This window comes from Colletotrichum truncatum (assembly GCF_014235925.2).
Source record: "Colletotrichum truncatum strain CMES1059 chromosome Unknown Contig_0002, whole genome shotgun sequence".
Classification (NCBI taxonomy): Eukaryota; Fungi; Ascomycota; class Sordariomycetes; order Glomerellales; family Glomerellaceae; genus Colletotrichum; species Colletotrichum truncatum.
This window is the reverse complement of record NW_027222399.1, coordinates 1,910,544-2,026,633: the sequence shown is the minus strand read 5'-3', so window position 1 is coordinate 2,026,633 and position 116,090 is coordinate 1,910,544. Positions and strand designations below refer to the sequence as shown.

General features: G+C 51.6%; 28 protein-coding genes across 28 annotated transcripts; 15 read left to right on the top strand and 13 right to left on the bottom strand.

Moving 5' to 3' along the window:
• Window positions 1-4,599: 4,599 nt before the first annotated feature.
• CTRU02_203507 (nudix family protein) lies at window positions 4,600-5,198 on the top strand (the record flags this gene model as incomplete). Its single annotated transcript, XM_036724133.1, has 2 exons — window positions 4,600-4,657; window positions 4,771-5,198. The coding sequence occupies 2 exons, from the start codon at window positions 4,600-4,602 to the stop codon at window positions 5,196-5,198; spliced, it is 486 nt and encodes a 161-aa protein (XP_036584247.1).
• A 1,350-nt stretch (window positions 5,199-6,548) lies between these two features.
• Window positions 6,549-7,227, top strand: CTRU02_203506 (small nuclear ribonucleoprotein; the record flags this gene model as incomplete). The annotated part of the gene is made up of 3 exons (XM_036724132.1): window positions 6,549-6,693; window positions 6,765-6,833; window positions 6,905-7,227. The coding sequence occupies 3 exons, from the start codon at window positions 6,549-6,551 to the stop codon at window positions 7,225-7,227; spliced, it is 537 nt and encodes a 178-aa protein (XP_036584246.1).
• Window positions 7,228-7,764: 537 nt separating this feature from the next.
• CTRU02_203505 (uncharacterized protein) lies at window positions 7,765-10,063 on the bottom strand (the record flags this gene model as incomplete). Its single annotated transcript, XM_036724131.1, has 4 exons — window positions 7,765-8,769; window positions 8,820-8,860; window positions 8,915-9,733; window positions 9,808-10,063. The coding sequence occupies 4 exons, from the start codon at window positions 10,061-10,063 to the stop codon at window positions 7,765-7,767; spliced, it is 2,121 nt and encodes a 706-aa protein (XP_036584245.1).
• A 1,102-nt stretch (window positions 10,064-11,165) lies between these two features.
• Window positions 11,166-12,210, top strand: CTRU02_203504 (maintenance of ploidy protein mob1; the record flags this gene model as incomplete). Its single annotated transcript, XM_036724130.1, has 3 exons — window positions 11,166-11,191; window positions 11,425-11,585; window positions 11,684-12,210. 3 exons carry the CDS (start codon window positions 11,166-11,168, stop codon window positions 12,208-12,210), a joined length of 714 nt encoding a protein of 237 aa, XP_036584244.1.
• Window positions 12,211-12,843: 633 nt separating this feature from the next.
• CTRU02_203503 (ATP synthase subunit 5) lies at window positions 12,844-14,020 on the top strand (the record flags this gene model as incomplete). Its single annotated transcript, XM_036724129.1, has 4 exons — window positions 12,844-13,014; window positions 13,182-13,496; window positions 13,703-13,795; window positions 13,907-14,020. 4 exons carry the CDS (start codon window positions 12,844-12,846, stop codon window positions 14,018-14,020), a joined length of 693 nt encoding a protein of 230 aa, XP_036584243.1.
• Window positions 14,021-15,149: 1,129 nt separating this feature from the next.
• On the bottom strand, window positions 15,150-18,669 carry CTRU02_203502 (cytoplasm protein; the record flags this gene model as incomplete). The annotated part of the gene is made up of 7 exons (XM_036724128.2): window positions 15,150-15,555; window positions 15,608-16,852; window positions 16,904-17,991; window positions 18,053-18,197; window positions 18,252-18,369; window positions 18,439-18,477; window positions 18,546-18,669. The coding sequence occupies 7 exons, from the start codon at window positions 18,667-18,669 to the stop codon at window positions 15,150-15,152; spliced, it is 3,165 nt and encodes a 1,054-aa protein (XP_036584242.2).
• Window positions 18,670-20,165: 1,496 nt separating this feature from the next.
• Window positions 20,166-23,445, bottom strand: CTRU02_203501 (ras guanyl-nucleotide exchange factor; the record flags this gene model as incomplete). Its single annotated transcript, XM_036724127.2, has 5 exons — window positions 20,166-20,255; window positions 20,312-22,113; window positions 22,179-22,388; window positions 22,449-22,766; window positions 22,824-23,445. 5 exons carry the CDS (start codon window positions 23,443-23,445, stop codon window positions 20,166-20,168), a joined length of 3,042 nt encoding a protein of 1,013 aa, XP_036584241.2.
• A 7,472-nt stretch (window positions 23,446-30,917) lies between these two features.
• On the top strand, window positions 30,918-32,171 carry CTRU02_203500 (uncharacterized protein; the record flags this gene model as incomplete). Its single annotated transcript, XM_036724125.2, has 1 exon — window positions 30,918-32,171. One exon carries the CDS (start codon window positions 30,918-30,920, stop codon window positions 32,169-32,171), a length of 1,254 nt encoding a protein of 417 aa, XP_036584239.2.
• Window positions 32,172-32,396: 225 nt separating this feature from the next.
• On the bottom strand, window positions 32,397-33,540 carry CTRU02_203499 (hit finger domain protein; the record flags this gene model as incomplete). Its single annotated transcript, XM_036724124.1, has 2 exons — window positions 32,397-32,952; window positions 33,092-33,540. 2 exons carry the CDS (start codon window positions 33,538-33,540, stop codon window positions 32,397-32,399), a joined length of 1,005 nt encoding a protein of 334 aa, XP_036584238.1.
• Window positions 33,541-34,734: 1,194 nt separating this feature from the next.
• On the top strand, window positions 34,735-35,747 carry CTRU02_203498 (NifU-like protein; the record flags this gene model as incomplete). The annotated part of the gene is made up of 2 exons (XM_036724123.1): window positions 34,735-35,553; window positions 35,628-35,747. The coding sequence occupies 2 exons, from the start codon at window positions 34,735-34,737 to the stop codon at window positions 35,745-35,747; spliced, it is 939 nt and encodes a 312-aa protein (XP_036584237.1).
• Window positions 35,748-38,428: 2,681 nt separating this feature from the next.
• Window positions 38,429-38,635, bottom strand: CTRU02_203497 (uncharacterized protein; the record flags this gene model as incomplete). Its single annotated transcript, XM_036724122.1, has 1 exon — window positions 38,429-38,635. The coding sequence occupies one exon, from the start codon at window positions 38,633-38,635 to the stop codon at window positions 38,429-38,431; it is 207 nt and encodes a 68-aa protein (XP_036584236.1).
• Window positions 38,636-43,858: 5,223 nt separating this feature from the next.
• On the top strand, window positions 43,859-46,632 carry CTRU02_203496 (psp1 domain-containing protein; the record flags this gene model as incomplete). The annotated part of the gene is made up of 3 exons (XM_036724121.1): window positions 43,859-45,242; window positions 45,306-45,975; window positions 46,029-46,632. 3 exons carry the CDS (start codon window positions 43,859-43,861, stop codon window positions 46,630-46,632), a joined length of 2,658 nt encoding a protein of 885 aa, XP_036584235.1.
• Window positions 46,633-48,511: 1,879 nt separating this feature from the next.
• On the top strand, window positions 48,512-49,345 carry CTRU02_203495 (uncharacterized protein; the record flags this gene model as incomplete). The annotated part of the gene is made up of 2 exons (XM_036724120.1): window positions 48,512-48,655; window positions 48,779-49,345. The coding sequence occupies 2 exons, from the start codon at window positions 48,512-48,514 to the stop codon at window positions 49,343-49,345; spliced, it is 711 nt and encodes a 236-aa protein (XP_036584234.1).
• Window positions 49,346-50,377: 1,032 nt separating this feature from the next.
• Window positions 50,378-51,196, bottom strand: CTRU02_203494 (uncharacterized protein; the record flags this gene model as incomplete). Its single annotated transcript, XM_036724119.2, has 1 exon — window positions 50,378-51,196. The coding sequence occupies one exon, from the start codon at window positions 51,194-51,196 to the stop codon at window positions 50,378-50,380; it is 819 nt and encodes a 272-aa protein (XP_036584233.2).
• Window positions 51,197-55,472: 4,276 nt separating this feature from the next.
• CTRU02_203493 (uncharacterized protein) lies at window positions 55,473-59,408 on the top strand (the record flags this gene model as incomplete). Its single annotated transcript, XM_036724118.2, has 1 exon — window positions 55,473-59,408. A coding segment is annotated over one exon (3,936 nt), but the record flags the coding sequence as incomplete, so codon positions are not given.
• Window positions 59,409-59,444: 36 nt separating this feature from the next.
• On the top strand, window positions 59,445-60,497 carry CTRU02_203492 (uncharacterized protein; the record flags this gene model as incomplete). Its single annotated transcript, XM_070204218.1, has 1 exon — window positions 59,445-60,497. One exon carries the CDS (start codon window positions 59,445-59,447, stop codon window positions 60,495-60,497), a length of 1,053 nt encoding a protein of 350 aa, XP_070061981.1.
• Window positions 60,498-61,627: 1,130 nt separating this feature from the next.
• On the top strand, window positions 61,628-64,082 carry CTRU02_203491 (mRNA cleavage factor complex component pcf11; the record flags this gene model as incomplete). Its single annotated transcript, XM_036724117.1, has 6 exons — window positions 61,628-61,795; window positions 61,919-62,392; window positions 62,447-63,315; window positions 63,367-63,562; window positions 63,614-63,952; window positions 64,011-64,082. 6 exons carry the CDS (start codon window positions 61,628-61,630, stop codon window positions 64,080-64,082), a joined length of 2,118 nt encoding a protein of 705 aa, XP_036584231.1.
• A 2,986-nt stretch (window positions 64,083-67,068) lies between these two features.
• On the top strand, window positions 67,069-69,226 carry CTRU02_203490 (fggy-family carbohydrate kinase; the record flags this gene model as incomplete). Its single annotated transcript, XM_036724115.1, has 5 exons — window positions 67,069-67,073; window positions 67,219-67,234; window positions 67,318-67,443; window positions 67,520-68,092; window positions 68,168-69,226. 5 exons carry the CDS (start codon window positions 67,069-67,071, stop codon window positions 69,224-69,226), a joined length of 1,779 nt encoding a protein of 592 aa, XP_036584229.1.
• Window positions 69,227-70,041: 815 nt separating this feature from the next.
• Window positions 70,042-72,430, top strand: CTRU02_203489 (vacuolar transporter chaperone domain-containing protein; the record flags this gene model as incomplete). The annotated part of the gene is made up of 2 exons (XM_036724114.1): window positions 70,042-72,276; window positions 72,341-72,430. 2 exons carry the CDS (start codon window positions 70,042-70,044, stop codon window positions 72,428-72,430), a joined length of 2,325 nt encoding a protein of 774 aa, XP_036584228.1.
• Window positions 72,431-73,114: 684 nt separating this feature from the next.
• On the bottom strand, window positions 73,115-74,161 carry CTRU02_203488 (uncharacterized protein; the record flags this gene model as incomplete). Its single annotated transcript, XM_036724113.1, has 1 exon — window positions 73,115-74,161. One exon carries the CDS (start codon window positions 74,159-74,161, stop codon window positions 73,115-73,117), a length of 1,047 nt encoding a protein of 348 aa, XP_036584227.1.
• Window positions 74,162-75,105: 944 nt separating this feature from the next.
• CTRU02_203487 (TPR domain-containing protein) lies at window positions 75,106-77,571 on the bottom strand (the record flags this gene model as incomplete). The annotated part of the gene is made up of 1 exon (XM_036724112.2): window positions 75,106-77,571. One exon carries the CDS (start codon window positions 77,569-77,571, stop codon window positions 75,106-75,108), a length of 2,466 nt encoding a protein of 821 aa, XP_036584226.2.
• A 469-nt stretch (window positions 77,572-78,040) lies between these two features.
• CTRU02_203486 (reverse transcriptase domain protein) lies at window positions 78,041-83,561 on the bottom strand (the record flags this gene model as incomplete). The annotated part of the gene is made up of 4 exons (XM_070204217.1): window positions 78,041-78,901; window positions 79,736-81,396; window positions 81,946-83,020; window positions 83,490-83,561. 4 exons carry the CDS (start codon window positions 83,559-83,561, stop codon window positions 78,041-78,043), a joined length of 3,669 nt encoding a protein of 1,222 aa, XP_070061980.1.
• Window positions 83,562-83,646: 85 nt separating this feature from the next.
• CTRU02_203484 (uncharacterized protein) lies at window positions 83,647-84,719 on the top strand (the record flags this gene model as incomplete). The annotated part of the gene is made up of 3 exons (XM_036724109.1): window positions 83,647-83,780; window positions 83,855-84,043; window positions 84,110-84,719. 3 exons carry the CDS (start codon window positions 83,647-83,649, stop codon window positions 84,717-84,719), a joined length of 933 nt encoding a protein of 310 aa, XP_036584224.1.
• A 672-nt stretch (window positions 84,720-85,391) lies between these two features.
• On the bottom strand, window positions 85,392-86,099 carry CTRU02_203485 (kinesin light chain; the record flags this gene model as incomplete). The annotated part of the gene is made up of 1 exon (XM_036724110.1): window positions 85,392-86,099. The coding sequence occupies one exon, from the start codon at window positions 86,097-86,099 to the stop codon at window positions 85,392-85,394; it is 708 nt and encodes a 235-aa protein (XP_036584223.1).
• Window positions 86,100-86,958: 859 nt separating this feature from the next.
• Window positions 86,959-89,402, bottom strand: CTRU02_203483 (uncharacterized protein; the record flags this gene model as incomplete). The annotated part of the gene is made up of 2 exons (XM_070204216.1): window positions 86,959-88,736; window positions 88,811-89,402. The coding sequence occupies 2 exons, from the start codon at window positions 89,400-89,402 to the stop codon at window positions 86,959-86,961; spliced, it is 2,370 nt and encodes a 789-aa protein (XP_070061979.1).
• A 667-nt stretch (window positions 89,403-90,069) lies between these two features.
• Window positions 90,070-91,659, bottom strand: CTRU02_203482 (C6 transcription factor; the record flags this gene model as incomplete). The annotated part of the gene is made up of 5 exons (XM_070204215.1): window positions 90,070-90,410; window positions 90,470-90,980; window positions 91,042-91,176; window positions 91,228-91,314; window positions 91,369-91,659. The coding sequence occupies 5 exons, from the start codon at window positions 91,657-91,659 to the stop codon at window positions 90,070-90,072; spliced, it is 1,365 nt and encodes a 454-aa protein (XP_070061978.1).
• A 5,915-nt stretch (window positions 91,660-97,574) lies between these two features.
• On the top strand, window positions 97,575-98,717 carry CTRU02_203481 (glycoside hydrolase; the record flags this gene model as incomplete). The annotated part of the gene is made up of 1 exon (XM_036724106.1): window positions 97,575-98,717. The coding sequence occupies one exon, from the start codon at window positions 97,575-97,577 to the stop codon at window positions 98,715-98,717; it is 1,143 nt and encodes a 380-aa protein (XP_036584220.1).
• Window positions 98,718-105,559: 6,842 nt separating this feature from the next.
• On the bottom strand, window positions 105,560-107,234 carry CTRU02_203480 (uncharacterized protein; the record flags this gene model as incomplete). Its single annotated transcript, XM_070204214.1, has 8 exons — window positions 105,560-106,044; window positions 106,101-106,171; window positions 106,223-106,376; window positions 106,398-106,525; window positions 106,578-106,687; window positions 106,744-106,916; window positions 106,987-107,040; window positions 107,111-107,234. The coding sequence occupies 8 exons, from the start codon at window positions 107,232-107,234 to the stop codon at window positions 105,560-105,562; spliced, it is 1,299 nt and encodes a 432-aa protein (XP_070061977.1).
• Between the last annotated feature and the right edge of the window lie 8,856 nt (window positions 107,235-116,090).

Below are 116,090 nucleotides of genomic sequence, written 5' to 3'. Positions count from 1 at the left end.
TCGAGAAAAGTGTGCTTGCTGAATGAGCCTGCGTATCTTGTCTGGCACGAGTTTCCCAGCATGTCGTAGCGTGGGAAGCTTCTTTTGGCGTTCAGGCAGTGAGACACCCCGAATCATTCGCTAACACTAGACACTGCTGCACTGCTGCACTGCGTGGGGTGAACCCCCCCCAACGAAGTGTTTCCATTGTAAAGGAAGGTGACCTCGAGGTTTCTCAGAACGCCTAGGGAACATGCGGAACCCCCACAAACAACCGCCCATCAAGACACCACGTTGTGCAGAGTAGACTAGTCTTAACCCCAGTCTTCACTTTAGTGGTTGGCCATCCTCCAGTAATGGCCCGTTGCGACGCAGTGTGGTGACATGCATCACGGCAGCGTCTTGACTGTCAATGGACTGCAATGGATGGTTAGATGCATGTCCCGGAATTGAGAACCGGATCAGTGGGACTGCTTCTGGAAAACGCCATAGACGAATGGCGGCCCATCTATAGAAGACGTACAATGCACCTAATTGTATACTCCAACTACCCCCTAGGTACTTCAAGCATGGTGAGAGCTGCTGATCACTGCGTTGTGTATGATGTACTTCGACGTCCAATGCGATCTGTTCCACTAGCAGGATGGCTAGAGAGCATAGCTGGCGGTGCATTACGGTCTGGGGTATGCATTGCACCGGAAGCTACACCTCTTCCGCAGCAGGACTTTGGAAAGAAAGCTCACGTTTACAAAATGACATTGTAAACGCCTGATCTATGCCGCAGTCAGGGAGCAAAAAGACTCCATCAGGACTGGTAAGACCACATTAGTTGTGGAAGCGAGGTGCTCATAGCTCGCTCTTCTTACTACTACAGTGTCCGCAAAACAAGCAGCCTGTCTAACAATGACAGACGATGAGATAGACTAATGATGCCGCCCTGCAGTTGACACCCGATATCCAGGCCAAAAAAAAAAAAAAAAAAAAAAAAAAAACCACAGGTGTTGGAGGTGAAGTCATGCCGACATCGCCGCTTGTTGCGCTGATTCGTTTGCCGTTTATGGCAGAACCGCATGACTCCGAGTCTTTTTGGTACTTCTTCTTTAGCGTCTTGGATCAAATCCAAGCCACCTAGTTCTCGTCACTGGTCAAAGAATGCAGGTCAATATTCACCCCGTCTGCCACGCTGTTCGCACGTCAAAGGGGGCGCTGAAGTTGCTTGGGTCCACTGTCCGGTCTCTACCGCTTCTCTGCTGAAGGGGTCTCAGTGCAGTAGCCTTAGTGGTGGCTCTCAAGTCCCCGTTTCGAAGAGGGGGTTGATGGGGCCAGAAGGATCTTTGCTTGCATCGTGGACCTGTTTATGTGACCAATGCAGATTCACACGCTGTGGGTGGTGTGCCTTGTGTTGTGGCAGGCTTGATGGTCTGAAGACTTTGAGAGGGCAATACGGGTAACGGCTGATCAAAGTGACTGCCTTGTCCTCGTTGATTTTAGCTGAAGCGGCACCATATGGCTTGCATTGGCAACCTCTGCCAGCGATATGCTTGTTTGTTGCATCACTTGGCTGGAGGCCAAGGCACGAAGCCGATGATGGACACTAAACTGAGCTTTTCCCAGTGGTGTTCCCGGCTCTGCCTTCTGAATTAAGCCATCAAACAACGGAAACGGACCGTTGGGGTCGTGCCGGGAGGAGGAGAGCACGGTCGATGAGGTGAAAGAGCAAGGGCCAGGAAGGCAGTAGAGGGGTGCGGGTTATTGTCCGATGCCGAGAGAGTCATTGGTGTCAGAGATAGGCGAGGTTGAGAGAGGTCGCTATGTCTTGGTATCGAATTATAGCGCACTGGTTTAATCGGCCTTTGCAAAAGGCTAAGCTTTTAGAGCGCGAGGAAAACTCAAAGAATAGACCCCCCTTCATCCGCTTAACCCTCTTGGTTTCCAAACCTCTTTGGCAACACCTTGGCGAGGGAGTACTGCTCATGCCCGGCCGCCAATTTAGGTTTCAGAGCTGGCAGTCTCTTGCAATCTGGAGACAAGACTGGAACCGTGAGTGATGACGCGAGGGAGTTACTGGGGCCTTGAAGCAGAAGACTCATTGTTGCCACAAGAAATCAAGGCACAGAAACGGAATCAGCAGGTGTGCAGTGATGAAACGGTGGAAGGAAGCCGCGCTGGCCTGGAAAGATCCAGTATGATGGAGCAATTTGACCCAGCCTGCTGTTGCAACAGCTTATGGAAGGTACTTCGTTCTGGAGCCTACTACTGCTGGACTGGTGCGACCAAAGGGACCTTGCCTCCAGCACCCCACTCTTTGAACTCTTTATTCAAAATGAAAATGAAAATAAAAACGAAGATAAAAATAAAAATAAAATACAGAAAAGGAACAAGCCCTGCCTCAAATGCAGTGGATGCCGAGCCTGCAGGGCATGCGGCACAATTGGTGTCCTACTGTTTAAGCGTGAGGACAGGAGAGCGAGCCGACGGCGATTGAACAGAGCCGTTGCCCAGTGGGTGAGCATGCACCTAGCCCCAACCCGAGTTGAACGACCTTCCAGTCATGTCACAGTATGGAGACAAGACAACCAAGCAAAGGCACGCCTGGCACGGCGGGCATCGTAAGAAGCTGCTGGAATACTGGGTCTGGACCTGTCGCTGCCCCTGCGCCAGACTGGGACCAGGACCCATCGATCATCACCTTGCTATTTGAAGATTAGCGGCGGTGTCTCTGGAATCCAAACCAGCGAGCCTTGTACTGGGCGGCTAGCAATGTGTGAGAAGATACATGCTTTGACGAAGAATTGACAGGGCGTTGCCTGGGAGTCGTTTCCTCTTCACTGTGGTTCTAGCTTTCTGGTATTTCCTTATTACTGGGACTAGTCAGTCAGTCGAGAAGCAGGAAATGAGAGAGGCTGGAGGCAGGCCAAGACAGCGAAGGTTCACCGGAGGGTTACTAGGAGGAGGAAAAGGAGAGCAAACCAACATGGGGACGCAAAGTGATGATCTGTCAGCTTGGAAGTGAATGGCGATTATTTACACTTTTTTCTTGGCTTGTTGTCCTGCTTTCTCTGCCGGGCAATAGGAAGTTGCGAGGGCCCAAAGTAGAGGGAAGGTACTCCTGGCTTGCTCTCATTCTTTCCCTCCTGGTTCGGAGCTACCCCCTACCCTGGATCCAAAATACAGACGGGGAGCTTTCCCATGCATGTCACTCGCCTCTCACCCCTTCCCATCATGCTTGCTCGCTCACATCCACACCCTGTCGTGGTTTTTTTTTTCTCTCTTTTACACCGTCTGCGTTTATTTTTCGTCGGCTTTTTACGCTCTACCCACGCCTCCTTCTGCCCACCTTCTCTCTCCCACACACACACAAACACATACACACACACAACTCGCGCGTGCGCTCACACTTAACTCTGCAGCCACACTAACACCTCATACACCTACCAACCTGGTCTGGCTTCATACCCTGACCTGTCCATTTTGTATTTTTTGTATTTATTTTTTCCCTGGTCCGTACATGCTAGTTGGGCCACCTCAGTACTTGTCCCCTAGTACCTGTAGAGTGTTAGAGCACAAAGCTCCCGTCTTAAAATGGTCAAGTATATAAATCAACTTTAATTTCCCCTAGAGCCCGTTCCCCCGTCCTGCTACTATGGCACGAGACATGCCACCCTCTGGCCAGCACCAGAGCTCCCAGCTATTACCATTGCCTTTGCTCTAATAGCTTCTTTCATCCTTCCTAACCCTCCCCAGCCTCAATCTCTTTCTTCTTCCACGTTGAACTTTTTTTGCCCCTTTGTGTCGTTGGCGACCATCTCCTAAGTCAACATCAACCTTGCCCCTCACCAGGGTATCTGTCGTCACTAGGTGGTGCCTCAGTCATATCTGACACCCGCCCTCTTCTTCCTCCCATCCTACTTGCCTCCTCTCCAGCTCTCTGGCTACTTGTCGACCGTTGCCTACCCAGGGTCCAGAAGAGCAGTTGCGCAGCCTATTCTTTTTTCTCTTTCCTACTCGCCTACTCGATCCTAGTTCGCTTCTTGCTCTTATTGAGCGAGTGACCCGCCAGTCCTGCTTGAGTTTTGTTCTGTTGCCGGAAGCGTGTGACTTGCTGGTCCAGCACAGGCTGGTCCCACTCGTTTCTCCTCAAGCGGTGGTGAATCCATCCGAGCGTTCCCTCTCCCTCTGCGCCTACGATCACACCGTGTGAGAGCGCTGGTCCCCTGTTTTGGCCAGACCTCCAGCGAAATCTGGAAGCTGCCAACCGATCCCATCCGAAGCTTCAGCGCGATAACTAGCAACCCGCAACTCACTTTTGCGAATTATCCTTCAGCCTTTCACAAACCCGACTACCTTTCATTCAGAATTACCTCACAAATACGCGATCATGTCGCTGAAAAATCTTTGAGCCCGCAACCCAGATCCCGAAGCCCCTCAGCCCGGACAACTTTCGACTTGCAAATCACCTGTGAGAGAAAAAAGTTGTTGTCGGACTTACCACCACCACTACCGCTACCGCTACCGCAACAGCAACCGAGTATCAGAGCAGCTGTGCAACCCACACCACAACTACCTCCTCCGACCCTTCCTGCCACACAAACCTCGCAAAGGCAAAGCAGGCTGCCCAGCATGTCTTCCTCTCACAAGGAGCGGACAATGGAGTCGCGCACGGGAAGAAGCAAGCAGCGTAAGTGCGCAAACGGGAGCAGAGGCGAATTCCTTTCTATCCTTTGAGCCTCTCCCCCCAAACCCTGGTGCGCCTGCTCGCAGCGCGGGACCCACTAACACCTTGTCCTGCAGGTTACAACTCCAAAGGCGAGCGCTTGGTTGCCGGTGTTGTCCCCTTGACCGAGGACAAGCACTACGTTCTTCTTATCCAGTCCACCCGTAGGAAGGGATGGGTGTTGCCTAAAGGCGGCTGGGAGACGGACGAAGAATGCACCGAGGCAGCGGCACGCGAGGCTTGGGAAGAAGCAGGCATCAGTATCGAGATCAACTATGACTTGGGAGACATTGTCGAGACCCGCCCACCGAAGCACTCCAGCAAGGACTCATCCAAGTCGTTATACCGATTCTACGAAGCGACCGTCGTTCGGCAAGAGGACAACTGGCCCGAGAAGCACAAGAGAGAGCGTCAGTGGATGACATACACGCAGGCAAAGGAAGCATTGGCGGCCCGGCCAGAGCTTCTCGAAGCCTTGACTAGATGCACTATGAAAAAGTCATGATACGCAATGGGCGCGCCAGCGTCTCGGTCCCTCGTTCCCTGCCTATTGATATGAAAGCCAAGCGTGCACTTCTTTTGTAGGCACAACACTGCGACTTCACATACCGTAAACTGACACTCGCAATGCGTCTCACCGCTGCTATACACTTTTCCTTGCAAGTTACCAGCTATGCAGGTGCCAATGGCTTCTCGTAACCCATCCGATGACGGGCGGAAACCTTGAACATCCTCGACACATCGTCGGCGACCAACATTGCTTGCTTTACAAACGAACATCACTTCATATTAACCAAGAATACGGGGAGAATCACACTGCATTATGACTAGGCGTTGTGGGTTGGCTTGCTATAGACTACGGGAAAAAGGAGGCGGTTCTGGTTTGGCATGGATGGCTTAGGTGCATAAGAGCATATATCAGTGCAGCTGCAAGTAGGAAAAGCTGGAAGCATAATGCGATAGTTCGTCATAGCTGCCTCTGGCTGGAATTGCTGGCTTTTCGGATCTGCCGGACTTTGCTGCGGTGCACATTACTAAAGTAAAAGAACAAAAACAATACATAATTCAAGATAGAGAGACACGCAGCTAGCATCGCTGACAACAGGAAGAGCTGAAGAAAGGGACAAAAAGCTACAGCAATAAGCTCAGGCCTTGAGACTTTCGTGTGACCCAAGGCCCCTCGTCCATCAGTCGCCTGAGCGACACGAACAGAAGGAAAAAAGACCAAAAAAATTAGCGACCTCTCCCCAAGCTCAGTCATGCCTTGCTCCTGCGCCGATAAAAGTCAAACTCGGACTGGCTGGTGGGCTACTACCCCTCCAGCAATGCCAGGGACTGCCATTGCCCCGCATGCATCTGAGATCATCAGAAATTTTGACAACAGGGATTGACTCATGCCCCGCCTTTCACGTGCCCCGGACGACTCTCACCTACCAAAGAATGATCCGTGCTCGGTCTCTCAGCCGGGGCGTGCTCCAACTCCAAAGTCGACCAGATTTGTCTGTCCCTTTTCGGCTTCCGCAAAATTAGTATCTCCGACCACAAAGCAGCGCACCTGCCCTGTCGCCGACGCCGCCAGCCCAGACTAGGTGGACCCACGATGATGATGGCTTGATTGAACACCATCCAATACAGCGTACCTCAGAAGCGAGCGAGGTAGAATCGCAAGGCTACAGCCAGTAACCGACAACGATCAAACCTCGCACTCCCTCCCGATGATGCTTCTTAGCGCCACATTATAAGCACCTGCTTTTTCCTGTCGCATCTATACTATCCCGGCGCAATAATCGATGGACCGGGATTGGCTCGAATGCAATAATTCTCAAGTACCAATGCCAACAAGATAAAAAAGACAATGGAAAACCTCACCATCTCCGATGCCCCTCCCCAGGGGGGCCAACCCGTTCTCGGTGGCCGCGCACCGCCCCCGCCTCAGCAACCCGCCCAGCTCCCACCGCAGATGTTCACCACTGCAGCTCAGCTGCTGGATCTCACCGACAGTAAGGCGGAAAATCACGACTGTCGTGCGCCGTTGGACAATGAAAGCTGGTCGCTAACATTCGACCCGTAGAGAAGCTCATGGTTGCACTCCGCGATGGTCGCAAACTGATTGGCGTCCTTCGCAGCTGGGACCAGTTCGGTACATGCACTCCTACTCTCATAACCCCACCACATCATCCTCATGATAACTGACAACCTGGGAAATAATAGCAAATCTCGTCCTTCAGGACACTGTCGAGCGCGTCTTCGCCCATCCAGACCTTGATGCCAACCCGTCGCGTCCTTCAGGCCTTTACGCCGACGTCAAGCGTGGTATCTTCCTTGTGCGTGGCGAAAATGTGCTCCTCCTGGGTGAGATCGATCTCGACAAAGACGACGACCCACCCCCGGGCTACGAGTCGGCTGATGTCAAGCTGGTGCACCGCCTGGCGGCCGAGAAGAAGGAAAAAGACAAGACACGCGACAAGGGGCGGATCAAGAAGCTGAGCAAGCTTGGCTTCGAGGGCGAGAACATGGGCGAAATTCTGCTCTGAGTTACTTGCGGGGCCCTTTTTGATGACCTTACCTCAACCCACTTACTTGCTTCCGAGCTTCTTCACTTTCTAAACTCGAAATGACCAAATGACAAAACGATTGAACGTATGCGGGAGAAAGATGGATATCTTCCAGGAACAGGAGGATGGAAAGATCAAGTTGCTGGTTGGGAAAAGGGCGGTGGTAATGGCCGCCAGGACAATGGCGTACCGGCACCCCTTTATTTTGTCGTTCGACGCCGCAGAAGACGGCTGGTTGAATGTAGAGCAGAATATTGTGAAATGCTCGTCATTCTTGGGTCTGGTCGTTATGACGGACGCCAGCAGAAGATAATCATATCGTTTGAACATTACCCACAGGGTATGGGCACTTTGAAGTGAAATTCCCACTGTTTTAGCTGTTCGTTTGTGCTTGCTTTGGGGCACTGTTGATCCAGCGAGGGCAATTGTCGAAATTAATAGAACTAGGGACAAGTACACGGCAGATGCCTCGGCATCCATCAACTCTATGACTTCAAATCTGACAAATGCTCCCAACTATAGCCCAGGAACGAAACCTTCTACAGTAACATTCCATCCCTCGGGAAAGTGCGGCCCCTTGGCGTCGTCCCAACCTCCAGCCATCATGGCCACTGCTAGCAGCAAGCTGCTCGAGCTTGGAAAATACGGCGTCGGCACCCTGGTCCCTCCAACAGGATACCCAGCGTCGTCAAACTGGAAAGTTGGGTGCAGCAGATATTCGACCGCCCGCCGCGCGTCGCCTAATCGCAAGCTGTTCATCGCCAGCATGGGAAAGTCCCAACCGAAAGACTCGTCGAGGTCCCACAGCTCCCAGATCTTGGCGGCGGTGGTTTCCAGAACAGTGCGATTGAGACCTGGCCCGGAAGAGGGAGGCGGCAGAAGCCCGAAGATACCGGACATTGCCGGGTGGTCCTGCACCGTCGTCAAGTTCTTCCACATGTTGGGGATGCCCTCGTACACGGGGTACGTGTCGTCGACGACTGGCAATGGGGCGAGCTTATCCCTCACCGTCTTCCACGCCTCAGGGGCCTTCTCGCCGAGGCGGGATTTCCATGAGATGGCGACATCGAGGCCGAAGCGCCAGTACGCCAACTCGAACGTTGGGTTGACAGTGGCGTTGGGGTTGGTGTTTTCCGAAACTGGGTACATTGGCGGGCCTAAGTCGTACACTCCCGTTGATTGATTATAGAATGCAAAGGAGGCCATGAAGTCCGCCGTCGCCGTAAGGACTTCGTCCCACTTTGCGAGAGTATCAGCTGTCGGGGCGTGACGGTATTCCAGCTCGGCGAAGTACATTGGGTGAGGTTGTTGCCATATTAGAAGGGTGTTGATCTCGCCGGGCGAGTCAATGGCCGAAGGGTCCGTCATCTTACCCCAGCGGGCGCCGGCGTAGCCTTGTGTTGATGCGCGGGCCAGGGAAGATGGGAGGAGTTTGACGTAGGTTCCGGGGAGGGAGCGGGAAAAGAGGGGGAAGTGGTTCCAGCGGGCGAATTGTAATGTATGCCAGAGGATCATTTCCATCTGCTCATAGTTAGTGAGAAACTTTCAAGTGACGAGGGGTGGTTGCATACGTGGAACTTGCCGAACCAGCCATTGTTCACGAGACCAGACTCTGGGTTGATGGTGTTAGTGCAAGGTTAGGACCTAGGAACAAAAGCATGGCTACCTTGGGGGGGATAATCTGATGCCGAGTTGACAGCCACCAGATATTGGGACTGGATGGTCCGTCTTTGGAGTTCGGTTGCTTTGGCGTCAGCCGTGCCAGTCATATCGACAAACGCTCCATTTGACCAGTACGAAGCCCACCACTCCTGGGCAGTATTTACGACTTTGTCAAATTTGGCCTGAGTCGAAGGCCTTGAAGGCGCAAAATTGGCCGTGAACCGAAGCTTGTCCGAGCCACTGGTGGACAGTAGGTATCGATGGCTGCCATCAGTCGGTGCCTTCACCGTCCCGTTGCCCTTCCCGCTATCCCACTTGAGGCGGAGATCATACTGGGCTGTTGTCAGGTCGTGGTGTATCTTGGCCTGGTTACCTCCGCTGCAGGATGAGAGAGACGTCTTATGCTTGTTGGTCTGGTTAAACACGCCCATAAATGGTGCTCCAAACTTATCGTTCGTGGGGTAGGGAAAGTCAAAGAATACGGAAAGGTCACCAGAGGACAACAGAGCGGATTCGATGGATACGGCGACGGTGTCAGAGTTGGGATCTACTCGGGTTTCCACCTTGATGGGAGTGTTCTTGTAGGTGAAGCTTGAGAGAATAACACCAGCCCACATGTCGAGGATCTGTTCCTTGTCACCAAGCATATCCTCCGTCACACCATCAGTCGAAACATTGCCACTGTCGAATGACAAACCGATGATGCCCAAGTTGATGCGGTGGGGGTTCTCGCGGAGCCAGTTTGCAATGTCGTTGTTTGTGGGGTTGGCCATGTTGTATTGGACTAGTCGTCCATGTGTCCACCATTCTGTTCCCTTGTAGTCTAAGAACTCACGGTTTAGTTTGATATATCCTACATTGTCTCTACCCAACTGTGCCATGAACACGGTGACTTACCTTCAATCGATGTCTGGCCTGGGGTTGTGGGCAGACTAAAGTTGTGATAGCCCCATGTTGACATTGTCGCAAAAGGACTGAAGGTCTGGAGGCCCGTGATGTCAGCACCAAAGGCGAAGTTGCCATTGCCAACTTGCAACGGTGTCTCCGGCGAAGTGGCATTACGTCGAGGATTAAATGACTGCACCACTTTCTGCCGGTCTATCTTGGCTTCGATGATAGCACATAATAGCGGCAGCAGGTGCAAGGCACGCATGTTAAGATACACTTTAGACAGCACTTAGACAACTTGGGGCTCATAGTTTTACCTAGTAATTGTCTACAAAAAAAGGTTGGACAACCGGACAGGTTTTATACAATTGAAGGGGCATCGTCCCCAAATTTCGGTTCGCGCGGGGAAGCCGAATCCTCATCTTGACATGGAGGGATCGACAGGCTAGCCATGAAGACGACTAGGAGCATGGGGACTGGGTTACATAGTTTTCCTAACCTTCATTTCCATCTCTGCTAATGGGGTAGTCAACCTCGGGCGGTTATCAACCGAGAATCAAGCTGTCTGGTATCGTTCAACTCGGCTTTCCGGAACCCAAATGGAGGGAACATTGAGGGGAACAGGACCAGAGTGCGGGGATAATGGTTTCTCCACTTTGAATTGAGGCTATTCAAGTCCCCGGCCGGCAGAAGTCTTCCAAGGACGATACGTGACGGGCCTGAAAGGAAGGATTGGAGAAAGAGACCACTCCCAACTGCCTAGCGTTGTTGGTCAGAAGTGGGTCTTCTGGACAGTTTGCAACGCTATTGAAGGCCTCCGATTGAGCATTTACATGGCTTCCGCAAGACTGGGTCTTTGGTGCCGTAGATGGGACCCCGCCCGAGGTGTTCCGCCCTTTCCACCAGTGCGGAAAACGGAGGGGACGCCGTGCACCAGCCACAGTAAATTAGGACCACTGTGGCTCGGGTCTCCACAAGACCGGCTCTTGCAACCCAGCAACCGCACCGATTGGGCAAGCGCATAAACACCACCAACCCCTTCCACGCAGTAGGGAGTACCCTTTGACCAGCACCTTACCTATGACACCCAAAACAACGAGCCGCGCGCATCTTCTAACCTAGGTGATCCTAAGTTGACTTCATCTCCTCAATAATTTTCCTTTCAACACCTGAATCCTGCTTTCACGACATAAGCTCAGCGACGTCATCCAGCCTTTCAGGTATGTCACAAGCAACATCTCGGCGCTGTCCTGCCGAATTTCATCTGTTCCATTACCCCGCTAACCACTGGAATGGAATGCAACAGCCAGAACGACGATAACATTTAAGTATCTGAACCTTCGAGCGCTCCACGACACGTCGCCACCATGAACGGGGTGCCGGGTATGACAGTGTCAGTACTACCACCATACCTACTGCTTCCGCCATGATGTCCCTTTTGCACTACATCAGCGTGAGAACGGGGCTGCTGGCGGGGGGAATACCATCGCTGCCGCCACCATCGCCTCCGCCGCCGGTGCCAGATCCCCCGCGCAGCAGCGGACTCAACCGCGATGTTACCGTCATCCAAACACCCGAATCCCAGCTCCCCGCACCTTTGTCTACAGCCGCTGACGATGAGGATAGTAAGGCGGCTAGGAACCAGTTCCGTGCGCGCACCGTGAAGGGAGCAAACAATGGCGTTGCGCTGCGACAGTATGCTGAAGCGACTCTTGGAGGAGGCAGCTTACGCAAGGTTGTCAAGCTGCCCGAAGGCGAGGACGAGAACGAATGGCTGGCTGTCAATAGTGAGCACGCCCCAGGAAAAGAGGAGAGAAGGCCATGAGAGGAACGGAAGGAGGGGGAACAAAGACAGTACAGTTTGACTAACGTTTGCGGTGTGCAGTGGTCGACTTTTACAACCAGATCAACCTTCTCTACGGCGCCATCACGGAGTTTTGCTCTCCCCAGTCGTGTCCAGAGATGAAAGCCACAGACGAGTTCGAGTACCTGTGGCAGGACAGTGACCAGTATAAGAAGCCGACTCACATGTCAGCTCCGGATTACATCGAGCACCTTATGACCTGGGTGCAAAACACCATCGACAATGAGACGATGATGCCAAGCAGGATTGGTAGGTGCATTCCACGCCGAGTACGTAGAGAGGTTGTACTCACACTAGGACGTATAGGCGTCCCCTTCCCGAAGAACTTCCCGTCGCACGTGCGACAAATCTTTAAGCGCATGTACCGAGTCTACGCCCATGTCTACTGCCATCACTACGCCGTCATCAGAGAACTCGGCCTGGAACCTCATCTCAACACAAGCTTCAAGCAGTATGTGTTGTTTGTTGACGAGCACAAGCTGGCGAGCGGCAAGGACTTTTACGGTCCCCTGAACGATCTTGCTGAAAAGATGATTGAGAGCGATTGAGTTATGCCAAATTTCGAACCCATGAGTGAATGCATTGTCTGGGCGTTGGGGATATCAGGGATGCCGGTCGGTAATTAAGGAAGTGCTGGCGACCAGGCGTGATGGGCTTTGATACCGCTGTCGCCCCCCAACAACAGGGAAGGGCAGCGGCAATTGTGATATTACTGTAGATTACCCACAGGATTACGGGAAACCTGGTATTGAGTTGATAATTGAAGCATTAGACAGTAACTGTTTTCGACTTCACTGTCCGTCCTTGTGGTGTTGTGGTTCATCCCAATTCTTGTCGAATACGGAACATTCGTCAAGATCAGGGAACTCAATTCGGGTGGGGCTAGGGTCTGTTTTTGGCACCGTGCAGTTGGCCCCTTGACACAAGAATTCCAGCTCCGATTTCCACCGACCCGGCCACCCTTAGGACCAGCTTACCTAAGTAGATGCCTTACCGCACCAGCCAACGGTGCAGCCTCCAGCCCCAAGGCATCAATATCCCAAATTGCCGAAGTTCAAACCTCAACCTCGAAAACCGACAGCTACCTCACCTGCTATCCCCAAATCAGCAGCATCCCTCCCTCCCGCCCGCCGGTCTCCCCCATCAATTGAACAATACCCGCACTCACGACGAAATCCGCCATGTTCTCGAGATCGGCTATCCGCACAATCCGAGCGGCGGCTCCCGCGTCGCGCCTCGTCGCTGCCTCCCGCGCCCCGGCCGTCCGAACCTACGCCGCTGCCGCCGCGACCGAGAACGTCAAGCCTCCCGTCGCCGTCTTTGGCCTTGACGGCACCTACGCCACTGCCCTGGTACGATTCTCCTGTCATCATGTTTTTCCGGGGTCAATTGGGTCGTGCAGCTCAATTGGGGGAGGATCTCGAGTTGAAGATCGGGATTCTCCGAGGATGGAGGGATAAAAAAATAAAAATAAAAATGGAAGACATCGAACCAGAAAGCTAACTGCGTCAATTTCCAGTACACCGCCGCTGTCAAGACTTCCTCCCTCGACCCCACGGCCAAGGCCCTGTCCACCCTCGAGTCGCTCGTCTCCAAGGATCCCAAGCTGGCCACCGTTCTCGCTGCGCCCACCCTGAGCGCCGATGACAAGAACGCCATCGTTGCCGAGCTCACCAAGCAGGCCGGCGCCAGCTCCCAGGAGACCGTCAAGAACTTCCTTGCCGCCCTCGCCGAGAACAACCGTCTCGGCCTCCTGCCTGGTGTTTGCCAGAAGTTCGGCGAGATCATGAGCGCCGCCCGCGGCGAGGTTGAGCTTATTGTCACCAGCGCTACGGTATGTCACATTTCCTGAGGAGGGAGTTGCTATAACCCATCTCGTTACGTGGGAGAAGTTGGCCCGCCACTGCCAGAGGCAAGGCTTAGTTGTGAATCTGTCTGTTGGGGAATACATGTGTTGGACAGAAATCCCGCGCAGACGAGTTTCACCGACCAGAGGCAACAGACGAACAATATTGGAACGCATGACTAACATCACCATAGCAACTCGACAACAAGACCCTCAACAGACTCGAGGCTGCCATCTCCAAGTCTGCCTACATCGGCCAGGGCCAGAAGCTCAAGGTCACCAACCAGGTACGTTCTCACTCTCGCAAGTTAACCTCGACCTCGGCCGAATCACCGAGATTCTCGGACCAGATGTGACTTGATGCTATCAAGAACAACGTTGACTAACACCGCACCCAGGTCAACCCTGAGATCGTCGGCGGCCTTATCGTCGAGGTCGGCGAACGGACCATCGACCTTAGCGTCTCGTCCAAGATCGCCAAGCTTAACAAGCTTCTCACCGACGCCTTGTAAAACAGTCTTACCTACAATACAACCCTTGAAAAGATGAACCGACTAGCATAACACCCCATCTTAATCCCTCACCCGAACTATTTCTCTTTGTGTGTGTTTCTTGTAAACTTTGACCGAGGGGAGAGGGGAAATGGAGAGTTGCTGCTGCTGCTGCTGCGGGCTCCAACATCTGTATGTGACGGGATTGTGGGAACATCCTCCCGCCTTCCTCCAAACGTCACATGTGGTTCTCTGTGGGAACTGCGCGGGCTCAGAAACAAGGGTTTCTTTTTTTCGGCCTCGAGTGCGAGAGAGGAGGAATCCTGTTCCGGGCCAATGAGACGAGCTGTGCATAGTCTACAATAGAAGCATTCACGGACCTCTAAACACCTTTGTCCTTGAAAAGTGCCTGATATGATGTTGATACGATAAAAGCAGCAGGCAGGAGCATAATTAAAAGGAAAACGACATTTGTGAACCGTCGTGAGTCGCCTGCTAACCTCGGATATTTATCATCCTTTGTATGAAAAGTAACAAAGTTCGTCCCAGCAAGCTGTAAATGTACACTCGAGGAATCCACAGCAAGGTTTCTTCTTTGTCTCGTATATATCTAACAACTCACGATGTAAATAACCCAGTGAGAACTCCGCATGATGTAGATGGAACAAAAACAACATGGATGTATGATGACGACATCAATGTTGTCGATTTCCAGAGCTACGCGCTTCATGCACAGAATATGGCGCCGACCATGCCGTTGAAAACCTTGAGGTTAGTAGTCCCCGATACCAAGAGTGCGGATAGCACACACAGACATCACATCCCAAGGAGAGAGGCTGCAGGCAGATTTGCCTTCGAATAAACGGAAGCTTCCAGTGAAAGAGTCAACAAGGATTAATCTCTCGCAACCCGGCAATACTGTGCTTAGTTCTATGTGCACCTATGACAGTCATGTTCTTATTCGTATGCATTGTAAAGGAAGAAAAAGAAAAGAAAATGAAAATGAAGCCCTTTATGCAGTTTTATATTTTCTGCGGTTTTGTTTCCCTCTTTGAGTACTCTCTTATCTTTCCCCCGATGACATTTGCGATGGAGCCCACACAACCTGTCTATACTAACCAAACAGGACAACGAGACCTATAGAAACGCATCATTTGGCACTGGTCTCGTACTCGTTGTCGCCTCCGTTGACTGTAAACTCCTTATCCTCCTTGAAGCGCTCAAGCTGGTCCGAGATATAGCGGTGCATGTGTGCGTCCGCCTCCGTTCGTTCCCTCAGCCTCTCCCTGAGCCTGTCCGGGTCCTCCAAGGTGACGGAGCCACCAAGTGACTCCTCGTCGTGGCCGTCTTCGCCGTTCATGTCGTTATCGAAGTCGCTCCTCGCGCCAATGGACCGTGCGGTGGACGATCTGCGCATGCGAGGCTTGCCGTTGGGCCCAGGGGTGTGTGGCGTGGTTGAGTCACGGCGCTTGATCTCGCGTGTCAGGATGTCATCGAAATAGTGTGACATTCCAGCCGACGGCGTACGCGGGGTGTGAGGGAGACGGCAGTTAACACTGCATTAGAAGGTTAGCGGAGGGGGCTATCAAACGCGGGAAGAACTCTTACCCAGTGTCATGGATCATTCTGGCAATCAGACCTGTCCAACCGCACTGGTGGGTGGCTCCAAGTCCACGACCACAGTCGCCGTCAAAAAACTCGTAGAACCAGAGGTAATCCTTCCAGTGGGGATCAAAATCAAGCAAGTCACTTCCGGCGTTGATGCTGCGGCGACCGTCGTCGTTGCGGGCCATCAGATGCTGCAGACGATGCTGAATCTCTTCGGAAACATGGCCTAGATGCATGTAGTCGCCGCTGCCAGTTGGGCATTCAACTTGGAACTCCTGTCCGTAAAACAAGAAGAACCGTTGAAGGGACTCGACAAGAAGGAAGTTCACACATAGCCAGATAGGACCTCTCCAGTTGCTGTTGCCTCCAAATAAGCCACTGTCGGAGTCACCGGGGACGTAGCCTACGGAGAAGGTCTGGCCGTTGACTTCCATCGAGAATGGGTTCTTCTCGTGGTATTTAGAGAGTGAGCGAATGCCGTGTTCGCTCAGAAATTCGTCTTCATCAAGCATGCGGCGGAGAATCTTTTCGAGCCTGTCCTTGCTGACAATGGATAGCAATATTCTGTTTCCCTTACCACGCTTAGCAATGCTGGCCATGTTTCTCTCGGCCAAATCGCAGCGGTTCTCAATGAACCAGTCTACTCGCTTCTTAAAGGAAGGAAGCTTGTTAATCAACTCGGGCTCGAGAGTCATCGTTGCATAAAGTGGGATCAAGCCCACAAGAGATCGAACAGGGAGTTGCTGGATCCAAGGGCCGCCCCACGAGATGGCGTCGTAGTAAAAACCATCCTCGTCGTTCCACAGCGACTTCTCGTCCTTCTGGCCAGTCCTGAAGGTCATCGCATCGCTAATGAAGATGAAGTGCTCGAAGAACTTGGATGCAATATCCTCATACGTGCGTCGGTGTTTGGCCAGCTCAAGAGCGATGTTCAGCATGCTAAGGCAGTAGAAAGCCATCCAGCCGGTACTGTCAGCCTGTTCCAAGGAACCGCCAGTTGGGAGTGGCTCAGAGCGGTTGAAGAGACCAATGTTGTCAAGGCCGAGGAAGCCGCCCTCGAAGACATTCTTGCCATCGGCATCCTTGCGGTTGACCCACCAAGTGAAGTTTAACAATAGCTTTTGGAAGACTCTCTCAAGGAAGTCCAGGTCCTGCCTGCCGTACATCTTGCGCTCAATTTTGAACACACGGAATGTTGCCCAAGCATGAACAGGGGGGTTCACGTCACCAAAGTTCCACTCGTATCTATTCACTGTTAGCATCGGCCTCGTCGAACCAAGTCTGGGAACAACTCACGCTGGTAATTGACCGTTCGGGTGGCAGTACCACTCCCTAGTAAACAGATCCAGTTGCTTCTTCGCAAAGTCCGGATCCATCATCGCCAGTGTAATGCAGTGAAAAGCACTGTCCCACGCGGCGAAGAAGGGGTACTCCCAAGAATCCGGCATGGACAGAATGTCGTCGCAGTGCATGTGTTTCCACTGAGTATTGCGGATATTCTTCCTACTGGGTGGCGGAGGAGGCTGCGTTGGGTCGCCATTCGCCCACTGGTCCCAGATGAACAGGTAATGCTGCTTCGTCCACATCATGCCAGAGAAGGCCTGGCGTTGGATGTTGCGGAGATCATCAGCCATGGGGAGGGGGCTGAGGCGGTAGTAAAAGTCGTCAGCTTCGGCGATTCTCAAGTCCATCAAGTCATCGAACTCTCCTTCGTCGAAATACGTCTCGTTTCTCTTAGAAAGGCGGAAACGCACGACGGCGCACTCGCCAGGAGCGACACCTCCATCTTCGTTGAAACTGAACCATCCGGCGCACTTGGTTCCCTTTTGTTCAGGGTTGATTGCTTCTTTTTCACCCTGTACGATGTACCTGTGGAAGGCATCCTTGACGTACGGAGTTTTATTCTCCTGCTGGTACAGCAGCTCGTAGTTGGTGTCGTTGTCTGTGAACATCATTTGAGGCAGCACATCTTCGCCGCTGGAGCCGACGCCTGGAGAAGGCGACATCAACAGGTAGCGGTCGCCCAGCTTGTGGTGTTTGGACTTGACCATGCCCTCCGCGTATGCCTCGATGGAAGGTTTCTTGTCCTCAGGCTCGCGGCCCCACGCCCAGGTGTTCCGGAACCACATATGCGGCACAATGTGAAGAGGTGCCGGATCAGGGCCTCTGTTCCAGGCCGTAACACGGAACAAGATCTCTTCAGGGTCATTGGTCTCCTTGGCTGTTTCGATGAAGATATCCCAGTATCGGTCCTCCTCGAAGATGCCAGTGTCGATGATTTGGTATTCCTTGTCCTGTTTGCCTCTTCTCGCGTTCTCTTCGAGGAGGTCCTTGTACGGGAACTTCTTCTGGGGATACTTGTACAGAAACTTCATGTAAGAGTGCTGCAGATAAATCGTCAGTACGGGCAATTGGACGCCGATAATTCCAAGCCTACCGTCTGAATTGGCTGTTAGCATTCGTAACCACAAAAACCGGAGCGTATTCACTTACGGGTGTGTTGTCAACATGAAAGTGAGCTTCCTTGATGCTCTCACCATGGTTACCTTGGGGGTTGGAGAGACCAAATAGCCTCTCCTTGAGAAAATCGCTATGGAACCGTCAACAACTGAGCCAAGGTATTCCCGTTTCGACAACGACTCACTCTTCCTCGTTCCAGAAAGCAAAGGCAATGTTCTGGAGGCCGTGAGTGTCAGAGACACCAGCAATTCCATCTTCACCCCATCTGTACGCTCGGGATCTTGCGTCGTCGTGGGTAAAGTCTGGGTCCGACTGTCAGCGGGTTGCAATTGGAGCTCTCGTGGAGCAAACGGGCGGGGGAATATCCTTACGACTCCACGCGTCTCCGTCAGGACTGTAGTCCTCTCGCACTACAGCATAGCTTCGATTAGATACGATATTTCACTCACGAGCCAAAAAAAACATCCCAAGGGCTTACCGGTCGCCCATTGCCGCTCGGCGACGTAGGGGCCCCATTTCTTCCAGTACTTCTCACGCTTTCGATCTTCCTTGAGACGCTTCTCTTCCTCGGTGAGGTACTCGTGCCCGTCAAAGACAACCATAATGGGCGACTTGGCACCGTAAGAGCGCAGGCAAGTTTCGCTAGCAGAGGCGCCGGTCACGACAAACGACAAGAAAATGAGCCTTGAGGGATTTGCGAGAGGTGAAGAAGGGGAAAAACTTGTGGGTTGCTGCGGCGAAAACGGCGAAAGAAGTGCGACGGACGAACTGCAGGCTTTTAGGAGGAGCTGGCTTTAGTAAGAACCAGACACCCCAGCAATGCTACCAAAACCACTCGGCAGGCAACGTCACGTATCACGATAGCTTCAGCGGTAGGCGGTCAGCTTTGCACAAAGTCGAGGGGTTAGCCTGGATGGTCAATGGAAGGTTGGCGATGTAAAATGAAGGATGGCGTAGGTACTTGGGAATATTGACGCAACGAAGCCCGACTGGGGTTGAGGTTCCTTTTTTTTTTTTCCTCTCTCCTTTGCGAGCAACCAAAAGAGCCGACGTGTTTGGTGGCAGCAACAGCGGGAGCTCTGGTCCGGGAGGCAATCAGCCAACCAGCGTGACGGGAAACCTAGATAGCTACAGGTAGGTGCGGAGCGCCAGCGGAGGTAAACAGAGAGAACAGCAAGCAACAGAAAGCGGTAGCAGCTGCCGCAGACCAAGGTTAAGGGGGCGACCGCCGCGGGGCATCTAGTATGCTATTCTCTTTGCCATGTGGAATGGGGAGCGCCCTCTCCCTGGCGACCCAGCTGGCTCAACTGCGCTTATCAGTAGGTACTGCACGTCGCCGCCCCATACCCACAACTCCATCACGTACTCGCAGTTACTACTGCACAGTGATTCTGTCTTTTGCAGCTCGCCGCTCCCGGTTTCTGCCCCTTGTTGCCCCTCTCCTTGAAACGCTAACACCAGAGCTTTCAGAAGCATGACGTCAGCCAACTCTAGCGCACCTAAATCCAACCTAGCGGGGCAATTTGAACACCAGCCGCATCGCATTGCATTGGGTCATCGCAGACCCAACAATGGGCTGGACCGCACCGACCGACCAGGGGAGATGCAGATGTGCCTAGGGATCGCCGATGAAGTGTGCCTGTTACTGAAATGGCTACCGCTATGCTACCGATATCACAAAAACGTGGTCCTGAGCCTCACCGACACCGATGAGAGCGGGGGACCTCGTCTTTTGTTGAGCCATTGACTGTTATGAAAGCGTCACAAGTAGAGCCTAAATGGCATTCACCGGTCGAGTCGCCATGCTAGAAATCGTTTGAATCTCGTAAGGAATCCGAGGCCCTTGGTGGCCCCCCTTGTCAATTGCTGAATAGGATATCTATATCGCGGAAATCGAGCCAAATCGCTATTCACCAGTCCCACAACGTTCACATGAATCCGACTTGTTTATATACGCCTGCATGCGCCGGCATGCATTGTGCGAGCTTCTGACCCGCCTATCCGCCTGCATGCTACGCCATCGCTTGTCTCTGTGACGGATGGTGTTGTTGTCTCTTCAGAGTCTCTCCATCGACATGCACCGTCTGAGTGCCGAATTCTATTTGGCAAACCAGGGAAATTTCTTCTTGTTGATTTCGGCACCGCCTCCTGCCGTGCTCTCAACCTGCACACTTCTTTGATAGATTTCCTGATTGGCGCCTGTTAGCAGCTGACGGTACATGTTAACATTATGGTTCTGCTTACCTCTTCGTCCGTTGGCATTCTGCAGTCCAAGATGAGTTCCCGGGCCGCTTCGTGCTTGGTAAGGTTCGGATATGCAGTCCCTTGACTCTTCATGAGAGGCAGCAGCACTTCGCCGAGGACCTCGAATTTTTTCCAGTTTACTCTGTCACCATCTGGGCCCACAAATGTCTTACTACCCTCTTCGGCAGAGACCAAATCTCTCCGGTGGAGTGGAATGTATGGTATCCGGGGCAATGGTGAGTTTTCCCATGCCAACCGGTATGCAAAGTGACTCTTTTGTGTACCCATGAGAATGCCCAGCTTCGCGAAAGACTTCTGTGACTCTGGCGGTACTAGGGCCCAAGTTTGGGCTAGTCGATGAACTGCAGTGCCGTTAATCCCAGCAAGCACTGCGGCCAGCCCATTGTAGTTGTTAAGCCGTCGAAGCTTTTGCGCAATATTCATAAACTTCTCCAACATTTGCGCGCGGTGCTTTGCCTTGTCGCGCAGAAGGATGAGGTTGGCTACCCATTTCGCCACATGGTTGAAGTGGTTAATCATCCGATTAACGTTCCTTAGACTTTTGCACTTAGACCGCTGATCCAATGAGAGGCTCACATGCCGCACAAAGTCTCTGATGCGGATAGACGAGAACATGACCCAGTCTATGCGTGTCATCTCATCGGCAATGTCGTCGTCTGATATATCCATGAAAATGTGGTAACGGAACTTATTCATGGGCAACACGTCGGTCGGCTCCATGTTGGCCGCTTCTCTTTCATACTCATCGTATGAGTGAAACGAGACATGTGTTCCGACACCGCTGGTCCTGTCCACATGTGAAAAGTCGGAGCTGGCGGATGGCCTGTCGTCGAAGCTTTTATCGTCATCAATTGTGAGGGTGCCAATTCCATTGGACATGTCTGATGTCGAGCGTGTCTTGTCTTTCGACAGAACTTTGCTGCCTTCTTGATCCGCCAATTCATCCGATTTCGCCCAGCCAGTGTCATCGTCTTCCACCACGCTGTGTTCGAGATGGCGCTTGATTTGCTGGGCGGCGATGGAGAATATAGGTTCAGTGGAAAGATGCTTGATAAAGTCCTCCAGGTTTCGTCTAGTACCAGGGCGTGCAAAATCGCCCGGATACAAAGACACCCATTTGGCGACAACTTCTATAATTCTAAGTTGGGTCGCAGTCTTGGAGAGGTAGTGTGCGGATTTGTCGTCTCTCACGCGATCGAGGCGCGTAAGAATAGCCGAGAACAGTTCACCGGGAGCGGCAAATTTCCGGTACAAGCAGAGAAACACGTCAGAGAAGTTGTTGTCTGCCTTGGTCATGCGCGGGGCGATGAGGCGGTCCACCAATTCGTCGAACGCCACGCCGGTTGGCTTAGGCTTTTCGAGCAAGCTGTCATCGTTCCGCTGCAGAACCGTAATGTCCTCGGAGTATCTGTAAGATTCGGCGTCCGACTCCTCCATATCCAAGAATGAGTCAGTGGGTCCGCGGTCGAGACGTATACCGGGTGTTCGTAGCTGGCTCGACACGGTTTGTTGAGACTCTTCTTCGATAGTCTCGGTTCCGAATGTTGAAGTCGAGGACGTGCCGCTGAAGTTGGCAATCCGGGGGCTCCCTGGAACTGGTGGGCCGCGCAGGTGATCTGGGATGGGAGGGGGGGCACCTCGAAGAAGCGACAAATCAGAGCTCGCTCGGCTATGTTTGCTGTGCTGACTTAGCGGGCGACCGTTCGAGCTGTCGTGGGCCTCGAGATTGGCTGCCGAGGCTGCACGGCGGCGGGACATGCCCCCTTCTGATGCTTGTGTATCTGATAGTTCATCAGCATGCATGCACTGGGCGTACGCAATGGGGGTCCGGTTTTTGGTCACGTACCCTTGCGATATGTAATTGCGGCTTTCAGCATAGTGTTCAGGCAGGCTCGTGCTCTTTCGGGATTACTTGTTGAGAGGTTGAAAACGCCAACGCAGGAGTTGAAGTATTCGTGGCTAGCAACGCGTTGCGCGTCAACCTGTCGTTCACTCTCAGGATGATCGCACTTGTTGGCGACGAGTACAGCGGGAAGTCCGGATTTCGTCAGGGCGGCTTTTGTGTGAGGTCAGCAAGACGCGACGCGTCGTAATCGAAGCAAACACCATCGCTTACCTGTGGCTTGCGGTAACTCTTTCATGCTTTCCTTGTTTGCGACATCGTAAAGGAGCAATGCGCCGTCTACTCGAGGGACAATGTGTCCGTTAATTTGCTTCGGCCACTGGATGGGCTGCGACGGATCCAATTCGAAGTATTCGAGATCGAGTTCGATAAGGGTTACGCCATAGGTGACATTGTCAACGACCATGCGCACGCTGGAGGCATTCGTTATGGGAGGGCGCGAGAGGCCAAGCACGCGCTGGACGAAGGATGATTTGCCAACGCCCGATGCGCCAATGACGGCGACGTTGAGGCTCTCCATGATGGCTGAGGTTGGTTGTTGCTATGATCGTCAGCCCCTTTTTTCCACTTGCCGTCTCATCAGCTACCCCGCAGTCTGTGTTTGGTGGGGCATTACCCAGGACAAGGAAGGCCCTATTATCAACGACTCTCTTCTTGGGGGCGGCCAGCGCTCGTTGGGGGTGTCGTCATCGCGTAGCTCAAAATAGCCAAAATCGAAATCAAAATCGAATTCTTGTTGAATTTCGTATTTTTGTGTGGCGCCTACTACTTCGTCGTCGTTGTCTTGTTCGTCTTCGTCTTCGGCGTCGGCGTCGGCGTCGTCAATTGTGGAAGCCCGATGCGGCTCGAACCCAAGTGCCCCCCCTTCCGTGGAATAGTCGTCGAAGCGTTGGAAGAATGGGTCGTCAACAATGGAGATGATGGAGTCGCGGTAGTTGGCCGGTTGCTCGAAGGCTGGCTGGGGAGTCAGGTTCAGATTCGGGTCCGGGTTGTCTAGGTGGACGGTATAGTGGAACGGGTGCTGCTTCGGGGCAGCAGGCGCGGAGCGGTGGGCAGTGTCGCGGTCGGCTTTCCTGGAAGCAGCAGCGGCGATTTCGGAGGCAGAAGCGGCTGTGGATGAGGTGCCGGAGCGGTGGTAATGGCTCGGAGGGATGTGAGAGCCTTCTGAACTCCTGTGAGCCTTTCGAGCTCCCATTCTGTCAGACGCCATGGCCACGACCAGGGGCAGCAAAGGCAGAGGCTACTCGGGGAAGGTGATAAACATGCAAAATATGCAAGGAACAAGAAAAAGAAAGAAATGGAAGACGACAACGACTGCGACGGCGATGGAAAGACCTGGACAGGAGCAGCACAGAAAGAGAACAGAACAAAATAAAAAAACAATAAAAAATAAAAAAGCTAGCAGCAGACCACCTTGATGAAAACCAAACTTTTTGGACAGTGGATGCACTGACTAAAAGTCGGGATTCCAGAGCCTCAAGGAAGGCATGGCAAACCCACTGGGACTGGTCCTAGTGCGAGAAAGAGGGAGAGAGAGCAAGGTACGAATGGAAAACAGTACCTGGCTAGAGGACTGGTCCAGGATGGATCTCACAACAAGGCAGGGTATTTCGTACGCTCTGTACTCTGTACTCACTTGATAAGTCCAGGGAGTAAAGTCTTAGTGTCAACTTTGGAGCTTCGTGGTGCGGCGGACCAGGGTTCGAAAAAGGGGCCCTTTTTCTTGCTAGGCGCTCCACCAAGACGCAGATGTCGCCTTCCGAAAGGCGATGGGGGTGGGAGGAGCTGGCGGTCGACGATGCTAGGCACAGCAAATGAGGTCAGTCACGGATCCAGATCCAAGGCGAACAGGTTCCAAGCCAAGGGCACGACCCCCCCTTCCACGAGCGAAATAAGGGAAGGTGGAAACTTGACGGCGCATGTACAGGGGCGCACCTCTAGCCTAGGGGGCAGGGGGGAAAAGCTAGGAACGGGGGGATGATGTGAAAGGGTCAGGTCAAGATCCAACGATGACAGTGAGCGATGGCTACGTAGCGTTGAATGGAAGGCGACAAGACGCTGGTGCTGCTACCGTTGGTGACGGTGTTGTTTCTACTCTAAAACCAGGCTGGGAAGAGGGGGTCAAGGTAGTTTAGTTGGTTGGTTCGTCTGCTACGGCTAACGGGTTTGGTACCTTACCTTACTGCGTACTTTGTGCAAGTAGTTTGTGGATGGTTGATTCTTAGGCCGCGCTGGTTCGGGCCGGGCTGTACAAGTAAGATGAGGTAAAAGTGGTGTGGAGAGGGGGGAGAAAAGGAACCCAAGGGATTAAGGGACTAGGAGGAGGAAGACTAACGGGAGAGCGGGACAGAGCCGCGATGATGGGGTGAGAGGCTAAAAGCCCGCACAGAGAGCGAAGGTGCGATCGGCCAGGTGTTGGGCTTGGGCCCAATTTTGCTCAAGGCGTTCGAAGTTTTGTTGATACCGACTGATTGGTCCCTACAAAGTGAAAAGGATAAACAAATAAATAAATGGTACTGAGTACTCAATCAACAAAAGCCAAAGGAAATTGTGTCTCGTTCAGTACCCAGCAAAATGTCAAATGGGAAAACCCTCGGCTTGGGTGGTTCTAGTGTGCGCATGGAACGAATGGGACGGGAGCGAAGGGGAAAGCGGAGAAAAAAAGCAAGGGCTGTTCCACCGCTTGCTGGGCCCTACAAGATGTGTGCAAAGTGGGTATCTGAGGTCGGGGACCCGGCACCGCACCCAGGGCCGTCTCGTCCGGACTACACTGGCCCAATCACGCGTGTTAGCTGTTTCCAGGGCCCCTTGACCTACCTACCGGAGCAGTGTATGTACTATGTACCGTAGGATAACCGTATGTTTGTATCTCTGCCGTGGGACCTTGAACTGGGCCACTGGGTCCTCAGTGGATTTGGTTCCTGAGTAAGGTTTTGTACCTTCTACCACCTGTCCTGCTGCCTACCTGCCCATGAGGTAACTGTGGTGTATGCCCGTACAGTCAGACAGTGGGAAGAGCCTGCTACCTTGTCGTTTATGGTGGGCCTCTGCACCTTCCCATAGTCTCCCTAGGGAACCTGGTCTTTCTTCCGCTTGTCAATCCTTCAAGACCAACAGGTCCGTCATAACCGTTCTTACTAGTATGTATTCACTTTACCCACTGTAAATCAAGCCTGACAACCCGGGGTCAACTCCGTCTTCTTGTCTTCTTGCTTTCTTTCTGCCTAAAGGTCACCTTCGATGGCAAGCAACACGAACTGGCGGTCTGAGAATTTTATATTGCGCGACTCAAAACAAACGTCACGCCGGTTAGTCAACCTACCCATGTTGAGGTTTGCCCTCTTGATCAGGCCGTTTGTAGACTCGACATCCATGTTGTTGCTTACTTGTGGCTCGCGACAGGATCTTACTGTGTTCATGACCGGCAGACCAAAGCCCAAGCTCACTTAGTCTACCGTCCGCTGTAAGATCGGGGTGTCGTCAAAAAAGCTCATGTCAACCACGCAGCCGCAAACCTCCCGTGAGCGCGCGTATGGATACTGCTACTGTCTCAAGATGAAGCAGCGCCTTGTGCCATGATCCTCCAGCGCTCCAACCAGCTAAAGTCGCATTACCACCTAGTCTGCGGGCCAATCATGCATCCGGAACCGACTCTTTCAAGTTTCAGCGCCGTTGTTTCTACAATCAGCAGCCGAGCAGAGGTCATCGACTTTTCGACTCTAGTTACAAATGACACAGCTTGACTATCGGCGATTCTCTCTTAACCAGGGCCTGTGCTGACATCGTTTACCGGCCGGAAAGCTTAACCAAGAACCAACTGTGCTGTCACGTTTTCTCTCAGATCACCCTCCTTGAGCCACACTGGGCTCGGAAACCTTGAACGATATTACAGTGCAGGGCGCTTGGCATTGGCTGTCAAGCTCCGAGAACTTGGGTCGTAGGATATTATCGATTTAGTCTTGGTCAGATTCAATCCGATGACTTGACTGTATCACTCTGTCATCCTGATACATAGACCGAGCAGCTTGATACTGTCTCCCTTCCCTCCGGCCAATGACGCCAAATGCTGTGCATCATCAGCCGGCATTCACGGAGCACCGGACGCGGTCTTGGAAGACTTAGAGTCGGCCATATCATTGTTCCCTTTCGAAATGATGCCAGCCCTTGGACCTTATTGCCATCAATTCTGTCGATTCGGCCACGGCTTGCTGCCATCACCACAACACACCGCCATCAGTTTCACGGCCCCTTCTCACAATTCATGGGTTCTCATCCTGCCTCTAGCGCTCGAACATCAAAACCTCCGAGGCCATCCTGAATCAATGAATCAGGAACATACGCTCGTAGCTGACGGTGGAAATAGTGTCGTTGATTAACTTCGGGTCGCTTCTTGGCATTCCTTTCTGCAGGATCCCTTGTCTTGGGTAAAGAGTCACGTGCCTGCATTCCTGATGCACCCACAGAATCATCACTCAACAGGGCATGAGCCTAACCCTTCATCTGATACCGATAAAAAGTGATATAGTTTTTACAATCCTATGGTCGTTCGTCAGTGTGTATGTGAAATAGCAACTAGTCAGCCATCATTGTTTGCCTTTCACCGTTAGCACCGCACGATGCGCCACAAGCATGATTGGCAGGCCAACCGTGGCATGGACTGATTCAATATATTGGAAAACCCGAGCGCGGCTTTGTGGCGGCGGTTTCGCTTGAACAGGCTCCGTTTCCTCTATCATTCCAACGCGAGTCATCATTTACTCAGGCACCAATCAGCCGCCATACAGGTAGAAGCTAGTGAGTTGCTGACTGGTTTGCTCACTAGCTTTATTCTCTCTTAGATCGATAACTTGTGTGTCCGGTGTGGTTCAGAATAAGGCTAATCACATTCCTCCCGCCTCGACAGAGGGAATGACAGCCAGATCGGAAGGGGATGACCATAGCGCACATATCCACTCGTGCCGACTCCGGATACCCATGAACTAGAGGCGGAAAACGGAGTTCAGATGAAAGGGAGGGAGGGGGAGGATCTGGGGAGCCATTTGGATTGTCCCCAGCTTACCATCGTTGCAACAGACGGGCGATACTAAAAAAACTCCAACACACCGACCCTTTTTTGTAATCCTGCAGCCGTGGCGTTGCAAAGTGATTCCTCTGCCAAATATCGCAGCAAATGGGCTGTCCCCTAGGGTTCGTGCGCGGCAGTTTGTAGTACCGCCCAGCGGTAAACTTGATGGAGCTGTGGCTGCATTTGCCAAGCCGCATGTTATGGCAAGACAGCCCTTTCGTAACGCGCAGGCCTAGGGTTACATGGAGGGGATACGAGGACGAGACATGCAGACATGCAGCAAACTGCAGCAAACGTACTTCCAAGCTGCCGCAACGTATCACCCATTTGCCGAAACTCACGTCTGTTGTTTTGTACTGAAGACCGACGACCTGAAAGGATGCCGCACCGGCCCGGGCCCGTTTTATCAATGGCAGAGATAACGGACAAGACGACATGGGTCAGAAGAAAAAAGCAAAGTAAAATAAAAAGACATGGTTTTCTCCTGTCGGCGGCTTTGGATGACACGCGACGGGGCGCATCATGGCGGCAGTGTGTCTATCAGCCGAGACACAAGGGTCGGGCTGATGTGAGGCGAAATTGGATAGCGCTCTTGATCGAGGAGCACCCTCACAGAGCGACTACGCGCAGGGGCCGTCACGTTTGGAAATTTCAGGTGTGGGCTGCGATGAAGCTGGGGAATAACACCAATACCCCTGACTTTCGGATCCTGGACGGGAGTTGAACGAGACGACCGAGCCACATGATCCCATGATCAGGTTCCGGATGCTGTTATTCGGACACAACTGCGGAGGAGTAAAGCCACTTGCTAGCCGTTCCGCCATCGTTAACTGCCAAGACGCCGCCTCCGATATTTTCTATTAGTTGGTGGTTCTATGGCAGCGGTGAGACACTGGCCAGCCCAAGGCCAAACCACAAGGCGCCTAATAAGTAAGGTGCCTCGAAAACTTAAAGGCCGTGCTATGAGGCTTGTTAACTGAGGTATCCAGCTCACTCCTGAGATTGATCATTCAGAGGAGGAAAGGCAAAAAGGATTGAAGGAGGGCCAAGGTGAAGGCGTTGAGAACGTGGCATCCCCCCTCCCATGGCCTCCCACATCATGCACAATACCAAACGCAACCTGCAGATCGGAGGTCAGACTACGCCGTGCGGACCCATGGATTTTGCGCTACGTTAACAGGACACTAGGGCCAGAAGTTCGTCGGAGTTGTTAGGGATCTCCTTTGGTCTGTTTCCCTTCTTCGCTTGGCATCCCTCCCTCGCGGTGACTCTGGCTCATCTCCACGGGGTGATGACACTTTGTAGTGTGAGTCCTCTGCAGGAGACTGACTGTCGGTCGTCGTGAATCATCCCCACTCACACGCCTCGATGCATGTTACCCTCACCATACTGACTTGTGCGACCTAGTTCAAGGGTTTTCACCGTCTTCCTTGCTTTTTTTTTTTTTTTTTTTTGTCACAAAAAAATTGTCATAATTCGCCGCTGGTGTTTGATGTGAACACTCAGGTACGTTGCATAGGCCGTTCAGATATCCAACTGCCACTAACCGACGTCGACCTCGTGTAGTGCGGTGAGGCGTGCGGGCGAACGCCCGGAAGAGGAATCCCAAAGCGGTATCCGACCACTGGCTCAGTGCAACTCGTCCTACCAACAGGGCGACCATCAGTCCTTGGCCCAATCCGAGTTGGTTCATTGATCGGTTCATCTCCCAAGAAAGGCTCAAACACCAGCGAGGCATGTTACCCTAAGCTTTCCCAATCGTTACTTGTAACCCGTTTTCTCTCCTTTGCAGGTCACGAACTTGGTCGATTAGGGAATGGTTTCTACCGTGACTGACACCCCCCTTTCCATCTTTCTGTTCCCTATGCACCTTACTCGCCCGCATACTACTACGCTATCGTTAATTAATCACATTTAACTAGCACGGATTCTCAACAGTCACCAGTCACAAGCGTGGGTTGCGTTGCCCGCTATCGATTGGTCCCGAAAGCATGCAGAGAGTAAGAAAAAAAAAAAAGGAACCAGAATAGCACTGGAGGCATGCAAGTTTGATAGCTTCTCTCATGCGCCGCGTGCCGGCGGATGCAGAGGGAGCCAGAGGGTGCCCCGAGTTGCGCCGTCATTCCCCATACCTCATACAGCAACAAGGTAAAGGTACCTAGAAGCGCAATTCCCGACACCCCCCACCTGCTTGAAGTAACCACCACCAGTCCCAAATGAACTGGTGGAAAGGAAAGGTAGAGAGATGAGGGGGGGGGGAAAAAAAGTGCTTCAACGAAGTCATAGTGCTGAGCTCCTAGCCTAAGGCAAAGAGCATCAGCCATCCGCCGTCACACCAGCGCCCCGTAGATTGAAAGATGAATAGATAGATAACAGGCCCGTTGCCAGATCAGCCAACCCGGACAAGTTGTATGTCTAGGAATGGAACGCTCGTCCTCCAAGACATCCGTGAACCCAATACCCCTTGTGATTCTTAATTCTTCATATTCCCACACACCCGTTTTTGTTTCTTTGACTCTGTATTGTCTCTCCCTCATCCTGGTCTTCCACCATAGAGACTGCGCGCATTCTCAGTCATTGTCTCGCTGAGTCGCACCCTCTTCCAGCCTTCGTCATCCTATGTGTGCCGCCCGTTTCCGTTCCGGTCTTACAAAACATACTTCACGTACGCAAACATCAGTTCTCTCCATCCCAATCACGCGCATACCGAGGAAGAGGAACGGAGGCTTAGCGCGGGTCTGAAGTTCGCCCGTGAGGTACATATTGTCTGGGACCCTGTGGACTAGGACGAAGCAGAAGGGGACGCAGGCAGATAGACCTACAGACATACAGACGCACACCACCACCTCCTCCTCTTCCTCCACATCCACCACCTCACCTCACCTCGCGTACCTCTGGCCCGTCTTGCCTTACACAGGCACGCAGACAGGACGCAGCCGGTCCCTTACACCAAAAAGGACCAACCGACAGGACCCTGGGCTGGAGCTTTTTTCTTGACCCACTGCATCGGCCTGGCTGGATGAGCGAAAGCTTGGTCGTTTGACCTGCTTGTCCGGGTTCTGCGTCTGTCGTATGACATATACATAGCCCAAGCTCCCAAGACTCGTTGCCTTTTCCCAGCGCAGCAGCACCTCTCAGTCTCCTCTATCTTCTCGGAGCACCTTTTTTTTTGTATTTCATTTGTACCATTGGTCTTCCCCCCCCTCTTATGTACGACACCTCGACCAGCCTTTTCCACGCAGACAAGAAGATTTCCTTGGTTTTACTCGGATGTGACATACCACCCCTGTCTACGAACCGCATCTCGCTACTTGGTACTTACTCTCAAACGGTCAACCCACCATCACCGACACCACCACCACTACTACCACCGCCTGCGGGTTCAGCTCAGTTCAAGATAAGAGTGACTGCGCCGCCCTGCACCTAAGGTTAAAAAAAGAAAAGATCACGCTTGCCTCGCGAGGGTGATATCCACAGCTGCAACAAACACAACAAAAGGTTTGGCAACTTTTCTAAAAACGCTCTCGGATCATTTTCGTTGGCGCGGGTAGTCCACCAAATACCGTACAAGCCTGTATCGAGATTTCCAGTGGGGTGTTACTTTGCACGCCATCGACATGTTATACAACATGAACTACCCTCACGATCATCCAGCGGCGCCGCAGCCGGCACCGAGGCAGCAGCCTGTTAAACCCGTTGCTGCAGCCACCGCTGCAAATGCCGCCGCTCGGCCGAGACAGCGATGCTCGCAACCGATGCCCTTTGACCCAGAGGAATTATCCCAGAAACTCGCCAAAGTACTCATCGATCAAAAACTACATGCGGAAAGAAGACGACGAGCCAGAGCAGAGGCTGCCGCCGCCGCTGCCGCCGCCGCTGCTGCAGGAGCTGCTGTACCGCAGAGCCCACTCTCGCCAACGCACCCAAACTACACGAGCATGGCGAGGGAATACCTTGACCAAGGCTCCGTGAGGCCCGGGAATCGTCACTCCATGATCAACCCCGCCACCAGGCCGCGCACGGAGCCGACGGCGATCAAGAGGAAGCCCGTCCCGTCTAGAGACAGAACGGACACCGGTACTACTGTGCACCCAAAGTCCAAGACCCCCGAAGACAACAGGAGTTCCAAATCCAAGGACTCGTCCACCTCAAAAAGCCCTCCCAGACGTAAGGGCTCGAGCGACAAACACCACCACTACATTCCACAGTTTGCCGCAACACAGTTCGCGCGCACCACTGCTGCCGCCGAAGGCATGCCGGAGGGCAAGGGCCTCGTCCACAAGCTCTCGCGTACGGCTCTGAAGATTGCACAGGCACACCGGGAGCGGCACCAACCAGAGTACGTCAAAGATGAAGCGGGCAATCACCATAACAGAAACGACTATTCGCTGTACGACAAGAAGCATCACAGATATACTATCCAAGGTGCCCCCGCCGGCGTCGCGAGCCTGGGAGTCGACGATCACCAGGCCAGGGCCGCCAGGCGCCTCACCACCGGAGACCTGTTGATGACCTGGGACTCGGGCCCGTCTTCGCCGAACCCCTACGGCTACGACAGCCCCGGGGTGCCGGACCATGATCCGTACGAGCATCGCGTCGACTGGACACAGAGCGACCAGCTGCGGCACGAACAAGACGAACAGCAGCAGCAGCAGCAGCATCAGCAGCAACAACAGGCACAACAGCAAAAGTCCAAACATCCGCTTCGCAAAGCCGACTCTCTCTGGGCCATCAAGAATCGATGGGGCGCCTTCACCAAGCACAAGCAAGAAGAGACGCAACAACGGTCGAGGGATGGGAGCCCGCCGTCCGATACACCGCAGAGGTCGCCCAAGAACAATTTCTTTGCACGGTTCAAAGTTAACCATTGAAATCTCCCAAGGGTAATCATTAGAGGTCGTCGTCGTCGTCGTCTTACCTTGGTCGAAGAATATTATTACATGATTTGTGTGTATTTAAGCATACCACCCGTGTTCTTCTCAGAAGAACCACGCAGGGCGCGCACGTCTATTCCAACCAACCGCCCTCCAGCGCGGCGCCATATCCACATGCCATCCCCTGAAAGAATGAAACATCTATCCCGGCAGTGCCGTCGCTCAACCTCTATCGTCCGCCATGAGACGTCTGATGAGCTCAGTGTCCTGCTGCGCCGCCCGTCTCCGGATCGCCTCGTCGGCATCGGCGTCGTTGCCGCCATCCCCCTTGGAGACGAGGTGATTGATGAGCTCAATGTACTCGCGCACGCCCTCGCCGTCCTCGCCCGCCGCGTTCTTCGCTTTCCGCAGCGCCTCCTTGCCGTTGCGGATGCCGATGTCGTGCGTCCACTGTTCCTTCTTCGGATTCGCCGCCGCCATGGCCTTGGCCTTCATGATGTCGTTGAGGCTTGTGCCGGAAGCACCCCGCATCTCGGGCGGCGGCTCTGTGGCGGCGAGGATGCCGAGAAGACGTGACCTGAGGCTCGGATACCGCTTGAATAGGTAGCGTAGCTGGTCCGAGTCATCGAGGACGCTGAAGGGGTTACTCGGGTCGCGAGCCTTCTTCGTCGCGGGCGGCGGTCCTGCTGCGACATCAGGAGGCGGAGGTGGTTTTGCCGCTGGTTCAGGATCTGGAGGGTGGTTCTCGCGATGAATCTTGTTACACGGCACTGAACAGCTATTTTCATACCCCCGAATTGTTAGTAAAGATAATGTATATAATGACGGAGCATGTATGTATGATGAATAACCAAACACAATAACTATAAAAAAAAAAAGAGAGAGAGAGAGAGACGGTTTTCCAAAGCAAGACTTACAAAGGCAGAGCGCAGCGCGCGCACTTGTATTTTCCTTCTTTTTCATGGCACACGCCGCACATTTTGCTCTTGGGCGCAGCCTTCGTCTCGGTTTCGGCCGTGTCGTTGTCGTCTGCTTGTGACGTTGCGGGTGCAGCTGGAGGCTCTGCTGTGACAGGAAGAGGAGGAGGAGGAGGATTCTGAGTTTTGCTCTCGTCCTGGGTCTCGCTCGCGCCCTCTGCGCTGCTCCCCGTTATCTCGGTATTCGAAGTCGTGGTCGGAGCATCATCATCATCATCCTTCACAACCCCATTCCCCTCCTCCTGCCGTTGCATCTGCTGGTGAGTCTCCCCCGGACTCGCCGTCCTGGACCTCTTGCTCGCGGACTCGATCAACTCATCCAGATCATCCTGCATGCGCTTCGGAGACCGAGGCGCGACGGGCGGTGGGGGGTCGGCGTCGGTGGTCATTTCGTCGTGTGGTCTGCCCGACCTGCTTCGTGCCTCACGGAGCTTATTCTCTTCCTCCTCTTGAATTTTTTCCCCGAACACTATCTTCCTCCCTAATCGCCGATATCTGTATATCGGCGGCGCAAGACGCTGTCGCGACGGAGGAAGTGCGCGTCGCTGGTTGACGATCTGGCGAACTGTAGCTTTGGGTATGTACTTGCGGTTGGCGGCGTAAAGTTTGGCTGGTTTATCGTCCGTTTCGACGTTGTAATTTGCCAAAAAGGAAAGAAGTAAGAAAACAAATGTTCCAATTTAAGATTCCAATGGGAAAGCAACCAAAGAATATTTCGGCTTTGTAATGATTCGCTCGGCCTTCTCTTTTGTTCAACTTTCAACCCGTCGTATGCTCTTTTGCTCAGGGAACTTTTTTTTTTTTTCTGCCGCCGCTGCACGACGGATGTCACCGAAGGTCCCCCCCCCCCCCCCCCAAGCTCAGTCTAGCGTTCGAAAAGTTTCCAGCGGGGGCCACTGGTTCCAGGCGGTCAATGTCCCCAAAGGCCCAAATTCAAGCTTGACCGCCAAAGCTGTTACAACCATGGGGTTCCTTTCCTAACCCCACCATATAATGCCCAAAAAAACACTATGGTAAAAGAGGTCCCCATTTCACACCGAGGAAGACGGAAGCTCCAGCCGCATTTTCGTGCCCGCTTCTTGGGCGAATCGGGAACTCTACGGACGAAAACGGTTGCCGGTAAATCCAGTTCTCCCCTCTGAAGGACAAAAAAATAAAAATAAAAATAAAGGGTAACGAACAGAATGGCACTGGGCTCTGCGTCATTCTTACCAGGCCCCGCATGGGACCCATGATTGGTAATACAACGCCTCGGAATTGGGCGGCGAAGGGGAAAAAAAGAGGAGCCCTCCCCCAAATCTGCGCTCGAAAAGCCGATTTAGCTCCATTTGCAATTGCACCCTGCGTAATGCCGAGGAGCGGCGGGCGGCGGCCCTGGGATTTGAATTTCGTAGCATAGCAAAAACATTAATCATTTCAATGTAAACTTGCACCTTACAAATCCAACTCGACAAATTTGCCTACCTTTGGCTTGAATCTTTCTATTCCCATTTCTCTCACACACACAACGACGACAGCCGCCGATTACCTTTCCAAAGAAGACGACGACGACGGCGACGACGACGACGATATTAATATCCAATATGCCTTCCTACAGAACGGCGAGAACAGCCCTCCGCGCTGTTTCGCGCTCATCAGCCCCCATCAGATTCACGCCCTCTCAACAATCGAGGCATTTTGCCAGCCACCACCCCTCCAGCCTGCCCGCAGCCGTGTCTTCTGGCCTGCTGCAACAGAGCCGTCTGCCTCGCAGCAGCCGGACACAACACCTGGCACAACAGAGGCAGTCGCCTTTTGCCGGTCGCCAGGGTGCTGTCCGCACCATCTTCATCCAGACCGAGTCGACGCCCAACCCGGACGCCATCAAGTTCCTTCCGAACCACCGCATTCTCCCCGAAACAATCTCGAGCCCCTTCATCGAGTACATGAACCCGCGCTCGACCATCGCGCCTCCCTACCCGTCGCCGCTGGCCGCTCAGCTGATGAACATTGACGGCGTCACCTCCGTCTTCTACGGCGTCGACTTCATCACCGTCACCAAGGCCGCCGACGCCAACTGGGCGCACATCCGCCCTGAAATCTTTGCGCTGATCACCGAGGCCATCACCTCCGGCCAGACCATCGTCAACGTCGCTGAGAAGAAGGACGGAGGGGCCGCTTTGGAGGCCGAGGAGGAGGACAGTCTCGCGTATGACGAGAACGACAGCGAGGTCGTCGGCATGATCAAGGAGCTTCTCGAGACGAGGATACGACCTGCCATCCAAGAGGACGGTGGCGACATTGATTTCCGCGGCTTCACTGACGAGGGCATCGTTCTCTTGAAGCTCCGCGGTGCGTGCCGGACGTGCGACTCGAGCACCGCCACATTGAAGAATGGCATTGAGAGCATGTTGATGCATTATGTGAGTAGCCTCAATATTCTTTCACTTTTTGGATGATACAAACCTGTGAAAACTCTTGCTAACCGTCTCTCCAGATTGAGGAAGTCAAGGGTGTCCAGCAGATCCTCGACGAGGAAGAGGAGATTGCCCTCAAGGAATTCGCCAAATTCGAAGAGAAGCTCAAGGCGCAAAAGAGCCAGGAGGCAACTGCCTGAGGGTCCGATCCGGTAACATGAACGGTCACGACTTTCATGGTACATCTCCGATGGAGAAGATGTTGAGAAAAAAAAAGAAGGGAAAAAAAGGAGAAAGTTTGGGCGATGCGCCACCGTGTAGAATAATGCTGTACAATTACATCAAGGACATCACCTGGCCAAAAGCCGGTGATGCAAGAAAAATACCCACCACCTCGCTGTTCATTACAGCCGCGTCTGTATTCTTCCTTCAGCCTTGCAACCGACGTCCCCGTCACATTCACTAGTGTGTATCGGACATATGCCGATGCGATGGCTGATTTAGGGCACATCAAACTCGTGTTCGGATGGGCTTGTATCCTCGCCCAAACGACATTTGGTTTAAAACAGATAAACTTATATTCTAGGTCGAGACCGGTCTAGATAACCTGGGCGAGCCTATGCGAATCGTACACACGCGACCCGGACCGCGATGGCGAGATGAAAGAATCAGACAATGTCTGACGACAACGGGGGAAAAGATCGCCAGTATCTGGAAAAAACAAAATAACTACAACGTTCGAGACCATCTTTACCTGGTCGTCAACTTTGCCTGGGTTAGCGGAGGGTTGGCAAACTCCCCTCCAGTCTGATTGGACTTTTGACCGCCCAGGGTTACTGCAGCGGATCAGAGCGGGGAGCCGGGGGAGGTGGTCACCGTGCAGGAACCCCTCAACTTCGGGGGGCTTAGGCATCCCCACGTCTGGCGACCGGAATGCACTCTTCTCTCTGAGCACCAAGGCAATCCAAGCATTAGTTCCTTTCACAGGCCATGTCCGGCTTGTTTCCCACCCCTCAGTTAACCCCCCCGGGCGTATCAACCCACCAGTGCAAGCTTGGGTTTTCCCCTTGGTCAAGTTTAGCTTCCTTGCCTTCCGCTGATCTTGTGCCGCATCTCCTCACCATCATGCCAGTGTGCTGGGAACATGCCTGCCCATCTCCGCACCGAGCACTACCGAATGGGCGTGACAGGCAACGGCTATGCCACTACCAACAGGCTTCTCGGAGCAGAAACCATGACGTTGGATGGGCTTGCCTTCAGCAGGTGAGCTGAGAACGCAACGCAGACCTTGTAAGAGTTGGTTGTAGGAACTCCGGATGTGTCAGATACTTCAGCGTGCGTGCGAGGGCCGCGGCTAGAAGGGAGACCGACGACTCTTTTTCTAAATTGGTTTTCTTTCAGTCTAACCTAAATGGTGGTTGTTGGTTGGATCGCTCTGACAATCCTATGACTTCTGGTTTCTCATTAGCCGGTGCAGGAGGAGAATCAAGGTTGAGTTTAGCAACGAGATGAGAATCCGGGGGTAAAGCCCCTGACTGATTTTTGACTTTCGTCCTTCATGGGTTCGAGGGTCTGTCGATCTGGATTGGCGGCGCTGTGTGGGTGGGTGTGTTTCGATCCTGCACATGGTGCTCTACATCGTTTTTCAGTTGACGACAGAGCAGCGGGTCTGGGGGAGCAGACGTTGTCGTAGTCGGAGGAGCTGTGGGCTAGCTACCTGGTTCACTAATTAAGTTCACAAATTTCATACCTCAGTCAGCAGCATCGAACTTGGCAAATATCACTGCCACGAACCGAAGTCCAACATCATCGTAGCCTTAGCTCGGTCCAAATCCAAACATGAATGCAAGTCTGCACATATTTCAGTGCATCGACAGGCAGGCGATAGTAGCAAGCAAGGTTGCATATCTCTCTTTGGCGCACGTCCGCCTGAGGTACCGTTTGCCGGCAATGCGGTCGTACATGGTCTTGGACATTGCACCACATTTGACATATTGACCCTCCCAAACATGCTATATGTCAGAAGGCTGGATGATGCGACAGTGAGGTCAGTGAGAAGCAGACCCAATCAAACAGGCCATCCGTCGAATGAAGGAGGTTAGATGAAGATGGGCGCGCGTGACATGCTGCAGTAGCCCGCTTGCTCCACGGATCCTTACCTCTCTCGGGCTTGGAGAACTGCCCTGTACCCAGACCCCTTCAACGCCAAACCTTCCGCACACGTTTGCACATGCACGTAGGTCTCTAGCGGCTGGTCATTTTCGACGTCAGATATGGCGCTGTCCATTTTCGCTTCTTCTTCTTTTGTAGTTTTTTTCAAGCTGTTATAGGCGATATACCAAGTCTTTGTATCTCCCAGTCGTTGAATCCCGATTGATTCGATACGCAAGCCATCTTATCCGTTCAAAGTACAGAATAGGGATGGTTTTGGCAGTGAGGCACCCCTCCATAATGGCTTAATGGAACCATTGAGCGGGACATCTTCGCGTGTTCGAGCTGGACACGGACATTCGAGGAACATGGATCTCTAGTGCGGGGTGTTGGATTGGAAACCGGTGGCCAGCTGCAGATTTCCGAACACAGTTGCAGCCCATCCAACGGCGATAACCAGTGGCTTGCAAGGAACGGCCTGGCAAAAATAGACCGTTTCTATCACAGTGCTTGCCGATGGGGCATCATGGCGGTATGTGCGTTATGCAGAGTTCAGGAAACAAAAGTGTTTGGATCAAAGACGACTGCCACTAGAGCGATGCGGAAAGGGGGAGCCTTTACAACGGCAATGCTGCATGGCCGTGTATAGGACGGACAACAAAAGCGAGAGGAAACAAATAACGGGTCGAGTGGATGCCGAGGTGTGCAACAGCACTACCTGGCCGCTTTGCTACGCGATGCTATCACTGGCCAAAGGTATTAGCCATCCGTTGATCGAGGGGCAAAAGACATCCAAAGTTGAAGGATCGGCGATGGGCGAATGGGATCCGCCTGTTACAGCCGCATTTAGGTCAGATGGACACTCCTCGCTGGACGCTGAGGGAAAAGCATGCAAGAACAGAGCTACAAGACTGGCGGCATCGTCGGGGCCGTCCATAGGGTATCCATGTGGTGCGGTTAGGGGTGTTGCCTTTCGCAGCCGGTTGTTGTAACGCCGAGGGAACAATCTATCTCGTCGTCTCTCTATCCAGAACCATGACCGGAGTTGTTGAATCTAGCGAATTCGACATGGCATGCTTTCCAAACCACAACAGTACTTCCGATCGAAGAATATGCCAACCGAAATAGGGACAATGTGCTTTGTTTGATGTTAGGGGCGAGATGCTATGTGCGTGAGCTCATTAGTGGGTGCCACTATAACATCTTATTGGGAGAGAAACAGGAGTTTGCCCGGGGTGCATGGTTGTATAATCAGGCGTATCACTGCGACCACTTGCCCTGCAGGTATGGCATTCAAAGGGTCTCAGGACGGAAGGGTCAAGAAATTAGGGACTTTTGGTAACCAGGGAGAGTCTGCACGGATGTGCCATCGTGTTCTGCAAGCCGCTGGTGACTGAACGAGCGTCGGAAGGAACGGTAGCGCTATCCAATTTCTTCGGGAAGCTTCCTGATCGTCGAGGCTGGTCTCGATCGAGGAATGTCCAAAGGGACCATCAGGAGGAGGGTGCCGACTAACCCAAGAATAACTATTAGTAGTTACGCAAGAAAGCCGTTTCCAGGAGGTAGGGTCAAGCGACCCAAATGCGCCTGTAACTACGGAGCACAGCTGCAGGATAATATTGAAAGTGGCGACAACCCAGCCTACCAAACCAGACGGGTCTGAAATAAAACGAAGACACCTGGGTCAAGAATTGAGGCAACCAACCCAATGGAGATCAGTTGGAAAAAAAAAAAAAAATCCCTCCAAAACGAATTGGGATATTCTGGGGGGGAGGATGCTCGCCATGGCCAGAAGCTCAGTGGCTTTTTCCTTCCCTTTCACCTGTCCTTCTTCTAGCTCTGTTTCCCCGCTTCTTTCCCTCTTGGTCCGGAATCCCAAGATGTGTCGAGGCAGCTCCTAGCTCATGCCGTGGGAACAAAGACAAGGGTGACGAGACGGTCAAAGATGGTTGGTGAATCGGAGATGGGCGGCCCCATCATCCAGCACCCCTGAGCCAGAGCCCTGACAGGCCCAGCCTGGCCTACTGCGTAGTAGCTACTATGAGACCAGCTCTGACTGGCAGTGGCACAGGACGTAAAGTGGGCCTGCACCTGGAGAAAAGTGTGGGGAATCGGAATGATGCTGAGGTACGTTCCTGTATGTGAGCGAGTGTGGTTAGCTTGGCCCCACCACTCCAGACGGACACTTTGCTTGCACTGTACTGCCTGAGGTACCCCCGCCTATAGCTCTAGGGTGTAATGCTAAGCCAGCAACTATGAGCTTGTCCGATGTCTTTGCCAAACTCTTCGTACCTTCCTTTCTTTTCAAAGGAAAAAAAGGTCAAGACAGCTTTGGTGACAGATGTATGTAATGCTCTGCATTGTTGTGCAGTTGGTAATTGGCTGGATGGCTGGATGGCTGGATGGCTGGGAGCGTCTATCTCCTTCCCTTTCCTTGACGTCTCAACAGACTGCAAATTTTCCAGTGCAGTCTGAGTCTGGGCTTCCTGTTCGTGCTAACCCCCATCCTGTTCGCCTTTTGCTTGTGTGGGTGGCAGGCCTCGCCGGCCCGTCACGTGGGCTGACGGCCGCCACCACTGGTCTTAGCCAGCCTCCACAGCCCTCTAGCCAGTTAGTTAGTTCTTCCACCAACAACACCACTTTTCCCCATTCTGAGCGTTCTGTGCTGGTTTCGCCCACAGCTTGTCTACAGTTCCAAATAAGCCCTGGAAGCTGCACTACCACCCACTTTCATATTCCTCAATACTCTAGCGGCAAATCTTGGATAACTTCCTCCCATCTTTCCTCTGCCCTTCTTTATTTTAACATATTGTGGTAACACCTGGTTTACTCTGGCTTCCATCTCCCGCTGCATGACCCTCGCCAAAAAGACCTCTTCATGTCGCCTTTCCCTCTCTCTCGCTTTCCACCGCACACCCTCTCGACAAGCAGACCGGACCATTCAGCATCGTTTGACAAGGAGGGGGAGCCACCAGGTTGACCCAACCTTACCTGAAGTGACCTAGCTGCCGGACCTACAGTGAGATGCTTCACCCTTTCCCCAGATGGCCTCTACAGCCAAGAATGGGTAAGCTGTGCAGGCTCATCCAATCCGTGAGCCGGAGACTCGACATCGTGTACTGCCTACCGCGACGGGTTTAACCACCACCTCGTCTTTGACACCCTTTGGCTTCCTCTTAGTCTTTGGGTTACCCAGGGGTTCCAGGTGGTCCGAATGTCCAAAGTAGCAGACGAGTCTGTGCCTAGTTGTATCTTCAGACAGCGGAAGTATCATTTGTTCGCTTTCTTGATGGCTGGTTGGTGTTCCGCGCCTCCGCATCAACCGAATCCCGTGTGATGGAGGGAGGTGGTAGAGAATAAGGTGCTTGCCCAGATTTATTGCCTTTGTGGATGCGAGTACCTCATACTGGCATGTTATTAGAGGTGTCATTCTCTGCATGGAAACGCGGCCGCATCACCATGTCCCCCCCTCACCTAGATGCAGTCCTCCTCATCCTCGCGTCTAATAACCACGACCATGTTACCTTACCTTACAGCTCTTTACGTTACCTGCCTCTGTGCTCATTTTGAACTGTTGTTTCCCTTGTCCTGGCTACGAAAAACGTACCCCATTACGCCCCCCCCCTTTCGCCAGCAGGCCCCTTTTTTACTTTCCTTCTTTTTTTTTTTTTTTTTTGGTTCTATCCTTTCACTCTTTCTTCCCCATTTCGCAGCATTACCGTTGTACTTCATCGTTCCCGAAGCGTTCCCACTCTCCCGTACGATGATCAACTGGGACCTGCCCACTTATCCCCTCCACCTATATTAGTCGATTCGATCCACTGCCCGCGCCCACCCGTGCACATTCCCGTCCTTGACAATCTGCCTATCAGCCCAGCTCCCGTGCCCGTGCTACCTTAGCTCCAAAAAGGCCAGCAAGGGCATAGTGCTACACTGTAGTGTGTGCCTCTGATATTCATACAGTGTGCGTGGTATCCGTGGCTTCAAGCGCATCGCAGCCCAGCGTGCATATACACACCCACACACAGCAGCTGTAGCAGCAAGCAGCAGCACAGACTGAAAGACGGACAGGCACTCCTGGTTTGGACTGGGCTGGAATTGGACCGACTGCTATGCTGTGTGCTGTGCTGGACTGTCCTGTCTGGAGTCGCTCTCTTTCTCTCTCGCACGTTTCCTTCACCCTCTCTTTTTGAGTTACTTGCCGCTACTCTACACACACCCATTGCATACCACACACACACACACTCTCTCTCTCTCTCACTCTTTTTACTCTTACTTTTACCTCCTTCCTTACCTTGGCTTACTTGGCCCTTCTGCATTTTCCCCATCCTTACATTCCATCGAACTCCTCATCTCCACGTTTCCCGCCTTAGCCACCACCCACCATCACCCACCACCACCACCACTTATTTGCCTTGCGCCGTACCTTACCTCTCAGGCGTCTGCCGTCGTCAGGTTAGCTTGCCACCACCTTACACCTACCCTACCCGCTTGGTGGCCCTATTACCTTCCCTGCACCAGACCCCTTCCATAGGTACGCACCAGCCACTTGGACAAGCTCTGGTCTCGTGTCGCAACGTCTTCCCCCGCTTCCGTCGACGTACTACAACCTCTTCCCATCGCCTTCTCAAACCTCTCCAACACATACTTCGTCCGTCCCCCGTCTCCTTGTTGCTACTACTACTACTACTACTCCTCCTCCTTCTCCTCCTCTTCATCCTTCCTCCGCCAGGACCACCACCCAAGGATCGAGGCCGTCATCCAAGACATTTTTTTTCTTTCCCGCCTTCACCCACCTCATCACCTCATACCGCATCCCACTTTGCGACCGCCTCTCCCAACGCGCGCCAACAATGGGATGCGCGTAGCCTCTCTGTCGCATCACTTCCCCTCAGCCAACGATACCGCATCTCCATTTTAGACGGCACGCGCCCGCGCCCGCGCCTGCGCTTGATCGCACTTGAACGAACTTCCGCCCAAGCCTACCTTGCAGCGCAACCCCCCGTCACACAGAAACGTTGAATATTTTCCTTTGGCCACTTGAATCTGGGTTAGACGAACTGGTTTAGACGACTCTCGCACTTTCTACGGTTCCCATCTCGCGCGCGCCATAATCTTGCTACTCATTTCCTACCTCGAGTCTCATACGACGTATCCCCCAACCACGTCCTAATCTTGCCATTTCTGGGCCACGACTGCTATCTCACCATCTGCACCTGCTGCCAAATCGCCAAACCAGCTTTCCAGCTCACCGAAGTCAGCCCAGCTCGACAGCTGCTACGACCGAAACCGCGCCCAACATATCGCGCCACCAGCTCCTCTTCTTCCCCGTCTCGCTAATTTAACCGGACACTTCCTCGACATCTAGACATTACGCCCTCTGATACCCTTTACATAGACCTCCCCCCGGATTCCTACTGTTTGGTAAGTACCTATTTTCATTCGTCTGCCCCATGAAGCACACATACCATGTCGCAAGGTAGCGCCTGCTACTGTGGCTGTTGCTGCCAGACGGGAAAACCTCCGAAAGAGCAGCTCCACCGCAGCCGTTGGTCAAACTGCATCACGTCAGGGTCTCTACCTGCCTCCGTCTTGTCTGATTACCTTGCGCGTGTTACTACCTCAACTTTGGCTCAGTCTATCTACCCTCCTCTTAAGCTGCTCTGAGATATCATTGTTCAATTGCTCAAGAACTCGCTATTCTCATTCAACCATGGTGGTTTTCTGTTTTTTTTGGGGGGGTTTTGAATGTCTTTGGCTCGGGCCTCGTGGCGCAAGTCAGTTGCCTACCGCCAGTGTCTGCCAGCTTTGACCCTCCGAGCTGAGCCGCAGCTCCTCGTGACACCCAAACTGAATGCGGCGAAACTCATCTCTTTCATCTTGTCTCACAGCGCTTGCCTTTAACGTTTGATGACATAGCTGCTAACACGCCTTCTAGGCTCGTTCGGCTTTCACCGTCTTTCATCTTCTTTCATCCACGTCGGGCCGAGACAGAAATCCTTCATTTTCTCACTACCTTAGTTCTCTCTCATTCGAAGACGTTGTTCTTCTGACATCCAAATCCTGACAGCAATCCGCCTGTCACTCCAGTCAGCGATACAGCCGTAGCTTGAGGTGGTTTGAGGATTTGGGTCTCACTTGGAAAGAAACTTGGAGGACAATGAGCTCTGGCGGGAGTGCTGGCACCGCCAAACCGGGCCCGCCGTCTAAACCGGGCCAGGGCACCTTCTCAGCGGTTGCCCCAAGTAGCCATGCTATCCTTCTTGACAAGCTAAACCGTCGATCGACTCCCGATTCCGAGGCCTTGGCGAGTTCAGACGACGAGGTCGACGCTCATCGCCAAGATCCTCCCCAGCCAGTACCCCAGCCTCACAAGCCTGTGAGGCGCGCTTCTTGGCTGAACGATACTACACAGCCTCTACCTCGACCCCGAAAGGGCTCGTTCGCTAGCAGTTCCATGTCGCCGACAGCATCCCATCCAAGTACACCCTCAGCGGAGGGCAACGCACCCTGGGGTTCTCATTCTCAGTCTTCTGGTGTCATTGGTCGCGCTCCAGTAGCTGGTTCATCCTTCACATGGGGGACTGGTATTTGGAATAGTGACCGGAAGGACCCGCCCTCTCGCCTGAGTGAGGTCTTACCCTCACCGACATCAACAATGCCTCCTGGGTCGGCTGGGGGCTCATTTTTCAATGAGAACAACTATGGACAGACGTCACCGGCTCCGCGAGACTTGGGCCCCAACGCACAGATTCCGTTTGCCATCCCCTTGCATCCAACGCCCAAGACTTATCGCTCTCAGTCATATTCCGTTGGTCAACTTGAACCAGATGCTCCTCCCGCAACGATGAATAGCTCGGCAATCCTTGTACGTGGCCGTGCTCATGGCCATTCGGGTCTTCAGCACCGACCGTCCCGCCCCAGCATGCTTAGTGAAATGTCAAACGACGGAGGTCTCCTTGGGAAAGTGAAGGAAGTGGACGATGATGACGATGAGAGCGCCACCGAGTCTATGCAAGGATCTATGCATCAGTCTGCTGAAGCGAAGACGATAGAGTTACTTGCTCGTGAGAATGCCATGCTCAGGCAACAACAACAATACCAGAACCGACTTAGACCGAGAGCTGCCACCGGCGCAGCATACGGACTTGGTAATGGCTATGCCCTGCGAGAATCTGTCCCGGAAGAGTCGGACTATGCCATCGATGAGCTTGATGAGGCTAACGACGGTGTCGACTTGGCATCAAAGAGAGCCTTGGGCCGCAGGATGAGCGAGTTTGGAGTCTCTGCATTCCGGTCGCCATACGAGAACCGAAAGCTGGAAAACGTTAAGAAGGCGTACTGGCATAGCTCCCTCGGATTCGGCGGGCCAGAGGGGCAACAGAGCCGAAGACACTCCTTTGCAGATATTCCAACGCGTCAAGGTTCCATAAGTTCCATCAGCGAAACCGTTACCGGACTGGACACACCTGTGGCAGAACAACAGCAGCCTGTTGACTTCACTGCCGGTTATGCTGAAAATCCAAATTACGCTGGGAATACTGGTAAGCACGTCCTTGTCGTCCCTTAAAACTACCAAGGTTTCTGAGACTGATGAGCCAATACAGCTTCGTACTTCACACCCGGTGGTGGCTTACAAGCCCCCCCAGGAAGCATGTTCAGCAACCCTTTCCCGTCGCCGTATGCTCAGATGCATCCCCCACCGTACGGCAACCGAGCGCCTTCGCCTCACCGCAATGTCTATGCCATGTCACAGCCGCGCCACAATCAGCTACTCCACATTGTCTTGTTCAAATGCGCAAGAGCAGATGTATTTTACATTCAGGAAGGCACCGGTCTGACGGTCAAGCCTGGCGATCTTGTAATCGTTGAGGCTGATCGAGGAACCGACCTAGGAACCGTTGCGCGAGACAACGTTGACTGGCAGACTGCCAAGGAGCTGAAGGAGCATTACGCCGAGGAACAGTACAAATGGTTGATGATGTATTCACAAAACGCCGCAGCTGCTCAGGACGGCACTGGCGCGGGTCTCATGGCCGCCGCAAATGGTCTCCAGGGCAGTGCTGTCGGCGGCATGGGGCCTCCCAACCAACATCATATGCAGGAACCCAATGCAGGAGAGCTTAAGCCTAAGCTGATTAAACGCCTTGCTCAAAGTCACGAGATCCATGCCTTGCGGGACAAGGAAGGCAACGAGGCCAAGGCCAAACGTGTTTGCATGCAGAAGGTCAAGGAGCACGGGCTCAACATGGAGATCCTCGACGCTGAGTTCCAGATGTAAGTGTCACTTTTGTTTCTTGCTGCGTTCAACCTTACTAACTGGGTTGCAGGGATTGGAAGAAATTGACTTTCTACTACTTTGCCGACTCGTATATCAACTTCAACTCCCTTGTCACGGACTTGTTTAAAATATACAAGACCAGGATCTGGATGTCGGCCATCAACCCGGCATCCTTTGCTAGCCCTACTCTAGGCATCCAGGCCCCGAGCGGTGTTGGCCCCGGAGCCGTTGGTGTCGGGCGTGGTTCAAATAACTCTGAACGACGATCCGCCCAGCAGCAACAGCAGCAAGAGCAACAGCCTGGAGGATTCAACGGCTCCGGTCCGGCTGGACGTGGCTTCCAAAATTCATTTACGCCCTCATTCAGTGGTGACAGACCAGGCCCTGGCGCCGGTTATGGTCAGCCCAACTACCCTTACTCTCACATGGGCGGCTTGGGCGGTGCCCCTAGGCCTGGAAATATGCCCTATGTGCCTGGAGTTATGCCGTCGCTTGACAGCTACAGCTTCCCTGGAGCAGCTGACTACCAGATGCGCACTCGTTTCGGCCCAGCTTCCGAAGGACCTGGATCCCACGAACCCGGTGTCACTCCGATGAATTCCCAAAACGACTGGGCAGCTGCTTTCCAGGGACTCTCGCTGAACAGCCGTTGATGAAGCATCGCAGTCGTGTCTAAAAGTTATCTTTGGTATCGTACCTTTGCATCGCTACACTTGTCGGAATTTACGACGAACATTCTAATTCTCTTCTCCCTCCGGTTCTTCACACGCACACACACATACACAAAGTTGCCACACATCTCCACGTATATGAATACGGTTGGTATGGCTGAGGCATTATACACATGACCGTGGCTGAAAGGCTCGGCGGCATTTCTCTCACTTAGGCGTTGGAAGAGATTTTCTTTTTTTTTTCTTGCTTTTAAATTGTCAAAACGGCGGGACCTTTTTTTGTACTTCTTTCGGAAGAAAAAGAAGACTAAAAGGGAAAGGAAAGACATGTTGAACTACACACCACTTTCACTCTTGTTTGTTTATGTTTTGAGACTCAGGGACCACGGCCTTCCCCATTCATGATGATGAGAGATTCAAGAGGAGATTGAGAGACTTTCACTACTACTCAGGGCACTACCGTCATAGACAGAGAGACTTTTTTCTTTTGCTTTTATTGCACGAGCATGGTGTAACCTGAGAACCAAAAAAGGCAATTTTTTTCTGGTTAATGGCTCAGTTGGGATTCTTGTACGAAAGATTTTACTTTTCCGCCTGCTTGGGTTTCAGAACATGAGGATTACACAAACTCAAGAGCTACTCGATGTGAAGCGTGATCCATTTGAAGTAATGTTGTGTGACATGACTTTGGGGCTCATCCGCCTGCTAGATAGCCGAATTCTGCCCTCCAATCGTAGTGCTAGCACTTCAATGATCGAAGCAACTGTATTGGGAAGATGGCTACCGCAAATTTTGAGGTAATGATCAAGTTCCTCAAATAGGGGCAAAAGACAACAAGACAGTACATCAGCTCGATACAAAGAAGGAGAACAGAGAGCCTAACCACGCAGATCTAACATCGTAGAAGGCCAGCCAAATACGCCTGGAATTTAAAGTCTAACTTATCAGCAAAGAGCAGCACCAGCGATATCAGTGAAAAAGAGAAAATATACTGCAAAAATGGAAATGGCAGCAATTGGAGCATACTGTAAAATTCGTACATATGCCACTGTCCACACTCAGTAAAGCGGATCAAACGAGACAAATTAGTCAAATAAATGGGAATTTTTCTATTAAAACGTTCCTACTGGGTAACTGGGGTCAGCTTGACACTCCACTTCACCTAGATTCGGAGTTGAGTTAACGCTGACCGATAGGATAGGGCTCGGTGAAGTCGAAAGGCGGAAACCATAGTACCACCCTCCGAGGCACACAATGACCCACATTTTCACGTAGGGGTCAAACCCAATAGGGCTAACTCTCTTAGGACTAGCGCATCGCTTATGGGACATCCCACAACTTCTCTGAATTTTCCCACTTTCACTTTTGAACTTTCTCTTAATCGTCGTCGCCAAATTTTCATCACCAACCACCCTCACCAAAACCTCGGCAGCCGGATTTTACGTGAAAAGCTGGTTTGTCCCCCTTCCTTCCCCTTCGACAGATGAATTGGATATTTCCATCATCATTCTTTTAATCGATCAACCAACAAGGCGGCTAACCTTTGTCTCGCTTGCGCAGTCAAAATGGGTGCCCTCAAGTATGTCGAAGAGCTCCAGAAGAAGAAGCAGTCCGATGTGATGCGCTTCCTTCTGCGTGTTCGCTGCTGGGAAGTACGTTGAACCACCCAATCCGAAACGAATGTGGACGCCAAAGACCCCTCCTCTCCCTTCGATTTGTTTGACGGAAATCTTGTTGCTTCTCGTAGCAAAGGAGGTGCCTGTTGACAATCCGAGGTGGAGAGCGGGGGAAAACTTTGCGTCCTTGCTATACACTCGTTGAACTTTTGCTGAGAGTGCATCAATATAGCTCCGACAGCTGAATGTCATCCACCGCGCCTCGCGTCCCTCGCGCCCCGACAAGGCTCGCCGCCTCGGTTACAAGGCCAAGCAGGGCTACGTTATCTACCGTGTCCGCGTCCGCCGTGGAGGCCGCAAGAAGCCCGTTGCCAAGGGTGCCACCTTCGGTACGTTGAACCCACGACAGGTTTACCACCAGATGCCTCGACAGAGTCGAAGTTTTCCATCTGGCGGGATTGGATGTGATCAAGGGAAGAAGATGGCTAACCTTGCATGTGTGTGATTTACAGGCAAGCCCACCAACCAGGGTGTCAACCAGCTCAAGTACCAGCGCTCCCTCAAGGCCACCGCCGAGGAGCGTGTCGGCCGCCGCTGCGCCAACTTGCGCGTCCTCAACTCGTACTGGGTTAACCAGGACTCCACCTACAAGTACTACGAGATCATCCTCGTCGACCCCCAGCACAAGGCCATCCGCACCGATGCCCGCATCAACTGGATCGTCAACCCCGTCCACAAGCACCGCGAGGCTCGCGGTCTCACCGCCACCGGCAAGAAGTCCCGCGGTCTCAACAAGGGCCACCGCTACAACAAGACCAAGGCCGGCCGCAGAAAGACCTGGAAGCGCCACAACACCCTCTCCCTGTGGCGCTACCGGTAAACAGCTACAGCCCCCTGAAAAGGCTGCTGTCGTTGCTACTGCTCCTCCCCCTGTCTCTAGGGACGAAGAAAAGGCGGCCGTATCATCTGCTACCGCTGCCAGGTTTGGTGTTCGAGGACACGGTTCTTGGGTTGTACTCGGGTTTGCTGCGCTTCTGCGCAACTTTCTTGATATCATGCGCTGGAATGCTCTGGTCTGACCAGGACAAAAAACAACACACAACCATACGATACGAAAATGGAACAGACTCTTTGAAGAGCTTTTACATATCTTGGGCGGGCGTAATGATCAAAATGTGATTTTTGTGATGATTTCATTCACCAACTTCCGTCTCTCTGCCGTCGCCTATACTCTCTGCTCGTGCTCTGTATTTCTCTCTCTCTCTCTCTTCCAAGTGTGGTCCTCCTGTTCTCCGTGCTCACGCGGCCAAGTAAAATCCAGCCCCATCGTAATTCTCTCGCAAGAAAAAATCCATGGACGCATCTGTCGAAACCAAAACGGACGGGGCCCCAACTCAACCCCTCAACTTGATAGGGCAGTCGTAAAATTTTCGAACGGGTCTCTGGCAGGTGGGGGGCGTCAGAGTAGGGTATTTCCAGTAAGAATGATCGACAGCGAAGGAGAAAGCACCGTTGCGATGTGCACGGCACGCTAGTCTCGCCTTATATCGGTCACCCAACGACGTTTTTGTGATCGAAGTTGAAGGCGACAGAAAACTTACACCGTCCACTGTGTATTTTCGGAATCAACGTCCTTGCTTCGAGGTGAAACCATCTAACCCCTGAAAAGTCGGTTGTGCGTTCAAGTAAAGAGATGAGAATTATACCTAATCCTTGAACTTGAACCCATCAGCATCTGCACTTCGCGTCCCGTATCACACTTCAAACAACCATTTTGATGCAAATTTATAAAATTGAGCTTCTTAATTACTGGTCCTATTGACCACAAAACCGCTTGACTTCATTGTAATGACGTAGTTACTGATGGTGATCATGTAGAAATGATTTTCCAAATTTCGCTTCCCTCTTCGTACACCGTGCCGTCGTGCCGGGTATTTTTTCCAATGCAACCTAAATCATCCGTAACGCCGTTATTCCCCATTTGACCACTCGTGGTGTGGTATCCTGTATTCTTATATACCGAGGCTCTTATGCAGGCTGGCCAATTTTCCGCTGTCTCTTTAACTTCCCTACGAGGTGTTTTGTCCATGTAGAGTTTCATGATGGTTTCCTTAGAAACGGTCCATGTGACTAGCCTCACTATACTTGGTAAAACGAGTGTTGCCAGCATTCATAGGGTGCAACGCGGTCGGCGGGCGGGCAACTTCAGGCATGATTGGGCTGCGTCGGTCTTCATCCCAGTCCCGATCATTGTCGGACATATGGCCTTGCTCAACATCGGAGGCGATTGGGTGACTGATCTTAGGGCGGGTGTTGACGTTCTTGTTCCAGGGGGTAAACTTCTGAGTGAGGCGTCGGAAGGTCTTCTCCTCTTTAATGGAGTTGCTGCGGACGGAATAGCCGTCGACGAAGGAATTCTTTCCTGAAGCAAGAGTGCCGTCACTGCGGATGTTTCGTGCATTGATGCCCATGGAGCCATCACGGAAGATGATCGACGAAATAACATTGAAAAAGCCAAAGGTAATGGCGAGGATGCCCGAGGCAAGTATGAGACGCCAAAGGGGCAGACCGAGGCTCTCGGCAGAAAAGGCAGGCTCGGTGATATTGGCGAGGACCTGGCAGCCCATCACAATCATGGCAATTCCCAGCCAGCTGAGGCCATGCTCGCATGAGAGGACGGGCCAGTTGCGCTCAAAATAGTTCCGAAAGAGGTTGAGCTCTGAAATGATAAGAAACACAGCGATAGAGAAGGTAAAGAAGTGGGATGCCGAATCGAAAAATGCGAAGTTGTTCTTAAGGATGGACATAACGATCATGACCCAAGTGGAAGCACAAATGGCCAAGAGTCCGATGATGTTGAAAGCGCGGAATACATTCAGCACCATGTGGCCTGAGCCACGAAGGCGGGAGTTCTCGGAGAGATTGAACATCTTGACGATCGTTGGGGGTGCTCTGGGGGTCTTGTTAGTGAAAGTGCCCCTGTTTTTTATTGTTGTGCAGATAGACGTACAGGATACCGATACCAGAGGTAGGTGGCTGTCTGCTAAGTTGTTGACTAAAGAGGCTGTAGCAAATGTCGAGTCTAATCAACCAGACTGAGGAACTCGTATGTTGACTGTTTCTCGAAGAGGGCTATTCAGAGAACGTGATTAAGAGACAGATGGAAAATACTCTTGGAAACCAGTCCAAAGAGGTTGATAATATAGGGAGGGTAGTAGGTGAGTAAGGCAAGGCTTCACAGAAACAACAGGTAGGAGAGAGGAAGTATTGAGCGTGAACAAGGTTAGCGGAGGCCCAAGAACAGAGCTTTCCACAGATGTTCAATGGGGAAGGAAGGGAAGGAAGCGCCTGTCAAAGGACCGGTGGATGAGATCGACGTTGAAGGGAAGGAGGGGCGGGGAGCTCCTTCTTTAATATGGACAAGGTCCTTGGTGTACCAACTACCCTTGTTGTCAAGCTCAGAAGAAGATTGGATGACGACGTGAAAGGGATAAAAATATGTCCAAAGAACGAGAAAACAATGTATTGTTCCCTTGTACCTGCTTGAAATTTATTATTCTGAAAAGCAAGGCAAGAGCAAAGTCAAGCCAGGCAAGGAAGGTATGGGTTGACCGACGGTGCCTGCCCGGCGACTGACCCCATTCGCCGTTTCGTGTTGCAACCAAAAGTTTCGCGCAACCAGCAGCCAATCGATTTGGCAGCGCGAAGGGACCCTCAGGACCGGGATGTTGCGGCGGGGAAGAAAACGAGGAGGGATGGGGAACGTTCAAGGGCTCTCTTACGAACAGTTTGGGGTATCTCTCTCTTCCTCCCACATATTAGTGGCATCTAGAACAGGGCTGTAGGATGGGGACCCGACCAAAGGTGGTGGCGGCAACTGAGAGAGCTATGCCACTCCGCGCTGTATTTCCCTGAGATTTGATGTGGCAAGCGATGCCGTGCTGCTGCAAGCAGACGTGGTTTCAATAGAAACCCCGGGTCAAACACTCGCAGGACCGGCTGAGCCATGACGCCTAGGCGTCTACATGTCTGTCATTGTGGTCTAGTTGATGGGTCGGGCAGCGGGGACCTGCAGCATGTGAGTGAGCCCATTCTCAGCCCAGAGCTGCTGATAACCTGTGGCCTCTGAGCTTTGTTGACGATCCCCTGGCTGATCATGAGAAAAGTCAGGACGAAGCAGGGCCCCAGAAGCAGAGGCCACGGGCGGCATGAACTGGCGTGGGCCGTCTTCATCCAATCGTGCGCTGAAGGTCTGTCTGTCACAGTCAAGCTTTCAAGGGCCAGGGAAGCATAGCAAGCGGTCATATGGGAGGGTGCGTTGAAACAGGCTAGGGAAACAGTGTCAAGGCATGAGAGGCGTGGACATGGATTGGGAGAAAGCAGAATGAAAGTGAAAGGGGCGGACCGTAGTCGCGAAGTTGCAAACAGATGGAGCTACTGCACGGCAATGCGTTGAAGGGACAAGGCAAGTTCTCAGTTGTTGTCACCAAGGCTAGATTGATTGGATGATGGGCGAGCAGACTCTGTTTCATACGGGTCTAGTACAGACAGCCGCCAGCCGAATGTCAGGCACAGAGGCCCGCTGGGTGACCCCTGCAGGCGCCAGAAGTGCCGATTCGCTGCGCAATGAGAGGGCACTACAGCGAGAGCGGCAAAACCCCTGCTGTAGTGTTGCTGGACCTCAAATTGGGCGAGCGCTGCTCAGCTATTCCGAGTGCGACTTCCACAGCGCGGATGAGCCCCAAACCTCCGATGCGGAATCCCCACCACAATACCGACAACCTCAACACCATGTTACTGGTGAATATTCATGACAGCCAAATTGACTTTTAAGCTTTTTTCGCCAGTGGGCTGGAATTATGTGAGCTACCGAGTAGACGATCTCGTCAAAGAGTGCTTTTATACACGGCTGGGAAGGATAGAAAGTGCACGAATCAACAATGGTGGCTAGAGTCGACCGTTGTAATCACTAAACCTGGTCTCCCATCAGGAATAAACCCGACAATGCAGCTAGAAGAAACAGCACTATAAGCATAGCTCCCTAAACTCAACGCGAACCATGCTAGTTGACACATGCGCCATGAAAATCTCGTAGCCTTTTTGACTGCCTCAAGATTCCAGTCCCGGGCTCCAGCTTGGCAAGCTGTGTGGCCCCCGCTCCTTGAACTGTATTGTAACCAAGTGCTGTCTGTTCACAGCCAGTCCCAGCACCACGACGCATCTTCATCAAATGAAACCAAAAGGTGAAACCAGAGGATTGGACAAGATTTCATGACCGAAAATTACAGCCGGCCGTGCTCTAAGCGCCAGCAGGCGTGTCAGGTTAGTCCGTTTTGAGCATTCCTTGACGGGTCTTTAAATTCGTCTAATAGGCGCCCGTTCCTGTGGCACCTCTCACGACAACACTTCGCTAGTAAAAGATTAGCGAGGCGCTCATCCGCGCTTACAGTTCCATTAATGGTATCCTGTATGACTTCAACTTTGGACCAAGTCTAAGACCAGCCGAGTTTCCTTGTTTTTTTTTTTCCTTCTCCCCTAGCCATGAGCAATGTATAAGCGCCAGCACTGCCACTTTGGCCGATTCCCAGGCCTCGCTCAAAATAGCTGCCCATTTGGCAGAGCAACTGGAAGCCGAGGTGTGGAAAGTACACATGACAAAAGGAAAGCTGGAAAAATGCGCGTGAATGGCTCAGTTCGACACAAATAATAAATAGATGGCAACAAATTTCTTTGGGGCTTTCTATCAACTCAAAACATTTGAGTTGAAATGATCATTCGTTGCCACACGCTCAAAAAACAACTATGCGATAGCCATCGCGTTAGCTACTCCACCATGATTTGTGGGAGTAATGCTGGCACATTCATATAAAATTTGTGTCGCCGTCATTTGTAGGCTCCGAGTTCAGTAAGAAACTGATTTCATTGCTTTCAATTACTGCATTTCTAGGTTGCTTCGAAACCCCAAAATTTACCGGTATCCATGATGAGTTGGGCTTGCAACATCTCTCCCTGTTGGTGGGCAACTTTAGCTAGGCCCTTGTCGCTGGGACAGGGCGGAAATAACTTCACTGTCGTATGGTTCAGTTCTATGACAGTAATAACTGCTTGCAAAACTTCTTGGAGTCTCGTCGAAGTGTTCTGAGAAGATGCCGTTAAGATCGTTTGTGCATGGGAGGGAAGGTGTTGCGATAGTTGGAATACGGAGCCGTGTGGCACTTCCAGCCACACGCCCGCCAGGCTGAGAGGCCCAAGCCTCCCAGACCCACGTGACAGGCCAAGGGGGAATATCCCCACCTTCTAGTCAACAACACCACTTTCAACTATCATCATGAACCATCGATTAGAACCAATTTACTGTTATTTGTTATTGACGAACGGAATTCCGTTTCACCCCCTGTTTCACCCCCTGTGAAACCTACACTGATCAGTGGTAAACCTCACAGTTGCCATTAATTTGGTTAACTTCACAATTACCACTCTGCTACGGACAAACCGCAGATCAGCAAGGTCAACACCAGAAGAGACGACTTCTTGAACTGGATACCCAAGCCCAGGTAAAAGTAGGGATTTCGTGCTAACGAGAGAAGAAGCGAGAGTAACTGGGATCTACGGAAACCAGCAGAAGAAAGCTTCTTTTCCTCGAATCTACCAGCAATCCGATTATTCGAGTAACCTAGGGACTGCTACGCTCACCCTAGGCGGGATAAGGTTAATCGCAGCCAATTATCGCTGGCAAGAGCGTTCCATCACGCGTTTTCAATCACCAGAAGAAGAGACCTACCGAATCGACGGTCCTCCAACCTCTTCACGCCACAAGGGCGAAGATTCACGAATCCCACAAGGGATAACAACTTCCCCAACTACAACTATCCCCCACGCGCGGTGCCAATCACGAGGCGCCCGCTAGTTTCTCAATAAATCCCCAGACGAGGTGCCAACCGCGAGGCGCCTGCCACAAGAGACCTCCCCACTAGAAGAAGAACACGCCGAAAGGCGAGCGGAGACTACCGGCGGTAATCCGCCTATACAGCTATACGTATACGCCTCCGAGGCTGCGGCTTAGGAGAAACGCACGTGGTTGTGGGCGTCATAAGGCCAACTGTCCGCTAGATTCTAAACTTCCCAACAGTGAGGAGCGAAGCCCGAAGCGAGAAAGAGAGATTCACGAGAGAATCTACGAAGTAATCCTTTTATACTGTCAGAATGGAGCGAAATTCACGAGAAGGATCGCCCGCGAGCGGCGTCACTGCCAAAAGCCAATCAACAGTCCCCATCCCACAGAGAATCGAAAGTATGATCGATCCAGCAGTATGGGGCAACTGGACAATCGACCTTACAAACGCTAGCCCACAGCAACTGGGTTCCTATATGGGTTTCCTACTTGAGACCTATGAGAAGAGGAATCTCACGGGCCTCGAGCTATGGAACGAAGTTTCTCCCGATTTCGCCGACTGGTCAGAAGAAGACTTCCAGAACGTACCTCCCCCAATCCTACGATTCTTCAGAGACCATTTAATCGGTAACGGCGTCTACGTCGAAATGGATGGCAAGAAAATCTCGAAAAACGTGGCATTAGCCCTCAAAAAGGAAGAATTCCACTACTGGTCACCCCAAGAACTCGAACAAGGCGTCAAGAGATATCGCAACCTGAAGGCTCTGATAAAAGACCCCGAATTCCACGAAGAGATCACGAGACCGGCAACAGTAGCCAACAGCACAGGAGGAAGAGTCGAACCAACCCTACAGCCACCTCCTCCACAAGAACAACAACAGTGGCAACTACCGTACCGACCGCCACATCCCACGGTCTCTCCGTTAACAGACTTCCAACCATACGAGTCAACAGACCGTATCGGAAAGCAATTAACAGAATTCGCGAAACTGTACCCCGACGATATGAAATACAGCGGCGATATGTACGATGTACTCGAAAAGAAGATGCCAGTATTCGTGGATCACTGTAGAATGCTGGGAATTCACACCTCCCAATACAACAGGGCACTTCCCCTAATACTGAAAGGAATAGCCAAAACCTACTTCTACGCCTCGATTAAAGTGATCAACCCACAGCCCAACTTCGAGACCATGATCAACCAATTGAAATCACACTTCGAGACTAGGGAAAGGCAACAAGCGTACGTTACGCAGTGGAATACAACTACTCTTCCCCAAATCATTCGCGATAACCCTGGAAAGACCAAATCGGAGTGTTTTGACATACTATGTGACAAATTAAGCAAGATTCAGCCCGGTTTGCCACAACAGGATCACAACGACCGATCCCTCCATACCCAACTTCTACACGCTTGTAGAGATATTCCAGAGTGTGCAATGGCGTTATTTGTACCGGCTGAGACGTACGAGGGACTTCGCAGCCAATTAATCTCGTCGATCGAGACAGCTACCCGTCTCAACCAACAACAATTCAACACAGTAGCCAACCCACCAGAGCAGTACTGGACCGACAGAACTTTCAACGGTCGAGGGCGTTATTCACGATACAGTCGTTCATCACGAAGTCGATCATCACGAGGAAGAAGCCGTGACAGACCCCTATTACCGCCAACGCCTAAGAAGTGCTACGTGTGTGGAAAACCTAACTGCTGGTCAACCAAACACACCACAGAAGAGAGACGAAAAGCGTACGAGAAGTTCAAAACCACCCAATATGCCCAGGATACGTCACTTCCAGCATATGGCCAATTTCTCGTCCAATACGAGGGTTTCGACGGGTTAGACCTACAACCTACCGCCGAAGACCCCCAGCAATACTACCACGTAACCGAACAAACCAGTGAAAGTGACGAAGAGGAAGAGACCGGCAGCGACAGTCAATTCCAGGTCACCGCCTATTTCACTACAACAGCAATTGACGGCAACAGGATCGCCACGATCCTAGCAGACCAGTCAACCCGCCATGCTATTACGAAAGAAGACCTCTTCCGCAACCAACCAGAACCGAAAGAGCTACCTTCGCAATTCACACTCGAGGGACGCTACTCTGCCCAGAACTTCCAAGGGATCATGCCCGACTCGGGCGCAGCAGGATTCTCAACCGCTGGCCACCCACAATTCGTGGCCCTACAACAAATTTACGAAGGAATTACGTTAAACACTGAGGCGGCTGGCGGCGTTACAGTGAAATTCGGCGATGGGATACCACTGGAGTCTATAGGGACTACCAAAGTGCCAACGCCGTTTGGAAGCGTCAAATTTCACGTTATTGAGACTAACACTCCCTTCCTTATGTGCCTAGGAGATATGGACCGATTGAAGGTCTACTTTAACAACGTTACGAATACCCTCATCCAAGGAAATAAGGTCGTACCTATTATTCGCAAATGGGGCCACCCATGGTTATTACTCGATAAGGAGAAACCACTCGCCTGGAACCACCTCACAGACGCTGAATTGCGACGGGTTCACCGTCGCTTCGGACACCCATCTGTTCAACGATTACACAAGGTGCTCCAGAGGGCCGGCCACCCAGTTGAAATTACGGCAATTGAGCAACTATCGAAAGTCTGCCATCGATGCCAAATGCACGCACCAGCGCCATCACGGTTCAAATTCACGTTACGAGACGATTACGAATTCAACTACGAGGTTATCGCCGACGTGATGTACCTTGAGGGTAACAGACCGGTCCTCCACGTCGTCGATACCGCCACGGCGTTCAACGCCGCCCGGTTCCTTGAGGACATTTCTGCGAAAGCCACTTGGGAAGCCCTACGCCTCTGCTGGATAGATGTGTATCAAGGACCCCCAGACTGGCTAGTTACCGACGCTGGAACAAACTTCCGCTCAACAGAATTCCGAAACGCGGCGAGAGGAATGGCAATTGAAATCAAGGAAATTCCCATAGAAGCCCACAACAGTATTGGGAAAGTTGAACGATACCATACACCTCTAAGGAGGGCGTACGAAATCATCAGAGCAGAAGACCCAACAATTACGCCAGAATCAGCACTTCAAACAGCAGTCAAAGCAGTCAACGATACTGCTGGCCCGAACGGAATAGTGCCAACACTCTTGGTATTCGGCTCGTACCCACGAATTACCGACGATTCGCCGCCATCTCCCGAAGTCACAAGGCGGGCGAAAGCGATTAAGAAGGCGACGAGCGAAGTACGCGAACTTCACGCAAGGCGACAGGTGGCAGAAGCTATCGCCACCCGCAATGGCCCTGATACAGGGCCAATTGTTAATTTACCGCTACGGTCGCAAGTACGAGTATGGCGCGAAAAGAAGGGCTGGACCGGACCGTTTACTTTAGCAGCCATAAACGGCGAAACCTGTACTGTCGATACGCCACGTGGTCCGAAGACCTTCCGGTCTACCGTAGTCAAACCATACTACGAAGATCCCGATCAACCACCTAATTCCATCGCCGCGCCAGAAGAAGAAGAACCCGAAGCTGAGATACCGCAGCAGGAAGTAGTACGCGACGAAATTATCGTCGCCGGCGGAGGCAGTGAACCGGACGAACCGCAAGAGGCACCGGAGCCACCGAGAAGACGCCCGGGCAGACCCCGGAAGAGACCACTGCCAATCGCCCACTTCACAGAGGAATTCAACGATGACCCGGATTATCAACAAATATTCCTATCGATTAAGGAGCAAGCAGACGAAGAATTAGCAATCAAACTACGACGAGAAGGTGTTATTACTACACCAGGCGAACCGTTCGAACAGTCAACTAAACAAGAGACCAACAGCCTCATCGCTAGAGGAGTGTTCAAATTCACCCAGTTCAATAAGAGAAGGCACCAGAACGTACGAATCTTCCGATCTCGTATCGTCAACGAAGTCAAGGGTAAAACAACCGAACCCTACGAGAAATCGAGACTTGTAATACAGGGTTACGCCGACGATGGCAAGAAGGCTATATTGACCCAATCGCCAACGATTCAGCGGGCGAGTCAACGGCTAATTCTGTCAATTACCCCGTCACTCCTACGAGAAGGGAAACAACTATGGCTTCGAGATATCACACAAGCCTACGTTCAATCCTCCACAAGGCTCAATCGTACTATTCTCGCCTACCCACCGAAGCAAATTCAAGACCAGTACCCAAAAGGGACCATTATGGAGGTTGTGAAGCCTCTGTACGGAATCGCAGAAGCTGGAACCCACTGGTAGGCAACGTATCACAAGCATCACAGAGAGAATCTCCAGATGGTTACTTCTTCGTACGATCCATGCCTATTGATCTCATCTACCGAAAATCCACACTTTGGCTGTATCGGCATGCAAACCGACGATACCCTCGGTTTGTCAGACAAGGCGTTCTCACAATTAGAAGACGAACAGTTAGAAAAAGCGGCTTTTACGGCAAAAGCGAAGAATATCCTCACAATTGACGAACCCCTCCAATTCAACGGAGGGATAATCGCGCTGTCAACCGACAATTCGATCAATTTGAGACAAAAGGGACAAGCCAAGAAGTTACGATGTATTGAGACTACTAAACCCAACCCAAAACAGCAATATGTCGAACAACGCGCCAGAGGGGCGTACATCGCGTCAATTTGCCAACCCGAGGCCTGTTTCGATTTATCCACTGCTGCCCAACACCAAGACCCCTCGCCAGAAGCGATAAAAGCACTGAATCAACGGATTCGATGGCAAATAGAATCGCCTAACCGAGGAATAACGTTTATCCCACTCGACCTTACAACAGCCAAGCTATTCGTTTTCGTTGACGGGTCGTTCGCTAATAACCACGACCTCTCCTCCCAATTAGGGTTTCTGATCATCCTAGCCAACGACACTTCCTCTGACAGCAACAACGGAGAATTCACGATTCACGGTAACCTCGTTCATTACAGCTCTACGAAGAGTAAACGAGTCACCCGCAGCGTATTAGCGTCAGAGATCTACGGGATGGTCGCTAGCGTCGATATGGCCTACGCCCTCGCCACAACCCTGGCGACAATCACTGACCACCTCAACCTACCAACGATTCAGACAGTTGTCTGTACCGATTCTTATTCGCTGTACGAGTGTCTCGTGAAGCTGGGCACTACCAAAGAAAAGCGACTCATGATCGATATCATGGCGTTGAGACAATCGTACGAAAGACGAGAACTACAAGAAATTCGTTGGATTAACGGCGAAGACAACCCTGCTGATGCCCTCACGAAGAGCAAACCAAATCGAGCCCTCGAGAGATTCGTTGATAGCAACACGATAACGATACGTATGGAGGGATGGGTAACAAGACCGTAACTACGGGAGAAAGTAGGGATAGGAGGCCGAATTGACGAGGAGACGGAACTGTATAGGGACAACGTATTCCAACCGCTTCAACACCATAAAAAGAGAGTTTCCAGTGTTGCGATAGTTGGAATACGGAGCCGTGTGGCACTTCCAGCCACACGCCCGCCAGGCTGAGAGGCCCAAGCCTCCCAGACCCACGTGACAGGCCAAGGGGGAATATCCCCACCTTCTAGTCAACAACACCACTTTCAACTATCATCATGAACCATCGATTAGAACCAATTTACTGTTATTTGTTATTGACGAACGGAATTCCGTTTCACCCCCTGTTTCACCCCCTGTGAAACCTACAGAAGGGAAGAGGTGTCGACCTCCATTGCCGCTTTCGGCGAAGACCCCAGTTAATCATCCCATCCATTGTTTCCGCTGCCAGCCACTGCCAGACTCTTATCGTGCAAGTGAGCACGTGACCCCCAATGGACCCGCCTAGGCTGCGTTTTTGGCTATCTTCCGCCGCCTAAGCTTGGTACGACGTCAATCACATCCGTCTTTGCTTCCAGCAAGGATTTTTTTAAAACCTCATCCAAGACGACCTGAAACTCCCACCTCGATCAACTGACGACGCGCGTGTTTTGCTTCGACGCAGAATAATAGCCATATTGCTCATTTGACTTCTTCCATCGCAACGATCTCCTCGTGATCAATCAACTGCCATCCGCGCCGTCTTCGCGACGCTCCCCTACGTTCATATACATCAAAGAGACACCGTTGCATACTTCCAGTAGATGCGATAGCTCGCGTCGGATGATGTCGTAGTGGTGATCTCGCTATCTGCTTGGATCTGGTTGGCTTGGTGTGGAGGATTTGAGCAGGAGGCCTGGACGCGAGAGTTGGAAACTGCACATCGGCCCTCCCAGTTTAGGTTATCAGCGTCGTCTTCTCCATCAAAGCGGACGTGTGTTGCTCCCATACAATAAGGGTGGTTTTTCTGTGCTTTCCAGTGCTCACAGTGAAAGGTTGAGGACGATTGGAACTTCTCCTCGTCACTCTTTCGCTTGTCTGCAATTATCGCTCGCTACTACTCGCGTGCTCTTGACAAGAAATATCAAACTTCATCACCAAAGGAAATTTTCGCAACAATGTCCTACGAAGCGTCTGCCGCCGAGGTGGCGGAAGACTACCGTCAGGCCCTTGAAGACTTGACTACCAACGTACGCTTCGAAATTAGCAATCTGACCATGATTGCAAGAGAGCAGACAGAGCATGCTCAGGTCATATCTGAAGTTCTGCAGGACCACATCCTGAAGGTCAGTAAACCTTTTTGCTTGTAGTTAATGGCGCACACAGTCACTGTGCTTGTCGGCGATAGCAATATGTGGAATCCCACCACCTACCCATTAGTTCCGTATAGTTTCTAACATGTATCACAGGCTCCTGCACACAAGAAGCTCCCAGCACTTTATGTCCTCGACTCGATTGTCAAAAATGTCGGCACCCCATATACTCTCTTCTTCGGATCCAAGCTATATCAGACATTTATGGAAGCGTACGCGGCAGTCGATGGACAGGTGCGCCGTAAGATGGATGAGATGCTTCGCACGTGGAAGGAACCCGTGCCCGGATCTCTGGACAAGCGTCCAGTTTTTGCTCCGGAGGTGACACAGCCGATCGAGAGTGCTCTGATGAAGGCCCGCACTTCAGCTCTTCAAGCTCAGCAGGGCCGTGGGCAACTCGGCCGCGGACGACCTGGTGCGCCATACCGCGAGACGCCTACGCCTCCCGGCGTGCGACCCGGTTCTAACCAGCCAGGACCATATGGCGTGCCGCCTCCCATGCAGCAGCCCAATGGCAATAGAGCTCCGAGCGCGCCGCTCCCGCATCATCCGCAGATGACACCCTATGCAGTATGTTCCACTCTCTTACCCTGTACCAAGTCTTGACATTGAGTATTATCACAGCCTCCCCCAGCGTCATATAGCGCTCAGCCGCCCTCAGCGGCCCCCGGGCCCTACCAGCCCCCGCCACAGATGCCACAGATGCCACAGATGCCACATGCAGCTGGGCTAGCAGGCCCTCCTCAGGCTGGTGGGATAAGCATAGACTCTCTGGGCCAAGATATCCAGAAGCTGATCGATGCATCGAAGTTGGAGTTTGCGCAGAACCCACATGATCATAGTGTTCAACAAAGACTTAAGGCGTTGTTGGATGTGCAGAGCTTGCTCCAACACCAGAACTTGCCACAGGACCAGTTGGTCCTTATAAAGAATCAAGTAGCTGATCTTGCTGTAAAAGTGAGGCCGTTCTCGGCCCAGGGTCCTGTCCCTGCTGCTACACCTGTTCCTCATCATCCACCGCCCGCTGCTGCGGCGCCTGTAGTACCGCCATCTGCCCCTCCTCAACAGCCAGGAGGTTTGACACTTGATTCTCTGTTTGGCCAGGGGACTCTTGCTGCTCTGTTGTCACGGCAGTCGGCTACACCGCAAGCACCGACCCCAACGCCGCCGCCGCCGTTCCCGAACATGGCGATACGGTCTCCTCCTCCACAGAGGGCCGAGCCGGTACGGCAGCCCAGCGCTCCTCCAGCCACTGATCCTATGGCACTGCTTGCAGGCTTGCGGCAAGCCGGATTGCTTCCCGGTGGAGCACCGAGCGCAACACCAACGCCAGTGCCTCCAGTTCCCGCTGCGCCAGCTCCGCCTCCGGGAATGCCGATGCTGCCACCCGGCTTGTTGCCCCCCAATATTGCCAGTTTGCTGGCAGGCATGCCGCGGCCTCCGCCTCCAAATCCCAATCCCAACCAACTTGATGCTACTGCACTCAAACAACAGTAAGTCATCGTCCCTCTGAGGAGATAAAGGCATACTGACCTCCCTAAAAGATATCAACCACATTTGATTTCATCACTGTATGAGAAACTTGGACCTCAATGCACTCAATGTGGCAGACGGTTTCAGACAGACGAGGAGGGCAGGAAGAAGAAGATGGCACACATGGACTGGCATTTCAAAGCTCACCAACGGCTTGCGGAAGCGGAGAAACGAGGCCAACACCGTAGTTGGTATGTCGACAACAATGTAAGTCCCCATGCGTGTCTTAAAAGTTGGGCAACGTCTAACACAACACAGGATTGGCTCAAGTCAAGGGAAGCCATCGACGTCGACCACGTGCCCCCAACAGACAACTCCTCATCTAGCCCCGGTCGAGAAAAGAAGGAAGCAAAACCCAAGTACATTCCTGTGCCAGACGCCTCAAGCGGAATCAACAGCGTCTGCCCCATATGCCAAGAGAAGTTCGAGAACAAGTGGCTGGACACTGCACAAGAGTGGGTGTGGCTGGATACAATTTTGGTGGGCAACCGGGCATTCCATTACAGCTGTCATGCGGAGGCAACTCAGGCACGGGAAAGTACGCCGGTATACTCGAGGGGGACGCCCGAGCCGGTGCTTGGCAAGCGGAAAGCCGAAGTAAGTATAGCAAATGCGAACACCTGTATTGACAGGCCGGAGCTAACAAGTGCAGCAGGATGACCTGAAATCTCTACGAGGAAAACTAAAGATGGACGACAGTAAATGGAAATCAGAGCTAAATTATTAGCGATTTACATGGACACGCAGGAGGGCGCCAGGAGCATTTCGGGGAGGCACAGGAGACACTACCATCTGCATATTCGACAAACACACAAAGCACGTTTTCAGGGCATTACGCGGTGCCAAGCGAGAGCTGTTCAGAATACGAAACAATTGATTGGAAGGCGGTATGCGCGATTCAAAAAGAGGTCGTGCGACGGATGAACGCCGGCGAATCCAAGCAAGGAGAACAGGGAAAAGAATCAACAGGATTGTTAAAAGGGGCCGGCGATCGTGGGGTGATCGGCACGCACGGAACAGCAGGGGCTCGGGCGGCAAGCTGGAAGACGAGACTTGATGGTGTGTAGGTGAGGCTCCTCCGTTCGTCGGAGTTGCCGGGCGAGAGATCGACGGACGAGCCTTCCGGTATCGTGGTCAACTTACATGCTTGGCAAGGCTAGGCCACATCAGCGGAGATAACGCCAACAGGCTCAGAGAGGTCCTAGGAAATAGAAGCCATGAAGGCCAAGTGTGCAGCACACCGCAACGCCGGACAGGTGACAGCACAAGCGGGCATCAAGGGCTGAAATACTCACATTGGGCATCCAGGCACTTTCCACATGTTGTAGCCTGGAGTGTTTACCGTGCTTCTTCTGCTTCTTTGAAGCCAGGTATCACCCTCACTATTAGTTAATAAGATAGCGGCCAGCTCGTGCAGCCGTAATTATCCCATCTGTCCCTGTTAACTGTGATGATCATCATGGGCATTCAGGTGGACGGGACGGAATTTTTTAGCAAGTTACATTGCATGGCAAAAAAAAAAACCATGGAAAAGGAGTTCCGCCTCCGCCTGTATAGTTTCTTCACAATGTGCCTTGTTTCTCCACATGAGCTCTTGTGATCCATGGATTTGCCGTTGTACCGCATCCCACGTCCCACTCCCCACACTCTTGACTCTACGCTAGAATGCGCTCGAGGGGGGGACGCCGCGGCGCATCTGTGGTAATCCTTGCTAATGACAAGCCCTTTTTATTGCGGTTTTGGGCACTCCGGTATCTGCATGGTGAATGCCAGGGCTGGCTGGCGGCCTGGAATGTTCTTGAGAGGGGGGGGGGGGGGGCACGACTATTATGTAGCCAGTGGCATTTCCCCGTTCCTTCCCCGAGGCGGCTTTCTTTCTTTTTTTTTTTTCTCCTTCTCTTTTTTTTTTTTTACCAATCCTGGTCTTATCTCGTTGAGAAGGGTGCTTCTGAATGAATAATATCTTCTAAGTGAGGCATGTCGAGCTACGATTGGGTCGCATGGAGGCGGATAGGATGGAGACAAAAAAAAAAAAAGATGGGGAAGATAGCGTATACTATGTAGGATGAACTCACAATCGGCGACGGCGGTGTCGGTGGTCGTTCTAGCCCCCGACGTTGAGCGGCACGGGGGGGCAGTAGGGTAGAGGCACAAGAAGTCAGTCATTCGGGTCAGCCCTTTTTGGGCTTCCCGACGTTCCGCTTGTCTTTCTATTTTTTTTTTTTTTTTACTTCTTCGTTTCTGGGTGTTTGTGTCAGTTTATTGATTCAAGTGTTGCAGATCCTGTTTCTCCTTAACTCTTGGTAGTGTTTCTATTCTTTTCCCTCTTTCTTTTCTTTTATTTTCTTTTGTCCCTCCTTCCCTTTCTCGAAGGAGTAAAATGGCAGGCTTTGGGTCAGAAGCAAAAAGAAGATGAAAAAAAAAAGACATAGCCCGCTTATTGTTCAGGGAACTTGCTGCAACTTTGCCCCATCGAAACCCATTGAATTGAATCAGGTTGCATGGAATTTGAGAAACCCTGGAGTATTAGTGTCCGGAGTAAAAGGTTGCAGCTGTGTTAAAATTGTGGTCCAAAACGGCGTGGCGGTGGGAAAAGAGACAGAGAAGACACATGGTAAAATTCAAAAAATAAAACGGAATCAATGTCATAAATCTGGAGGGAGCTTCCAAGTTTTGTTTCTGCCCAATTGGTTTGATACAACTCCCGTCAGCTAAGCGTTTCTCCAGTTCTTGCTAATTCGAGTAGTCCGCTTTGTTCTACGAACTCACGCTTTTTCTGGAATCATGTGGGGAACACGTCAGGGCGGGGTTGTTCCCTTCTTCTACGTCCTTCTTTTGCCTCCCTTCGGGGATGCTGGGGAGATGTGTATAGTGTACAGCGTAGTGTAGAGAATTGTTGGATGAGCTAGCTGATGAGTTATGTGTGTGTGTGTGTGTCCCGGATATCGGAGCATGGTAATTCTGGAGCTTTGGGCCGTGACCATCCAGGGACCTTCCTGGAAGACATGGCTGCTCTCCCGAGCATCCCCCAGTTTTGTCTGTTCCCCCCCTTGATTTCTCCCCAACGTCGGTCAACTATGCGCAGGCTGCTACTGCTCTTAGACACACCCCGAATTGTGGATTCCGCCCCCTCCACTCCCCCCTCCATCCCATCGGTGTTGCCCCCCATTACGAGGGGTGAGTCTGGCATTCCCCCGGTAGCGCTTGGAACTGCAGCTGACACAGGCCGCGGATCCATCCCGCGCCGCCAATTTTTTGTATTTTATTTAATTATTTTTTTGCTGTCCACGGGGTTCTAATCGCCCTTCTCTTGCATCATGTACAAGATGACCTATACTGAGCAGGGTAGCTTTTGTACCTATTACCCCACTTGATGGAGAGGGGCAGAAAGGGTCCAGGTCCTGGGCAGGCGGCACAAGCACAAGCTCAACCCCCGTCGCAAAAGTTGGTCGCGGTCTGGATGCTGTGTCCTGTCCGGTCGCCCCTCCAGCTCGTGTTGAGGTCCCTTTTAAGAGAGCTCCCCGTCACAGCCTCTTTCCTCCTCTTCAACAAATGTGCGCGTGTGTGTATGCCTATGCCCCAGGAGCTCTTCCCTCTTTTTCTGGTCTGTTCCCCTTGTAGCTATTCGTTTGCCAATTGACATACAGAGGCTATCAAGTCTCACCTCCACTACCTGATAGATAGCTTTGTGATCTGGTGAACTTCTGCACATCATGGAGTAAGTCTCATTTTCTACCGTTTTTTCCCCATAGCTAGCCATTGAGCTTGAACCCGGCTTCTAGCATGCTAGCTGCGTGCCAACTTTATATGAGAGAGAGAGAGAGAGAAAGAGAAACAGACTAGCTAACAAGCTTCCCTCCTAGACCTCCTCAGCTTCTTGTAAGTTTGGCCGATCGACAGCGAGAGCTTCGCTCACGTCATTCGACAAAAGCGCAAATTGTTGACTCTGGGCGATTCACTAGGACCATTACATTGGAATCGACGTGGGCACTGGTTCTGCCAGAGCTTGCATCATCGATGAGACTGGCGACATCAAAGCACTTGCCACCGAGCCCATCAAGCTGTGGCAGCCCGAGACTGGTTACTATGTAGGTTTCTGCAGTCTTTCCTAGCACAAATCACTTTGCGATTCACTGCTGGGATAGCTCAACTGACTATCGACAGGAACAATCGACAACAGACATCTGGGCATGCATCTGCCTTTGCGTCAAGCAAGTCCTTATCGACTCGTCCGTCGACCCCGCCAAGATCAAGGGCATTGGTTTTGATGCCACTTGCTCTCTCGCCGTCTTCAGCCATGACACCGACGAGCCTGTCCCCGTTACTGGCCCCGACTTCGACAACGCCGACGGCAACGACCGCAATGTGATTCTTTGGCTGGACCACCGCCCCGTCGAGGAGACGGAGAAGATCAACGCTACTGAGCACAACCTGCTCAAGTACGTTGGTGGCACCATGAGCATCGAGATGGAGATTCCCAAGGTTCTCTGGCTCAAGAACAACATGCCAAAGGAGCTCTTTGACCGATGCAAGTTTTACGATCTCGCGGATGCCCTCACGCACATGGCCACCGGCAACGAGACAAGAAGCTTCTGCAGCACCGTTTGCAAGCAGGGCTACGTCCCTGTTGGCGTTGACGGTAGCGTCAAGGGCTGGCAGGATGATTTTCTGACAACAATTGGTCTTGAGGACCTTGTCCAAGACAACTTTAAGCGCCTTGGTGGTGTCAACGGGGTGGTGAGCCTTTTTCTTTGCATTCCATATCCTACAATCTTAACCTTTTCAAGTGCAGTTGACTGACTGTTGTGTTAGAACGGAAAATACCAAAGCGCCGGAGAGCTCGTTGGCACGCTCAGCAAGAAGGCCGCCAGGGAGCTGGGACTTCCTGAGGGCATTGCTGTTGGTGGAGGTGTGATTGACGCCTATGCCGGCTGGATAGGTACCGTCGGAGCAAAGGTCGAGCTTCCTCCCGACCACCTTGACGAAGAGGTCCCGAAGAACGACATCTCCCAGGCATTCCACAGATTGGCTGCGGTCGCGGGAACATCAACGTGCCATTTGGCCATGTCTAGAGATGCCGTTTTCGTGCCCGGTGTCTGGGGTCCCTACCGCGATGTCCTGCTTCCCGAATTCTGGATGGCTGAGGGCGGTCAATCCGCCACTGGCGAGCTCCTTCGACACATCCTCGATATCCACCCTGCCTTCGTTGAGACACAGGCACTTGCTACGGCTGAGTCAAAGAACATCTACGACTTCCTCAATGCCCACCTCAAGTACATGGCAGAGAAGACGAACGCTCCGTCAATCTCGTACCTTGGCCGTCACTTCTTCTTCTACGGCGATCTGTGGGGCAACCGATCGCCTGTTGCTGATCCCAACATGAAGGGAGCTGTCATTGGGTTGAGCAGTGACAAGACGACCGACAACCTGGCGCTGTGGTACTATGCGACGATGGAATTCATCGCTATGCAGACGCGTCAGATCATTGAGGCCATGAACAACGCCGGTCACGTCATTAACACCATCTTCATGTCAGGCAGTCAGTGCCAGAACCCGCTGCTTATGGACCTGATGGCCACCATCTGCGATATGCCCGTCCTGGTGCCCCGCTACGTTAACGCAGCCGTGGTCCACGGAGCCGCTATGCTCGGCGCCAAGGCGGCGACAGCATCCGAGGATGGCACAACGGAGAATCTGTGGTCCATTATGGACCGCATGAGCAAGCCCGGCAAGCTTGTGAAGCCCGGCACGCTCAAGGGCGAGAAATTCCTCTTCGACGCCAAGTACAAGGTCTTCCTCGAGCAATGCAAGACGCAGCAGGAGTACAGGAAGCAGGTTGACGTCGCTGTTGACCAGTGGCTTCAGAAATAAGCATTATCAGATGAACAAAACAAAAAGGGAAAAGGAATCTACCAGCACGGGTTGTACGGCTTAAAGGGGTCTATTTACAGGGTTTTAGATTCGTGGTTCAAAGGTCATTCTCTGGATGGGTTGTATGAGGAGTTTCTTAAGCCTAATGATAATCGTCATTCATTTACGAGTATAGATGTTCTTTGAATATTATTTTTGACTTCATTCTGGAAACAAACATCAGTTGTGCCTCGGTCCTATGCAGCTCGCGAACGTTTCTGAGGCGAAAAGCGAAAAACACCAGGGGTGGTAGCTCTGCGGGCCATGTCAGTCCTCTCTTCCTCAGATTTCTCTGGACAATGGGGCTCGACGTCCCCGCAGGAGGGGTTTCGTTGCATGTCTGTATCTGTAGCGAGCACACGTGCCTGTAACCACAGCAGCTGATAGGGCAATGGCCAATGCGCTAGGTGGCGGGACCATGGAGCTGCGGCGCTGGGACGGGACAATGTGTGGGGCCGCGCTTCAGCAACCACGGACCAGGCGAACCCGACATCACCTTGACGCAGCCGAAGCTTGTTTTTCCTTTCCATCTCAGTTGCCTCGATTGAAATTTTTCCCACTCCTAGACCTGCCGGCTCGGTTCTAGTTGATAGGAGACGCCAAGTCAGACTCTTGCGACTTCTCTCGATACCGTTCGTCTCTCAGCGAACCGGACAAAAGGCAGATCGAGAGCGTACCGTTTCGCAACCCCTGTAGTTCCAAACTCTACCGAATAAACCCCCCTCGCGCGTCTCCTAAACAACAACCGTCGTCGCCGCCGCCACCACCAGCCCATCATGCGATTCGGAAAGACGCTTCGGCAAGCGGTCTACGCGCCGTGGAAGGACAAGTATATCGACTACGCGAAGCTCAAGTCACTGCTGCGGGAGGACAAGTACGATGATGAAGACGTCGCGTGGACCGAGGAGGACGAGAGCCGTTTCTGTGACGAGATTTTCAACACACAACTCGAGAAGGTCGCCCAGTTTCAGGAGGAGACGTTCAACGTCTTGAAGGACCGCGTCGACGCCGCTTTCGAGAAGCTCAAGGATCTGGCGCCGCCGTCCAGCAACGAGCAGGAGCAGGATGGATCGCAGAACTTCAAGAAGGCCGACGCCGCGACGGCGCAGAAGCTGCGGGAGATTGAGGCGGAGCTCGACAAGATCACGACCGAGATATCGGAGCTGAAGAAGTACAGCAACATCAACTATACCGGTTTCCTCAAGATCGTCAAGAAGCACGACCGCAAGCGCGGCGACCGCTACAAGGTGCGCCCCATGATGCAGCTGAGCTTGTCACGGAGGCCTTTCAACTCGGAGCAGGGCTACTCCCCGCTCCTCAACAAGCTGTCCATCATGTACTATGCCATCCGCCAGCAGCTTGACGAGGGCGGTGTCGACCAGCAGCCCTTGGACCTCGAGAGCCAAGGCGAGACGCACAACGGCGAGAGGTATACGGCGCACAAGTTCTGGGTGCACTCGGACAACCTGCTGGAAGTTAAGACCTACATCATGAGACGGCTTCCCGCTCTTGTTTACAGCGAACAGTCGGCCAAGGAGCTCGACGGTACCAACGACCCCACCATCACCTCGCTGTACTTTGACAGCCCAAAGTTCGACCTGTACGGAAAGAAGGTGGAGCGCAAGTCCGAGGCCTCTTCGCTGCGTGTGCGGTGGTATGGGCAGCTGAGCTCGAAGCCTGACTTGTTCATCGAGCAAAAGACTGTCGGCGAGAACGGTTCCAGCGAGGAGCGCAAGTTCACCATCAAGGACAAGTACATCAAGCCGTTCATTGACGGCACGTACAAGATGGAGAAGACGGTGGAGAAGATGGAGCGCCAGGGGCGGCCGGCGGGGGAGATTGAGAGCTTCAAGGACACCGTTCAAGCCCTCCAGGGTTTCGTCCAGGAGAACAAGCTGGAGCCCGTGTTACGTGCCAACTACGTCCGCACCGCCTTCCAGAAGCCTGCCGACGACCGCGTGCGTATATCCATCGACACCGAGGTCGCCTTCATCCGCGAGGACACCCTGGACCGTGACAGGCCGTGCCGCGACCCGGCCGAGTGGCACCGTGTCGACATTGACGACAGAAACCTGACCTACCCGTTCAAGGACATCAACCAGAGCGAGGTCTCCCGTTTCCCGTACGGCATCCTGGAGATCAAGCTCAAGGAGGACCCCCACCGTAAGCGGCCCGCGTGGGTTTCGGATCTGATGGCCTCTCACCTGGTGCACCCCGCGCCGCGCTTCTCCAAGTTCGTCCACGGTGTCGCCTCGCTCTTTGAGGACTACGTCAACAGCCTGCCTTTCTGGCTCAGCGACCTCGAGTCCGACATCCGCAAGGACCCCCAGAAGGCTTTTGAGGCCGAGGAGCAGCGCCGGGCACAGCGCGCTGAGGATGAGCAGGCCGTCGGCAGCTTCTTGGGCAACAAAGTCAGCTCTTACAAGGTATCCAAGAGCTCACCAGCGGGAACTTCGTACCTGGCCAACAGAATGGCCGCGGAGGCGAGCGCCCGCTCCAGACAGGCTGGCAACGCCGAAGGCCAAGAGGCCAACGGTCAGCAGAACGGCGAGAGCCAGCAGAGGAGTTACGGCACGCTGTCATCTGTGTTGCCTGGTTTCTCACTGTCCAAGTACTCCAAGGCCAAGCGGGCGCAGCGGAACCAGCAGCAGCTGCCGGAAGGTGTTGTTGAGCCGACCGAGTGGCTCAAGAACTCGGGCGAGCTCAAGATCGAGCCCAAGGTGTGGCTGGCTAACGAGCGTACGTTCCTCAAGTGGCAGCACATCTGCATCCTTCTTGGCGCCCTGGCGGTATCCTTGTACACTGCCGCAGGAGAGAATGAGCTCGCCGAGATCATGGGTATCGTCTATATCTTGATTGCCGTCTTTGCCGGCCTGTGGGGATACGGCATGATGCACGTGCGCAGGAAGATGATTATGAGCCGCAGCGGCAAGGACTTTGACAACCTCGTTGGACCGCTGATTATCAGCGTTGCGATGATGGTTGCCCTGATTTTGAACTTTGTATTTGCCGTAAGTTGACCACTTGTCCTTTTCCATAACCGTCTGATCTGATACTGACAAACAAACGCAATAGTACCGCGCTGCAATCGGCAAACTGGACGCCGAGAAGGTCCTAGGCGGTGCTAATGTCACGGGCGAGCCTGTCCGGCAGGAACTCATTTGAGAGAGGTGGACGTTAGGAGACGGTGTGATGAAGAACGTTGAAGATGTATATCTGTAATAGTCTCTATACTGCGGCTTTTTACATGGTTTGTTTGGGCGGTTGCGTTGCATTTTGCATTGGGACCAAGTTGCGTCGGTGAACTAAACATTTTTCTTTTCCCCCAACCGGTAGTGTAGAATTGATATCTGTGGGACGTGGGTCAGCGTCGTGTATCGTGTATTTGAGATAGGACTGCGCGAGCACCAATCGTATTTTCTATGTCTTGGATACTTTTTCTTCCCCCCTCGTTGCTGGTACCAAGACCGGTGGTTGAAGTTTGGCTGGGGCATGGTGTCATGGCTCTGCGAAGTGTTGGGCTATGCTGACGTTTCACGGTTTCTTCGGACTGTCGTTGGTGAGGTTTTGAAAGTTGGCCATGTGAAGTTGGCCATGTGATGAACTTCTGCTTGTAGGAAAAGTGATTTCAGATCAGGAAGATCTTCTCCCCTTTGGGATTGTAGAAAGAAGCTGTACCTTTACTTCGTTCATCTTCTCGCTAGAGGTTCTCGCTCATTGATATGGCATGTTTAACATTGAAAGGGGATATTTATATAAATCAGGAACTGGCTTCTCTAAAAGTAACACATATCAAGAAAAGAAAATCTACGCTAAGCCTTCAGCCAAATGACTTCTGAGTCCTGACCCTCAAAAGCCAGTGGCGCCCATTCCGAGAATCATCATCTGTTGCATTCTCCTCCGGTCGACCTCCTTCTTCAACATGCATATACAACTCGCGACAACGAGATGCTCCACCACCTCCCTTCCTCCGTCCTTCAAATCCGTCCACCTGAAAAGGTCAATCATCAGCCGGCCGCCGTTTCCAGCTGTGCTCCGCCCACTGCCCTGACTCCTCGTCCCCTCTCCGCGCACGAGCTGTGCGATCTTCCTCGTCTTCTCCTCAGGTTTCCTCCCGCCCTCCGGGCTGACCTTCTGCACGAGCTCGCAGACGAGCAAACTGTCTGCCCCTTCTACGGTGGCGCGCTCTTCGCGGGAGGCGTAGCGCCACTGGAAGGTGCCGTGCGGGGTCTTGAGGACCTGAGTGCGCGAGGTAAGGGACTTTGAAACGATTGGCAGGTCCAGTTCGTTTTTCTCAACCGATGGCTCCTCTGCCTTGGAGGTATCGGCGTGGAAGGCCTGGTCTTCGGTATTGGGCAAAGGAGAAGACAGAGGAGACCCTGCTGAGGCCGAACCCGAAGAATTCTCTCTCGGCAAACGGAACACCGGGGGTTTACCCGGACCGAAGCGATATAGCGTCGTGCACACGGGCATCTGCGACTGGTCATCGCCGTGCATCAGGTGACAGCTACTATCTTTGCGAGAAAAGCGGAGGGAGACGTATGCCGGCGTGGACTGCTCGGTCCACGACCCGGCCTCGACCCTATAGACGGGGATTGGAACCGGAGGGGTCCCGGTAGGCAATGAAAGCCACTGTTTCCCCGTTGTCTCAATCTGGAATTGGACTGTCGGGGTGAAACCTGTTGTGGTCGTTGGCGGTAGGCTGCCTGATGCATATGCGTCTCTGGCTACGACGGCCGACGATACGGATGCCGTGGCATCGTCATATGTTGGCGGGAGGCTGGATGTTGAAGTGGACGGCGTGAGCTCGGCGAGCTGTAGTCCTTCCGCTGGTGAGTACTCCGGGAGTGGGATATTGTTGTCAACGCCCTTTGGGTGGTCTACGAGAGTTGCCATGACGAGCGGCTAATTTATAGCAGGTTTTGTGTGATTATGCCTTGCTGTATTGAGTTTCTCCTTATGTTTCTGATGTGGAGTTGCTTTGTTGTTCGTTTCAATGATATGTTTACGGAGTTGTGTGTAACGTCGCGGAAACCACCAGAGATATGTATGGTAGGTGCAGAAGACGGGTGCTTATGATGTACAATGACTTAGCAAAATGAGAAATAAAGTCTTCGCTTACTGTCCGTTGGTCGATGATTTGAAACACACGGGGGCTAACATGACCTTATATGATCCTTTCAAGATATCAGGGAGCTCTCAATCCAAGACGCATAGCCTCGACAGGCAAAACGAGCAATGCGAGTGCGCTAAGCCCTTGTCTCACGCTTCGCACTCGTTTAATTCGCTACTCCTCCTTTAGCCTACAGGCCAGCTTGTAGACTGTGGCGCTCGTCGCCCAGTGAAAGCGTCGCTTTGCGTCAGAGGCGCAGCTACGCTGACACCTCATCGCGGTTCACCAGATGAGACATCACCAAGCAACTGTCTTTTCTCACCGTAATTCCCACGCGTCCTTCTCATGCATTTTACTATACTGCGTAGACGACCAGACTAAAAGCTTCAGCTCGCCCTTCTACTTTAAGTGGTAGTAAAATGTAAATTGACTACGATGTGAGACATGCAGTCAGACGGGAACGCTGACGGTAGTCGTTCCATTGGTTAGCGGCCCCACTGCCGGCCGCCGTATTCCTCGCTCTGCAGACGTTGGCCAATCAGAGACGTGGGCATCGGGGCGGTGCGTGACGTTAGGTGGAGGCGATGCCGGAGCGGGCGGAGCAACAGACTCGGATGCCTGCCCTGCGCGTTCCGTTAAGTGGAAAGCAATCGATGAATGACGCCTTGTGAGATCTTTTGGACCATTTACCGAAAGGGGAATGTCGATGTATTCGGAGATTGGATTTTTAAGCATGTATTTCTAAGTTTGGTTCATTCAAGATCGTGTCCGTTGCGCTCTTTGTCTCCGCTTCTGTGAAGTGGTACAATATTTCCCCGTCTCCCACAAGGGTGAAAGCTCCCCAAAAATAAGGATGTCTGAAATCGAGATCCTGATTGACCAACTTCATCAACTTCTTCCTCCCACCCTTGACGAAATTTCCCGGGTTCATACCCTCTGCCTCCCAGGCATCCCATCGATCGATCATAGATATCAGGAACTGCCTGATGGACTCGGGCGTTGAATCTCTCAGCTCCACAGCGGCCAAACGCCACGCTTCAGATACCAGGCACCCTTTGGTGACATTGAGGTAGAATAACGTCATCTGCATCAGTGTCGCTATATCGTTGACCTTCCACATAGCCCCTATGTACGACCGAGCTCCGGCGGCTAAGATGGCGTGCGAGAACCCAACCACGTCCCCAGATTCGGACGCTATGCCTGACCCGCTAAGACAAGCACTGAAAATTACAAGGTCAACATCGGAACGAGCCGATAGCAGGTCAAGCACCCTCAGGCGATCCTGCAGAAGCAAATGCGAGTTCAGGGGGTGATCGGGATCGATGAGCCCATGGGTGCACATATGGAGGATTCTCGCCTTCTCGAACTGCTCGACGAAACTTCCGCTCGTAACGTCTTTGGCATTATGAAGTGTCCCTTGGGTGAGGCTCTGGACCATCAGGGCCTCAACTCCCGCCATGTGTAGGGGCTCTATCCCGGTGACCCTACAATCAGCAAGGCTGCCGGGCCTGGCGATGATCGAAATTTCTGTCGAACTCATGATGGGTTTTGTGTCCCGTGTGCGCAGGTGGTGAAGTGTTGCGAGGCTTGGAACGTGTGAAATCTTTTTCTTGAGCCCCAGGTAGTCTCCGCGAAAGCGGAGAAGCCCCATTGGCAGCTGAGCGAGTTCGCCAGTGACACAGAAGATGAGATGCGGGAAAAGGGCAATCCAATGGCCGAAATCGTGTGGAAGAAGCCATTTACTAAGCTTGTCGAGCACCGGTATCAGGATGTCCAATTCTCCTTTCTGCTCTCGTATTGCAGACAGAGCCATGATCACGGTAGCCTGAAACGCTGCTGAGCTGGTTTCCACGGATACTCTACTGAGCAGGGGGCCTAGGTCGCTGATGAACATAATACTGAAGCCATCCTCAGATATACAAGTGTACACCACCAGTGCATTGCGTGGAATGGCCTTCCAGAACTTACTAACATCGTGCACGGGATTTCTCAAGTCTTCCATCTTCCTTTGGGATATTTCACCACCCCTTGACCGGTGGAGAAGTCCAGTAAAATCGTCCTCTTCTTCGGTAAGCTTCTGGAACTCTGCTCTTTCCTCAGGGCTCAAGTCATCCTTGGAGCAGAGCTCCAGCCACTTTTCTTCCTTGATCAGGGCAGTGGCAAAGTCAGCATCGATAGAGCCATGGTTCCTCAACGTGTCCCAGACAGTTCTAGTCCTTCCAAGCTCCATCGCCCATAACGCGTACTCAGATGTCTCGCTGTCGTCAGGATGATCATAGCACATCTTATCAGGAGGCGATGACAACAGGATCGATCCCGCTTCCGGTGTCCTCAGATCTAGCTCGGTGTATGGTGAAGGCTCGGTCATAAAGAGTCGAGCTACGGCAGCGATTAACCGCGACGGCTCCGGCAGGCTCCATATTCTTCTGTTATCGTGCGGGAACATCACATGCATGTATAGACACAGGAAAAGCTTAAGAGATTGGCAGAAAAATTCTGAGGCAAGCCCCCTCTTGTCGGTTTTTTCATGGATCAATCCCGCGTAGAGACTGCGTTGCCACGGCCACATGGATGTCTTTCCCTTGCTCGTCGTGAAGTAGCCCGGGGTTGTGGTCTCTATGCGGTGCATCAATCTGTGTGCTCTCTCCCAATCCCTGGTTCGAATGGCGCACTGGAGGATGATCTCGAGAGACTGCAGGCGCAGCTGGTTGGCTCCACTGTCTTTACTTGCTTCGTTTGATAAGAGTTCGCCGTCTTCAATGAACTCTGGAATAAGAAGGTCATCATCTCTAATAGTCGAGAAGACCTCCTGGGCGCTAGAGTGGTCATACAGAAGCATTAAAGCCTCAATTTGATAACTTTTGATTCTCAAAGTCCGACTTCTCGCGATCGGTGGGGCGGCTAGTATTGGGTGCAGTGATACCGCCGCCTTGACGAGTCTCCCATGGCGAACGTGGTGTTTGTATGTCAACATTGACCGGTGGTAAGTCAGTCGCATGATAAAACTGTTGTGCCAATTGCGCGAAGCCTCAGAAGACTCCATTTGTTCGTTGAGAACAAAGACAGCCAAGTTCAGCGCGCGACTCTTCGCTGTTTCCGACTCGGGGTCCCCTTCCAGATAAAATCCGTAAATTATGGCATCAATCAGTCTCTTGAATACCTCGTGGTAAATCACAAGTCTCCGGCTGGACATATCGTTTATTGTGTTGTTTGTTAAACAATACGTTGTTAAGGCTGCTATACCTTGTGCGAGTAAGTGCGACCAGCGCTTCGCCGTCGGAAAGTCTCCAGTCTCTCGATAGTTGTTGTGGGCGAAACCAGCACAGAACGCTCAGAATGGGAAAAGTGGTGTTGTTGGTTGGAAGAACTAACTAACTGGCTAGAGGGCTGTGGAGGCTGGCTAAGACCAGTGGTGGCGGCCGTCAGCCCACGTGACGGGCCGGCGAGGCCTGCCACCCACACCCCCTCTCAGACTCCTCAGCGAAAAAGCAGTAGAATAATAGGAAATACAGGAAAAGTCCCAAATCCTCCAAATCCGAGGAGTTCTCAACTATTAGAAAACTCGGTCAATTACCGGTTAAACCTGGCCAATAGGAGGCCGTGAAATCCTCCGAATCCCGAAGTCTCAATATCAATAGTCCCACAGTCTCAAAATCCCCCTCTCAATCCAATCCCTCCGCCATGCCCAACAAACGAACGAATTCCTTGTGTTTGACCGCAACCAGTGGCTTCGTGAGTCCATCGGCGGCCATATCAGCGCCCTTGATGAGTCGGAGTTCGATGCTTTTCGCAGTGTGAACCTCCTGTATGATCCATTTGTATCGGACGTCGATGTGGCGGGTTCGTGCCTCGTTGAGTGGGTTCATGACGTTGTCGTAGCCGTTGGCACTGTCAGTGAACATGATAGTAGGCGTGGTGATGGGTTTGCCGAGCAGTTGGGAGAGGCAACGTCTGATCCACTTCACAGCAATTGCCGTAGGTGTGAGATTGATGAATTCAGCCTCCGTGGTGCTCAAAGTCACGAAAGTCTGTTTCTTTGACTTCCAAGCAATCGGCGCACCAGCGAGGAAGACGACGTAACCACCTGTCGAGACTCGTGATGGCTTGTTGTCAGCGAAAGAGGCATCTGCAGCAGCGTAGAGCCCCAACTCGTTGATCGTGGGGATGCCTCCAAGTACAATACCGAGATAAACGGTGCCCTTGAGGTATCGGAATAAGTGCTTAATAGCACGAAGATGGGCCTTAGAAGGCCCTGAATTCGCCTGTGACAATTTACTGACGGTGTAGGCCATGTCAACGCGAGTTCCAGCCACCAGGAAGTTAAGGCAGCCGGTTTGTTCGATGTAAAGTTGTTGTTCGTCAAGCGAGCACTCGTTCTTGTCCCAGGTGACGGGCAGATCGTCAGTGGTCGCCATAGGCGTCTTGACAGCACTCAAACCATCAAAGTCGAATCGTTGAAGCACTGCTTTTGCGTACTTGGCTTGGGAAACGAAAATCTTACCGGCAGCTCTGTCGCGTTCAATCTGGAAACCGAGAAAATCGGTAGCCTCGCCGAGGTCTTTAAGAGAACAGACCTTCTCGAGGAGACGACGAACTTCCATCATGACTTGCTTGTTGGGAGCGGCGATGGCGTTGTCGTCGACGTACATAAGAACGTACGCTTTAATCTTGTGATTGACGAAGAGACAAACCTCCCCATCAACAGCAGTGAAGCCAATTCGTTCCATTTCACCCTTGATAAGTCGAAACCACCAAAGTGGTGATTTTCTCAATCCATAGAGTGCCTTGTGGAGCAGCCAAACCTTGTTGTCTGCAGTGGCGTAGCCAGCGGGGGGCCGGACGTACACCTTAACCCCCTCTGGAATCGAGGCGGCTAGGAAAGCAGTGTCGAAATCATATACTTCGTATTCAAGATCGAGAAGTGCGACAACTGCGAAGAAAAGGCGGGTTGCGGTGGCAGAGGCAACTGCAGCGTAAACCTCTTGCGATGACCAGTCACCTTTCTCGTGGTTTCCACAAACCACATATCGGGCCTTGTAGCGCACGATTTCGTTGTTTTTGTTGGTTTTGATGTCACATACCCACTTGCCGGGCAGGACTTTAGCGTCACGTGGTGGGTAAACGACTTCGTAAACCCCCTTTTCCGTGAATTGAGTCATCTCTCGTTCGAAGGCTTGTTCCCACTGGGGCCACTGTGGGCTCTTCTGCGCCTCACGGTAGGACTTCGGGATCACCACGCCGTCGGGTAGGACTTTCGAAAGGGCAGTAGCAGAAAGCACGCTGAGAGAGAATTGACGAGAAGTTAGTGAAGCTGGAATGTCAGCAGATAGAAAAGTCTTTTTAGCATAGGAGCGTACGCCACTGGCGGCTCGGTAGTGACCAGGTGGTCGCTGGGCTGAGGCGCGGCGAGGTCGAGAGGACTCTGCCGGTTGACTCGTTGCTTCCTCAACAATCGTGGAGAGGGAATCAGGGTCCTGGTGATCAGTTTCCATTGTTTCCACGGAAGCGACGAATTCGTCATCATTCAATTCGTTAGTAATGCTGTCACGAGGTGTAGCAGTGGTCTCCAACAGGTTCTCTGGTGGCGGAGACATGAGATGTGTATCAGTGGGTGCCATCGCTTTTTCAACGATGGTCTCATCTGGTTTGGGATCACCAGTCACGGGTTTTTCACCTTCAATAGGCTTCTGACGGATGGTGTACTGGATGATGATATCTGGTTCGACAAACGCAGCATCATGTTCAATTTCATCAATGTTGGGTGTGCCAGTAGTTGGAGGCAACACTGTCTTGTGCGGTTCCTCACGAAATCGAACATCTCTGCAGCGAATAACCTCCTTTCGATCAGGCAGGTAAACGTAGTAAATGTGGCCACGAAGAGAACCGTAACCGACGAGGAATCCCTTGATTGCTCGTGGTTCCATCTTGGCAGAGCGCATAGGGCGTCGAGGGCCCTTCTTGTGTACGTAGGCAGCACAGCCAAACGTTCGGAGATGTTCAATGTGGGGGGCCTCACGTTCAGCAGCCAAGTTCAGCTCTCTCGCCATGATCTCGTGAGGGCTCAAGTTACCCTTGGAGGGTGTGGGCAAGAGGTTGAGAATCTGAGTCACCGAATCGATGCTGTAATCCCACAGTTCCTCTGGAAGGGACATGTCAATCAGCTGTGTCCGGGCGCCTTCGACGATGGTACGACCAGCACGCTCAATAGTACCGTTCATGGAAGGCGTGTAGGCAATAGTCGTGTTGTGGCGAGTACCCTCGAAGTAGGGGTCGTTGAAAACCTTGATTAGCTCGGGAGCATTGTCAGAAACCCAAACCTTGGGCTTGAGGCCGGTGAGACTGTAGAATTCAGTATCCCATTTCTTGATAGCTGCCAGGATGGTGGCAAACTTGTGGTTGGGCAGAAAAACAACCCAGTGGTAACCACTATACTTATCCATGAGGTGTAGAACCTGACGGTTCCCTTTTGTTGATAGGGGAAGAACACCAACGAGATCAAGGTGAATTTCATCGCCAATACTCGTAAGTGGAAGTGGGTGGTCTCGACTAATCCGTTCAGTGGATTTGCTGAGATGGCAAGACTCACAGAAGAAAGCGTCAATTTCTGACGTTGTGAACCGAATGCCAACACGGCGGCAAGCCTCCACAACACGTGATGGGTGGGCGTGAACCAGCCGGCGGTGCATCAGTTCAAGAGACGGTCGCTGGGTAGCCCGGAAGGCGGCGAGGCTGACAGCAATATCTCGAGGCACGTGATTTCCAGTATCATGAGTCTCAACGACGCAGACGTCAGAAACCCAATGAACTTTGGCAAGGGAAGTGCGCTGTGTCACGTGTATGAGGCTTGAGGTCTGCCAATCATATTCCACGTGATCACGACGAAGTTTTCCAGGGCTCAGTAAGTTGGCTGGGCTGGAAGGGTTGTACTCAACGTTGTGAAGTGTCCAATCGTGAATAACGTCAGGGTTGGTGGGGTCTTGGGTCTGGAAGAAGACGGTGCCCACGCCAAGTGACCGGACTGGGGCGCCGGAGGCAGAAGTGGAAGGTGTGATATTCGTGCGCGCCAGGCAGCCAATGTCGCGTCAGAAAGTGAAATTCGTCAGCGAAGAGGAAGGAAAGAAAGCGAGAAAATCGCACAGAAGGGTAAATAAAGCGAATAAAATCGCAAAAATTCGTGAATCAATAGAAAATTGACAGACGAGTAGAATAATGGGTAAAACGACGTTATTCCGAAAGAATAACGCTGGGCTCATAACCTGTGGGCGAAACCAGCACAGAACGCTCAGAATGGGAAAAGTGGTGTTGTTGGTTGGAAGAACTAACTAACTGGCTAGAGGGCTGTGGAGGCTGGCTAAGACCAGTGGTGGCGGCCGTCAGCCCACGTGACGGGCCGGCGAGGCCTGCCACCCACAGTTGTTGCATAGAGTCGTCCCAACTTTGCACCATAGGTCTCGGAAAGGATACACATCGTCCAGTATCTGTCGACTAGATTCGATGGCGGAATAGAAGCCTTTCAGGTTGTCTTGGCGGTAGCGAAAAAAAAGGCCTGTCTTAATAGACAGCATACAAATACAAAGTCCAAAAGTCTCGTTGCCAGAGGAATTTATGTATGCAGCTATTCCCTTCAACATGGGGATGTCTATTTCTTTCATAACCAGGCACTTGTAAAGCACTGAAAGCTGCTCAAGCTGGAGGTCGCCAGCCGCCAATGCCAACTCTCGTGCTCGCGTGACTAGATCGGATGGACTCAGCGGCTGTCCCGATTGATAGCGAAGTTTGTATGAGCTCATCTTGGCAATCTGAACAACAGCAGCCGCTTTGAGGAGTGCAACAGCCTCCCCGCGTTTCGAGCCTGCGTCACAGAACTGTGAGCTCGCTAACATGTACAAATTCAACGAGCAACTTAGCATCTTTCCGAAGTCTTCAATGGGGATTGCATGGCCAGGCTGGTGGATGCTGATGTCACCACCGAATACATCCAACGAATCGCCCAAGTTCAGGTTGTAGGCAAGGCTCGTAGTGTCCGGAGGGGAAACTGCACGGTCCCCTAGCATCATACTCTGGGTCCCAAAGATGTGGCTGCGTCCAGCTCTTGGACCTGAGTCCCTTAACTCAATCCACTTGTCGAAGCAACCCACTTCGTCGATGGAGCCGTATCCAAATGCAACCTGTAGGAAATAGCTGGCGACTATAGGCATGTCCAACCGCAAGGCCTCATACGCGACCTGTAGGGGCCCGGGAGAGTGCGAAGATGGCTCCGAACTTATGTCTGCGGCCGTGTATTCGCTGTTGAAAAGGGATTTGGAAAGCTTTGTTCGGTCGTCTTGTATATTCCGGAGCGTCCGGATGCAGAGCACCTCCAAAATGTCACCGCGAGAGGCATCCGCAGGTGGAGTTATGAGTTTGTCGTCGCGGACTGGTTCTGGGTGCCAGGCATCCCAGAGCATCATGGCGGGACCTCTAAGGTCGCATTCTTGGAACATTGGTGGATGTCGAAACCAGAGATTGGCAAGTACCTCGTAAAGCCTGGCACGACGAAGCCAGCGTTCGCAATAGACGCCCTCTTGATTCAGGTCATTCAACCGTTGGAAGGCAGATGTGTAGTTGCCGGTCAGCAGGCTCCAGATAGCCTCGAGCAGGGTCTGCGATGCGACATTGTCCAGCAAGATAAGGGGAATCGACGATGCGCGTAAGCTTATTTTCTCGGCTATAGCTGTCAAGTCTCCTCGGTAGTCATCGTAAAAGATTGTGCCGCCGAAAAAATCGCAAAGTTCTGGAAAGTCCATAGCCCCTGTAATTTGGTGTCCGGCGCAACTAGGAATCAGGAGCTCAGGGTTGCCCAGAACAGATGAGCACGTTGCTTCAACAGTTCCAAACCAGCGGGTTGTTGTCGATAAGACATCCGCCGGAGGAAGTCCAGCCTGATGAGGAGGGGCAGCAAAAAGAAATGTTGGTGTGACTAGCTCATCGCCAATCATCATCCATGTCGATTGCCGACTGAGACTTCGCCCCCTTCTTTTCTGCATTGCATGACCACGTGGCGGAGGCCGCCGTGGTATTGAAAGCAAGCAATTAGTTCGCTAAGTCACCGTTGTAGTTACACCAACTCACTTCAGCGACATAGCCTTGGGCAATCCAGCTTTCGAGCCCGCTGAGAACAATTGAAATATTCTTAACTTGCATTGTTGCGGCTTCTCGCAAAATTCCAACTCAGTCCCCTAATCATTCCTGTGTGGGAGTTCGAGGGTGTCAAAACGGTAAACCAAAAATGTTGCCTGCAGAACGCGTCACCTACTTCGGTTACTACGAGGGACTCGACCCTAAACTCCTTCGCCTCGGGAGCATGGTACTGGACTATGCGAATCCGCGACATAAGTGCCCTTATTACCACGGGGAGGTACCGTAAGTTTGACACGGCAAAGGGTTGCTCAACGCTCAAACAAGCTGCTGACATTGTTCCTTTTTGCGCCTGTTAGGAACATGTTCGAGCCGCCGGTCATTGCGACAGCTGACGAACGGCCGTACTGTTCAATGAGCGAGAAGCGCACTTCGAGCTTTGGCGGAGACATCGGTCTCGGTCATCTCCTTCTCGTTGAGTCGAGTCGTTCGAAGCTTTCGTCTAGGCTAGTAGTAGGCACTCAAGGGTCTAAGGTCGAGCTCATCAAGTACGTATAATGGCCTCGAGTTAACATCACCATTCGAAATGAATGCGCTGGCTGACTCTTCGTTAGCCCACTAGAGTTCTTTTCTCAAATGCTGCAAGAGGATGGTGTAAGGAAATGGCTCGAGGTTGTGCTGACGGTGGCAAGCGGTCTACAAAAGACCTGGAAGAACGCCTTCGCCTCGCCAAAGATCTGGCTGCTGACAGGCGTCTACTTGATAGAGGACGCAACTTGCCTCGCTGTATCCTCGAAATCGAGCTCGGCCGGGCTGTCAACCGACGTTGTTATTCCAGACCTCGCCGGTATCGCAGCCCTTTTGAATACCAACATTCACGCCAAGGTCAGCTTGACCAACGACACGGAAGGCTACGTGGAAACCAAAATTCTGGGCCGGCGGGTCTGGGCGGCCCAGTGGCAGCAAATCAGCGCAAGTTACGTCTTGACCCAGAAGCAGGAGTGGAATGTCAGGTCACGCGGGATGCGTCTGAAGTTGCTGGATAGGTTCAGCGTTGGAACGGAGAGAGGGGAGGCCGACAAGGTCGAGATGGTTGATTTGAAGTTAGACTTGACCTTCGCTACGGAAAATGACAGTAGATGCGGAGACAATGGACAAGATGAGAAGATGTGGCATCAGTTTGAAGAGGAGTTCAATGAACTCATGGAGGAGCTGGAGGAATGAACACATTGGGAGGAATTGGGCTGGTCTATGATACTCCAACGGGCGCCATGCATGAAAACATTGCACGTTGGGATGACCCCCCTCTTCTATATAAGAAGGATCTGCATCGCGATACTGTTGAAGCTGCTAATTCCACCAGAGCTGCCAATGATCCACTCTCGCCCTTCGGGCCGTTTTGGACGTCGGCACTATTGCATCGTGCTTCGTTGATGACGAGAAGGTCAATGGGGCTATCCTCGAGTAATTGGCTACATTTCTATTAGTGTGGCCCCTTTCTGTTAGGAAGCCATCACGTACTTGGTGCGCTTATCCTCAGCGAGATGCTCAGATGAGAGAAGGAGGTGTTTTGTTGAGACTTGTACGTGTTCCTACGCGACTATGAGTAACAATAATATGTTATTATAATGACATTATGTCACTTTGTCAATCCTTTTCGCAGTGTTGCATAAAGCCACCGGTCAGTTTCCTCCCGTATTCTTTAGGATGAAATCCACTCACCAGAGACTAACTGCTGGATGGTCTTCTCTTGCACAATATTTATTAGTGGAACGGCAAAGAGAAGCTCTTTCGCACATGCTGCCGCCGTCGCTGCCGCATACTGTTGCCACCGCTTGTTCTTGTGCGCATCTGCATAGTCGCAAATGCCGCGGATGGCTATGCAAGGGAAGTTATTCATAAGACCGGCCGCCTCCATCTCAAAGCATAAAACCCCCCTAGTTCCTGGCTATATCTATCGCGCGTTGGGCCATCCTTCATAACCTGGTTACCACATGCGATATTACCAAAGAAGATGTATAGATCCGTCGTTAGGCGCGATTCCCTATGTACTATATCTTCTGGCCGGCACTTTGCGCATGTAGCTCCAGCTATGTGTGGCGATGATGCTTCATACAAGGTGTCGTTTTCGGGTCCTGGAGATGCGAAATTCGGCTGGCTAGAAAGCTTCGATAGATTCGCGGCGACTTGCGTCCTGCCCCGAAACTGGTTGGCACGGAACTTAGCCAACGCTGTGAGGAGTATTGTTGGTGGCGCGTTGAGGCTGCCGGTACGAGCTATACGGCCGTCGGCTCCAGTCTTGCCAAAGTCATACTGAACCACTCCGCCATGTTGGCCTGTTGGTTGGCTGATAACAACGTCGCCGAGCCGTATATCAATGTTTACATCGAGGTTCGGGACTCCTCCGCCAACGCCAACTAGAACGCCAAACCGCAGCGATAGGAAGCTGGTGCTCATCTGGCTGGCCACTATGGCTGCTTGGCTTATACCCATCTGACCGGCAGGCAGACAGGCAGCCACGATATAGTGATGGCCAATACGGCCGAAAGAGTAGATATTGGAGTCGGTCGGGTTAGAGGGGATGTCGGCGAATTCCTCGTCCATCAGCTCGACCGCGGCTGCCAGCTCAACGGGCAGAGCGCAAATCCAGCCGATGGTATAATCTTCCCTTGCAATTAGAGGTTTGTTCTCGGATGCATGGACTATGCGATTTCGCTTCGGCAGCTGAGGTTCAGAGGCTTGGGTATCGGTGTGCAAGGTTAGATTGATCCAGAAGGTTTAGAAGCTGAAGCAAGGAAGACTTACAAAGCTCCAAGTGCCAGTCTCTTTTGAGATCGTTACGCATGATGGCGCCGCTACTCAGTTCGACGTCATCCACGGACTCTGCGTTTCTATCTGAATGGCTCATATTCGATGCCGGTCTCTTCGTACATGAATCCCAAGGGTAAAGTAGCGAGACAGGTGGGTTGTTCTAGATATGGTTTCCCCGGGCTTGCACAGTTGAGCCCACTCATCCGCAAAACCTTTTCTGACCTCTCGAATATGGGCTGCTGGTCGCAGAGCAGTCAGGCCTACCCTTCATTACCTCCAAGTGAGGAGTTGACGAGGCTGTGGCCATGCAGGTCAGCAGGATACCGATGCCTATTGGTCCAACCAGGCAGCATAAGCTGAATACCACAGACAAATGCCAATACCCATGGTTGCGGTCCTGCAGCAGTCTCCTCGGTAAGCAAAGATACTATTGTCCAGCAAAGATTATAGCATAACCCTTAAGGTCTCATGGTTTTGTGAATGGCTCGCTCATTCACCCGAGCAATAGCCAGTCTGATTAATAACTATTGAAAGATTGTAGATAACTCCTAGATGTTTTTCGCTGGTTCGCAATCGCCACCCATCACTTATAAAGCAGACATTTAAGGGCAAGGAGGAAGATATTAGGGCTTATGAATACACCTAAACTAGTCTATACAATCCTCAGGCTTCGCTTCTCACACTGTTCAAAGAAGTCTACCCCGAGAAGGGACACCGTTTCACCGGGCGACTCTATCGGACTGGGGCCAAAGGTGCCCACTCTCCAAAATGTATTTGGCTCTTTCGCCGGGTAAACAATGAGTCCATACGGATATGGGCCCTCGTCTTCTAGTAGATGATCCGCCTCCTCTAGGTCCTCCTCACTGACACCAGCCCAAGCATACTGCATACTTCCAATCAAAACGAGAGTCAAGTCGTGCTTCCAAGGCTGGCCTGAGTCTTCGGGATGGCGATTGGGAAAGAAGTCGAGGAAGAAGCTGAAGGCAAGCTTGGATCCGTCCGGGAGCGGAATGCAGAATGAGCCTTGGTCGGTCAGTACGGGATCGGGGTCCGGTTCGTCCGGCAAGAAGCAGCATCCCAGAGCAAGCGGATAAACTGGGGCTTGCACCAGCAGCTCCGCGCCGCAGATCTTGCCGAACTTATCCTCGCCTGCCGGCTTTACGTGCGCTTCGAGCCTATCGCAGAGCTGGACAACCCTGGTGCTTGTCCCGCCGGGATAGAATCTGGCGAGGCCAGGCCCGAAGTCGAGCACCTCACCCACCCGAGATCGACCGCGGACCCTTCCGATCCAGCTCCAGGAGGGGCCGATATATGGAGCCGTCTGAAATGTCTCCAGAAGTCTATCCAGAGAACCCTGAAATGAATCTGCGGGCCGCCAGAGCAACCCGCGGATCAAATCATTCTGCCACAGGCCGGCGACGTATTCGTCCTGCAGAGCGACTGCAAAGTGTTGCGAGACTCCGGACAGAGAGGTGAGACAATCCGTCAAGTAAGTGAGCTCCCTCCCGGAAAACTGCTTGACTACTTGGTTGTACCAGGTCCGATACAGTTGCAGGCGCGACTGGCCGAGAGCGACGCTGTTGGTGGTAAAGGTCGTGGGTTCCTCCAGCACGCCGCCGTGTTCCTTGACGGTGCCCTCGCTGCAACTGAAGTAGACGCCGGACTCGGCGAACAGAATCATACGCGCCGACATCGCTCCTTCCTGGAAGGTCCAAGCACGATGCAGCCAGGCCGTGTTGTAGAACTCGAGGCTGCTCCACGACTGCCCTCCGTGCAAGTGGCCTAATGGACGGTCCGAGATAAAGCTCTGCCCTATCTCGTAGCAGCTGGGGCTTTCACTCATGTCTTTTGGATCGAATGGGAGACGCACAGGTATGTGGAAAGTATCCAGGAAGCTCTCCTGACATGAGCTGGTCCTGAGGTTGCAGATAGTGATATGAGAGCTGCCGTAGACTTTATGCATGAGAGAAGACTCACGTTCCCAGTCATCTTTGTCGTCTTGTAAGATACATAGAGCATCGATCCATAGGTAAGGAATTTCCAAGGCTCTCGTCACCGCCACGGCATCCCTCTGCACTGGCGACATGGCTTCCAGGGTGAAGCCAGCTCGGAGATCTGCCGCGACGTGCTTGAGGAGCCGCAGCTGCGACAGACCTTTTTCCTGACTTCCCCAGCAATAGCTCAGCGTCGCATAGCGGATATTGCGCAACTTTTGGACACCTGGGTCTTCGCGGGTTTCAACAACCCGCAGTTCGCTTCCGCTAACGTCGATCAGACGGCGGGGGGCAAAGCCTCCCGTTTTGATAGTGCTGTGCTCGCAGCCCTCCACACATCTCTGGATATTAGCCCGCATAAACTCAACAGATTGTTCCGTAAGAGAACTATCCGTGACTGGCGGTGGCATGCGTAATCTTTGGGCATGAAGCTCGCCTGTATTTCCGTAAGCACATCGTGTTAGACTAGCCTCAAGTCGAGCAAGAGGTGGAGGAAAACAGAATACTCACCAGGCTGACACGATAACGGCCAGAAAATATAGAGTGATTTCGAGAACCACCCCGTGTACAGTCTCTCTTTGGGGAGGAAACTGGGTCTCTGGGTGTCTACCTCATGCCTCTCAATATCGGCTTGGAGCACCCATTTCGTAACCCTGGTGCCCATCTGGGTCACAGCAGGTTCAGGATTCCAAAGAAAACTCAAGTTGACGCGTATTCTATCATACTGGTTCTTCTCCAGACCAACAGCCAGGATCTCTCTACGTAAAACCAGGCAAAACTCGCAACCGTTGGATGCCGAGTTGGTGAGGTAAGGGAGATCAGGATAACCATCTTCGAGAAGGTAGTCGCAGCGCCACGAGTGCTTTTTGTGATCCGAGAAAAGGCCACGAAACGACTCTTTACTTTTTGCCAGCGGTGTCTTTGCCAGAACGACCTCAGGGGCCAATTCGGGATTGTCGATGCCCGGGAATCTGAGGCCCTTTCGGCACAGCTTGCACAAGCTCCTGCTACTGGTAGCTCCTTGCCTCAGCCTGCGTAAACCACCGTGGCCGACTGCTCGAGCAAGTTTGAGAAGATTATTCCGGCTATTTCCCAGACGCATTGCGCTAGATAGGCCCCGCGATTACAGGTGTGGGCACGCATAAAAGATTATGGGGTTTGGCACTGCGTGAGGGAGAGAGGTGGTGAGCACGTATCCAGAGTAAGCTGCGCCCCCCAATGCCTGATTCGGAGTCGGTTGGCAACCAATGATTGAATTTGCGTGGTATTTGTTTCCCCGTTTTTCTGGCGTACGCAAGCATTGGTTTACTCATGCTTGCATATAATTAATTGTAGGAGAAAGAATACACACTCGAATCTGCTGTGTTAGAATAATAACCCTTTTTTTTTTTTTCCCTTTGATTTGGCATGTTCTGTTACTCCTCTTATCCTCTGATTATTCTCACAGTCGACAAACCGACAGGGGTTGTATGCATGATATGACTAGGATTCAGGGACGCACATCCGGTGTTCAAGCAGGAGTCGCATCTCTATCGACATCTTCTATAGGATGAATATCAGAAATTACGTACATCTTATTTCTAGAAGACAGCTCTGCATGTCGTGTAGAAGTAAAGTATACATAACACACCATTGACACTTGGAAGTTAGGCCAAGTGACAAGGACGATCATCCATCCCATAGAATGGCCATTTCCAAAGAAAAGGTTCCGAGATATCCTGATTATAGTTCTAATACGTCCATATAATCCTATCCTGGACGATCTACGTCTACGATGGCGGTCTTTTTCCGAAGAAAGAAAGGTCACGGTTCAGCTGATACTCTACCCACAATGGCCACTGGTTGTAAATCTGATGCTCGTAGTCGATCTGCTTGTTCAGGTACCTCAGCCAGCGGATGATGCCCAAGTCTGGGCTGTCCTCCTTCGGCTCCGGCGCCTTTTCTCTGCACTCGTGTTCGACCCTGGTTATCGTTACCATGACCTGCTGCAGCGACACCCAGTGAGTGGCAAGGAGTATCATGGTTTGATTCAACGGGTTGATGACGCGCTGGAATTTCTCGTGCGGTAGCTGCATCCACCAACCGTAGTGCTTCCCAATGGCTTCATACGCTGGTTGTATATGGGGTTAGTTATGCCCTCCCTCTTGAACAGATAGACAAGCGTCTCACCTTCCCAGGATGATATGTGTAGCTTCGTTGCCATGTCCATCAGGAGGTCATAGTACTGAATTTCAACCACGTCACGGCAGAGATGTCGCAGCCCGCCGATAGCCTCGACGGCGCCGTCAGCCCACTCCTTCTTGATCAACGGCACTTGGACCATCTTGGGTTTTAGTACCGCCTTCGAGTCCTGATCGAGAATGTTGACGAATATGGGCTTGATGCCCTTGATCATCATCTGCGCGCCGACGATGAGGATGCCCCGGATGAATGTCATGAACTCCGCCATGCCGTCCTCGAACGTGGTGGACTGGAACGTCAGGGCGAAGCACGTCGCCACGAGGGCGTTGGCGTGCTCCGAGGAGGCGGTATTGTTGTTCTTGGGCAGCTCGGCGAGCGACTTCTTGATTGCTTTGATGGCCTTTACGCGGTGCGCCATGGCGAATTCCAGTAGACTCGGGTCCTCCTTCATTAGGTCGCAAGCCGCCATCCCCAGGATTGCGTGCATAAGAAACTCGTGCTACTGGCGGCGTCAGCTATCTTGATCAATGTGGCTCTCAACTTTCTGGGCAATATCATACGGTTTGAGACAAACAAGGTACCTCATGAGTCCAGATGTTTTCATTCTTAATGGGCTGATGTGGGTAACAATGCAACATGAAGTGTTGGAAGAAGCGCATGTCTTGCAAGCTGAAAAGTGGGATTTGGTGGTGTGGCTGCAGCCGGTAGGTAAGTAGGTGTAACGGAGATACGGACGCCTCTCGTACCTGATGTATGATTGTTGGCGTAGTTGGATATTCGCATTTCAGACCCGTCTTGACACAATGTCCGCAAGACGGCCGTGTCTCTTGGCACTACACTATTTGTCAACCCGGGGGACTTGGTGATAACAGCCAGGACTGCAATACCTTGATTCGTCTCCTCTTACAGTTGAAACACCCAGCACGACTTTTCGTGTGTCCTCTTCTTTCAAGCCGCTGTTTCTGCGTCGGGGCCTTGGGCTGGCCAATCTCCGCAGGAGGATCACTTACAGCCACCAGATCCAAGACGTCAGTCGGAGACGAATCTGACAGCATCTCATTGGAGTAGGCGCCCCCATCCCCAAGAAGCAGATCCTCATCTGGAAAGACGGGCCCGAAATCATACTCATTTAGAGTGAAGTTGACAGGAAGCAGAGTCTGCGATCGAGTAGCTTCCATGATGTCGCAGATTAGTAGAGACTTCACAAATGTCGGTAACACTACTTAGAGGCCTAACAGCCAGAGAACAGGACCAACGGGGGAGATGTTTTATAAAAAAGGGTTTGCTTAATAGCATCAACCGTTGGTCAAAAATGGACTGACGTCGGCACATCACCTGAAATGCATACCAATTCAGCCAAGTAAAGTCACGTGTAGCGCCATCTACGACTGTCAGGGTGGCATATTATCGGTGCGATTGATTGCCCGCGCGAGGTCTTGGTTACGACCATGCTAGGGCATCATTGGTCGCCTGCAAATCATCAGTCGGTGTCAGTGGCTAGTTGGTGGAGGCTGTGCAGGCTGGGGTTTTCGAGATGACCTTGAAACACATACCATTTAGGCTCACCGAACGAGTATTGAGATATCAATTCGTGCTAAGGTCGGGCATCGGCTCGGCTGTGCAAAACGGTCCTGCCACACCACGCATTCCCTTCCGAGCGGACACCCACCGAGATGCCCGGGGTTCCGCTTTGCTCCGTGTGCCGTAAGCCTGTCTGTGCCCTGCATTCTGGTGTAGCAAGCTGGATCGATAGCTCAGTGGTAGAGCGAGAGATTGCAGTTCCACGCAGTTATCTCTAGGCCCCGTGTTCGAACCACGGTCGGTCCTGTCATTTTGACAATCTGTTTTCTTTTTCTTTTTTTTAAAGAAAAATAATCTTCTTCTTGGTCTCCTGGGTGTGCTGTGCTTACTTCCTATGCAGAAATTGCTCCAATTGGCCAAAAGGCTGGCGCTCATCATCACCAATTTGCACAGCTGCACCCATTCTCGAACAAGGCTTCTTTCTCGCTAGCGGACGTCAAGCCTATTCTTGGCTCCATCGCCATTTGTGACCTCGGAGGATTTACATAATATCAAACAGCACAATAAGACTTCAACTCTGATCAGATAATGAAACAGTGAATGCGCCAAAAGGATCCGTACGGGTGCTTTGTGACTCTAGGAGCTATAACGGGTTCCAAGACTATGTTTTCAGCCCAGGCGACGTACCCTTCGCTGTGGCATACTGCCAAGCTATTCTCAGATGAACAACAGGTAGTTTCAATCGTAGAAGAGGGTCGGAGGACAAACTTCTCCGGTTTGAAATGCTTCTAGCAAAACGGTAGCGCCCAAAAACTTCAATATACCCTTTTCAGGGACTTGGCAAAGTGTCATTACTTCTGAAAAGACCACCTCAAGAGCCAAAAATGGTGAGACTGCTTCACTACGGCGGACAAACCCGCCCGAAAACTGGTGCTCAATGGTGTCTTGCTATAATACCAGTCTCAGGACCTGTGGAAACAACCCTCAGGCCAGCAACCGAACCGTTCATCATGGGCAAACGCTAAAAACGGGTTGCAACTCGTTTTTGGAGGTCTCAAGCATGCTTCAGAGGCCTACCGACTAGCCGCTCTTGATAGTTCAACAACGCTAAAGGCAGTAATGTGAAGACTTGCGTAAAGCATTCATCCCGATGGGTCCAAGTCGCAGCAGACTGTTGATCGTCTTGGAGCTGCCTCTAGTTTCCCAGTGTGGAATCCTCGCAGCCGTGAGTGCCGTCCCTCGGCAATACCTTGCCGTTTTAATGCCCAATGAAAGACTCCTTATTAATATCAGCAATGCCGCGGAATGCCACCAAGTTAAATGAAGGTCGGTGGACGGCTGCCGACTTCCGATTTGCGCATCAAAATAGATGAGCTGGCAATAAGGGACAGTAGACCCCAATTGTTGGGGGTGAGAAGTGATCCTACAGCAGCGGTTTCATCAAATGGCAACAGCTACAGGTAACATGGATACTGTCTGCATGGTTGCATCAGCGTAACACAACGCTGATAGCATCTTGGGGGTGGTTGGGGGTATCTCAAGTTATATAGGGATAGCCTGCCTGGCTGGCATGCAGGTGAGACAGGCTGTTTGGAGAGGAGATGCGGCGGACGAAGAACAATCAGCAAAAGTAAGCGTGGCAGATCAAGAACAATGACCGAGACAACACTGGCACCCCAAAAATCGAGTGTTGCAAGACATTGGCCAAGCCAGTCAATCAGAGCAAGCAGTTTGTGGAGCACAAAAATAATAAGCGCTGCAAACTGGTAATCAGACAGAAATTAGGCAAAGTTGCCTACTACGTACATCTGCACTCGGCTGCAAAGGGCAGCCATTTGGAGAGAGATGCTATTCGGCGGTTGCTTGCGGGAGGCGGCTTCGCTGAGATACAGATCGAGGGCGGTGGTGCAAAAGTGGTACGAAGGTGATTACGTACGTCAAGATGAATGGAGCTATTATGAGCGAAAAGCCTCGTGTTCCTGATATTGTCCTGTGTTGCGCGGCCCAGGGCTCTGAGTCGTGCTGCTATCGTCGTCTGGCTTCCGCCTTCGTCAACCACGATGATCCGAGCGCCCAGGAGACGGTGCTGACTGCCCTGATCGATAAGACGGCCGGCATGGCAGCCCCGGGTGATGGAGCCGGGTGATATTCCGAAGGTTTAGCGTCGGCGTGGCGCAGTGTTGCCCAGGTGGCACATTCACCAAGGCTAGGACGAGGTCAGAACCTGTTGGACTGACAAGCTTTGGCAGATCCGGAGAGTTGACCCTCGTTGGCTTTGTGAGCTAGGGCACGGCAGCAGGGGAAGCAATGGGTCAGACTGGGAGAGGGATGTGGGCGGCGCTGGCGTTGTCGAGAGAGGACCAGGCTGATGGGAATGAAGTGCCAGAATTGGTACCACATTCGGGGATAATCGATGGGATTTGCTGGGTGATTGCCCCGTGGCGGCGGGAGCTCATTTCGCTTAGGGTTTCGAAGCCGGCGCCCTGGGGCTTGGTTGGCCCTGTCGGGATTCGCGTTGTCAAGGACTGCTCCCAAGTCTCCCAGAGTGCTGGGCTGGGCTGGACTGGACTTGGTTCTAGTCGATGGTTAGGACGATCCATCTGGCTCCACGTAACCGGCTAAACGTAAAGGGGATAGGTCAGAGAGAAAGAGGAAGACGACAACGTGGGCCCAACTCAAAGTGGTGAAACGGGTCAGAGGAGCGGGTCCTGTCGAGCTTCCACCGGCCTTGCATTCGTCCCATTTCTCCCACGGATGGCATCAGTCTCTTCAGTTGCCCAAAGCGTAGGGCCTCTGCCATCCTTTGTTCGTCTGATGCTGTGGGACGGATACGAAGGTACAAGGCATTGTACAGCGGGCCTGGTAGGTTCTTCAACCCTGGAGCGCCTCAGGTGAGCCATGTCTTGCCGTATCGGCGAGGGCTTCCAGGCCGCGCAGTCGTCATGACTCCAGGGTAGGTGACTCGTTGACTATCTTATGAGAGGCTTTGCTCTGGAGCCCGGTGAGGGACAATGAATGTGCTGTAAGCGGTAATATCCGAAAGCGTCAGATATTCTCTCGCGTTGTTTGTATGTCTTTCTGGTGACGGCGTAAATTGACCATCATCAAGGAGGAGAAGGAGCGGAGCTAATGCCATGGTGACGAGTCCAAGCAGACGCAACAGAAATGTGGTGTTGGAGGCGAAAAAGAGGGATTTTCTTTTTTCTTCTTTTTTTTCGGGACAATTGGGGGGACAATGGGTAGCACAATCAAGAATTTGGTGGAGGCTGTGAGCCAGGCTTGCACATGCGGCCAAGGCTATTTTTTTTCTTTTTTTTTTTTTCTTCCACTGGCCCCCCAATCTCAAAGATCAGATCAGACAGATGTCAACGCTCGTGTTGTACTCAACAACGGATCTAACTAACCTTAGGGTTAAGGTAGTTGCGGAGGCAGGTGCATAGTGACTGGATGAAGGAGACGGCCAAGAGTCTATTTTTCTTGCTCATGGTTCTCACCTGCATCATGTTTACAGCTCCTACCTCTTTCACCATAACTACCTACCATTCTCTGCCACCTGTGCTTCGGCCAGCCAATGCGGTGGATCGTGGTCTGGCAGTCGGTGACTGGACTGTACGGGGGCTAAGGGGATGGTTGAGGGGTAAGCAAGGAACAAGTCAATCCAGAAGACTTCAGGTGTGGGTTCTTGGCTCGTACCTTCTGGCGGCGAAACCCACTTGTGGCTACCTTCAGGTATTGTACTCACCGAGGTACCCTTGGCGCCCGGTGTTCCAAGGTTGCGCCGCCGTTCCGGTTCCTGCAGTATTTCGCCCCTCGTTCCTGCATAAGCCAGGGGTGAAAATGGCGCTTCTTGTTCCATTCGCTACTTGGTTGATGTTTCAACCCTGCCAAGTTGTTTTTTCCCCTCTTCTTGCTGCACCGGTTGCTGGCAAAAGTCCAGGCCTGCAGCAACAGCGTCAGAAGCAGCGCTTCCTTCCTTCCGCGCTGCCTAGGATGGAAGTGGTGGTGTGTGGGCGGCAATCCGAAACAGCCAGATCTCAACAGTTTGTTTCTCCCTCGTCTTGACGCCGAGCGGCAGTAATTACCCCGGGCATCTGAGTTATCGAAGGGCCAGTGAATCCAAGACGCCCACTATTAAAGAATAGAGACAAATAGTCGGAGAAGAAAGGGATTGTTCACTGCTTGACCCACCTGTGTCTCGGTGCCTACCTATCTACACTACCTTGGTAAAAGTCGACTAAAACACCAGATTCCAGACGATTTATGTCACTGTGGATGCTCTCTGCCCTGCGAATGTGTGGTTCACTGCATTGTTTTTTTTTGGTTTCTCCGCTCTGGGCAGCAACTCTGGGGGGAATCAAGTCGAGGAAGTGCTGGGTAATCTTCTGTCATCGGGTCGTCAACGCCAGCACACCATCCCAGCTGTTGCGGACGTCCCGCCCACTGAGCGCTTCCCAGAGAGTCAGTCAAGTGTCCAGACCCCTCCAGACCATGAACAGGGACCACAAAAATAAACTGGGTCTGGAAAAAGCATGACGCTGATCCCCCGAAGGGGAAAGAAGTAAAGAACGACCGAGGAAAAAGAACTCAAAGAGATATCGGATGAAGAAAGAAGTACTGATGAACTGCCAATGGGGGAGTGGTTCCCACTCGCCCATTCCGTCCCATCTACCGTAGTAGTATGTGCCTGTGCCACCACCGTCGACTTTCCTCGACCACGACAGTGACGGCGGGGCTCCACCTGCCAGTTGCCATTGAATCGTGAATGGGAGCTGACGCATCCACAATTCTGTAAGTGACCACTACCGCACCACTTCCCTTCCCAGAAAGCGTGATACCTCCGCCGGCCCGTCCTACCCCCTGCTTCCTTAGTGCGTAGTGTACGTGGATGGCCAGGCACGAAATGGATGGGGTACCTTCCCTTCGTACCTCAATCCCTCCCTCCTTCCTCGTGGTGAATCGTAAATCAGCCCCATCGGTCTGCAGCCCCGACCCCCATTAGGCCCATTGGGGGTCCACAATCCGTAGTGTACTTGCTCCCGCATCGTTCTTGCGCCTGCCCAAAACCGATCGTTCGTTCGCTCCTTCTCCCGGCCGACTTCAGTTGCCCACGTTTCGTTCGACGTCCCTGCTTTTCTGTTTCCCCCCCAGTACCTGGTCTTCTCCTTCTTAAACCACCTTCTTTCCCCCCACAATCTCTGCTTGTGTCCCCTTCTTCTCAACAACAGTAACCGGCTCATCCTTCCCTTCACCAGCCAAACACATTCCTTCAGCACTTGGTCGCAAGCCTCGACCTCGCTCTCGCAGTTCGTTGTTCAGCTAACTCTTCTACACAACAATCTGCATCACATTCCTTCTTCGAGTCTTTGATAGACCGAACGACATCGATAAACACTCCTTCCGTATATCTTCTGATATATCCACCTTCCTTCTAAGCGGCTGGCTCTACGCATTATTGTTCGGGAAAGAAGACGTCAACAGCTTCTTTTTAAGCATCTCTCTCGATAGATAGCACTCGCGCACACGTCCTCGACAGAAAACACACGCCAACTCGATTTCATCGACAACTTACAAAATGTTCACCAAGAAGGCTCTTTCCGTCGCCGCCTCGCTGGCACTTGCCGAGCAGGTCATGGGTTTCAACGCCCACCGTCACAACCACAACGACAAGCGGGTTTACCAGTACGATGTTGTCACCAACTGGGTCACGGTTACTGTTTACGAGGGAGAGACTCCCTCCAGCACCCCTACTCCTGCTGCCCAGCCCCCTGCTGAGGTTCAGAACCAACCCGCCACAACCACCTCGACCTCCATCGTCGTGATCCCTACTCCCGCCCCGGTCGTTGCTCCCCCGGCCACCACCTTGGCGACTTCTTACGCTCCCAAGGTTCAGCAGGCCGCTCCTTCCTCCTCCAAGGCTGCTGCTGTTGTTGAGGTCGCTGTCGTTAACGTTGCCTCATCCAAGGCTGCTACCGCTACCCCTGCTGCCAGCTCCTCCAGCACTGGCGGCAAGCGTGGTCTTGCTTACAACCAGGCCAGCCTTGTCAGCAACTTCTTCTCTGGTGGCAACACCTGCAAGGAGTGCTCTTGGGCCTACAACTGGGACTCCAGCTCCAACGGCCTCTCTGAGTCTCTCAACTATGTGCCCATGCTGTGGGGACCCATTGACACCCACACCTCTCGCTGGCAGAAGAACGCCGACGCCGCCATCTCCGCCGGCTCTACTCACATTCTGAGCTTCAACGAGTGTGACCTCCCCTCCCAGTGCAACTTGGACGCCGGCTCTGCCGCCGCCGCTCACGTCAAGTGGGTCAACCCCTACGCCGGTAAGGTCAAGATCGGTGCCCCTGCCATCACCAACAGCAACATCGCCGGTCAGGGTCTCGACTGGCTCAAGGCTTGGGTCTCTGCCTGCGACACCGCCGGCTGCTCTTACGACTTCTGCGTCACTCACTGGTACTCTCCCTCCGACGCCGCCGACACCCTTTTCTCTCACCTCAAGTCGGTCCACGAGATCTGCGGCGGCAAGCCTGTCTGGCTGACCGAGTTCGCTCCTCTCGGCAGCGACGACCAGATCTCCAGCTTCGTTCAGACCAACATCCCCAAGCTCGACACCGTCGAGTACCTCGAGCGCTACGCCTACTTCATGGTCAGCGATGGCGTCCTCACCTCTGGTAGCTCCCTGAGCTCCCTGGGCAAGTCTTACGCCTCCGCCTAAGCTGCCATTGGTTGATTACTTGGTTCTTGAGCGTAAACGATGTTATGGGATAGGCATTTTTTCGGCTTTTGGGGTTCAGGATGGACAAATCTGAAAGTGGACAGCACTTTCTTCAATTCTTCTTCTACTGTACATACAGTTACGTTTTTTTCCTATTCAGGACTCTCGCTTTTCACGTTCAGGGGGTGGTCGCTCGCTGAATATTTTCCCACTGGGTGATTTTTTTTTATCGGTTCGGGTTCGGCTCAACAAGGGATACCCGACGCAAGGTGTTTGCGGGCTTTTGAGGTATAGAGAAAGGGAAAACTGGCTCAGGAACAATCCTATGAGGAACCAAAAAGGATAGACTGACGAGCTACGAATACACATTGAATGGAATACCAGGCTATCAAGCAATTCTTACATGATGAATCTGTCTTGAACGTCTATGATGACATGTGGACTTCTTGGTATCTTGCTCGGAAGAAACAGTGACACCGTTCCGTAAGATCTCCGCTGTGACATATTCCGGAAGGCATCTGTCTCCTCCCGTCCGTCCCATGCAACCGGGTTTTGTGCTGTAGGTACCTTGTAGAAAAACCAAACCGTTTCGGCACCTTCAAAACGGTTGAAAAGAGCGGTCCGTCCACGCGGTTACATTACCTTGGAACGGAAAACTGGCGGCATACAAAGAAGAACCTGTTTGTTGTTGTTGTTGTTGTTCGGTAACCTTTGCCTGAAACACGGAAACAAGCCCAATCATATCTCGTGAACCCAACCCCCCGTTCCAAGGAAAACGTACACGGCGGGCTCGTGCGAGGTGGGGGAGGAGAGAGAGAGAGAGAAAGAGGAATTTAAGCTTCCGCCGGATGACACGAGCCCCGTGCGTCGGGACATTTTCTCTTCTTTGGTTTTTCCTTTGGTTCTTTTTCCATGTTTTTTTTTGTTTTGTTGTTTTTTTTTTGTGGGTTTTTAGTACGTAGTACTACGTAGTTTGTCGTAGCAGACAGAAAAAAAAGGGACGCCGAAAGCATTTTTTTTTATATCTTTTTATTTTTAAAGTTGTCGCGTAACTTGCATGCGCATATATCTCTCTGCGTCTCGAGATGCATGCGACGTGCTGACGCCGGCGATGGTCGGCACGCGTGAAGGGCGCAAATCTAAGAGATGCATTTCACACGGTTCTCTCTCTTTTGTTGGCTCGTTCCAAGGTTAATTCTTGTTTGGCTGGGTTGTGAAAAAGCAGGCCGGCGGTGAGGTTCATCAGGGTAGAGGGTTGAGTACCTACATAGCAAGGAGGCGCAATTTAGCAAGCAAGACAGTTGTCCTGATCAATTAGGTTTTCGGGGGCGCCGGTGGGGGGTATGATGTAGTTTTGGCAGATCATGATGCTACGTTGAGGCGTAAATGCTTTCTGTATGGGAACATGGACGTCATTTGCAGGCCGAGCTTAAGGATGTTTGGCTGTATCTTATTGATATACTATGGGGGACGGAACGACATACGAGTGCGAAGGAAGATGGGGAGCATCTTGGCAATTAACAAAGTTGACTTCGTCTCGAAGGCCTTTCCAAAAGGTTGAGAACTCGGAAGACATGCTCACGGTCGCAACGGGGCGGTTGGGGTGCCGAGAAGCCCGCCCCCGAGAAGGGGACATTCGGAGAGACTTCGGGGTGTCTACACCACTTCGACGGCGTGTCTGCCACACACACACTGCCAGTCTTGGGTGCCATGGGAGACGGCGCAAAACTGCAATTATAATATCGAATGTGATAATGGTGTGTAGTGATTAGACCCCTTGAAGGCTGACGGGGCGTGGACCAGCCGTGATGTTCGACGTGGCGCACTTGGCGCATGTTTCTTCACCGCCGTTCGAGATCTACACGTGTTTGACATGCTTCGAGCAGAGCACTAGCGACGTCTAGTCTGTGTGTCCGGGGTAAGGTAGCAGAGGGAGGGCCATGAGTGGAAAACGGTGTAGCAGTACGAGACCGAAGAGGGGAATCAGATCGTGATCCGTACGGCATTGTGCCATTTGCCATGTGTTTGACAATGGCACTTGTTGGCACACGGTAGATGTCGAGGATAGTATTTTGTCCGTGATACATCCTTTTTAGGATGAGGGCTTCATTGGTGGTGGATTACCGCCGAACAGACGGCCGAGGAGAAACGGCCTGTCGACGAACTATACTGATGGTGGGATGTCAACTGCCGTGTCTTTGGAAGAAAAGAAAGTCAGGATGGCTCTTGTGTGTGTGTGTGTGTGTGTGTTTGTTACAAGACGACGGCGAGAGAGAAAGAGGAGTGTGTGTGGTGAATGTTATGTGTAGCTTGGACTTTTTACATCTCAATGTATTCACAGTTGATGTCAAAGATACAAACAATCAATGGGCCAAGACGAGTGCCAAGAAAATGATGGAGGCATGGGAGTGTGGATGGCATGTGAAGGGGCATTTGTATGGGTGGGAGGACCAAAACTCTGGTGGAGTGTTTTGCAAAAAGGAAACATCGGCCGATGTCCGGCCTAATATGCTGTACATATACGCGATCTGGACATGTCAATGTCTAAATGCACGCAATAGCTGTGGGGGGGACAGGCACCCGCAAGATGTAAGGGAATCGGTTGGTGTGGTGAAGGATAAGGGCAGAACAGGTAGCGTCATGGTATAGGAGACCTCCCACTGGACTAGCTCAGAGCTTCATCCTCCGGAGTGGGATTCCGATCCAACATCAGATAGAAGCGAGAAAGCTTAAAAAATACCGGTTTAGGTAATTAGTTGGCGAGAGAAACAGGGAGTCCGGGGGCGGAACGGCCAGTAGAGTTGCATTGGGCTGCATTTTGTGTGTTGGTTGGGCGTGTGGGGCTTTACCGAGGAGGGGTGGTGAGGCAAGCGGCTGGTCAAAGGGGCTACAGGAGGCCAGTAGTACTACGAGATGTTCAAGATCATGACTCGTAGAGTGGTTAGCAGGGAGATGGACGTGCAAATGAAGGTATCTGTCCGCGTCTCTGGCCTATTCTTCCTTGTCGACGAGACGAATGTACGGATACATGAATCCGGGAGCTTGGGGACACGGCAGTGTGGGTACCGCGACTTTTGGTCCGATCCGCGCCGACTTGGACTTTGGGGTCCGGTGCGGCGGCGGTGCAAGCGGGAGGAGGAGGTCTATGCCTGGTCTCCCCTCTATGAGTGGCTGCGGGTCAAGGCGGCCATGTTACGCGTGCGACGGTATGAGTCCGATATAGTTACAACATGAGGCGCTGAGGCGGCGGCCAGAGTTCATCCAGCTTTACAATACCGTTGGGGGGAGGTCAAGGGGAAGGTCCACGACGTGGGATGCATCTTTACGGGATGAGTAGCAGCAAATGAGGCGGCGTCCGCTTGAGGCCTACTACCATGCAAAGGTGTGCTCCGTCGATGTCATAGTAGGCTGACGTTGACGTCTGTTGTCCGACACCCGGGTCCCCATTTCATATTAAGCGTAGCATTGTCTCGCCTCTTCTGCCGCAAATTGCCGCCCATTGTAACGTATATCTGTCTTTGGGTTCTTCTATGCATGCTCTTCTCTCTCTTTCTCAGTTGTATCAATTACACGGGTAGGAGGGTGTCCGCGGCACTCACAGTTGAGCTTATTCTGTTCCTCTTAGCCAATGTAACATTTCATGGACCGTTCCCTAGCAGCTATGTGTATTACGCAGGTTTCAACGCGGGCTAATTAAGATACGCCGCTGCAGATCTGGGGTTCCCCGGCAGGTGAATCTTGTTCACAACCCAGTTTCGCCCCCTTCATCACCTCACCTTCTTCACCTCATCCTTCCTTGGCTCAAATGCTACCCTTACCTTATCACCCTAGCCAAAACCGTTCCGTATTGTGTTCCATCGACTTGCCATTCTAAGGAAAGGGGGGGAGGGGCATTGTTCTCGTAACAACAGGAACAGGTCTGAGTGGTAGACGAAGGTAAACCCTGTGCTCCAATTTGCCCGCCCACCCACCAACACGTACTTGATCCCATCCCCCTTTCGTATGGGATACGAACAGAGTAGTCAGCGGTACACTGGCTACAAGTGGACGTTGCTTTTGATCAAGTACAATTTATGTAATCGAATCGAGCGGTACTCTAGTAGAGACAAAAACATGCTTCTGCCTCTGCGTCTAATCAGCAACCGCCGAGCTTCACATGACAAACAAGTGCAGTAGATTATTTTGCTTCTCGTGCACGTTGAAACCCAATGAAAAGGCCACTCGACTGTTTCTTTGTTGTGCGACCTTCTCGTACGGCGTAACGATAATGACAGTTGGTTGGACCGGCCTTTCTCTCTTTCTCTCAGACGTCGGCCGGCGGCGAAGAATTCGCGAAGAATTATACGACATGGCAAGCTGACAAGCCCAAGGCAAAAAGAGTCGACCCAACAACGCCCGCAGAAAGTCTGCCCCGTCCAGTCCAATGCTTCACGTCCAAGCTCGACGTCCATGCGTCCACACTGCGGATTGGGTAGTGGGTGAAGGAGTGTCTAGACTCGGGATGTGGGTATGTGTTTTCCCGTGCGACAGCAGCGGGATTCACCTCTCTCGTCCATCCTCTGTCACCCCCCCCCCAATCAGACAGACACAAATCCGTCCCGTAACGAACAAAAGAGCAGCCCCAGGGACAGTGCTTTCCAGGCTTTCCAGGCTGGCCCATCCCGGCCGGTTCTAGACGGTAGCCAAACCCCGAAGAAGGGCAGCCCGAGCCAAAATCATGCAATTCGCGCAGCTGGCGGTGCCAACGTGTGCTCCTTGCGCAGCTGAGCAAACCCCGGTGGGGGAGGGAGCAAGATGGGAGAGATAGACAGAGAGAGGGAGAGAGAGAGGACAAGGAGGAGCTCCCCATCCAATTATTCTCCATTTGTAGAGCAGTACAAGAGTCAGTAAGTCGACTTCGCTCGACATTTTATGATTCGGTGGCGTGCAGGAATGCTTTGACCTCCTCCCGTTCAGCCCTCCTCACGTCGAAACCCGTTCATGGGTGATGCCTACCGAGCCGGGAGGACCCCCTTTTTTCCCTCACAACAACCCTCAGCGGAGACGGTACGGGGGAGCACTTAACTACGTAGTATTAATGCCACGTTAAGAGGGGGTGACCCCGCAACGGAAGCCAAGACCGGGGAAAAGACAGGCGTACCCGGTTCGCGCGTCCCGGGGGGTGGTGGTGGAGGTCAGACAGCAACGACATGACTTGGGGGCAGACATCAGAATGATAGGAGCCGTGATAAAAGACCAGAGTCATGAAAGGGAGCATTCCCGAGAATTGTAAACGGCGCCGTAAGCATAGACACAAAAAAAAAGGGGGGGGTGCTCGATGAGAGAAGGAAAAGAAAAGACCCGAGTTTCGAGTTGTCGAGTTTCTTTTTCCTCTCTTCGTTCGGAGGCAGTCGTAAGTAGTAGAGTCGCATCGACACGTGCGAATGTCGAACGTGCCTGACCGAGGACTACTACTACTACTACTCAACCACGTGTACATTGCGTGTCTGTGATTTTGTTTTTGCATGGTAATAGTTTGCCGCGGCGGCAAGTGTGAATAAAGAAAACACTGTCCTTGATGGCCGACATAGTCCCCTTTTTTCCCGTCAGGGTTGATTTTCATCTCCGTAGATTGGACGAGCGGCATATCTCTATAAGCTAAGAAAAAAAAAAGAGACACGACGGGAACAAGCGGCCGGCAAAGACCAAAAAAAAAAAAAAAAAAAGGACTGAAATGCAAGATGGAAACATGTCGTGCTGTGTGGTGCATAGCGCGCGTCCTGCCGGGGATACGTCTGTGTAGAGAAGAAACGAAAAAAACCCGAGCACCACTCGGGCATCAGAGTTCACTAGAACAACCGGTAGAAGGCCGTTCGGTAGATCTTTCAAACGAACGAACGAAAAAAAAAAAACAAAAAAAAAATAGATCAACCTCATTGGCAACTTACGGCTGTGAGATGCGAGTATAATGATTATAATATGGTGACGGCAGCGGATCCGCACGTTTGCCTTTTGCAGTTTGCCCAATCTCATTCTGCAGTAGTATTCATGCTTCGACAAATCACGTCGAGCAAGTCTGTTGGCCGGACATGGGATTGTGTGATCGAGATTGTGGCAGGGGCCCCTTTTGCAACGGCGCATAGGGGGAAGGGGGAAGGGGGGGTCAAGACCTACAAAGACACGACGAACGCTGTGCGGCAAACAAAGGCACCTTGTTACTCTTATTTCCTTCGTATAGTTTCAACTGTAACTGCTACTGCTGATGTTATTCTGTGCAGATCACTCGCTCCTAGGTTTGTAGATTTTGTATCATGGTATGAGGGAGTCTCTATTGTCATCGTTTGTGATATCTCACATCTCTTCGTTCAATAAAATTAACAGTGATACGGAAAAGATTCCATGGCCTCGTCATGACTCAACACTCTTTGATCCCCAACACCAAAAGACGTATATCCTATCCCACACACTGGCAGAGGGTTGTTCATCTCAGATGCCGTCCTGCCCCAAAAGCCGCCCGCCCAACCCTTTATCCCTCAATACCCGTACGTGCACAAAATGAAGAAACAGACGTTTGGAGTCCTCCTGCGGAGCTCGTAGTGTCGTGATATCAAAAAATGGAAAGATGGCTCTCGTAAATCGTTCGTCCTAGAACCCTTCGCAAGGGCAGTCCGAAGGCCATGGGAATGAAGAAAAAGATGAGAAAAAGGAAAAAGGAAAACAACCCGATATTGCGCCTCTGATGATGTACAATGGCCCGTTCCGCGCCATAAAAAAAGGAGAAAAGGAATCCCTGGATATAATGATGCCGCCCTGTCGAATCAAAAGCAGTTGGAAGGTTCCCCCTTTTTTGGAAATTCCTCGTTTTAACGCTTGCCGGCCGTGATTTTCGTTCGCGATCCACTCTTGTAGTTGTCAAACTCAGCATCCCGTCCGCTGATCGGCCGAGACCCGGTGGGCGCCGTGTACCCGTCGTCAATGTCCATCTCCTCGTAAACCGTCGTCCCCGGCTTCGACTCGCGCTTGATCGTCGTCGTCACCACGACGCCGCCGCTCGTAGGTCCGGAACCGGAAGAGGACGTCTTGCGACCGCGGTCTGCATCGACGGATCCCTTGTCGCTGTTGCCAAAGTCGGAGCGGGTGCTGCTGTCGAGAGAAATCTCACCAATGTCGTCCATGACATGCTTCTGGCTCGGGGCGATGTGGGGAGAATACTGGTTCTCGGTACCGCGACGGGCGTCATCGCTGATGAAGAGGTTCGGGTCATGGCTGCGTGAAGCACCCGATGAGCTCTGGGTGGCAGCGTTGTCCCTGGAGGTCACCCATTGGACGACGACGGCAGAGAAGAGTACTGGACCAAAGAGTCAGAAAATGAGAAGCAGGGACATGGTTCTATGGGTGGCTTACCATCGCTGTTGCAGCACATAAGGCAAACCCAGCCAGGCTCACCGTTGAGGACCATCAGTACGGTCAGGTTCCTGGAACGAGTCAGAAACTTTGAGCTTAAATCGTATGGTCAGCCAACTTACACAATGCTGCTTGTCAGCGTGCACAGGGCACCGATGAAGGTGCGCAGCGCGACAGTCCTCAAGCGGATGTTTGCAGGTGTCTTGGGGAAGTTCTTGAAAGAGTAGAGACCTGCGGATGAGTTAGTATTGTAGGGACCGACTTTTGAGTTGGTCGATGTCTGAGAAGTGGACTCACTCTTGAGGGGGATGAGGAAGAGAATGGTCAAGTAGATGTTGACGACGGCGTCAAAGGAGATGAGAGGAATCATGGAAACCTTTTGCATTCCAATGTAGCACTGTCCATCATCTATTCTGGTGATTCGGCTGTATCTCTTGTTAGACACTGAGCGGCTTTGACGAGAGCGAGCCCACTTACAAGATGAAGTTGAGGATGGCGATGATGGCGTAGACGCCAAGCATGCCGAAAGAGTTGAAGACATATAGCTTTGACTTGAGACGCGGCTTCGTCGCTCCTCTGATAATGTGCTGCGCAGTTTGTTAGTGCTCGACCTCCCGATGCCTTTCGTGATCCGAATACGCACTGCTTTCTCAACCAAGAATAGGTAGATCAACACCTTGGTCGTGATATAGCAAACCAGGCATAGCAAGATGGCGCCGTCGCAAATCTGGATGTTCGTGTTCACGCCGAGGGCGAACTGAAGAATGGCGGTGACGAATACGAAGAGATATGAATCGGCGTAGACGAGAAGAACAACTGGTAAGGCCCCACCATCAGCATTCCCAACGCTCATTCCTTAACATCGGTTCCCGGGTCGACCACTTACGCCACACCACAAAAGGTATCCTCCGCCAGTTCTTGAACGCTACACTTCTCTGAGCTGTCATGTGTTGTTAGCATCCCGGTGGTGGTCCTCGCAAATCGGTTCGACGTGATAGGGGTCGGCATACCTAGAAAGGCAGATATGATGCTGATGGAAACGAGGCAGATGATGACGCTCATCACGGTGCCTCCCAAAGGCTCAGTCGCATGCATAGTGGCGGGATCGCCCCGGGCAAGCAACGAGGGAGCCATGTTGTCCCGAAACTGTTGTAGGTCCCTTTTTCTTTTGGTCGAGGGGACGCAATGTCGATGTTGTCTGTTGTCACGATAATACGGACATGTAGTAAGGAAGGGTTCGGGAAGGGCTCGGGGAAGGGCTGTAAAGGGCCAGAAGAACTATATAACCAAGACAACCAGGAACACTAGAGGAAAGGGATCGACGGTCTGTATGTCCGAGCTACCATGGGTCTCGAAATGTCTGGGAGGGGGGGGGAACACAACCGTCTTTAAAGTTTCGTCCAAAAGGTGATCGAAGCGTACGTGCAAGGACGGATGGGGAGAGAGAAGAAGGGGGGCAAGCTAAGATACGATACGGATAGACCAAAAGTCAGTGCTACTACAGCAAGGATGGGGAGGAGAAAGACGGATGCACTAGAGGTAAGGGGGTGAAAAAGAGGCTTGTAGGCAAAAAGATGGACTCATTTGTCACTACGCCAGGGTTCTCTTTTTTGTTTTTCCCTCTCTCGCCCTCTCCTAATTCTCGCGCTTAGTAAAATGACAAGCGCAAGCAGAGGAGAGCAATGTCGAGCTGAATGGTCGATGGGAAAAAAGCCCTGGAACCCACTAAATGGGTGCAATGGCGTTTCTACTTTCTTTTTGTGGCAGCTACCGGTCCGGGTCCGGCAGCAGCTGGTCGATTCGAAAAGAAGCCACCTCCCAAGAAAGTCACTAGCATCCCAAAATGGACTTGGCTATGAACAAAAAAAAAAAAAAAGAAGGGCGTTGGAGAAAGAAGATTGGGCTGCTTCATAGCGACATGGTAGGTACCAAAGAACATCTTTCAGACCGCGGATCCTGACGCAAGCCACAGGGATCGGTTCGGGATTCCACCCGTCAGCCGTGATGTATTTTGGGGGTGGGTGAACGGGAACGGGCGACGTCGAGAGAAACGGTTTGCCCACGAGCCCCTCCGACGTATGTACAGCACAGTGACGGATATCAAGAGGTGGAAGCAAGGGGGGGGGGGGGAGATGGACAGAGATGGAGATAAGAGACAGAGATGGAGATGGAGGTGGCGGCTGCTCGGAGACATGGCTCTCACTAACAAGATACTCGCACCATACACACTAACACAAGACAATATTGTCTCGAAGCGTGCCGAGGACCAACGTAAAACTGAGGGGAGCAAGATTCCGTAAGCTCTAGACCTCGAGAAAACGGCAGGACGAGAAGGGCAACAGTTGGAGCCACTATTAGCACTGCAGCACTCCAGACGCAGAAGGTGCGGACAGGAAACAACAGCAAAAAGGCTGTTCTGCGGTCAAGCTCATGGTCACAGTGACGGGACGGAGAGGGAGGGGGCCCAAGACGACTGAGTCGAGGAGGAGGGGCAGATCGTTACGCGAGGGAAACCTTAATCTGATGTGCCTGTTCTCTCACTCTCTCTGTCTGGTCCTCTCTGTGACCCTCTGTGCCTCTCTCTCTCACTTTTCTTCACTAGCTCCCTAATGCACATGTGCTGGCTTTGCGTATCTGTCTGCAGATGGAGGCTACAGGGAAGACGCCGTCGGGAGGATGGGCCTCTCACTGACCAGTGATGGGTCTTGGCCTGAAAAGCTAACTAGCTGCTCCCCTGTCAGGCCTAGGGGTCGGCGGGGAGCAGGTAATAGTAGTGGTGTATGTACTAGTAGTAGTAACTAGTATGCTACGGGTATGTACCGTAGTAGAGCTGTGGACCCGCAGCGGGTGACAGGGTACCATCGTCGAACCTGGTTGCCGATCCGGTGCTTGAACCAACCAAAGAAATCCAACATCAACGAACCTTTGGGGCCTAAGTCGCCATATCCACGGCTCGGCAGTAAAAATCAAGTATTTCGCCCTACGCTGGGTTTGGGCATGTCTGACAATGATTTTGTCCCGAGCCGGTTCACCGTCTAGTCCTCTGCCTTCTTTCCCCCCCAACCTTCATTAGTCCAACTACTGTTCCAGTACTGCACTGCAGTACCTATCATCTGCGGACCTCGCAATCTCCGCACTACCGAGCCCACTAATGGATTAGCAACTGTAGACCGTGCCTCTTCCACAAAGAGGGTGACTAGAAGGCTATGCAGAAAACGGGCAAGCCGCTGTAAATGTCAAGAAGTCGTGACACGGACCCTTTTAATTTTCCTCCTCCTCGTCGACTGCCATCGCCGAGCACCACTGATGATCAAGCTACGGCCGAGCAGACGTTTGTTCTGCCACACGGGACGCCTGCCGCCCCCTACCTTTGGGCTTGGGTGATTCTTGCAAAGCCATCCAGAATTATCCGATACCCAGCTCTGTGGTTATACTATTATCGAGCGGGAGGCGGCAGAGGCATAAAACATGATACAACAAAGGAACTCGCAGACGGTACAGGAACAGAACGGGATGCCGTATGCCAAACCCAAGATTCTGGGAGGGGTGAGATGCGCGTTTCGGCTGCGACGACAGCTTTTGGGGGCCTTTTTTTCTGCGGATGTGAGACCTCTACATCGCCATGGTTCGCCTTATCCGGTCGCTGAGACACCAAGAATGGGCATTCTGGCTCTGCTTGGCGATTACGATTGAATGCAGTCGCCCGCCCCCGATTGAGGCATGGTGGGCTTTTACGGCCGACTCAAGTGACCTCACTCAGGCGTTGATGATTCGGCCAGAAGACGTGGAGATTCAAGAGAAAGAAGGTTTTCGAGTCAAACCTGTCAAGAGGGCAAATGACCGGAACCATAATCTGGGGAGGGGGTTCGAAAAAGAACAAAAAAAGGAAGATTCGAAGGCGGATTAGGAGACACAAAGATGGGCACGCACGCAGACGAGCCGTGGGTTGTCACTGAAAACCGAGCTCAATCTCGGTCCGCACCCATCTCTTTTGGTGGTGGCTTTCGGATACGAAATTCGCCCCCTCTCTTCCGACCATGTTTCCGTTACTTCCCCAGGTTCCCGAGGGATGGTGCTTTGATGCACGATCGATTTAGCGTTGGTGATCTTTCTTGGTGGTGGTGGTGGTGATTTTGGCCTGCGAAAGCCAGCTGGTCACTCGGGGTGCAAAAATAATGGCCGCTTTTACAGCCATCACCCAAACATCAAAAATACCTCAATTTTAATAGCCTGTCATTTTACCATCTAGATCTAGGACCTGGTTCAGCCTCTTAGGCATTGAGTGAACCCATTTATCAATAGTAGACTGGTCGAGAGCCTCCCAAGCTGCTTCTGCAACATGTTTAAGCGTCTCATAGTCCCAATGGGGGGTGTTTCGAACCCACTGCTTAGGTGCCGACCATGCGTTCTCGATAGGCGAGAGGTCTAGGCTTCGAGGGCAATTAAAGAAGTATTCTAAACCGTTTTTATCCTTCCAAGCCCTTGCCTGGCTAGAGAGGCCAGGGCCATGCCCAGAATCATTATCTTCCTCAAGCACAAAGTGCTTGCCTTCTGCCTCTGCCTCCTCAAGCCACTGCTTGACGTAAGGCTCTAGAATAGTCTCAATATAGACCCTCTAGCTCATCTTCCCATTCTGGTTTGTTAGGACCTCATACCAGACAAGAGGGCTCTTAAACCCATAGCCAATAGCAGCCCAGCAATATATAGCCTTTCGTTCGCTCTCGTCAGGTTCCCAGCGTTCCTGGAGGTTGGAAGGGTCGTGGCGTGTATGAGGTTTCCTCGCAATATGCGCTAGGCGCTCGTCGGCAAAGCCAAAGTGGCATTCATCAGAGAAAACAACGTCATGCCAATCATAGTATAAAGGTGTTGGAACGGTAGGTAGGAATCTCGTAGATAGTACGATATCCTTATAACAGGGTATTAGAGTAAGGGAACTTGTACTTATGAAGTAGGGCTTTAATAGTAAAGAATGTATAGGCTTATATTGAAGCTGAGTTGGTTGAGGAACTAATAGCTAGCTAAGGGAGAGAATTAGGCTAGTTATATAGTAGTATAACGTCGCCTATAATAGCTAATATAGGAAGCTATAAGCTAGGTTTAGTATACGTAAGTATATACGTCAACTAGCTTATAAAGCAGCTTATAAATCAGACTAGAATCTTCTTTAACTAAATAGACTTTTAGATAAGGTTAAAGAGAGTATTCCATAGGGATCTGAATGTCATATGTTTAAACTAGCAAGCAGCCATTCTTAGCTAGTTACTTTTGTAAGTCCTACTAAGTCTTAGATAAGACTAAATAGGATAAATAAGTAAAATAGAAGTATAATATACTTATACTTCTAACACCCCCTCTTTTATACTATTTAGTAGAAAAGATAAAAGGGTAATTCTAGTTAATACTAGAAGAAGGATCTAAATCTATAAGTTTAATAAACTTAATAAAGTTAGGTCTAGATAGAGGCTTAGTTAACCCGTCAGCCGGCATACTAGTAGAAGGAATATAAGATATAGAGATATTTCCTTTTTCTACTTCTTGCCTAGTATAATAATAGTATATCGCCGTGTGTTTTGTTCGATTATGATATTCTGGGTTATAGGCTAGGTTTAGGGCTCCGTTATTATCGGTTTTGATTGGTATCGGCTTATAGTTAAAGCCTAGTTCAGATAGGAGACCTTGAAGCCAAATAGCCTCTCGTATAGCCTCTTGAATGCCGTTAAAGTTGTTGTTTTCTAGGATTTGTTGAATATAGTGGCTTTGAGAGATTTGTAAAGACCCATTAGGTCTATCTCTAGTGATCTTGAGACCTAGAAAATAGCTGATTTCGCCTAGATCCTTAATTTCAACGAATTTAGAAACCAATAACTTAAGCTTCTTTATTTCGTTAAGATTCTTAGCGAATATAATAAAATCGTCGACGTGGGTTACTATGATAATAGGATTGTCCTTATTATTATTATAGTAGGTTGCCTCGTCGGATTTAAGAGGTTGTAGGCCTAGTTGTTTAAATATAGCCTTAACCTTAAGTTGCCACTGTCGAGGGCTCTGTTTTAGGCCGTATAGGGCTTTTTCTAGCTTTAGAACCTGATTACTAGTAGGATTATATCCTATAGTGTTTTGTTTAGGGTTCTGTTTAAAGAATTCAGCTAGAGGAATATTAGAGGGATCTAAATAGATATCTTCCTCTAATTCGCCGTTTAAAAAAGCTCCTATGATATCGATATGATGAATTTCCCAATCGTAATAGGCGGCAAGGGCAAATAAAACCCTATAAGTTGTAGGGTTAGACCCTATAGCGAAAGTCTGGAAATAATCAATTCCGTAACGTTGTTCAAAGCCTCTAGCCACAAGGCGGGCTTTATATTTATCGATTTTTCCATTAGATAATAATTTCCGCTTAAATACCCATCTAGCCGTTATAGGCTGGATTGAGGCTAACTTAGAATTTATAGCCTTAAAGGTGCCTTTAGAGATAAGTTGGGAAATCTCTTGATATATAGCTTTAAGCCATTTGTCTTTTTCAGGGCTTTTAAGAACCTGTTTAATAGTAGACGGTTCCTTAGTATAGTAACTAGAAAAGAGATAGTGAATAATATAGTTATTCTCTTTAATAGTTATATATTCCTCCTTGTTCTTAATAGAAGGAAGCCTGATTTCGATTTTGTTTTTAAAGTCTTTAGAGACTATAACGTCTTTAGAGACGTCTTTAGAGGGTATAACTTCTTTAGCTTCTTTAACGTCTCTAGAGACGTCTTTAGAAATACTAGAAGTAATGGATTTAGAGGAATCTTGAGCCTCTTGTTCCCCCTCTCTTATAGTATTTCGTATAAAACGAATATGAGTAGCCCTTATGATTCGTGATTTATAAGGCTTAGTAGGGCAGTATATAATATGAATATTCGTTGCCTCTGTATAGAGGTATATGCCCTCTTGAGTATAGGTATAAACCTTATTCGATTTGACTTGTTTTTCCTTAGGATAATATATATAGACCGAATCTCCTATGTTATATAAGGAAGATAAATCAGGTCGATTATCCTTATTAGGAAATATATAGTTGAAAAATGCCTCGTATGGTGTAATAGGGAGTCTTGAAGTAGCTGTATAGTTTAATAACTTAATAACAGCTTTAAAGACTTCATCCCATAGAAATAGAGGTAGTTTTAAAGCTAGTAATATAGTTCTAGCCTTTTCAACTATGATTCGATTTGCTCGTTCAGCTATACCGTTTTGTTCTGGCGTGTATGCAGTAGTAAGCTCTATAACTATCCCTTTAGGTTTAGTATAGGCTTCTAATTCGCTTATAGCGAATTCAGTACCATTATCAATTCGTAATGACTTAGGGTACTGGTTATACTGCGTATAATAATATTCTAGCTTATTTTGTATAAGAGATAAGATTTTATCCTTAGTAGGACTGAAATCTATATCTCTATAGCTAGTATAATCGTCAGTATATGGGATAGCGTAGATATTCCTAGCTATAGTAGAAGGCGTAATCTTAATCGTATCGATACATAGTCGATCGAGAGATTTAGTAGCCCTGTTATAGTTAACTATAGACTGTTGTCTAGTTAACTTAGCTTTCTCACAGCTAGGGCACTGTAAATCGTCCTTTTTAAGCTGGTTGATAGGAATCCCCTTAGTTATCTTAGCTGTCTTATATAGGTAAGAGTAACTAGGATGTCCTAATTTGTTATGCCAATCCATAGTAGGATTAGTAGGGTTATTACCCTTAAGATTAGGGTTATTTTGACCCTTTAGACCCTTAGGGTTAGGGTTACCTTGTAATTCCTCAAAAGCCATATAGTTAGAGGCTTCAGAATCGGAAAGTTCATCAATTCTAGAGGATAAATCAACCTCGTTATAATTAGAGGTAGTAGACTTTTTAGTCTTATTAGTTGAGGAGGACTTATTCGTCTTCTTATTCCTCAAACTATGAATATCAGGTTCTAATTTCTCATATATAGATAGGAAAAATCCCCTTTTAGGGATATTCAAGGCAGCAAAGGCTTTGTGAGACGGGGTATATAAATAATTCCCGTTAATATAGCCTCCTGAGAGATAGTGCCTTAGACCTGAAATAATATTTATAGGGAAATCCGGTATATATAAGGCTTGTTCAAGCCTAATAGTTGACCTTTGACCTTTAAAGTAGAGCGGTAGGTCTATAGTACCTTGGCCCTTAGGTTTTATAGGTCTAGCGCCTGTTTTGACTTCTGGGAGGTTGTCTTTAGAAGTATAGGCTGTAAAGAATTCTTTACTGTTAGCTATGTGAACAGTAGAACCGGAATCATACAGCCACCAGTTCTTAGGACTAGAACTAGAACTAGGGCTATTAGGCCTCTTATTAAAGTAACTAGCATCAATCCCACTATAATATTCTAAATTATAGAAAGAGTAGGAGTTGCTAGGAGGCTGTTGGTTTTCCCTTTTATTATTGCCTTTAGAGGCATTAGGTCTATAGTTAGACCTCTTAGTCTTTTTAGACCGTTGTTGAGACTGTTGCCTATGGATATAGGAATTAGACATAGGGGTGTCCTCATCACGCCTATTTTCATCTAATATATCCGTAATAAGGGCTTCTAAAGTAGGTATCTCTTTAGAACGTAAGGCAGCCCTTTGCCTTTCAGCCCAAATAGGAAATGATTTTGATAAGGCAGCTATAAAGACCGTATTTTGGTCTATAGTCTCGATTTTTGCTCCTACAGAGGCTAATTTAGATAAATAAGCCTTAAAAGAGCTAATAAATAGATTTAAAGAGCTATAATCCTCGAATTTAATAGCGTGGAATTCGAGATATAGCTGTTGCCTTAGAACCGGCCCGGAACCTTCATAGGTATCCTTTAGTAACTTTAGGGCTTCTGCTGGGTCTTTATTATTAAAAACCAGGCTAAGAGGTTCTGGCTGTAAATTTTGCCTTATAACTAGTAAGGCTTGTGATTTTTGCTCTTCGGTTATAGCTGAATATTTCTCTTGATCCTCAAAGTATTGGGATAAATTCAGCAATTTAAAATAGATTTGAAGGGTAGTAATCCAGGTATTCCAGTTATCTATACCCTTTAATCGTTGATTTTCAGGCATTAAACAGCCTGTAACGGCTCTTATAGCAGTAGTAGTAGTCGTAGTAGTCGAAGACATATTGACTTTTAATAGGGTGCTTATTGCCCTTAAATATAGGGACTTATAGCCCTTGGGTACTTATTGCCCTTGAGATAGGGGACTTATAGCCCAAAAACTGCTTATAATATAGGGAATTTATCCCTTAATAGGCTGCTGAAGATACTAAGAAGCTATGCCTTGAGTAAATAACAGGTATTTTGCCTTGTTATTAAGTGCTAAGCCCTAGGATATGCCTTTATAATAGGGTATATAAGCACTAAAAGCAGCAAGTAATATCTTAGAATAATAGTTTCTAAGACGTAATCCCCTTAATAGTCTCGTATTTAGTAGTACTAAGGACTTACACTTCGTCTGCCTTAATAGTACTAGAATAGAGTTAAAGTTTTAGACTTTTCGTCTTAGGGGAATATAGCCGTTATAATAATAACCGTTATAATAATATACGGTTTAAAAGAATAATAAATATAAATTTCTAAAACTTATATCGTTTATAGGAATAAAATAGAGTTTAAGATATTTAATAACCGAAGAGTTGAGGATAAAAGAATAAGTAAAGTTATTACTCCGCTGGGCTCATAACCTGTTGGAACGGTAGGTAGGAATCTCGTAGATAGTACGATATCCTTATAACAGGGTATTAGAGTAAGGGAACTTGTACTTATGAAGTAGGGCTTTAATAGTAAAGAATGTATAGGCTTATATTGAAGCTGAGTTGGTTGAGGAACTAATAGCTAGCTAAGGGAGAGAATTAGGCTAGTTATATAGTAGTATAACGTCGCCTATAATAGCTAATATAGGAAGCTATAAGCTAGGTTTAGTATACGTAAGTATATACGTCAACTAGCTTATAAAGCAGCTTATAAATCA